Here is a 125,000-nt window from a genome sequence, read left to right as displayed (position 1 = left end):
CTGTGATTTCCAGTGGGGATCGCTCATCGATCACTCTCAGCTGAAATGACTGTCGAAACGACCAAACATCTTTCAGTTTCTCCCCCCCTCTCTCTTTCTCTCTGTCTTTGTGACGTCTCCGATTTGTCAAAAACGGACAAGAGGGAGCGCTGCTCATTGACAAAAAAAAGGTAAAATGATATCTTGCCCTAGCGAAAAAAAAATTAGAAAAGTGACCTTTGTGTCAAAAAGAATTCTTATTCTCCTTGTGGAATGCTGCTGACTTGTGTGGCAGGTTACATCACCTGCATTTGCTGTCATTTTTTGCAACAACTGCTAAAAGGCATAAGAACACACATACACACACACGCACACACACACACGCACACACACACACACACACACACACATACATGCACACACACACACATGGTAGAGTATACCCTATGCGTAGGCTTAATTCTTTTTCTCTTTCTCCCTCTCTCTCTCTCTCTCTCTCCCTCCTCGATCGTACCCACTACACGTATTTGTACATCATGTTTGATATAGGCCTGCAGCTTTCCATATCTTCGTAATGATATTCAATCCGGAGAACAACATGTAATTTTATTTCTGGACGGACTGTCACTCAGCAATAACCTTAAAAAATTGCTTCCAAACTAAACATTTTGATAATGTTGCGATTTAGAATGACTATTTTGTATTTCTATTGAACTATGGCGATATTGAATTACACCTGTATCTATTTTTACTTTTGCATGCACTAAGCAGTATCCGTGGTGCGAAAATATTACGATGGTATATAAAGATTCTATCTATATCTATCTATGTTAAGATATAATAACATCTATATCAAGATGGTATTGAGACCTCAGATACGGTTGAAATTCTACAGCAGTAACGTTAGCTAAAGATAGTTAAAAAGAACAGGCGTTCACCAGTTATAATGTCTTAAAGCTTTGATAACTTCCCACCAGTAATCACGATCATGCATTTCGATTTGCTTTTGTTTTTTCTCTGTGGAAGTCAAACACAATACATACTATTTGAGATGGGGTTTGGCGTATAAGATGCTTGCTAACGACATATGAAATTAGTTTTCAAATTCCAAAAATACTAGTGAGCAAACAACAGGAAGATGACGATAATCAATCGATTCCTTTGCCTCTTGTTAGAGGTCACCGTCTTTCTGCAAAGCGCTGCAAATGACATTTTCTTGATCTTCAGCGATATGGCGATGAAATCTCATGACTTATGTTAAGATTACAAGATGAAAGATTATGAGCTGTAAGATTTGTTTTCACCCGCCATTTATGATAGGGCATATCCTGATCGAATTGTCAGCTTAGATTTGCATTTACGGACATAATTTTCGTAAGTTCGACCAGCTTTATTACGTTAAAGACGCTATCCCTTTCAAAAAATGAAACAAACAACCCTGTACAGACCCTGCACTAAGACTTGTCGTGTCTCTGGATGTAAACAGAAATGTCAGAGCTTAATTCTTAAACGATACATCTAATGGATAGGGAATAGCGTTTGGGACAAACAACAAAGAAACATTATCAGCGACATCTTAGAGATTCTTTCGAAAGAGGCATATAAACTTAGTCCTTTCATCTTCTTTCTTCCTTTGCCAGCGTAAGGCGCGACTTGTCATTACAGGACCGAACTGCAGATAAATGTCCTCATCAAGGGTGAGATGGGGATACTGACTTATTGTGTAGGATTATATGACGCACGGAAACCGGTGAAGGCTTTGATTTCATTGTTATCCGAACCGATACATTAAGAGAGGGCAAGCGAGAATGACTCAGCTTTCGCATCAGGCTGATAACAGGCACGAGATATCACTGTCTTCGAGATATCAAATGTTGTTTTTTGTTTTGTTTTGTTTCTCGGAGCTCCTATTTGATTCGAGTGCGCCTTTTCCTTTATTCTATCCTTCATTTCACAAGGTAACATTACTGAAGGACGATTGGATCGATTGCACATTCGCAGATAAAAGCATCTGTCTCAAGTTATGCATCGATGTATTCATCATACTGCCCCTCCGCATTTGAATGATCTTTTTACAGTACATCAATCACATTATTCCTCAAGGTCGAGCGAGTCGCAATCAAACATGATATGCCCCAAAACGGATTATGGTAAAAGATGTTTCTTATACAAGGGTGCTTCTTCATGGAATAACTTAGTTCGACGTGTCCAACTTCATATTTTCATAGATACATAAAAAACAAACAACTACGTGAATACATGAAATAGTTTTGAATGCATGAAAAACAGCCTTTGGTTGACGAGGGTGGTCCACATCGTGAGTGGAAAATAAAAAAGAAATGAATAGAAATTGTATTGAATTGAATGTATTTTGTCACATTCCCACTTACCCATTGATAGACTGTATTAATCATTTCTTCACGGCAGGGTGATGGGGACTTTAGTAGAGGCAGACGATTAGTTAGTAATCAAAACAACTGCTTGTTATGATATGTTGTTGAGGTGGGTGACGATAGTGAGTCGCTCTGTACGACACTGCCGGCATATATCATTTGCATTTAGAAAATAATTTTCCAGTCCCTCTTCTTGTCACTGCTTTAGAACTACCGCCTATGAACTGTAGGAAAAGAAAAGAAAAGATGAATTATCCTGCCACGTGCGAGATTTTTTTTTTTTTTTTTGTACGCTGAGAACAAAAGGAACAAGCAAATGTTTTGGAAGTGCTTTTGCAATGAAGAGGCAGTATAAAACGCCAACAAACAGACCAAACCGCCACACATGACGTGCAGGTAATAATCATAAATAGCTCTTGATGTTGCCGGCTGCTCTCTTATCTTGCTGTCATCCATCTTGACTGAACAAGTTCTTACGTTATTAGGGAAGGATAAATTGGCACTCCGCCTCATCGTCATAACACTGCAAGTCTGGCCGTAACGAAATCGGCAGTGACCGCCGAGAGCACTGGCCCTGTGCAGAAGGTCAAGAATCTAGCGCCATGCCCGACGGAATTAATTTCACGCAGTCCCCGTGGGGCCCCCTTTTCTATGTTTTCATCCTCTCCCGAGGGAAACGAGATCCGGCGCGAACTCGATTCCCAAGTTCAGAAGTGTTTTCACAGAAGGTCCTCGAGAAACTTGGCTTTGCGCAGGAGTTAACGTAACTGTCTTGTTCGCTCAAATCTCCCTAATTAAGCAGCAGACGAGAGGCAGTGATGGAAATGAATGACAGTTGACTCGCTAACCAAGTTCATGTCACCTTTACTCGGTATCTGCTTATATTGGACTCTTTCAGAACTTCTCTTGATAAAAATCGTCCAACTGATCAGCATGATCTCCCATGATTAACTTCAAAGAAATGAATCAAGACTAAAAAGAAATAGAAAATATTGTTGTTTACATCTGTAGTCAGTGGGCATTCTTTCTTTGTTATGAAAAAGGAATGATATTCATGTATAAGAAATTGGTTTTTCTCCCGCTTGGACAGGTTATTAGCTTTTCTACGCTTTAATACAAGCATCACTTTATAGCACTTCCAGAGTCTAGTTTTTAGAGCACTAATCTCATGGATGCCAGTCATGACAAACATGTCATTCCTATCAAAAGGCAAGACACATATGCATATAATATATAGTAAACAGTTTAAAACAAAATATGATATTGGTCGAATTGGCATTATTATCATTATCAACGACATCCACTGATTTCTTTGTCATTCTTACATGGGGTGTCCCGCATAAGATAAATAGTATGTCATAAATTAATGTTATGATTACATTTTATTTACATAGTACATTTTCTCACATGCAATATTCTAGCCAACACTCACCTCGGCCTTTGGCAGCAGAAAAACAAAAACAAAAACCTAAACTGTACTAGGGTTGATTGTGCATTTATCGTGCATATAATCTAGTATGGTGCTTTAGGGATCATGTACTATTTATATAGTATACTGCACACGAAATGTATAGAGGTATGTTATATACTTGTACTGTATGTATGTGTGTATGTATATATGTATGTATGTATTGAAATATAAACAAGCATATATATATATATATATATATATATATATATGTACATAATTATATGTCCATTAAGCGTGTGTGTGTGCTGTAGCGTTTATTATTGTATGCGGAGAAATATTGTTCCCCCCCCCCCCAAAAAAAAAAAAAAAATGCAGTCACTGTGAAGAAATCAGTATTAGATGTGAACACATGGGCAGGGCTGCAGCCGAGGGTGTTGGCATTATCACAGTCTATGAGCCGTACAGCTCCTGCGCTTACCTGTCACGTAGCACGGGCTGCTTCATCTTCAACCCATGTGCCCACTTATCCCACTTCTTCCATTCGTTCCCAGGTCATTGCGCCTGTGCCTGTATTACAGAAAAGAAAAAAAAATCGGCAAAAAGATAGAAAGAAAGAAAAAAAAAAAACCTCCAAAAGCCAAAAAATCTTAAATTGCAATGCAAAGCGCTCGCCTCGTGTGGGTGCCTCGTGCGCCGGGGACGGGTTGTGACGCCAGGGGCTTTACAGTAAAGGCATACTGAGTCTTTCGCGGAGGAGCGAGTGATACAATTACTAAATAACTCGTAGTGACGTCAACGATTCTACATTTTAACGCATCGGCGATCGATATCTCCGCTTCTTCTATTTTTTCTAATCTTATTCCTCTTTGTTTGTTTTGTTTAATCTCATCGTTGTTATTACATTCAGACAGAAGAGAAATAAGGAGGCTTAGTTTGCACACACACACACACGCACACACATACACACAAACACAAAGGGTTTGATTGAGAAACGGGGTAAGCGCAATCTTAAAGCATTTTAAGCAAGTAAGTCTAGTAATACTTCATTTGTTACATGTATATCAAAGAATGTCCTTGAAATTATAATTGAAAATAGCTCATAGTTACGTTTGCCATTTTTTTCAAATATCTCAAATAAATCAACACGATGGAATTAGCTCGTTTTGCATTCAAAGTCTTCATATATATATATATATATATATATATATATGGTCGACACTATATATATATATATATATATATATATATATATATATATATATATATATATATGGTCGAGACAATGTAATGATGGCAAAAGATGTTGCATGAAGCCGGCTGGCGAGAAGCTTTCGACCTTGGTCTTCTGCCGCTTTATTGTCTGTTTATGATATGAAATAGATGTTTTGAGCATGACATATCATATTATGGAGTAATGAATATGATACATCAAATACGAGCTCAGCATGAGTTAACAGCTTCATAGCATACTTGGCAACATATTTGGCGTACGGTACGAGTATCAGGTATATATATATATATATATATATATATATATATATATATATATATATACATATATATATATATATACATATACAGATATATATATACAGATATATATATATACATATATATATGTATATATATATATATATATAGAGAGAGAGAGAGAGAGATGGAGAGAGGAGGGAGAGAGGAGAGATACATATATATATATATAGAAAGAGAGAGAGAGAGAGAGAGATGGAGAGAGGGAGGGAGAGAGGAGAGATACATATATATATATACATTTATCTATCCATTTGTCGCCGCACCAACCGTCACATCATTCTTCGTTTTAAAGAGCTCAGTAAATACAGTGACTATTGATGATATAGTCACAGTAAATGATATCACTATACTCCATTTCGTTACCATGCATTATCATTATACAGTAGGCCCACATTTTAAAACTGCAAGACAGCTAGTGTATTCTAAACGCTCCTGACGTAGTCGGAGATATTTTTTCTACTTTATCAAAATATTTCGTCCGAGTATGGTACCGAAGATCCAAACCTATTAGTCAAAAGACGGTGAATGAAATTGGGAGCTATTGAAAAAGCCAAATAACTTCAGAATCTTCTTCTTTCATCAGGTGTAGGAGAACAAGAAAATGACATGCGTTGACTAACCTCATGAATACACTTCGATGGTCTTTTTACAATGTTTCATATATTTCAAATTCATCTAGCCCCACCCTCATATCCTCCATAATATTAAAATTCTTTAGGTAGTGACATTTGTCGCCGAATTTTCATTGCAACAGTACTTTGATTTCATCTTGATCCATGTACTAAAGAAGGATAACATTTCGTTACAACTTCGGGGGCATTGTTGTTTATCATGAAGACTTGTTTTTATGTATATGCTTGGACGTGTACAGACCAGGTGTCATTCACATATTGACAATTAGGGGTTGAAAATTTTCATTTCACATGCATTTGCCCGAAGAGAAAGGAAAGACGAAACAAACAAGCAAACAAAATAATTTGCGAAACTACTGTGGAGTCAAGTTTGCGGGGACCCGACCTTTGTTTGTAACAAATTTGAGTGGAATCTACAATCAAGGGTGGCATGTACGTGCCTCCACTGCTAAAGCACTCTTGAAGAAAGGTGAGGATTGTTTTCTTTAATCGTGCTGGGTTTTGGCAAGGAGTCATTCAGCCTATCGACGTTCCCGAGAGCGCTGACTCGAGGGATAAACAGTTTACGTTAACCTGCGCAAGCGTAACCTTCCTTGATTACGTAGGCGTGCGGTGTATCGCTCAACGCGCTGAAGTCGTCTTTCGTCATGAGTTCCTGGATGCGAACGTGGAGGGTTACCGATATACTCTCGTCCTGTCCTCACGATCGGGTATCATTGACACCTTGGGTGGGTCTCTGAATCTTTACGTATATAGAGGACGAGGAAGCTTGGTGCCACTGAGGTATGGTGTGGGCGGGTCTGGAAGGGGATGTGAAGAACTCCACAAAATGTCACATGTTGGTTCGATAACAATGCGATAGAAGCATAGCAGTGGGCGAAATGTTAGGAAAAACAGAATATATAAGTGTACTCTATCACCCAAATGACTTAATTGTCAACATTCTCCGGCCGATATCAAATGACGGGAGGGGGTGGGGTAGGGTGATGGGAGGGATGTTGAGGGGATTACTTTGGGGACAGATAGGGCTCTGATTTACTGGATCTACTTCAGAGACAAGATATCGCAGATGAGGTCTGATATTTGGGGATCGGTCGATCTAGTCTTGTTCTTCGGGACTTTCTTTAAATAAGGCGATACATTACAGGGTTTTTCAGACCAGGGAGGTGGGAAGAGATTCTTTCCCCTCCCTGTTCAGACTCATTTTAGTGACGTTTCGGCAGACTAGAACTCCTCCCTCTGGGAAGGCGAATGACTAACGGTCTCAGATAACACCTGTAACGCAATAATCTCTTTCCTCTGCGCGCGTCATACACTTGTATTTGATTTCTTAATTGGTCTTAAATTAAGTCTCCATTTCTCTCCGCCCCCTTCTATCTCTCTCTTCTTTCTTTTTTCTTTTAGGCACTGATGGAGATTTGAGCTGAGTTGACGTGTTCAAATGTTTCTTTCTTAAGTTTATGTCCATGTACATAAGAACTTTCTATAGAACTCCGGGCTAGAACTCCCAAGAAGTACTTGAAAGAATAAGAAATTATCATTTGAAGCCGTACGTCCCAATCTAATTTGATAGTCATTAGTTATAGGCATATTAAAAGAATGATATCATATAAGAGCCTTGATTGTATTGGGCGAGTGTGCGTGTACCATAATCACGTGTGTATAGGCCTTATATACGTCTATGTGTGTGTTTATTGTGCTTGTTCTTTTTAGTGTATGCGCATGGTACGCTAAATTCAAACAGTGGACCTATCACTCCCGTTTGCCTTTCTTCTACAGAGCGCTATATAACAGTCTGTCACCTTCGTTAGATCACATGATTAGACGACCATTTCATTGGTCAACCTATGACAGTAATCGAACCAAAGCAAAATGGTCAAATGACCCTTTTCAAAGTTTTTGTATTCTGAGATTGTTCGGCATGGCATGCCACGTAGGGAATTGTCTGTCTGAGGTTTAAGGTTTTAACTCTGTCCTTCTCTTTTTCTTCTAGTTCATTTCAGCAACGATTGAGCAGAGAAAAGCACATCGTACAATTAAAGGTAATGATATACCCTTTCTCTCCTTGGACTGATGATGCAGCGTTTAAAACGTGCACAGAAAGGCAAGCAGGTCGCAAGACGTCCTCAGAAACCTTAATGGATTTCTCTCAGCGTCCGAGTACGCCCTGCGCTATGCCTTGCAAATCACGGCCGCCATTTTCAAACCTCCTCCACAGGGGATATATCGGCTTGGTCATTGGCTGAGAAAGCTTCTTTCTTCCTTCCTTCCGTCTCCCCTCCCACTCTATCTTTCTCCACACCTTGCCACTCAAGTTCACTTACCCCCTCTCAACTCTACTCAACTCCACTCAACTCCACTCGCTCCCTTCACCGCAGACGTTCCCCTCTCTCGGCCCACTCCGCTCATTCACATCGGGAAGGGCAAAGGGGTGGGGTCGGAGGAAGATGCCAATCTGATGCACACGGCTGCTCAGGGGAAATTAGACAATTTCATTACTCTGACACTGTAACCCATGTGTGGATGTGTATAGGTGTGTTTGTGTTAGCATACAGTATGTATGAATGTACGTGACTATGATATGCGTATACGTTCTCCTTGTGGTGTTTTTGCTTCTTTGAGAAACCTTTGTCTGTTTGTATCGTGAAAAGAAAGCGTATTTTTACAGTAAGCCTTGCACGTGGATCAAAGAAGGCATGGTCTGTTCAGTACTCAAGGATAAGAAGCGTAGGCACTTGATGACATATTATAAAGTGTCGATGTTTGTGTGGTTGTTAATGTATGTGATATACAAACACACACATACACGCACACACACACATATTGATGCATGTATATTATACATTTCATTTTCATATACATGACATTTGTGTATTCATACTTAAATATAGTTTGCAACTGATTGACAAATTGTCCTTTATCGACGTAACAATAATCATGATAATCAACGATTATTCAGTATTCTAGTAGCAGTCATGATCAAACTGAACTCGAAAAAATAACAACAACAACAAAACAAACAAACAAACAAACAAACAAACAAACAAACAACGATCCCCTAATTACTAGACGGGCGTCGTATCCACTAGAGGTGACTAGACTAACGAGCTTCTGCCCAACAGCCAGTGCTGGTTTTAATCTTTACAGCATACATTGGGTACTGCTTATTGATTGAAATTAATGAATTCTTGCACTGAATTTTCTTTTATCATACTGCCAAAGCACTGGATAATCGGTGCTTAATTATTTCGATGAAGGACACTTTGTCAATCAGTTCCAATAAAAACAACCCCACTCAATTATGCATCGATTCGAATGCAGCCTAAAACAGTTCGTTAGCTCAACAACCTGGCAGAAAGAAAAAATATGCTTAGGCCAAATTGATGCATTTATTTAATTTCCTCTCTCATCTCTATTCTTCTGGCTCTTCTTCTTTGCACTACTAAGGGTTCCTCTCAAGTCGGTTTCTGGTCTGGGTCTCTGGACATTTCCATCGTTTCCAAAGTTCCTTGTACTGCTCCTTATCACTATAATTTATATACCAAACTTCACTGACAGCATGGAATTTCAAAGAAGTGCTCCATCTTTCTGGTAAAGTGACGAGCTGTCGTACGCATCTGTATTTCAAAAAAATTAAAAATGTAAAGATTATAGACTTTTAACCTTTCATTTAAAACAGTCAACATCCAACACGGACACCCATAGACATTACACACTAACATGCCGTCCTAGAATGTATAACAGATTGGAGAGGTATCTTCTGGGTATATGTCTTCTATCGTGCACGGAGACCGTCGTGTCGTCAATATACTGTTTTGATTTTTTTTTTCTTTCGTCTCTTTGAACCTTTGAGAGTGTTTCATTATGAATAAACTTGTCTGATTTTGATGATTTGTTGATATGAATATAAAGACTCCAAAAAGTTCGAACTTTTATATTTTTCCTATTTATCATGACTAACCCAATTAACACAATCTAAAGAAGAATAAAAACGCTCTGATATCCTTACGGGATTGCACGTAGATTCCCTTTGGCGTTTGACTTTTTAAATTCATTTGGTAAACAGCAAATATACAGTGAGAACTATTTTTGTAAGCTATCTATCTATCTGTCTGTCTATCTATATGATCTATCTTCATATCCGTCTAGTTGTGCACATAACAAAATATATCATAATTTTGTATATTTTCTATACAGTATGTATGTAATGTGTGTATGTGTGTATGTCTGTCTGTCTGTATGTATGTATGTATGTATAGATAGATAGATAGATAGAGATAGAGAGAGAGAGAGAGAGAGAGAGAGAGAGAGAGAGAGAGATAGATAGATAGATAAGATAGATAAATGGATAAATAAATACATCCTTTGTTTATTCTAACATGAAATCGTCTAATCTCAACAATATCATTATCATGATAGTGAAACTATGTTATTCAAACGTCTCATAATGACAGTATTTGCACTCTCTCTCTCACACACACACATACACACACACATATATATACCTTTCATCCCTCTCTCCCTCCCTCCCTTCCTTCTTCCCCATTTCTCTCCCTCACTGTCATATATAAATATGTAAATGATAACGGAGAGAGAGCGAGAGAGAGAGAGAGAGGGGGGGGGGGATAGAGACAGACCGACAGATAGACAGACAGATAGACAGACAGACAGACAGACAAAGTGGGAGGGGGAAGAGAGTGGGAACGAGGGAGACTTACGGATAGATAAGGCGCGGAAATTTATATTTATCATCCACGAAATGTTAAAGCTTTCTTCCCCCGTTATCCCATGTCGGCCAATGACCGACTCGACTCCAGCCAGGAGTATTCAGCTGTTGTCTATCTCTCCCTCGTCTACGTCTGCCTATCAGGTGGTGAAATGAGATACATGGATGAGTCCTCATCCCCTCTTCCATCTCCATTTCAATCACTGTGTCCCAACCAACTTGCCTTCCCATCTCAAAGTAATCATTTTTACTTTATTCATATCAATCCCTGCATTCGCTTTGTCTCGATTTTAAGCTGTTGTCGTTGTTTTTGTTTTGTTTTTGTTTTTGCTTGAACGCAAAAGGACACGATTCTTGTCCTCGGCAGTTTGGGGTTGAGGAGAAGTTGGATGGATCGATTGAATGCACTTTTCAGACAGGTACAGAGCTGAAGAAATGGAAATACACTTTGCGATAACAGGGACAGAATATGCAGTGTATTTGTTCACGATGACCTTTCAAATTTTCGCTGCGGTAATCACAATTTCCGTCTATTGTCGGCAGAAACACCCCATAGTCCATTAAGATTGTCTCTTTTTTTTTCTCATAAATCGTATAGTGCTTGCTGCCAGCACAAATATGGATGCATTTTCATTACATTCTCATTATCACCATGATTATGAAAGAAGAGTAATATATCATTTTTTTCTGATCATGTCGTATTAAAGTATCTTCTTTCTTTAGACCTGGTAGATTTTAGGTCTTATCCTGCTTGGAACCAGTGTATTCAGAGCTCGCGTGAAGTGCCTTGAAATATTGATAACGCTATAAAAAAAAATCGCAATAACAATTGTTCTTATGCCCATTCTCCAAGCCACTTAATGGAGCACAACATGTATACCATGACAACCTTTTAGCAAATATCACCATAAAAAAACAAGATCATTTCTTTGTCATGCGACCTTCCGTGGAGCAAACGTAACGTATCGTGGCTGAAGAGTTCGACAATATGAATGTATGTTTCCTGATGGGGGTTGGCAGGAAGGAATAGGCTCTTTTCAAAGAATTGTGACTGGTAACAATGATGGTGTCTTCAAAAGTTAATGATTAGAATACTTGATGACGCACTCACTTCCACCACTGTTTAAAGCACTTCATCGTGGAAAGAAAAAAAAAGATGAAAAAAAAAACTGTATCTTTGAAAGGACGCCGACAAATACAAGAGAAATTTTCATCAAACAAAACAAAAAAAAATAAAATCCAAAAACAGTGGCGACTACTTTGATCATAGTGTTATGGAGGATTACTTGAGAGCAAATACCTGCTAAAGGAGTTACGTACACTCGAAAAACGGGGGGGGGGGGGGAGGAGATGATATATTGATGGTTGTCAGAAGGAGAAGTAGAGGAAGTATAAAAGAAAGACAAATTATTGGTTGGAAAAAAAGTCTGGCTTCTCTAGACGTCTTCAGAAATAGATAATCAGACTAGATCAAAACGTCTTGCAACGATCATTTGCGCAATCGTGTCACGGCGCGTGATCACGTTTTGTTAGGCACAATGTCAAACTATACCTATACGTATAGGGCTAATACACGAAGTGCAGGGTAAACCCAACTTTTTTTTGACTTGTTTTATCATGTTGGTGAATCACGAATACTTTGACGTGACTCTTCTCCTACCCTCATACTTCGTAGATGAGATTGTGCGTTTCTACGAAGTTTACTCAAAACATAGTTACGCGAGAGAACGTTACAAGCCAATCAAGGCAAAGACTTCCCTCACGACTGGCTTATGACAATGCTCGCAATTAGAGGGGAGGGGACGCTCATACACGCACGCGCGCGTAAACACACGCACACAAGCACACACACACACACACACACACACACACACACACACACACACACACACACACACGCAGGTGAGACACCCGGCAAGTACTGCCTATCTACTAGTGACAGGCCACCATAATGAAATACCAACTGCCATTCAACCTAGACACTTCATACAATACTCCCGCCATACTGTTTTTTTAATTGACGGCGCCGCGGCCGACACCGCCGCCGCATCCGCCGCTACGCCACAGCCGCAGCAGCGCAAACTCTACCGATCAAACGGAATCCTCAGGGTTGGTTCTGGTCGGTTTGCCGAATCAACCCCCCTGAGGACCTGGAAATGGGAGGGCAAAGTGTGCAGGCAGGGCGCTACGACAACACGCTCCAGGAAGCAGGCTGACAGAGGTGGCTGACAAGCATATTGACACGGCGACCACACAGCTGTGTGAGAAGACATGGCAGGTTTTCCCCCTTTCTTCTGTATGTGCTTTTCCAGTTCATTATCTCGCTGTCTTCTTTGTTTCAGCACTTTCAGGCACCTTTCACACGCATACACGCATATACCAGGTATACTGGCATTATACTCATCCCTTAAAAATCCACAACAAAAGTAACTGCATTTGTACACAGCGCATTTACTAGGTAGCCTACTTTCAATAATTGAAGCAAAGTGACAAAAACTCCTCAGATCACCAGCCTTGATAATTGGTAATACAACGTATTTTGCATCAACAACTTAGATACACTTAGACGGGAAAAGTGTCAAATAGGTATACATATCATCTTCTCATATAGGCCGACTATAGTACACTTGTAAACATAACGCAACTCGTACACACACACACAAACCCACATTGTGTTGGGGTTTTAGTTCGTGGCCTTATACATCGCACTATGGAATTAGATTTCTCAGTGTTGCAACGTGCACTCCACTCATCGCGTTATGCGTCTTAGCGGAGATTTTTTCCTCCTTTTCTTTCCACTTCCTCTCCGTATTGATGCAGTTTGATTTTCCCCCCTTTTTCCTTTTTTGGCGTCTAATTATTGGAGTATGCATGCCCATATTCCTTTCCCCATCCTCCCGTGCGCCGCAAACTCTAGGCCAGCGGTGTAATCTGAGTACGGAGTGGTCATTATCTAGACATAAGAGACCGCCTGCAAGGTGCAGTGTGTCCTCTTGTCGAGCGGGGAAAAAAAGGGAAAGAGAACGAGAGAGAATGAAGATCCTGCGGGAACACCGACAAGAATTATTGATAGGACTCTCAGGCTGTCGGGAAAGTGCATTCAATCGATCCGTCTATTTTTGGCGAGTGATCTAATCAGATTTCGTCCCGTTTCTAATTTGAACAAAAAATATTCCTCTCTCTCTCTCCTACTCTGTGTTTTGATTACTTTTAGTTTTAGTGTAAAACAGGTGACATACAGCTGCTGAATGAATGATCACCAGAAACAGCTGATGCGGTTTTTGTTAAAATCATACAATGAAGATTCGTCCCATCTGCCTCAATATGGAACCAAAGATATTATTAGGGAACTGATAACGGATTCGAAGCATCTGTACTTCAATGTCATGACATCGAAAAAAAAAGAGTTTTTCGATTTTCGCCAAGGGTCGAACGCTCACTTTTACTTCAGAGATGAGTGAAATTTTAGATGGTATTTCAAGATAATTTGTACAGTTCAAAGTGAACAAGTGTCATAATTATTAAACCATGAAATTATTATGAAACAAAAGAGGTATACCTCCTTGGTACAGGGTTCATACTCTTTCTCATAAATTGAATTCCATGACTTTCCATGACCTTTCTAGCCAGAATGCCATGACCTTTCCATGACTTTTATACATTTTTTTTTACACATTAGACTGAAAATTTGATATCAAATCAAAGCGAAGCAAAGGGAATACATACAGAGTGTGCACACCTCACACAGCAATTCCATGACTTTCCTTGACCTTTTGATGGAAACGTCAGTTTTTCATGACTTTCAAGGCCTGGAAAAAGACTTTTATAGGTCAAATTCCATGACTTTCCAGGTTTTCCATGACCCGTATGAACCTTGTGGTAAAACTGGTACATTCTTGTTCGTTTTCCTGCAGACTCACGCGAATAATAAGTACATTCATCAAGGGTATAACACGTGGCAATTAGAATGCAAATAACCTATAACATCCCATGTGCAGACACTGTTGCGAAAAACATACACAAGTGTACCTGCACTGTAAAAACATCGGTGTTAGATTTAACACCACGGGTGTTAAATCTAACACCGATCAAACTTCAATAGAGGACCACACCCACAGGTGTTAAAAATGCACTGTGATGGTGTTGAAAAGTGTTCACCTGACACTTCGTGGTGTTAATTTGACACTGTACCTGGTGTTATTTTGACACTGTACTGGTGTTAATTCGATATTTGTTGGTGTTAATATCAATGGTTTAGCACCCGTCCAGCTTCAATAAGGGACCACACCAGCTGGTGTTACTTTGGTGTAAATTTATTTTCACATTTATTCAAAAATCTAGTATTTTAATGTAAAATTCTTGATCGTCTTGTTTAAACTAAAAATCAACAAGAAGTGCAGTTACTAAGAAACTCTTCAAAAAACAGTTTAAAATTTGGAAATGACACCCGGAGGTGCTAATTTAACACCATAAATGAGAACCGAAAATTTAACACCAGCTCGGTGTTTACTATTTAACACCGGACTTTTTGCAGTGTGACAAGCTATGAAACATTCAACCCTTTTTATCTTCTCCTTTTATTTTTCTTTTCTTTTGCGTCATATGAGAGAGTAAAGATCACATCTAATCGGATGAGACCTCTTCCCTTCTCGCATCTTCTCCATCTCCAATATAAAGAAGCCTTGAAATATCAAAAATACAATACAGCATGAATTATTTGCCTTTTTCCTTCGATGATCTTTCCCTCAGCCCGTTTAATACGTCTAAATCCTTAGTCTGTCTTTCCTTTTTTTCGTTTTTTTTTTTGGATGATATTTCGTAAAACGAAATTAATAATAATTATTTCCTTAGTTGAGTTCTAAATTTTACCATACTGACATGATCATATTTTGTTTTTCAATTCTTTATTGTAATTTTGCAGATAACTTCAAGAAGACGTGGAAGAGGAGTTAAGTCTGTACAGTGGGTGAAATAAATGGACCGGCTGCAAGAAAAGGCCGTTTATTCGACCACGGATTAGACGTTAGAAGTCGCGCTAAGATGTTCAAGAACTGCTATCCATCCGATTCCATCATTCTGTAGCGAAACGCTGATGTCTACTTTCACAACATTATACAATCATTGTGGCCAACGCTGAAAACATTCAGAACCAATGCATTGCCGAGACGTCTGTGTCCGAACAATTATTGAAATGTATCAAGCGTGACCTTTGATGAAAAAAAAAATCGAATTGATAATGAGAATAACAAATTGCGAATTTCTCGTGCAGCGATATCGAATTGTCCTTTGAAATTCTGATTTGCAGAGTATCCTAGCTGCGTGTATGCTACGTTAATGAAAAATACAGCTAAACAACTAAAAAAAAAAAATGTATGTTGCCAGTGGCAGTCGGCGTTGGACATTGGTCGTTTGAATTCATGTTGTATTAGGATATACTTTAGTGGCACCTTGCCATCAAGCGTTAATGGCAACAGGATTTAAAGTCGAATGATTCATTGGATGATATGAGTTTTGAGAGGAAAGGGCATACATCAGATCTAGATATGAACGCACTATTATAAGGCACATACAATCATTACACAATCACAAGTAGGCATAGACGTAAAGTCAGATAGTGTGTGGTTGTGCGTGTGTGTTCGTCTTGTATGTGCTTGTATATATATATATATATATATATATATATATATATATATATATATATATATATATATAATATATATATATATATATATATATATATTTGAGAGAGAGAGAGAGAGAGAGAGAGAGAGTACATATTGACAGAATGAGAGTGTGAAAACAACAGATATCAATGTTATTCAAAACAAATGTACGACTGCCAATTTATAAATCTATATAGGAAAGAGAGACAAAGACATTATATAGACAGATTGATATAGAAAAGATAATGTGTGTGTAAAATTATGTGTGCTTCAATGATATGTGTGTATTACAGTGTGTGTCCGGGTGAATGTATGAATGTGTGTATGTATCAGATGGACGGAGAGAGAGAGGAGAGAGAGAGACGCGGGGGGGGGGGGAGGGAGTCAATTCTTCGTGAAGATACTCCCCTGAGAGACAGGCGAGGAAAGAGGAGGCGGGCAATCCGCAGCTTGATTAAATGGAGCAGGGAAATAAAACCACGGAACCGCGGTCGCCTGCCTTATAGGAACGCTCTGATTTGGGAACGCCTTAACAAATCAGGCGAAAAGAAAGACCTTCGCTGAGGGTATAGACGGCTGACATCACGAAAATAAAACGTAGGAATAAGGTGCGGGAAGGTTAATGTCAATTAAGCGTTAGGGAAGCGTTACAATCAGGAGATAGAATGAGGTCTCTCGAGAAGACTGAAGAAGAAAATGACCAAGGGAAAAAAAAGAAAAGAGGAAACTGTGAAAATGGGGAAACATAAACCAAGGCCACGGTTTCAGGACGAGAAAAGGACACATATTATGAGGAGAAAGGGTGGATGGAATTGAAATTAACTACAAAGTGCATTGTGGACGTGGAGTCATAATTTGGACCACCGAGGAAGAAGGAGACAACACGCATTTTTAAACGACTGATCTGTAAAAAGTCACGTAGCGGCGAAGTCATATTAGCATATCATTCATTAATCTACCGAGAATTGAGAACCTGCTGATAAATTTGTAGAAAAGTGCAGACTTAATGGACTGCGAGAAAAAGGGAAAACCAACACGACCTGAAGTGTATGTCCTTGGAGGAACGCATGTCATGACAACACTAGGCAGACATTAAGAGATCCACACATATGCTTTTCTAATCTTCAATCTTTCCCGCAAGAAAAGGAAAGCGAAAAAAAATGCAAACAAATGCGAACTGGAAATCACCGATCGTGACTTTTGCAGATGTGGGGCACTGGTTTTTGTCACATTTCCGGTATTTCTCGACAGAAGGCTTTTTGGCCGTTTCTGCGAAAATTAAAGGGCCAGTTGATTCTTGCACTGTGTTTGAGAGTTATTTGTTTTCTTTAGGTGAGTGTATGCATTTGGTCTTGAGTGCATACTCCGACATAGCTGCCTCACCTCAGTTTCATTTCATTTCTGTAAAGAAACAGTATTAGCAGAGATGCTTCTCGATAGTGAAGCCATATACCGCGTCGAATCTACGCCGACAGGACTGCACGGATGAGCAATAAGCAAATTGTGCGTTTCGCCTGCGGTAAGAAGAAGTAAGAAGAGTATAATCTAGAGTAATCTGCACTTCTAACAATATCAATTACAACATATCTGTCTCGTCCCTTTCTCTGCCTTCAGACGGCTGAGAAAAACAGAATATACAATGAATAAAGCCTCACACGTAGCACAATGCGCCTGTTTGTTTTGTATGTATGTGTTTGAGTGTGTGTGTGTGTGTCTATTTGGGTCTGTCTGTCTGTCTGTATGTATGTTTGTGTGTGTACGTGTAATATGTAAAGTTTAATATTTGTTCTTGCCTAGATAGGATGTTGTCCATTTTTGGTGCTGTTCTTCCAAGGAACCCTGTACAAGTTGTGACTCTTGCAACGTATCCAGTAGTGCACTAAAGTCACGTGGGACACCATGATTTGGCACGCAGTACGTTGTCCGAGGAAATGAACATTGCGCGGGAAATCTAGCTCAGTATCGTCTGTTGAAGGCTACATAGAATCTCCCGCATATTCTAGTTTCTACACGTGTTATTCGTATCATAACACCTTAGCTTTTTTATGGACTATAGTTCGTTATTCCGAAAGTTCTTTATTCAGAAGGTTCCAAAGGCGCGTAATTCCGGAAATGAAGTAAGGTTTGTTAGTCCAAAGGTTCGTTATTTTGAAGGTTCGTAAATGCGAAAATGAAAAAAAAAGTTCGTTTTTTCCGAAAATTCGTTAATCCGAAAACCATAAGAGGTTCATGATTCCTAGCACACTCTTTCTTGTCATTCTCGGATTAACGGAGTTTATTTCATTATCGGAATAATCAACCTTAGGAATAACGAAGCTTTTTGCTTTCATTTTCCGATAAAAGAACCTTCGGAGTAACAAACCTTCGGAATAACGCCACAAATTTGCGTTCGGAAGAACGAACATCACCCCTTTTATGCACCATGCAATCCTGTACCTTTCAATTTGATTATGTCCATTGCCGCATTACTTAGATTACGAAGGATCTTAAACATCTGAAAATCGTACCAACTGACTGATAACAGTAAGTATAATACAGATATTATTGAATGTCTCTGTCTTTCTTAGTTAAATTGAATATGAAAATTGATAGCCCATATTTATGGATTAAAACATAAATAAACGAAAAAAAGAAATCACTATTAAAGCGAGCAAGGTTAACTGCAAACGCATTCTATGCAGTCTGCTTCCACATAATAGCATGATGTCTGTTGCCGAGCAATCATTGCATCATTAGATGTGATATTTGGAACAGACATCTAATGTTCCCCGTCTTCGTGCTGGGCTACAGCAATTTGGAAGGAGAATAAACACGGGAATTGGGTCGCAGGTTGACGTCACTGCCCTCACTTTTCCCAGGTCATGTTTTCGCTGGTCCTAGAATGTTCGAATAATATCGAGATCACTGGAATCTTACTTATTAAAGGGTAATGTGGTGAGGAGTGACATTCTTTAAAGATCTATGACTCAATTCTGGTTGTAAAAGTTTGCTTGTGTAATACGTGGTGTAAATGTGTGATACGGCAAAGTTTGAATGACGATCTTTCTTGTGTAATGCGCGGTTTAAATGTGTGATACGGTAAAGTTTGGTTGACGAATGACAGATTAATATTTCTGTAATATTAATGTACACATAAAATGTATATATGTGACTCTGCACCTCAAAACAAACAAAAAGTCGCCAGACATGAATTTTTAGTTAAGACCATATTCTGAAAGAACAGACTTTAAGCTTTAAAATGATGTATAACTCAAATCAAATGGACTCTCCTAACCTATCTAAATATTGGAAAGAAAGCACAAGCTCAGGAAAAGTGTGAACTGAGAAAAGAGGCTCTGAAGTACAGTGTCTATTCAAGCGCTTAATCTTTACCAAACCGTGCTGGCTGTGCGATCAATGGGACAAAAAACAGGAAGTAAGCCACCAGAGTAACAACAATGAAGGGATTATCAGATTAAACTGAAATTAAGCATGCCTCATTAACACATTCTGTCTATAATTAATGCAAACTTTCAAAGCAGTAGCACTATCGTTTCAAAAGTTATTAGAGTTGAAAGTGAAGAGTGTGGACAAGGTTTTTCAGAAATGAAAAAGGGATTCTAAAGACACACATAATCACACTATTCTACCAAAAATGTTCGAGATAAACTGCTAAAAAAAAAACACTTTCCTGCCCGTTTTATGATACCGAATTTTAGCATAATGTAAAAGAAGACCGGCTCTTTCAGAAAATATGAAAAAGTCAAGTTCGGCTAGGTTGACCCCTTTCACTTATTTTCAGTCCTCACGCAAAATCAGTGTGTGCGACTTTATGTTCGTTTTGAGGTGCACTGTCACATATGCATAAATAAGTAAGTGTATATTTTATGAATTTTATGATATGAATGTAATTTCATAATCCGATATGTACGTAAGTATATAGAGTGTATATTTATTCATTGGTAATAAAACTTGATGAAGTTATCGAATATTAACTTCCTACTTTACATATGTTTTTATTTCTTTTTGTTTGTTTTTTTACTCTTGATCGTCCAGTGATGCTTGATGTGTAACATATCACCGACAAATAAGGAAAACAGATCAAGAATATCAAGTTAGAAGGATTTAGCGTTTCGATGCAGTTCAGCATGAAACATAATATCGACAAAACTGCAGTATGTCCATTAAAAAACAACGACATAGTGATACGCTTTGTTAAAGAAATATAATAGAGAATATTATGAAAAGACGCTTTGTCTGTCAAATTTAGACATTAAGGTATTCATACATACTTGTCAAGTATTTTAAGAGAATAACATGGACTTCTCATATTTCAGGCCAAATCATATCTACTTTGGAAATTTCTTTGGCGATGTATCACTCCTATCATATCATAACATTTCATTTTCTATGATACTTCTGATATTTCTCTAATGTTTGTACGATTGTAACTCCATTTTTAAGGATACCAATATGAACTTGAAGTGAAATCACAAGTGGCTAGTAGTGCCAATGAACGATGAGGTACTCTCTGAATCTAAAAATTCTGGTAAATTGAGCAACATCGTCTCTAGATTGAAATACATTACTAACACATGGAAAGAGCTACTACCGGGCGAATCCGGGCAATTACCCCCAGAGGGCAATTAACCCCGGCTAAATACTGGTTAGTGATAAGGTTAGAGTAAATATTAGGGTTAGGGTTAGGTTTAGGGTAAGGAGTTTGGGTAAGGGTTAAGATTATGTTCAGGATTAAGATTAAGATTAGGGTCAGCATATGGCCAGGGGAAGGGTCCGGGGTAATTGCTCAGGCTGTAATTGCCCTCAACCCGAAATGATGTACTCGGGAGAGATAAGGTTAGTAACGCGATATGATGGTTGTAGGCAATATGATGAATGACTCAAACTGCTGTTTCTTCTTTTTCTTTTTCTTTTTTTTTTTGCTCTTCTATATATTGAAGACAATGTCTATGCCAGCAAAAACTACCCACATTTCACAATGTACCTTTATGAATGATAATCCTAACGACACGTCCACAACTGGATTGTCAACCGTTTTTACTTCCGACTAGTACTGTCGCGGAAGAACGAATCTTGAATATGCTTCATGTGAGCTAAATAGATAGACGAATAGATAAAACAGTAATGCTTCGATGCATAGATACATAGATGAATTGATACGACCGGAATTGTGAATTATACAGATACAATCAATTTGATTCTTCAACATATTGGAATGCGGCACATTATTCCATGGCCCGACGCGGCGGTCGGTGGGAGGTAGACATTTTTTTTCTCTCCGATGTCATACAGAATGTAAGGACGGTGAATGATAGCGAAGTTGCTGAAGGCTAGCTTTTAAATCTCAGTGAAGAAAAAAAAAGTCCCTAGGCAGTTTGATCAAGATGACTCGCACGATGAAAGACAACATAACCAGAGAATAGCTGCATCTGATATTCCTTGACTGCGAAGTTACATGTGCATGGCGGATCAGATTATGAGATGACACAAATGGAGAATGCGTTAAGAAATTGAAATTATGTCAAGGAAACAGCATCCACTCAACTCCGTTAAATAGGGATCCAGACTTCCTTGATGTTAACGAGACAATGACCACGGGGGCTGCATGCTTGTCGGAGCCTCTGTCATCTGTGTTCCACTAGAAAACATGTTCCATGGAGCAAGCAAGGACTAACGGAATTAATTAACACAACTAGATTTAACGAAATGCAAGAAACAACCCAACAAAGACACCATAAAAACCGACCGACCTACATACCATATAGAGACGGATGAAGCAAGATGAGGGATAGGAGAGAAAGGGGGGGGGGTGCTTGGAGGTGAGGGGGAAAAATGGAATGAGATGAGGGTACCAGTGGATGTTGTCAGATGATAAATACTGAGGCTCCTATGTTTCAATTAATCTGGCAATCTGTTGGCTAGCCTCTGTTGAAAATGGCCGTTCTAATTTCTCACCAGGAGTGTCTTGCAAAAAGGGGCCTACAAGTTAATTATGCTCCATTTTTATGTTGTTTGTTATAGCCAGTATTTAAAGCGAAGAAGTGTTAACGTATAGATTTCTTTCGTCTATTTGCTTGCAAAATCAAGGTATTATTTTTTTTATTAACAATATCTGGCACAGATAACGGGTTTTTTGCTTTTACCCAATTTCTTTTCGGTTGTTGTTTGTGTTGTTTCCTTCTTCTTTTTTTCACCATCTCTCTATTTCTCTGTATATCTCTGGGTTTTTTTCTCCATCAACACCTTTTATTACCAATACTTCAAGTTGGTGATATAAGTTGAAAGTCCCGGATGTGACTGGTGCCTTAGGGTCATTTTGATCTTCCACCACTTTTTATTGTCACCTGAAAGTAGACCTTAATTGAAACTGAGTCCCATCGCACACAATTAACCAAGCGCTCAGATGGCCGGCACGAGCAGCATGCATCGCCGATGCTCCAGCCATGTTGAGCGGAAATTCGACCCGCGTTGGAAGCACGTTTTGGTGTGATGTCCCGTATTTTACGAATTGTCCTCGGGGGGTGAAGCGAGCGGTTTTCCATAAGGCGGGTGAGCTATTAAAGTCACATACCACACACAATTTTGTTTATGACTCCTTTGGAACCATTAGCCCTGATTTCTCGACATGTTCTCTTTGATATGATATGAAAAGCACGCTGAAAAATAAAAATGTGATATTCATACGTCTTTATGACTCCTAGCTTGTCACGAATTGTATAACCAATGAGATAAGCGAATACTATTTTCTGCAGGCTGGAGACTGTATTTAATTTTGCATTACTTAGAAATTATCTAGGAGGTATTTGAGAGAGCTCTTGTTCATGTTACAAACTTGTTTAATTACGTGCACGTTATGAGGGAAAGAAGCAAAAACCCGGTTACTATAGGACCGCATGATCTATCTGCAAATTAGATACACACCAAACTTTTAAACATGCAACTACAGTTACAACAAACCCCTTCACGAAATGCGTATTGGCACGCAGATATAGTTTTGAAACCACACGGTTAAACGCGCGCGCACACACGCACGCGCGCACACACACACACACACACACACACACACAAACACATACACACACACATACACATACACAAACTAACAAATGCATAAACACCATAAACAAAATTTTCAATAGTCGCGCATGATATGTCTGTTTATTTAAGTATATTACACTTAAACAAACAGACAAATACACTTAAAACATTCATACACTAACATGATTCAATTGCATGACTAACAGTGTTTGAGCCGGGAATACGAACGACAATCTTTCCCTTTGGATAGAAAGTAGAGGTGTGTCAATATACATAAACTAATTTTGAAATCGTTAAAATAGTTATTACTAATGCAATATGGTAAAAAGAATCAATAACGTTTAAGAGAGTTATTATTGCGCTTACGAAGTAGCATTTACTTAATCATTTTGTGATAAATCAATTTCATAAACTAGGTGGTTTAGTTTCTTGTTTGAATAATCATCAATCCCTTTCTGTAAGTTATGTTTCCATGTCTGAACTCGTTTCAAAAATATCGAAGGATGCAGGTCAAAAAGAAATATAAAAAGAAAAGCATTCGACAATAAAAGGCTCATGCTTATGACTTAATGTTGCCCTGCAGCCATTCTCGGGGTATTACGGAAAAGAGATATGTTTATCCCGACAGACACATTAGCCACACGCGACTGGAAATGTCCTCTCTGGCGTCAAGATTAATGATAAATGTCTGTGCTGCTTTCACTCTTCATTCTAGTTCATTGTTTCTCTGTTTGTATCTAAGATTAAGATATTGCAGAGACCACAAAGAAGGTCGTGCTTTAGGGAGATATATATAATTAAATAAATATATTAATGTATACTATATGCATATATAATCATATACATACACGGAGTCACAGACACATACACACTATACACGCACAGACACAGGCACACACACACAAACATCGGTATATATATATATATATATATATGTATATATAATTGGTTATATATATATAATATACATATATACATATGTATATATATCATACATGTTTTATATCATTATTTCATTATATATTATGATTTTTTACATATATTTAGAGTGGCATGATGCTGATAGAGTGATGTACCATACACTTTGTCATCTTAGGAAGATAATACTATGTGACAGGTAATGACGACTACGGATGTCACAGGATGCCAGCTGGATTCAATAGTTTAAACTTTCCACACTTTAGGTCTTTTTCAGCTTTATTGTCTGTACACAAACAAAAAAATGACCATAAACTGAGGTGCACCCATATAAGAATAAAAGTGTTACACATAACAAGCACTGATAAGCTTTGGATATTTTTCCGCAATTTCAATTTCTTTCTGCAACTATTTGTTTTTCAAGAATATAATGTACAAACAAGAACACAACAATAACCCAGAGATTTTGGTAAAGTAAGACTTTCTAAGGAAAATCAAGTTTTTGCGAACGAATTCAAAAAATCATTTTTATACAACATACAATAAATTCTTGCATCTTCTCATCCATGACTTCTTCCACGTTGCAGGGGCAGTCACAACTGTCATTGTCTGTGTCTTTGGATACAATGTGTGTTGAATTAGCATTTGCTTGAATGCAGAAATAAATCAAGCCAAACCAATATCAAGCAATAGATATCCGCAACATAAACATAATGAGAGAGAGGGGGGGGGGGGTGGAGGGGAGGGGGAGAGAATGTGTGTGGGGTGCGGAAGTATTGTCGAGTGTGTGTCTGTGTGTCTGCGCATCTTTTGGGTGACAGGATAATGCGACTGTACAGTCGCATGGTGTGGCGACTTACTATCGCTGGCATTTGCCTTCGTCCATTTTTTTCGATGTCGTGCTGCGCAGGAGTGTTCGATAGATTTTGGCGCGCAGAGCAGTAAAAATCAGACGCTCCTCAATTACAGCGGGTCGCTTGCTTCGTTCCCGCCGTGGGATTATGTTTGTGTAACATGATTATGTTCCGTGGCTTATCGAATGAGCTATTTGTTAAGCAGGAAAAATGTCAGCTGCGCGTTCGAATCTCAGATATGCTAAGCACTCGGATGACACGCATCTCAAGGAAGTTGGGAATGCTAGTGGATTTGATGCGGTCACGCCTTGTGTTCAAACAGTATCGGCTTAACTGAATGCCAGCATCTTAAGTGGTGTAAAATCCTATCTAGGCATACCTTGTTGCAGAGACACTCTTTGCGCCTTAAGAGTGTTGTTTGTTTTCTGGTCGGTGGAGGGTTACCGCTTTCTGGTGACGACGAAAGGTTTCTCTGCGTTAAATTTCGAAAGCGATTATATTAGTTTAGGGGTATACAATAAACATGTGCAAAAAAAAAGCGTCGGAAATAAAATCGGCATCAGAGCTACAACACGGCACAGTTCTTCACTTATTTTTTTGCTCTACGCAGATACAAGCGTTGCCTTTTCGTCAGCTTTTGTTTCCCTTAAGTTTGTGACTAATTGTGATGGTCTCGTTTGTGGTCTAGGAGCGATGACAGATGTGTCTATCTTTTAAACAAAATCTGTCTGTCTATTTAATTGTTTGTCTGTCTGTCTGTCTGTCTTTTTGTCTCCCTCAGACTTCGATGAAAACTAAGAATAACGATGCGTCCAAACGTCAACATCATTCGTTCCTGTCGTGTTTGTGTACGTACACAAGCAAACTGCTGCATTTTTGCTTTAACATATCCTATACATAGGTACATATAGGTACATATATATAGGTACATACTATAGGTACATATATATATATATATATATATATATATATATATATATATACCTACAAATATATACATGTATTCAGAGAGAGAGAGAGAGAGAGAGAGAGAGGGAGAGAGAGAGAGACTTGATGCATATTGCAGATACGAAGACACACAAGCATCAAAATGCGTGATATATTACAAGACTAGAAACGTCTTCGACGATAGTGCAAAAAGGGGGTAAGGGGGCTGTGGGGAAAAAAGGACTCCCGGTTCATCGAGACCTATGCCTGCATTCTGGAAACAAACTGTGTCACAACACAGCACAGCGTCACATGGTCGTTATTTGATGTGGCGTAGTCCAATATCGCCCTCAGGAAGTAATCAAAAGTACAAGTTATCGTCAATAGAAATGGGGCGCAAATATTTACGTGGGAGCAACTTCTTCTACTCCTTCTTCACTTTCGCAATCTTTTTCTTTCCCTTTCTTTTCCCTTCCTCTGCCTCCACACACAAACACACACACGCTCTCTCTCCCTCTCCCTCTCTTGGCACCAGTTCTTATAATCAGAGACGAAAACTTTTCTGACCTCTCGGTTTCTTGGCTAAACGCCTGCGTGAGATAGAAAGTTGGTGGATCTGTGTTCGCTCCTCTCCCGTCTTACACAATTCATTTGATGCTGTGACATTTGTCTAGTGGGAGTGGGTCGAAAATGAAGGCGATACTTGATATGAAATGTGCAATTGGCGTGTCGGGTTGCGGGCAGTCAATGTATTTTCCCCCTGTAGTGTGCTAGACTGGACGAGCTTTAGGCATTTCAAAGGCGTGTTGAACCACCTTCATTACAAAGGCTGGAAAGTTAAAGCGGTTAGCGCCTTGAGGGAAGAAGAAAAAAATGAAGATCGATGAAAATGTGATTGATGTCCATTTGCCACCATTCCATCCTTGTTCATGCACATTTCTGAGTAAGGTCACTTGGGTGTTAGTGTATGTGTGTGTGTGTGTGTGTGTGTGTGTGTGTGTGTGTGTGTGTGTGTGTGTGTGTGTGTGTGTGTGCAATGGTAGGAGGTATGCGTTTTATGCTTCTATTTGCTTGTACATTTTTGTTTGTATGTCTGTGTATATGTCTATGAGTGTGCCCACACATTGCTTTCTATAAAATTCGTGATGCTTAAAAAAGTATTGAGTCGACGATACAGGAGTCTTTTTCACCAAAAAAAAAAGACGAAAAAACAAACAAACACCAGAACTCAACCTAACATATGCCAATCAAGATTCATATCTTAGTATGATTGTTATCAATATCATCTCCTTCATACATTATCATAAAGGCTAGGAATTGATCTTTTTTTTTATTACCGTTCACCTCCACCACTCATTACGTGTAGAACTCGGGCTTGATTCTTATTCATCTTAACAACTTGGATTCTTACATCATCCAATACGCATTATGGCTGAGACCGTATTGAATGTATCGTAAAAACACGCTCCTAAAAATAAAAGACATAATTATGATATATGAATAGTGAGAGGGATTTACAACTTTCTTTTTTTTTTATGAAACAGCAAACTGATAGACAGCGTGGGGTGTTGATAGAGATGGCAAGATATGAATGATGAGCACGGGATGTCTATGTTGATTGCAATTTGCTACGTGAGAAAATGCTGTGAGCAATGAGCGACAGGTTCTTTCCAGAATAGCCGCAGTAATGTCTCAGCGGGTTGAATGACTGATAAGATTTCCTCCGCATCTTACGGTTAAAAGATCTTGTTCTTTGGTTGTGTGGCCTATCTCAATGTACGCACGTTTGTTCAAATGTGTGCTGGAATGTGTGTTTGTATGTGTGTGTTTGTATTGTGTGTCATCATGATAAACTGAAACTGGATGTACGTAGGGCCTACATGTATCTAACATTAGAATTCTGAATGTAGAACCTAAATACACGCCAATCGAAGAACAATCGGACACTTCGTCTCATTCGACACGAATGTTGATTTGGACGGGTTGTTATGTTGCTTTACCTGTTTGTTTTTTTTTATCAATTTATCCAAATGAATACAATATATGCAAAGAATACATAAAGACAGTTGAAAAACTGAAATAAGATGAATAGAATGCGGGAATTGCAAACTCTACATATAGGTTAAAAAAACACACACACACAAGCATACATATATATATGTATAATATGATATATAATATATATATATGTATATATATATATATATATATATATATATACATATATAATAGACAGATCGATCGAAATAAGGATGGATAGACAGATATGATAGATAGATGGATAGATTCTTACAGAGAAGGGGGATTGTAGGAGATGGAATAAAACATGAATTTAATCAGCATTGCGTGGCTGTGTTGCGCGTCGGTGACATGCCAAATTAAATGACGCGGGGTGAAAGGAAGCTGCGCAGGATTTTCAAGCGGGCTTCTGAGCGACGTCAGGACTGGTAGAGCGACGGGTGGCCCCTTCACAGCCCACTCGGCTGAACAGAGCGACCCGATCGATCGAGCAGGGTTGAGAGACGATAGATGAAACAAACAGTGTGTCGCCAAGTAGAGAGAGAGGAAATCGAAAAGAGGAGGGTTGAGGGGGGGGGAGGGGAGGGGGAGTAGGGGCTGGTGAGGAAGGAAGCGGATGGATGGGGCCTCTTCTACTTTTTCTTTTTCTGTTCTTTTTTTTTTGTAAGTCACAGATGCATCATGGGATATATACGTAAGATAAGTTGAGCTGAGCTTACAGGGCCTGAGCAATCACGTAAAAGCCGTAAAAGCCGGCACGACCGTGCGAAGAACCAACTGAGTGTGTATCGTGTGCGTATGTGTGCATGTGTTGTCTGTACAGGTATGTTGTGTCTATGTGTTTGTTTCGATGTTTTTCATTGTATTTGACGCCTTAGTTGAAATGCACCTGTGCCTAGCTGTTACCAGCTAAGTGACACGGCTACTTACACAAGTTTGATAGGCCTACGTGAAAGTTAAGACAGACGCTGGAAAAATAAGTCCTTTTTTCATGAATTAGGCAGGATATTGCAAAAAGTAGAAAAAAAAACAACAACAACAACCCGGAGTAGTTTGTGTCATTCACCCCGTTTTTCTCTCTCAACCTATCTTCTTTCACTTACAGAGATTCGTGCGTCTTCACTGTGGCTGCTGCTTCGTACATTTTCTCATCCTTCTAATATAACATTAAAAAAAAAACAGTCATTATGACGATGACTGATACATGAAACGCCTTTTCAATATACTCTTTCCACGGTCAGTCCTGCTGACGCTGCAACAATGTACAACTATAACTAAATCACATTTTTCATAACGTGCATCGTAGACGTCGCAAACGTGTCTAGCATCATGCTAGACGGTGCGAAAGTTTCTAAAGCAGACGAATGCTAGATGGCAGCTATTGGACACCCCCGTCCCTCTCACTCCACCCCTCCCCCCTCGTACTTTTTGTCGTCATTCCCGCGGGCTATCACATCACCTGCGCACACCACGTGTCGGGGATGCGCTCCCAGAGTGTTGAACGCGGAGCGACGATCTGCCAAAATGCCCTATGACGAAGTAAACGGCGTCATTCTTCGCTCTGGAGGTGTATCGCTTACAAAATGTTCTTTTGGGAGTTTCTTTTTTGGCATCTTTTCTCTTCCTGCGAACAAACACGTCTGCCATGAATATATCCCATCCTTCTGGTTGCTTGACATTTGGATACCAGATATAGGCCCTATTGTACGATAGCCCAAGCTTAATTCTCTGTTTCGTTTTTATTGTGTTACCAAAACAACACCTGGAAGGTAATGTAGAGACTGCCGAAAGGGAAATGAGGCTGTAGTCGTGTGCCTGATTTATAATGGCGTGCCCTTTTTTCGTCTACCGTTTGTACGAATTCTACTAGCCAAATGTCATTCCTATCTTCTGCAAAACTTTGAAAAATCTCGATTACGCTTACATAAAAAACTCAACACTTTCAGTAGAAGATAATGGATAATAACTTCTAGAATGTTTCGTGTTTTGTAACAAGTGACGTATCCTTGGAAAGGTTTTATTTTGCTTTTGCTGATGATGGACTAAGTTAAAGTTTTTCAGAATGGCGCCAATTTAACTTGTTTTGCGACCAAACTCTTCATACTCACACACACGCACGCGCGCACGCACACGCATTAGATAGATATAAAGATAGATAGATAGATAGATAGATAGATAGATAGATAGATAGATAGATAGATAGATAGGTAGATATGGATGATACACCAACGATGAATGAGAAAAATATCAAAAGTGAATGTAGGCGAAAATAATGAAGAAAAAAAGAGAGATAAAGATTTGCTATCTTTACAGAAATGAGAGACCAATCAGTCTTCTTGCTACCCAGGTAGAGTTAGTCTCTATTCCCTATCCAACTCCTGATATGAAAAACTGCCATTGTTGGAGAGTCAAGTCAGGATAGTTTCCGCTGCCTCACCGATTGTTGGGTAAGCTATTGTTTTGTTATCAACTGATCAGCTTAAGAGACAGTGTAAAATGTTCATAATTAGCAAGTAAGTCTTTTTACACTGACATAGGGAGCGCGCTTGGTCAAGCATTTCTATACGCAGTATACTATGTTGTATACAATAACAAGATAAATTATAGCATATAACCAGATAACTGTGATGATTATGCACCCATGTCCTCCCTGAACTAAACAGAAAGAGACAAACAAGAAAACAAAAAGGGTGGCAACGGATATTGTAAATCATTAGCCATCTCCATTAAATACGCGAGCAATTATATAAGGAACGAAGCTACTGCTGATGCACAGAGGAAAAGAAAAGTAATGGTGATGGTTGTGGGGGGGTGGGGGGCTGTGCGAGATGATAAAACCGTCTTTTCGAGACAACAATGCTTGATGTTACCGAATCGTTAAGAAGCAGACACTAATTTGACCTTTATCAGTCCGCGGCAGTCATTCACGCTGCGTGAGTTTCAAGAGGATTGTCCCGATGCTGCGTGGAAATAATGTCTCGATCACTACACGTAGGAAATGAGATGTCCTAAATCTTAAATAGGCAATAATATAGGCAAAAGGAACATTTAGCATCGAGGCATTCTTAACTGAGAGAGAGAGAGATAGGGCCTACATAGATAGATAGATAGATAGATAGATAGATAGATAGATAGATAGATAGATAGATAGATAGATAGATAGATGGATAGATAGATAATCAGAGGGAGAAAAGAGAATGAGAGGAAGAGATGGAGGGGAGGGAAAGGGAGAGAAGGCAGATGTTATTCATGCTGAAAGAGAGACTTTGTTGTGATAATGTATTTCTGTCTACGAACAATTATAGGGTATGGGGCTTATACATAGCTCGTAGAGACAATTCATGTCGGAGGCAATAGTATCAGATGAGAATATGATTTATATGGTTATGATATGTAATTACTTTCCTTTGTGATTTTCCTCGTTGAAAACCAGTGGAACTACTATTCATTCTCTAATGAATACAATTATCATTATAAAACATCACAATTGTCTGTTTCGCCATACATGAATTCTACATTTACATGTACCGCTGCTCTTTGAGAAAGCCGTGATTCCACTGCAAGTTACACATTTCCAACACCTGTGAGAAGCAGGACGTCGTGCATAACACTTGTCCATAGAGGACTTACTAGTAACCGAGCATAGATTCGAACTCGAGACTTCCCTTTTAAGAGTCCGATCCGCAATCCACTGCACCAAACTACTCTCGTAGTATAGCATTTGCTACTAGATGAAGCCCTTTTATAGATTACTGTGGGATCCTTAACGCCAAATCTGTAACCTTTAATTGCCTTCACATACACAATACTTTACGATGAAACTTATTGTACAGGGTTCTGGCAAGGTTCAGATACAGGTAGTCCGCTATCATGTTACTCATACTCGAAACAGAGCAGCACACGCACATGGTGATTTGCTGCAGAATAACTCACTTGTACTACCACCACAGTACTCCCGTACTGGCATTTCCTTCTGAGTACGATAAAGCCCTTTTATAAAATTTGGAACCCTTAACGCCAAATCTGTAACCTTTACTTAATTTCACATAATTATACTATACTATGAAACTTAGTACAGTTTGTATAAAGGGCTCTGGTTCATCAGATAGCCCCCTAAACACTAGGCTACTTCGAAACTCAGAGCAGCACGCATGTTGATTTGCTTGGATCTGCAGAGTAAACTCACTTGTTATAGCCAGAGCGGGTTCAACCCGCTCTGGTTATAGCCAGTTTTACTGGCCACGTTCTTTTCATGAAATTACATCTAATTCAAGTTATAATGTATTCATATTCAGAGTGCTTATCATCTTCACAAAATATCTAGGTATATGCAAACGACAAAACGATAAATTATTACCCGATAGTTTTCATACCATGTAAATTGTTGTGTAAGCTTCAGTGAGTTTTGGAGATTTCCAGTACGGTATTGTTTGTATAGACCAAACTGACAAAGGAAAAGAGCGGGAAAATGCAAGATTGTGTCGTGTGAGATGTCAAATTAAGATAGAGATGAAGAAATATGAGTGGAGAGTGTATCATTATCCTTGTTATAGGTAGTGTGAATGAGAGCCTGATGGGTGTGTATGTGCGTGTGCGTGTGTATTCGAGTGCATGAGGGCTAGTGAATTTACGTATAAAGGGGTGCGTATCGTATAGTTCTATATAAAACAAAGTTCAAGGAAAGTCCCTAGGCTACAGTATTATTATTAAACAACTCTCGTTACTTTGCGCTGTTGGTTGCGGAAAAGCATAATATCACATTCTCCGAGCGTCTGAGAAACAGACAAGGATACAATATGAATTCTAATGATCTTTTTTTTTTTCGTAAATGAACATGTAGTATTTACATTACCATTTGTGCAGCTAATAGACGCTCTTCTTTATAATTCAGATGAGTTCTACCGGTCCTAAAATCAAGTTAAAGTATGTAACCTTGCTTTAATATCCATTTGAAATAAGTGCACTTACCAGGATCTGTCGATTCTTCATATTGCTGAACTTTTATCAATTCACTCATCAAAATGCATTTACACAATGCTGTACGAGGAGAGTGTGGCGTTAACATAGTCAGGCGGTATAGTTCTCTTTATCAGCGGGCTGGCCTGAAGTACAGTCTATGTGGGAAAGTGAATTTACCGACACAGAATTTCACAGATTTGTAGACGTAGCGGACTCTCGCTAAGTCCTCCTTTTATCTCAAATTTCCGTAGGGAGTTTCGTCTTTCCCCTCTTCTCTTTCCAACGTATGCCGCCGAATATGAAAATGTAACTTGAAGATGCAAGGAGATGATTTTTTATTGGTGATCATCTTACCAACAGCATCATCCTTCCCTGCCCCTAACCAAATATTATATTCTAGTCTTGTTCAACAGCATGTTGCCATGATGAATAGATTCAGTGACTATCCTGTCACCTCCTTCTATATTACAGAGGGTTCGCACCTGTTTCTTAACTGTGCATATTTCCATCTACTCAAGATAACAACACGAGGTATGTTGTATAATGTTTGGGCATTCCAAAATATAAAGGAGCAAATACTTCAACATTCAAATATGCATAAGCAAATCATCAAAATTCAACGGGGCAAGATATATGGTTTCGTAAAAAAAAAGAAAACAAAAACCTCACACAACAAAATAAAGAAACTTCTCTACAGCCTGACACTTCTCATTCTTTTTCGGTAGATTTTTTCGTTTTGTGAAGTTCAGAGTGTTTGCGAACCACGAACTGTCCCCATATGGCCGCAAGATGGCGTTAACCGCAGTCGATTGCGGCTGCTGTTGGTAGATCGGTCCTTTTCTCGTTGTTGGGCGTATTTTCTTTTCGGGGAGGGATGGTGGGGGGGGGGGGGGGTTGATGTCGGGAAAAGGGGACGGAATGAAGAGAGGTGAAAAGAATAGAGCTCATAAGAGAAACCAACTCCCTTTGCTTGGCTTTCAAATGAAAATAGAGACCTACTTACCAAAAAAGATCCGCGTCATTAACGTTATGTCAGAGACGAAAGAAAACAAGCAAATATACGAGAGAACGAAACATTTGTCTGCTATTAATGCAGCATGACAGTAACACGGCATGATTTTATGACCGAGAAGAGGGCAAACATCATTGAGATTAATGAAATTCTTTAGTCTGATATACAATATTGAATATGCTTCGTTGTACGCGTGTCGACACAAATCAATACAGACACCACCATTGCCCAAGGGATCTAAGTAATATCATTAATTCGTGTATGTCATTCTGCCTGTGTTTGTGTGGGTGTGCGTATGACAATATTCTCGACCCGCGCACCAGCCAATCTAGATACAAAGCTGTACGTGCATTAGGAAATTAAAATGTGTTCTAGCTTAAAACCTGCATTCCCTTTAAGAGGCACGAAACCTTGAGAGAGAGAGAAAAAAAAAGTGCAAGAACGGGACTAACATCTGATACCTAGAAACGGCGCACGATGAATTACGGTGAGAGGAAGAATATTGAATGCTGAAGGAAAGAAAATATAGAATGTCATGTCTTTTACGGAGCTTCTGATAGGGACGAACGGTCCGCGCTTACGCGCCAGTTAAAGCCCAGATCCGTCTCGGAGGCGGTGTTTGCTAACTGCCATGCTGTAACAACAAGACATGTCAACCCATTCCGGCCGTGTTTGCTTTCGAATGAAGCCAGGAAGTACGAATCGATTTCTACCTTCGCCTGCCACTGTTGATACGTATCCCCAATTGTCGTCGCGATTTCTAACGTCGCATGGTGGATTACGACATGGCCATGCCCCTTCAAACGAAGTTCATTGGCACCGTCTATTCTTCCCATCATCTCTCTTCTTTCTACTTTTATCATTCCCTTGTTTTCTTCCTCCATCTCTTTTCTCTATTTCAATTATTCTTTCATTCTTGCTTGGCTTGCGTCAGGCAATAAATTCATTTTTCGATTCTCTCAGTCTCTCTCCCCCCCCCCCCCTTTCACTTCTTTCTGTTTTGTTCAATTTCCCGTAAGATATTTTTAAAGAGTCCCATCGTCAATAAATCATTGACAAGCTTTATAATTATGCAGCGAAGACATATTTCGAAGAAAAATATCGCATAAACCGTATTCGGCAACAAGTACTCATATATAAACATATGAATATATAGATATACTATTCCCTGTATCATATTCCCTCTCAGTCAGCCGTTGGAATCAATCTTCGCCGTATTTTCCTTATTAGTTCGTCACAGACCAACTATGCGTGTTGTATTACAGTTGCTGAAAATTCAATGTTTGCAAGTATACACTACATTAAAACATGACTGTCTGACAAATGTAAGCGATACGGATAATAAATAACGATGAAAGGCTTTTTGAGATCAAATGAACCAACAAGAACCTTTGTTGTTCTTTTTTACATATAAGCAATATATTTCGCGTACGATCCAAAAGTGCGGTAAATAGTATACAGAATAAACAATACATTTCTAGCAAACCTATGAGCTAATGAAGAGGTGTATAAACAGTAACTTTCCCGAGGAAAAATACCAGGGGCCCGTTGCATAAAAGTTACCATTATGGTAACTTTGCCATCCAATGGTAACTACCATGGCAACAATACTCAACAGCCAATCAAAATCAAGAATTCCATGGAAGTTACCATTGGATGGCAAAGTTACCATAATAGTAACTTTTATGCAACGGTCCCCTGATTAACAGCTATACCAGAGGCTTGGCGAGGGCATAGTAAATTTGTTATTAATCAGAAAAGCTATCTTTTTTTTTTGTATTCCTCTGAATTCTCCTAGTTTGCTCGAGCCAAGAAGACATTGTATATTTGTTTTATGTCCCTTACGAGCATTTCAATATTTAAAGAAATTATACGAAAAGCTGGAGAAGATAACGTAATTCATGATTATTTAAATATAATTCACTCTGACTGATGATTATGATGTGATGGCAGAACGAGATTTATGTGTGTTTCCATGTGAGTGCGAAGAGCTTTTGCAGGCAAGTCTTAAAACCGGGCAAGCACATACGAATAGCATTAATCCTTCATGATTTCTACGGGATGTATTTCATATCGCCTGCTCTAAATACATTTTCTTCGATTGCTAATAATGTTTCGTAACATTTTTCCATCTTTTCTTGAGTGACATTTAACTTCGTTTGATAGACAGTTGAAAACAAACAGCTAAACACTTTTCGACTTAGCCCCCCCCCCCCCTTGGTCTTGTGGTTTACAATAAAGTATATTACGACTTCATGTTTGTTTGTTTGTTTTCTGTTCTACTTTTTCAACTTTATCAAAAGAATACAAAGCCGATCGGTTCACAGGAGTTAAACTCTAAGGAAGTGGTCTTCCTAGCCTGCCTGGGCGATGAATTTTTGAGTCTCGTCAAATACAAATTGAGATCCGTCAAATAGAGGAGAAAATCAATCTAATGAATTACCAACCAAAAGACCACGTCACTGTTCATCATGCGTAGGCACTAAGGCACGCTACAAGCCTGTTTGACAGACTGGTGAAACAAGCTGAGCTGTATGGAGGGGAGGGGAAAAAGAGAGATGAAGAAGAAGGAAAAAAGTATTGTTGCCACATCTTGTACCAGGGTTTTACCGACGGGAGATGGAGAATGGGTGTACACGTCCGAGACAAGATATCCTGGCAGCGCACAAGAATGGGTGGATGAATCGCATGTGTGCACAGGGAAAGTACATCAATATTTGACTTCTCTGTGCCTCCAGACACACTCGAGTGAAGATCAATGGCGAGGCATTTTTTTGAAAGCATTGCCCTTTAAGATCGGCATGTTCCTCCTTCACCTTAGGAGTGCGTGATCGCTGGCGTCTGCGGCGACTACGCCTCACGAGGCATCACCTTCGTTCGTTCGTTCCACGAACATTGACGAAGGCAAGGCGGCTCCATATGTTTGGCCCTGCAGCTCAGCATCAGGCAGATGGAAGATTGTAAGAGCAGCAGAAATGGCTGGGACAATATCACAGGAAGAGCTGAAACAACATCGATACTGATGATAATAAAGATATATCTATCAATATATTCACTGTACCTCCCCTACTTGTGGAAGCGGCGGCGTGCGTTCCCAGTTTCCGGTACAAATTGTACTCCGATCGGGAACGCACTACTTGCCCTTAAGTCTTCCCTGCAGCTCATGCTGTTTCCCCACTTTAAAGGAAACAAAAACCCAAAGAGCAATGTGGATTGAGTGAAGCAGTAACATTAGTAGAACACATCTATGAAAGTTTGAGGAAAATCGGACATTCGACGCAAAAGTTATGAATTTTTAAAGTTTTGGTGTTGGAACCGCTGGATGAGGAGACTATTGGAGGTTATGACGGATGTGTAGACAACAATATAAAGAAATATAGAGAAAATTCCACAAACATTCACTTTTCTAGCATTATGAAAGAGCATTTGACTAACCGCTTTCAGAAAGCACTGGGAATAATTGCCACCCGTAACATAATTATGTCAGTATCAAGTTGATCGAATGTGTAATTTTCATGAAAAATGAATTTTTGTGGAATTCCGTTTATATTTTCATTATATTGTGGTCCACTCATACGTCATAATCTCTAGTAGTCTCCTCATCCAGCGGTTCCAACACCAAAACTTTAAAAAAATCACAACTTTTGCATTGATTGTCTGATTTTCCTCAAGCTTTCACTTATGTGTTCTGCATACCAATGTTGCTGCTTTCACTCAATCAACATCGCTCTTTGGGTTTGGGTTCCCTTTAAGGCTTCCATGCAGCAACTCATGCTGTTTTCCCTACTTTAAAGTCACAGTTGAAACTCTCGTTTCTTCTGGAAGTGTACGAACTTTTACCACGACAGCCACTTCTAATAGAATGCCATTGTAATACTAAAAGTCCACTTTGTTCCACAGCCAGCGCAAGTTCTGTCAAGCTGATTGTTACCGTGGTTACGACGCCATAAGAACGCCCACTATAATCATCATCAACATTGTGCCATACGGAAACACACTTTCTCTGTCACAGCGCCTTGAACCTCCATTCCTTCAGATTAGTTTTCAGCAACATGTCCCCCCCCCCCCCCCCCATAAAAGACTTGGGAAAAAAACAACAACAAACAATAATCTACGATATCCATAGCTAAGAGAGCATGAAATTACAATGTTGTATTATGAAAATGAATTGAAAATGTGAATGTGAATGTAACAGTCATGTCATGATCACGTCTCTCTCTCACCCTCCATCTCCTTCCCTCCTTCCCTCCCTCCCCCCTCTCTCTCTCTCTCTCTTACGTCATATTTCTTTCTAGATAATAGATTATTGACTGCAACCTAATTTACATGGGAATGAAAGCCCACAAGAGCATGAGTGTTGACAGTACTAAATGCGAAAAGATCAAAAGAAATAAAATACCGACGAAAATAGTGTGCAGCTTTCTAACACAATCTCTCTTTAATATTGGAAGCATCACCACTGTTCCTTGTCAAAAGAGTTTAAGTGAAACCTGACAGTGAGGACCAAAGCGTGTCATTAAGTAAGAATAATCGTTATGATATTGAAAAACAAACAAATAAATAAAAAGAAACACTACTGACGACGTAGACGAGATGTGCTAGATTAGCCGACCCATCGGTCTTTCTGTATTGGTCTGTCTCGTCCGCTCTGCTCTTTCGTATTAAATGGCTGCGCATATTACACCTACTTTGTTATGACCTCGAGGAGTGGTTGTATATGGTGACGATCAACCACACACGCGTCATTTCTCTGACACTAGACAATAATAAAGACACATCACCGCCAATCATCTGGGAGGGAACGACAAATCTTGACGTTATTCATCTAGCGCTATGTGTGCTATCTCTAGAAGCTTTTCGCCACATGGATAATCTGATGATTACACAAATTTGCATACATGATGATTACACAAATTTGCATACATGAATATGTATATTCATTATACACACCCTTTTCTGCATGAATAACTCCCTGAAATATTGTAGAAATTGCATCGGAACAGACAAAAATGTCCCCGTGGATTTTTTTAAAAGAATTAAAAGGCAATTAAACAATACAAGGGTAAGGAACATACAACAAACCTATAAGATTAAAAGGCACAATGGGACAGATTCTTCTTTAAGGTAAGATTACCGTCTTAAAATTGTTTAGTGCTTAGTTCTTCGTAACAATTGCGAATCCATGTAATGTTACTTGTAATGTATACTCTTTCAACATTGATCGTCTAACAAAGCCAGATTTCTAGGTCATGTTTTGAAATGGCAAATCGGGCAATGAAGAAATGAAATTACATTACATTAATTCCGGTAATTTGTTTAATAGGACGCTGGCACACGTAAGCCTACATGTGCTCGATAAACCATGTATCTACTACTGAATATATTCTGGTAATTACGTTAAGATGTTAATTATGTCTGTCTCAGACAGTGTATCTGAGCGTACCAACCTCAAGGTCTATAATATAATGGGAGTACATATCATGCATTGCTTGGAAATGTGACTTTACATTTCATGGGTGCGTATCATAGGGGTCTACAGTACTACGAATGTTAGACGCTGTGCTCTCGTAGGGCGCCATCTATGGTGACTGGGAACAAATTGAATTTCTCGTTTGATAGTTCTTGCTCTCTCCTCACAAACTCAGAATTGAATTGAAAATTACCAAAGCACTTTGTTTTTTATTGATCGTTGGATAACTACTATTTAGGCAAAGGAAATCACAATACACACACACGCATTACATCAGCAGCAAAACAAGTCAAGCATCCCGCGAAGAGCTTGCGTTGGCCTATAATTCATAACATGAATGTCCCCGTGAATAACAAGCGCCTGCAGTGTCGTGAACATACACGAATCCAGACGGCCACTCCATCACCATTTTCAAGAACTCCTTTGGCGCGGGAATGAGGTTAACATTCTAAAAACATGCGTAGGTTGAAGTGAAATCCCAAACACGACGAAATCCATTGTTATCCGGCGCCAACTAATCCGCTCATGCAGTCATGACAGTATACTAGTAATGCCAAGCCACATAAAGCGGGTATACATTATTTTGTGATGTGTGTGTGTGTGTGTGTGTGTGTGTGTGTGTGTGCGTGTGTATGTGTCTATGGGGGAAAACAACGGGGAACTCCCACTAGTATACCTATTGATAATTTCAAAGTGTGTGTGCGTGCGTGTGTGCGTATGTGTGTGTGTGTGTGTGCTTGAGTGACAACTCCACAATGTTCATCTCTGATATATGATCTTTATGCACAAGTACTCTCTTAAAAAAAATCGAGTGAAAATTTTCACTCTAAAAAGAGTGAATACAAAAGAGTGAATTTCGAGTGAAATTGGAGTGAATTTTGAGTGAAAATGCTCATTTTCACTAATTTTGGAGTGACGTCAGGGATCACTCGAAGATTTTGGAGTGATCCCTGACGTCACTCCAAAATGAGTGAAAATGAACATTTTCACTCAAAATTCACTCCAATTTCACTCGAAATTCACTCTTTTTTGTATTCACTCTTTTTAGAGTGAAAATTTTCACTCGATTTTTTTTAGAGAGTATATTGTTTGGAGTTCATTTTCCATAATTCAGTGTAATCATAGGCAATTGTTACCTCCTCTTTAGTAAGTAAATACTGTAAAAACATTAGAATTGGTTTATGCTTGCTGACTTACTATTGGCATACCTTAATATCACACGATTAAAAAACACACACACAAAAAAAACCCTCTCTTGATATGAATAGACATGTCTTGACAGAAATGCAGTACTCGAGTGCACTAGGCGATGTAGTCTCAGTGTCAACGTAGAAAGTTATGTGCCTCGTGTTTGGCTACTCCCATGGGCTGCAATGGATGCGTTTCGCTTTCCAGTTCGCAGCGAGCCCCACCCCCACAAACAAACATACACACTTACACACAAACACCCTCTGAGAGCAAATTGATGCTACAAGAGCTCTGATCTGCCGATAAACTTGCCGGTAACTGTAATGAGTAGTTTGGAAGTAGATAGATAGATAGATAGACAGATAGATAGATAGATAGATAGATGAATAAATAAATAAATAGATAGATAGATAGATAGAGAGATAGATAGATAGATAAATAGATAGATAGATAGAGAGATAGATAGAGAGATAGATAAATAGACAGATAGATAGATAGATAGATAGATAGATAAAAAATAAAGATGATGGATAGATAGATATGGATGAAGATAGATAAACAGATAGATAGGTATATATATATATGTGTGTGTGTGTGTGGGTATATAATACAGAGAGACAGAGAGAGAAACAGAGAAAAGAGAGAGATACAGACATACAGACTGACGGACATGTAAGACAAAGAAAATTGTATGTATCATAATTATGTATCTATGAGTCTATGTCTATGGTCTATGTTGATCCCCCCCCCCCCACAAACTGAAATGATTGCTTTATGTTGTGTTTGTCTGTTGTGTAATTGTAATAGGTTCAACATTTCCTCTTTTGTTCCAATGTTATACTGTGTATGTATCATTCCTAGTATCCTTTGTATTAATGCTTTTTATCAGGATGTGGAAATAAATGAAATGAAATGAATGAAAATGAGTATACTAAAATCTTCAAAAAGGTTCCTCGTGGGCAAGCACATGTAAATTCGGAAATCAGCTACAGCAATATCGATATCATCATTAAACTTCTATTCCTGTACTTGATCAAGATTCCCAACGTCTTTCCAGCAAATGCCGTTCTGATTGCGCCAGATGTATTAGGTGTTCCATACAATCGAAAGCGAATATTCTGATTCTGGCGTTGACCATTGAACTTCATCAAGCTGCCTGCGAAGGTAAATCAGTAAATCGATCTAAACATGGCCAGTTGATTGTTGCTCTAGTTTCATCACGTACCCTGGAGCCCGCGACAGGTTATGTTTCTGAAGACAAACAGATTTGAAACCGAAGAACTAGTTATGAACGCAATTATCTCTTCGTAGAAAATCGTGTTGTCGGCACGCGTGTTAAAGGGGAATGAAACCCCAATACATGTCGGTTGAGTGAATGCAGCGATAATTAGTAGAACACATCAGGGAAGTTTGAGGGAAAATGGGACAATCCGTTCAAAAGTTATGCATTTTCAAAGTGTCGGTGCCGCCATCGCTTGATAAGAAGACTGCAATAATTCGTGACGTCAGTGCAGGACAACGATATGAGAAAAATATCAAGAGAATTGTTACTTTTTTTTGGGGGGGGGATAAAAAGAATACAAATCATATCTTCAATTTGTTGTTGACATGTTATGACAAAGTAATAGCATCTTCCTGGTTTCTGATAGGGGCAAGTCAAGTGTTCTTTAATCACGCAAGAAATGAGAAAATATGTCGAATTCTCTTTATATGTTCTTTGGATCGCGGTCCTGCCCTGACGCTACGATCTGTTGTAGTCTTTATCCATCCAGCGATGGCGGCAACGAAATAAAAATGTGTTACTTTTGTACGGATTGCCCGATTTTCCTCAAATTTCACTGATGCGTAACCGTTCTAGAAGTAACAGTGCTGTATTTACGCAATCTATTTGATATTGTTAATGAGCTTATTTCAGTCTCATTCTCCTATAAGCGGAGGCACCGAGGGATTGTATCAAATCTCAGTAAAGTAAGTGTGTGTGTGTGTGTGTGTGTGTGTGGGTGTGCGTGTGTGTGTGTGTGTGTGTGTATGTGTGTTGTACATACCAAGGAGGTATAGCATACCACTCTGTGCATAAATTCCTTTGTGGAGTCCAAAGAACAGGGGTATGATGATCATGTTTACTCCGGCCGTTCTGCTTGTTTAGGGTACAAAATACCGGGGGGGATAATGGGTATGAAATCAAACGGGAGAACAAGGCAAGTGCTAAAATGTGTCTCACCGATTTGCGTAGAAGAAATTAATGTTTTTCTGACTCCCGGAAGTTCATTGACCCCGCCTATGACTTTGACATTGTGGTGACCTTCAACTCCCCAAGGGACATTATACCAGCCACGTTGGTCACAAACGGATATAGGAATCAAAAGTTAGGAGCCATAATCGAAGCGCGCCGTAAAAACTCAACATTGGGCCCTAAAAGTTCGTTGACAACTGTCTGTGACCTTTGAACTTGACCTTCTAGGGACATCTACCATCCAAGTTTGGTCACAAATGGATATTGGGATAAAAAGTTATGAGCCATAAACAAAACGCGCCGTAAAAGTTCGTTGACCCCTGTCTATGACCTTTGACCTTGTGGTGACCTTCAACTCCCCAAGGGACATCTACCATTCAAGTATGGTCACAAACGGACATAGGGATCAAAAGTTATGAGCCATAATCAAAATGCGCCGTAAAAACTTAACATTGGGCCCTAAAAGTTATTTGACCCCTGTCTGTCACCTGTGACCTTGTGACCTTCAATTCCCCAAGGGACATCTACCATCCAAGTTTGGTCATAAACGGACGTATACATCAAAAGTTATGAGTTATTATCGAAATCCGCCGTAAAACTTAACATATAGGGCCCTAAAGTCCATTGACCCCTGCCTGTGACCTTTGACCTTAAGGTGACCTTCGTATTCAGTAAAATGTGTAACTTTGTATAACCACTCTTCCCTCCAAGTTTGATTTGAATTGAAGTCCTCAGTAGAGAGTTATTCAAGTTTTGTGACGTTACATACGGACGACGGACGGACAGACGCAGCAGGCGATCCCTCCCCTGGGCTCAGCAAAAACTAGAAATCTCGCTATGGCGACTGGCGTGCCCTCCGCTAATATCGCATTATTCTCCCATAGGTCTGTTGTACATATTGACAGTGTGAGATGACAGTTTCACATGATTGGTCAGGTAAGAAAACAAAAAGGAAATGACATGTCTGGAAGTTTGATGGGACAACCCCAAATGTTAAAATTAATGAAATCCTTGCGTCGAGTTGTGCTTCCAAACATACCGCCCCAGGGGCAACATCCACAAATTTGCATTTGCCCAGAGATCCATACCTGAGTGGAACAAACTTCCAAGCTCTGTAGTTTGTGCAGTCTCACCTGAGCAGTTCAAGGAGCTCTTAATGGCCCACCTCAAAATCACATCCTGTGATTAAGCCCACACCCCTCCTCTCATCGTGCACACAACATGGGCGGATCCAGGAATTCTGTAAAAAGGGGGGGGGGGCGTGACTAATATTTCTGGTGGCACTTCCGGGTTTCATTTCATTTTTTTTCTTTTTATTTCTTTTCTTTTTGACGAGAAATAAAGGGGGGCGTGCGCCGGTTGCGCCCCCCTCTGGATCCGCCACTGCACAAGTTGTATTCATCTTCGTGATAGGCTGCATTTTATAGCCCTTTGAAGATTATAGAAGAAGAAGAAGAAGAAGAGTTGTTTTTATTGCAGCCGACTGAAAAATTGCCCTACCTCGACGTAAACACGTCAAAGTAGGGCAATTCGTCAATCAGTTGCAATAAACCCCAAATGTCTTCAGTGTTTATGTATTCCTTGAACCCGATTTCATTTAGATGGCTAAATTGTTTTAGAGAGCAAGTATTTGGGAATTTGAGAATTTTCACTTGATCTTTGACCCTAGCCCTTGACCTATGGCCCACACCTTATCTAGATATCAATATCCAGTTTTCGTGACAATATTTTGAGCTGTTTTAAAAACAAATGTGTACTTGGAAAATTGTGGCATTCTACCATTATCAGATAACCTTTGACCCCATGGCGGAAGGCAGAATCATTGTGCAGTAATGCATGGAAATACCTCGTTTGATTAAGTGAATGCCCTTTATGAGTATTTTTAAGGTATGGAGAGAATGATGCAATTTAAGCATTTAATACATTCTTGGATTTACACCTGACCTTTGGCACTTGACCTTTGACTCTATGATCCAAAAATTCTAAAGAGAATATTTGTCAGGTAGTACATACACAAATTTCATGAAGATAACACTTCATAGAAATGGAGAAAAAAGGGAAATTGTAGCATTTTCACCTGACCTTTGACCTCATGACCCAAAAATTTTCCGAGAAAATCTTAATGCGGTATTATATGTACAATTTGTATACACTAAGTATCATGAACATACCTTCTGGTGTTGTAGAGGAAATAGTAAAATTTTAAGAATAATGACCTTGACTTTTGACCTTTGACCTTGAGCGTGTGCAACAAAGTCTGATAGGCTCAACTTCGCCCATTCATACATATACATACATGCCAAGTTTCATTCGACCTCAAATGGTTTTTTAGTTACGCTGTCCACAAAATTGATAGAGGGAGGACGGAAGGGCGGACGGAGAGACGGACAACTCGAAAACATGACCCTAATGCCATAAAACAAATAATACAGTTCCCCAGAAATCATTGTGTGTAGGTATTTTGTGTATGTGTGTGTGTGTGTGTGTGTGTGTGTGTGTGTTGGGGAGGGGGGTTAAGTGTATGTCTCATGGTGATGATGAATGACATTTCATCAGACCCTGCATACACGTGGAAAATTAATATAGATTTGAACATTGCGTAAAATGTAAGGCTATTGTGCACTTATTCTCTGCATCTTGTCAACACGTGAGCTTTTCATATAGGCTCGACGATGCCTAAATATGGTAACTTTTGTGCGATCATGAATTGGTCGTATAATTTTCATATAAATTAATGAAAACCATAATCAAGATTTCGAGAAAAAAAAATCTCTTTGCTGATGCGTGTTAGGGATTCCTGGTACCTCTCAGCGCAGTAATGCACGAGCGGAGAACGACCGCTATCTTTAATCTGTTTTGTAGTTTAAATAATTCAACTGCACTTCTTCCCCGGATGTGCGAGCTCTCCCGAGCTCGAGAGGCCGGCAGCCGATAAAATGGAGAATACATCTGGGTGTGGCTCTCCTCTTTACACTCTTATCTTCTCGCTGACAATACTCTTGCAACGAGCTGATTTATAAGCTAGTATTTCTCCTGGAATTAATTTAGGGACGTTCGGAGGATGGAGGACGCCGACACCGGATGGGCAGAACAAAGCGCAGAAAAGAGGGGGCGACGCTGTACCTCTCTTTTTCAGCGGCTCCCTGCGTCTCACATTAAAGAAAAATTATTCACACTACAGCAGTGCTTGTGACTCCGGGGAAATAAAACTAGAAGGTGACCCAGTATACATACGCAAGAATATCCGTCGATTAGTCCTCTCACCTCCAAATTAGGTCGGGGCATTGCACGGGGAGATTGCGTAGCCTAGATACTGCGAGCAGTCGCACTTCTAAACATAACACAGGGTCCGCGCGAAACTTCGCCAGCCGAGATTTACGCTTTGGTTACAGGGATAAAGACACAAGATGGCTCTTCAGAGCTCTTCCCGACGGAAATCGTTGGTTTTTATGCGACGCATTTAAAATAGTTCCAAGGTAGAACAGAAGCCGGAGAGGGTCAGCGAAGGTAGGTGAGTTGCGTAAATTGAAGAACGAGAACAACATCTATACTAAAAAACACATGGAAATCTAAACAAGCGTGGCGGATCCGTGAACACGCACACTTTTAACTTGTGGGTGAAGGCCAGATGTTGTTACCAGGACTGTTGCGGGGCACAGGGAAATACGGAGTAGGAAAGATGCCTCACCAAACGAAAGAGAGAAAAGAAACAAAACAAAACAGTATTATTGTAAGCTTACACCCGATCAAATAGTCATCTGTTCGTGCTTTTCTCTTCTAAATTGGATCAAGTATGCATGCCAACATTCTTTAAAAAACATAACAAAACCACTACTTAGTATTTCTGTTTTTTTACAATTCAAACAAATGACAAGTATTTGGTACGCACTCCATAGACCATATTACTGCGTTTACACAAAAATGACCAAACGACAAAAGAACGAAGAAAGGACATCTATTCCGTAAGCACGAAATTCGATTTGTAAAAAAAAAATGAAATAAAGTTATGTATTTCTAAATATTTATACTAAGATTCATAATGATACCTTGAGTCACTTTCGAGATATGGAGGAAGAAGTAAAATTTCGCCTTTTCACCTGACCTCTGACCTTTTTGACCTTTGACCTTTTGGCAAGAAACTTCCAAGAGAATCTCTATCGGGTAATATACGTATATATTAAGTTTCAAGAAAAATCCTGCAGGCATTGCATAAACATGAGGGAAATAGAGAAATTTTGAGGGTTTGACCTCGACATTTGACCCCTGACCTTTTAACCATAACTCCCAAATTTCCTAGATAATCACTACCAGTCAGAACATGCATAATGTACTAAGTTCCACAAAGTTTTCTTGAAAAATTTGCCGGATATGTAGAAAAAAAGTGAAATTTCAACATTTTTACTTGACCTTTGGCCTCATGACCCGAAATTCTCTCTGGAAAATATTTATTTGGTAATACATCTATACGCTAAGTTTCAAGAAAATAATTTCGGGCATTGCATAGATATGGGGGAAATAGCGAAATTTTGAGCATTTGACCGTGACCTTTGACCTTGAGCATGTGCACCAACAAGTTGATAGGCACAATTTCGCCTACTCATACATATACATGGCAAGTTTCATTAGGATACCTCAAACCGTTTTTTTTTTAGTTACGCTGTCCACAAACTTGATTACGGACGGAAGGACGGACGGAAGGATGGACGGACGGAAGGGCGGACAACCCGAAGACATAATGCCTCCGGCACCACTTCGTGGCGGAGGCATAAAAAAGATAGTAATAGTAAAATGAATTAGAAACCGATGAATAGATAAGGTCGAAAAGAAGAGCAAGACCAAAGGAGGAAAAAGAGAAACATGCCAATTTTTATCAGTCTGTACTGGGGACCTGTCTCGGCGCCAATGTTTGTGTAAAATTATTGTGCTTAGTTTGTCCCCCTCCCCTGTCCCGCCCCACACTTCTCTCCCTCCCTCCTCCTCCCCCCCCCCCCCCCCTCTCTCTCTCTCTCTCTTGGTATACTATGTGTCACATTTGCATGTTTATTGTTTTGGTTACGTGTCATGTGTATGATGTAAAATTAATGTAGTGCATTAGTTGTCAGGTTTTGTTCATTGTAATTACAATGAAAAGACAGAAATGATATAATCATCCCCATACTACAGTTGTATCTTTATGAATACACACACACACACACACACACACACACACACACACACACAATCAATTTACTGTAACATGCCTCCCACTTTTGATAAACATAACTTTACTACCAATAAACTATATTAAGAGTTTGACTGCAAAACGTGCTAAGTGCCAGTTTTAGACATTCTAAGGTAAGTCCATCATCAGATAAAACATAAGACCTTTTCAGTTGATACCTCACTTGTTGCAACACAAAGAATATTCTTGTAGATACGATCGAACATATTACCTAATCATTTTCATATCAAATAACTATTTCTTATCATTTTCTTACTCCAAGCAGGTTTAATTGCAAATATCTAAAGTTTACGAGAATGGAGTTAACTCATTTTGCGATAAAACTCTTCGAATGTCCTCATCATCTATAATTATCGATGTTCTCCGTGGAATCTCCAACCGTTCCAGTCAATGTCCTGATGCAAATACACCTTTTAACTGGGGGCTGTTACCCCATCATGTCCTTGCTTACTTTTGCCACAGATATGACCACTTTTCCTCACGAATTGGCAGCTCAGAACTGCTGTCTGCTTTTCCTATGATGGAGAACGGTTAAGTGGAGTCGGTAAAATTCTCAAAATCTGCAAGAATATCAGATTATGAAGTTACAAAAATTTGCCAACTTGAGACAAAAAACAAAAACAAAACTTTAATCTTCTTAGGTGTTAGGTGTGTTGAAAATGTCTTGCAACTGTCAGTATTAGGCAAACACGTCATGCACTGAGTGGCCTACATGTATTAAGAAGTTTGAAAGTTTTGATAATTCACTATAGTCTCCCAATGATCTACATAGAAACTTTAATCAAATTTCAAATACATGTAGTGAGGTGAATTCGGAACGACCTACATGTACAGGTGGATTCGTTGCAACGAATGTGTGTTCTGTAAAGCACGCATATTAATTTTGCGAATTTTGCGAGAGCCAAGATTCCTGAAATTGAAATGCATGCGAAAGTTCTTGTCTACACGATATGCATTGAATGCCAGTGACAATTTGTGAAACTTTCTATGCCGCGAAAAATATCTTGCTCACAGTACTGTACTGTGATATCTTTCAGAGGAAAGGGTTGTGGTTGAATTACCAACAAAAACATGACATTACGTTGGTACAATTGTATTACATTGATGTTTCCATTTTTATTCTTTTTATTAATTTATTTTGTGTGTGCGTGTGTGTGTGTGTGTGTGTGTGTGTGTGTGTGTGTGCGTGTGTGTGTGTAAACTGGATACAATGTAGTAGAATTGTGCATTGCTGGTATAATTTCGTCAGCTAATCTGCCTGTCAAATCATGGAATGTGGTTGCAACAAATGCAAATATCGGGCAAAAACACACCGAAGTTTTAACCTGCCATAATTTTCTTATTCAACGTCTGACTTTGATTGGATTTTTACAATTCAGATTGATCTTTAAACAAATCATTGAAATCAGCTTGAACATGGCATGGAATTTCATATGAAATAGCAAGGCTCAGGCATACAGCTTCATTTTAGAACAGGTCAATAAAATTTGGCAATCTTATTGGTCGAGAGCTGTGCATTAATTATTACTTGCTGCACATATGATATCAAATACATTGTAGTCATAATAACCACTAACAACAGCCCGTGTAAACATGGTATCCCACAAGGTTACAGCTTGTTATTCCGAAGGTTCGTTGTTCCGAAGGTTCTTTAGTCCGAAGGTTCGTTATTCCAAAGGTTCACTATTCCAAATTTCATTTTCGGATTAACGAATCTCCGGAATAGCGAACCTTCGGAATAACGCCACAAATGTTCGGATTAGCGAACCCTTTTTTTTTTATTTTCGGATTAATGAACCTCTAGATATAGGGAATTTGTGTGTTTCAGATTAACACGAACCTTCGGGATAACGAACCTTCGGAATAGCGAACCTTCGTAATAACGAACAGCACCCTCCGACACATGTAGCAGAAGTTGACAGACATATCAAGTGCTCACAGACATATTGCAAATGATGGCTACCGGCTAGCTAGCCATACTGGTACATCTACAGAAAGCCATGAGGAAATACTTCCACAAATTTTGAAATGTGTCATTGATTATGTGACATATGGATTTTGGACTATAATTTGTCTGCCATTCTATAAAACAGATGATGCACATACCTTTTGTGTGTCAGTAGTTACCTTATGCACACACACTTTCTAACGACACCTTCAGACCTGTGCATCATTTGTATACAATATCAAGCTATGTACTTCACTCTCTAAAATTAAACAGTCAGTCATCACTCAAATCCGCATAATAGAAAATAACCACTCATTCAGTCGGCAGCACGTCAATTATACAAGTGTCATGTGACATGGATTTCACACTTTTTTATTTCTTAAGAATACCAATGTATAATCAGAAAAAAAATGCAGTAAGGTAAAAAATATGTACAATGTGTGTGGGTACTTGGGCGTTTCACCGTTTTATGTGGAACCAAACAGTAAAACACGCAAGTGTGAAACAGGGCCAAATAGGACCCGGAGTCTGACCCATACCCCAACTTTTCCCCCTCATGTGTCCTATGGCGTTGTCAACAAAATTGTACTCTAATGGACTTTGTGCTAATACAAATAGTCAAAATGCAGCAAATAATAATGCCAGGTCTGAAGCGACCACATTTTCACTGTATTAATTCACTTTTATTTTTAATACAACTACACGTATTGCTTGCTCTTGGACTGACGGCATAAACTTTTAACTGCAGGTTCACAATCAATTTTGGTTGCCTCAGTCCATACATTTTCTTTACTGATGGGAATCGGACTAGTGTGTTTGATCTGACACCTCCAATTACACAAATTGGTTATTTACCCCCTGGATATTGTATAAACTGCGTCTTGTCTGTGAAGCCCGGCCTTTGTGTCTGCACGATACAATAGTAATGCCGCGGCAGGCATCATAAGAGAACCCTGTGAATTCCCTCATACGTAAGCCAGCGAGTGGGACCATATTCTGGCAGTAATCTCATATGACCGCATATATTGTGAGCACGTGTGTGTGTGTGGGAGGATGGAGGGGGAAAGGGTTGGGGTTGGGTCAGGGAAGAGATGAACATCCACTCAATCCTTTCAAACACGAGACCAAAGTCTGGCATCCTTTTCAAAAAACAGTTTCCACTGACCTACATCTGTTCACTTTGTAGTGTTACTCTTGAACATGAAATAGCACTTGTTCAGTAGGGGTTAGAAAAAATTCATGTTGGCTTTATGCTCATACCCCTCGAGGTTCTGAAGGGAACTTCACAAGTTCTGCATCTACAATTCCAGGCCAAATCTCTCTCTCAAACCCCCCCCCCCCCCCCCCAAAAAAAAAAAAAACAACAACAGGAACAAAGCAAAACAAAGAAACAGAGAATGTTTACGGCAGTTGAACAGAAACTCTGATCTAACAGAAAGTAGCACAAAAATTCCAAAGGAAAGTCATCCCCCCCCCCCATCACCCCATCCATTTCTAATGGAGCAATAAAAGAATACTAACATAATCATTTCAATTGTTGCCTAGTCCGAATGGATTGAGCTGGCAAAATACTTTGGCTTAAGCTTGCTTACATGTCCTACTTGTAAAAAGTTGAATATTGAACAAGCCGTTGGGGACTGAGGAGAGCCCACTTGGCCGAGATAGTCTTCCGAGAGGTGAACAGTACTTGACTAGAGAGCGATGTAGTAGAAGATTACCAAGCAATTGGATTTATGCCTAATGCATTCTCTCAAACTATTTCTAGCATCCGTGTAAACAGACGGAAGCTCAATGGATGTGTGCCACTTCACATACTTGAATTACTTTCCATTCTCAATCATTGATACTTCAGAACATAATTCATCTGAATATATATCTGCCAACGCTGGAATTATTTCATAGAGAGGAACAAATGGGAAAAAATAATACAGAAATAATAATAATAATAAAAATACCAATCTCCCATTATCACTGTCAGCAGGTCTACACAAAATGTCAATTACAAGGTTGAAAAACAAAAACAAAAACTTCTTTTCTTTTCTCTGAAGAAATAAGAATACTGCTATTTGCCAGGAATGGTTTGCACGCATATGATAGTAAATACATGTAGCAAGGAAAAGTCCATCATGGCTAAACTTTGAGAATTCTAATGCTTCCTTAGCTGAAAAACACTAATACTTTGATGACAAAACATTGACTGAGTGGCCACATTATTTTCAGTCATGATAATCCCCTAACTTTCCAATGACTGTTAACTGTGTAAGAGTAATATTTTTCTCTCTCTTCCCCCCCCCCCCCCCCCCCTTCTATCTTAAAAAGTTCAGAAGAAGCCCAAAGCATATTGTGGTCTTCTTTGTACCTCTGTTCACAGCTTTGGGAAAAAAAGTTCCCCATTGTAATATCATGACCTCTCTTTTCAGACAGACTTTTTAATTTTGTTTTTGGGCATGGATTAACATCGTGTCATAGTCTACTAGAGAGAGAGAAACCAAAGAGAAAGGGAATAGGGCAGACTTGTATTCTGGTGGCAACTTGCACAACTCTGGATCTTGCTCTCGCTTGGCACTAACTGCTGGAAAAGCTCTAGTTTTCCCAGCTTGTCCTGCTGGAGAGCCGTCGTCTCAAGAGTGGATGATCATCTTAAGCAGGAAGGAGGAAGCGGAAAAGTGGCAGTCCTCAGCGTCTTCTTCCACCTCTGTTTGGAGAAAGCCAAACAAAAATTCAAATGCTTTTAAAGATTTTGTTAAACAAAACTGTAACATATTTACATGTTATATGCCACTGGAAGCTCTTATGTTTCTGTTTCTTCATTTTCTTTTTTTTCTTTTTTGTTGTTCCATCTAAAATTACTTCAATTACAGTGGACTCCCGTTATAACGAAGTCCTCGGGATCTGCAGTTTTCTTTCGTTGTATCAAAATTTTGTTATAACCGAACAAATGAACAATAAAAGACATAGAACCGATAATTTTGCGACCTGGATTTTTATTTCGTTGTCACCAGAATTTTGTTATAACCGTGTTTGTTATAGCAGAAGTGAACTGTAACAAAAACTCTTCGTCATTTCATGAGGAATTATGATTTTTGTCTTCTTCCACTTATGCCCTGCCCCGTAAAACGCCATATGCCCTGTGGGGGAAACAGGGAGCTCGGTTTGTCCATTATTTGCATGTTTTCTCTGAATACCTATTGAAGTGTTCATAAACATTCAGTGCAATGCCAATGCTGAGCGCATCAATGAAATCAACTTTTCTCTTCAAGTGTTTTGTCTTGTTTGTTTTTTGGGGTGGGGCATTAACATTTCATATTTCCATATCTATTTTCTTGCTCTATTCTCATTTCTTTCTTTTTTTTTTGGGGGGGGGGGGGAGGGGCAGCAGAATCTATGGATTCTCTGTCACTGAAACATTAACTTGGTGACTACTTCACACAACAGCATTACAGAGAACCCTAAGGAAAAAAACAAATGAAGTATCAGCATTTCTTTCAGAAAACCACAATAATGTACTACTGATACTAACCGACTATTCACTGCCCATATATTATCTTCATGGGAAGATCACTGGCTGAGCAACTTTCAATAATACTGCCCAATGGCACTCTCAAACACTATACCGAGACATCCCTACACCCCGGCTACAGTGTAAGAGTAGTACCTTAACAAGGCACCAGTTATGGAACGTTTAACCAAAGATTCTACCCACTACATAAGATGGTCAACTCTCAGTCGAAAAAGAGAAACACTGCCACTTAAAATTGTGGGCTTTTTATTAAGAGTGCGGCAACTAGCGTTGAGCGGGGAAAGTTTCCAGGTGATCTGTACTTTCCTGATATGTTTGTGTAGGACCAAGACAGGCTAAGACAAGAAAGAAGAAATTTTCTGTAAAAAATGAGTAAACCTAAGAATTGGTGTAGTGCATTGAACTGTATCAATAGCTACAACACCTAACCATCAGCAGGTTTATCATTATTTCGATTTCCAAAAGACTGTGCACAGCGAGTTTTCGTCTCACCTTCCTGGTCACAGCGAGAGGTAGACTCGCATACAACTCGCTCAGCTCCGCTTGCAGGTCGCTACACTCGCTGTGACTGTGCACGTCCACAAATTATTGTGAGCTGCCTTTGGAAAAGGCTAACGCTTGTTCGATCTATACCCGCTCAACGCTAGCGGGCGGCAGCCACTTCCGTTTCACCAGCGCCCGTGTAAAATCAAGAGAGTTGATCATCTTACTGAGTGTAGTATCTTTGGTTTAACACATCATGTTCCTGATGGCCACGACAGTGCCGTTTCAGGCCACTGCAGACAAAGGGGATGCACAGCAATCACAGTGCTGATAAGAAACCTAGTATGCCATACCAAAACAGGTTGAACACAGCAAAAACCAGACAGCTCGTTATAGGCCATAACGTGACGAGAAATAATTTATGTGTAGTTCAGTCTGACCACACACCACTAGAACGTTGTCTAATAGCAAGAATGTTCCCTGGAGTGAGGACTGGAACGAATAAGACTAGATTAAAGGGGTCGTAAAGTTTTGGTTGAGACCTAATTTCAGGTTTCTAACATTTTTTGGTGAGATAATGAGAAACCTCTTATGAAATATGAAAGAGCATGTAATTCCATGAGGAATTCAACATTTATTTGATGAAAATTGGTTTTGAAATGGCTGAGATATCCAAAACAGAGCGATTCTAATAAGTGTGGGACCCACACTTTATTACGATCGCTTTGTTTTACTTTGTTTTTGGATGTTTCAGTCATTCCGAACCCGATTTTCATCAAATAAACTTTGAATTCCTCTTAAAATGGTATGCTGTGTACTATTTCATAAGTGTTTTCTTGGTATCTCGCAAAAAGTTAAAAGCCCAATTCTCATCTCCACCAATACTGTACCATCCCTTTAAGGAGGAGAAAAAAAAGTATCGCTCTGCCCATTGCCCACTATTTTTTGAGGCAAACAGGGTTGCTGTGGCCACCAGGAACATGGTGTAAACGAGGCAAAATCAGCGATCCCAGCAACCTCCTCATAATGAAGCTCCCCTGTACAACTGTACTATCATCATTACAAATCCTTCTTTCTCATGACTGCCTTTGTTACCTCTTCCTGCCCGACTCGTGGGGCCCACGGACGAATGCCCAGTCAACGTTGATGGCCTGGCCAAGGATTTCAGCACCGTTTAGGGCATCCATTGCCTTCTGGGCTTCCTTGAAGGTTTCATACTCTACCAGAACATAACCCTAGGAAGAAAAATACAACATTCAAGAATATTCACCTGTAACATCAAGTTTGTGAAGACATGGTGTCTTGTGAGGAGGGTGTGGGAAGAAATAACAATATCTGAAAAACAAAAATAATTAACTTTGCTGCCAGTATCTGTCGCTAACAGATTTTTTTTCTTTATGCTAATATATGAAAATTAAAACAAATTTCTGTGTATAGAGAGCTACATCGGTAAAATGCTTACAAAATATTAAAGGTTAACAGTAGGTCTGACTGTGTATACACACCCTGTTTAAAATCATTCATAATCTCATTCTTCTAAATTTCCATTAATTTTTGCTTTTGTTTTGGTGTGAATTGTTCTAATTACAAATCAAATTCTGTACATGAAACAAGACTAACTGTATATGGCATTACATACTAATACAAATATTGTAATGCGCAGGACCTTCTATTAGCAATTCTTGGAATAATGAGCTGTAGATGGATTTTGCTATGTTATTATTGCACATCTACTCATAAAGTGGCCTCACCACAGGGAAGGTATTATACAACAAATACAATGACAAAATCCAGTGTCCGAACTCTCATATCTGGCCATGTCGCAACTGGTCCAAATCCAGATGAGGGATTTACCCGGATATGTAAGAAACAATGTTTAAATGTTAATGTACATGCAGCTGTCAACACAATGATAGCTACAACTATGATCCATTTTGAACAGATATTACATCGTAAACCTGTCAAATCCATTAACCCTATTCTAACTGGGGGGGGGGGGGGGGGGGGAAACTCGACATTTCGTGCCACGATTCCGCAACGCGCAAAGATTTTGCCACGTCGTTTCACGACTTTTTTCATCGAAGTCTCCCGCATATTTTGAGACCAAATTTGCGACGTCCAGGTACACCGTTCTCAAGTTACACAATGTTTTGCATATGCATGTCAACCCGAAAACAGCTCAAATTCATGATTTCGTGTGCAAATCCAATGCAAATTGTGTTTTTATGTTTAATTGATATAAATTAGATTATTTCAACTTTTGACCATTGAAATTAATCAATTCTAATGTAGATAAGCTTCAAAAAGTGCTTGCAACAAATTTTGGCAAAAACACAATAGAAAACAAAAGGTAGAAAAAACAATAAAATACATAAGAAATTATCAAAACAATAAAAACAAAAGAAACTGATTTTTATTGCGCTATTTTTTTTACAAGAAAATTGTTTGATGTGTCTTGAGGAACTCTGACACAAAAATTTAGCAATCCTTCAGTCTTTTTGATGAAGTTATAGGTGAAAATATGATTTCATGCATAAATTTACATAATTAATCTATTAAAAAATATAAGATCAAATTTTTCTATTGTATGACCATGTAATCTTGTAGTTGACATCCGGCTATATGTTCAGGCTAAATTTTGCGGCGATCGCTTGATCAGCGGCCGAGATCTGAAGGGGGGGGGGGGTCAAATTGACCCCCCCCCCAGTTAAAATAGGGTTAAATATTTTTGTTGGTAATATCTATCACAGGCAAATTGTGTGGATTTGGAAAGAGTTTTACTCAGTTTGAAATCACTGTTTTTTAATTTTTTTGTCTTCATCATGTGAACAAGTCTGAATGATAAAGAAGTCCATATGAGAGATGGCCTGATAATCACAGTCGGACTGTACACATTAAAAAAAAAATATGAACAGATCAAAGCCAAACACACATTGTCAAGTTTTCCTTGTGCACTTATTTAAATGTTCACCTTCAAGTAGCCTGTTCTCCTGTCCAGGTTGACGTGCATATTTTTGATCTCTCCGTAGTCAGCAAACTTGTCTTGGACGTCCTCCTCCGTGGCCTCCTCGTGGACACCGGTCACAAAGAGGATCCACCCCTCCACAGCTGATGAAATAAGAGAAAATGTAAAGCTTGTTAAGTCAGACAGTCACCTATTGTCATGCATACAGTACTTTGTACATTTGTATGTACAGCTTTCGTTCAGCAACCTCATTGGGTAAAAAAATCAAGTGGTTATACTGCAAAGTGGAAATTTCCGTGCATTTTGTGCAACATGAAATTAGCGTGAAAATAAGAGAGCTCAAATTTCTTGCTTGCTGTATGTATCATTTTATCTATCTAATTTCAAGGTAGATATACTGTCTGGCCGTACAAATTGTTAGAGATGTAATTTTCTTCAGGTTTGCTAGTCCTGTACAATGAGTGAAAGTTATCTTTCACTATTATGTAGCATGTATGTGCTTCCAAAGCCCTTAGTCACCATGACAGCAGTAAGGTGTTTGAAGTGCTTTTTCAATTGTTGTGACTGTCCATGAAATTTATCTCACCCGGGCTGAGCATGAAAAATTACTGGGCCACCACTAATGTTGAGCCCTGCTTTATTTATAAGGAGTCGGTCACATTAATATTGCATATGGCCATTTTTACAATCAGTGGTGTAAAATGCAGTATTGACACTAATTGGTGTATAACTTTCTTATACACTGACAGATATGCATTATTTTTTCTCATAAACTTACCACCCACAGTGTCTACCTTGGGTACCTTAATGAACTTTCCTCTCTTTTTCTTTCAGATGTGGCAGGCACTTACATGCTTGAAATCCAACACTTTTGGTGTACTCACTCTGACATAGTATTTTTGTCAGAGCTAGCATATTAAATTGTTTATTCCTTTTCATTATGTTTGTTGCTGTTGTGATAGACAGGTATCCAACATTAAGACCTGTTATGTTTACCAGGTTCTGCTTTGTCTTCTTTAAATACTGAAATTGTCCAAACTTTATGTTTCGGAGGTGACATTTTCCGTTAACAATTAACCCCTCTTTTGAGTTAGCTCTTGTTCACAATTCTGAAATTCAACTTTGCTAATTTCCATCAAAACAGAATAGTAATCAATCTGAGTTAACTTTGATCCAAAGATTATTTAATTCAAATAACTTATCATTTTTTGGTGAGCGTTTATAAATTTATGTAACTTTTCCGTTAACATTTCTGTCACCTCCGAGACAACAGATTTATGTATTTAATTTTTTTATTCTTGACATCAGTTATACATTACATTTGCAAAAATGTAACATATCCCCTCACATTATCTCTGAAGGAAGGTAGTAGAAATATAGCCTGTTGTTTTCATTTCGGAGCAATTTACAATTTTCCGTTAACACTTGTCACCTCCGAAACAATTGTCACCTCCGAAACAACAGGCATATTATATTTGATAATTTCTCGAAGACAAAGCAATTTTGTTTGATTCTGTCCAATTGACAGGAATCTCTTTTGGATGACAATAGTAATATGGCAACAGGAAGTGAGAATTTTCTAGGGATTAATAAAAGATTCAATAAAAACTAAAAATTACTGTTTCGGAGGTGACAAAACACTGTTAACAAGATTTTTTGTTCATTTCTGTTGAAGAGAAACCATATCATGTACTCCAATGGTTTCATTTATTTTAGTAACATAAGTCTGAAAGTGGAGAAATCAACTACCACACTCTCACTCTTTTTTTTTATTACTAGACTGTACGTTTTAGGGCAAATTTACATTTTTTCACTTTTTTTAACAATGAGAATGCACAAAATACACCCATCTGTTGTATATATAATATTGTAATCAAGATCATTTCTCCTGCTTTAGTTAAGTAAACATATAGATGCTTTCATCTTAGAAGCTTGATTTCCAACAAGCAATTTAGTTGTGAAGATTTACCAATCACAGCTTTCCTTGTAGGTTGCTTTTTCTTGTGTTTCGGAGGTGACATTGTTTGTTAACACCATATTGTTATGTGATAGTGAAAGGCAAGACTTCAGTTCCTTTTCACTATCTATTAACATTTTCTAATACATTTAATATACTACAAAATCATCACAACAGAAGTGACTTTTGTATACATAGCTCACCAGAATTCCCTTGATACCAAAGTAATACATGTGGCAGTTCATGCATGCCCTAGTCTACAATCTTTAAAAAAAAGAATGTAAAAAAAAAAAATCATCAAATCATCAAACTCCACAAAAAGGCCACATGCCTATAGCTGGTGCACAACTTGTTCTTGAATTGTCGTTTTTCCATGTACAATGTGGTAATCATAAACAAAATTATGTGATTTTTTTTTTTAATATGACAATAATTATTACATTTTCCAAGTTGAACCAACTGTTTATGACATTGTATTTTTTAAGATTATTGAAGTTATGTGACAACTAAAGTGAACAGAGGAACAAGTCCCCAGGACTGGAGAGGGAAAGATAAAAAAAAACAAAATTTGTAGTTCTATTTCAGTACTTTTGATGAGGTGTTTACCTTGTTTTGTTATTATGTTTTATCTTAGAATTTGGCTTTAAGTACTGGAATTTCAAGGAAAAGAAAATAGTTTCTTAAAGGACAAGTCCACTTTCATATACATGTGGATTGAGTGAATGCAAATGTTCAACAGTAAAACATATCATTGAAAGTTTGGGGGAAATTGGACAATCCATTCAAAAGTTATGGGTTTTTAAGTATCTGCGCAATCACTGCTGGATGAGACGACTACGACAGTGTATGATGTCACATGCATACAACGATATAAGGAAAATATAAGTGAATTTCACAAAACTTTACTTTTTGAAAAAAGTGCATATTTCTTGAACTTGCTTCTGATGTATTTTAGGGCAATATTATTCACCCTGCCTTCCAAAAGAGAGAAGTCATGTGTTCTTTTGTTGTGCAAGAAAAATGAAAATACAGAATGTTGAATTTTCTTGATACTTTCTCTATATCCTTGTGCACATGTGACATCACAAGCTATAGAAGTCTTCTCATTCAGCTTTGACTGAGCAGATACTTCAAAAATCCATAACTCTGGAACGGATTGCCTTACTTTCCTCAAACTCTCACTGATGTGTTTTACTAATATTGCTATATTTACTCAACCCTTATGTCTATTGAGGTGAACTTGTCCTTTTCCAGTTTCGGTCCCTTATAGGTTTATTTGAGACCAGTTTGTGTCCGGGACCTTCTGTGAAGTTGATGGGGAAAATTACTGAACAAAAACAAATTTTCCCCTCAAGTTCACAGAAAAGCATTATGCTGCTCTCTTCAGCTGGGAAACACAAACTGTTGTCTTAACCAAACTGTAAAAACCTGTTAAAGATTAGTATGAATTACAATCTCAAACAAAATATGAGCTGGTATCCATTATCATGAAAGAGAATAACCAAACAAAATAACAAGTAAAAACTGAAAGAAAGAGCTTATATTTGAAAATTAAAGCTATGAGGAAAGACATGAATGTTCACTAAATATTTAACACCTGAGAAGTTGGGTTGTCTCTGTGTTGTGTCACCTCAAAAACAATAAAATGTTTTTTCTTATCATATACTTTTTACTCTCAAAAGTGACTGTTAAATATGCATGATTTGCAGGTAATTTTCAATCAATTCAAAAAATGTAAAATATATTTTAGTAATGTCAACAGTTTAAATGAATCTGGTGTATAGAAAATTTATCCCAGATGAACCAAACACCTTTCACCAGTATCATAACATTGGTATGGTGGCTATCAAGGATGATGAAGAATTCATGAACATCCTTGAATTAATGTATTTATAAAACTACCTGCAAACAAAAACGTACACAAGTCAAATAAGAATTTTTGCCTTTGGTATTCATACCGTATGTCCCCGCCAAAAAATTACAGTGGTACCCTCCGCAACGATAACTTAAAGATAGTGAATCAATCTAAAATACAATGTAAGGGATTTGAAACTATAACTCATTGTCCACGCCTTACAGAAAACCCCATTCACTTTGCTTCAGAGGTCAAAGAGAATTGAGGATTTTTGTAGAGCATGTGAGGATTCCCTTCCCTCCAAGTTCTGTATATTGTGCTTACACATTAATATGCAGTTCCAAGAGCATCCAAGTGCTGAACTTGGAAGAATCAGACTCCTGACATCCTTTATAACAATCCACATTTCTTTGAGATCACTTAACCAAATTGACTGGGGCTTTCTGCAAAATAGAGCTAAGATGTTATAATTTAAGACCCCAAAGTAGAATTTAGTTGATTTAATCATATTGGGTGCTATCAATGCAAAAGTCTAATTGTAAATTTTTTTGGGGGGACATAGTATATGAATACATGAACACAATGTTAACATTGAATGTCACCTCCGAAACAAAGTTATTCTTCCCTGGTGTTGTGGAATAAAATATTCTGAGAGTAAAGAAACATTACTGAAATGATCTTACACCCTCATTTCAATTTAAGGTAGAACATGGAATGCCATGTTTCTTCAGGTTACAATATCTAGCTTATGTCCATCATATTCTTACTGTAAATTAATATTCTAACACAATGTTAACATTGAATGTCACCTCCGAAACGAAGTGATTCTTCCCTGGTGTTGTGGAATAAAATGTTCAGAGAGCAAAGAAACATTACTAAAATGATCTCACACCCTCATCTCAAGTTAAGGTAGAAAATGAAATGCCATGTTTCTTCAGATTACAATATTTAGCTTACATCCTTCGCCCAAATGGAAGGCACACTACCGGTACCCATGCTAATTAATGAAGTGTAACAAAACACTTGTTCTGTGTGGTTTATCTGCTTGAAACAGGAGTTAATTTCTTGTTCTCGAGTTATAATTATTAAAAACATTGATAAAAAGAAGAAGTTTTTGTGTTATTGTCACTTATTCTAAAAAAAAAGTGAGTGTTAATATTAATGTCACCTCCGAAACATTCTAATATGTTAACTGTCACCTCCGAAACATCCATGTGTGAAAAATCCAAGTTTTAAAGAAATGATTGGAATTTTATTTAACCTACATAGGAAGGTAGCCCTTCTTAAAGACTTGTTATAGTAAGAGTTTGACCTGGCCTGCCCTCCAATAAATAGTTAAAATCTTAAAAATTGCATGTCAATTGGTATTTTTAGCAAAAATTTATAAATCTCATGTATTTTTTTAAAAATTCACTTTATATTCAACCCCCAAATAGTTTTGATTCACAAACTATATATTGTTGTTAACCATATAAACTTTGCATGGTGAAGTTTGACTACAGAGTTTTGTCAATATGGTGCAATTCATGAAAGCAAAATTTTGCTTAAATTTACTTCAGGTGCCAGGGTTTTCCTTAAATTACACCAATAACCCTTCAGCTTTAAGGTCTGAAATATTATTTTTTAAAAAATTTGAATACTTTCAAACAGGAATCAAACAGAATAATGAAAAAATATTTTGTTTGAAATTTTGACCCTCCGAGTACAAAAGTTACACCACTGATCGTAAAAAAGGCCATATATCTTACCTTTTACTTGATTAAACTACAACTCATTCATTTATATGACTGGGGAATATAAAGCATCTTTACAGTGAACACAGCTCTTTTTCTTTGCTCAGGATTGGTCATCGGACAACTGAAATTTGTTAACAATAATTTCAAAGTGTTCTCTCCGAGCCAGAGTTATGAGGGTGGTCGCAAAAAGCAAAATGTTTGTCTCTGCCAGGAGTGGTGACAAACACACACCTACACATAGAGTTCACAAACCTCAGCCTGAATTCATGGGTAATTAATTGCGTTCAGCCACCTTTCTAACGCATTATGCTGTCAAATGGCCTACACAGAGTATCTTTTTGCACCTCTGTCATTATCAGAAATGCTACTCCTTATAAAGAAAGAAACAAGAAGTCTCACATCTTTGTGGTCCCGATTCACTTGTATCTATTTCCAGTCCTTGGAACTCATCGTCAGCTGTACGAATACCTCCCTCTGCCAAGAAATCAAAAGAATGGAGAACCATGTTAGCAAGTCATCAGGATAAAGAATGAATTCACTCTGGGTCGACCATGAGCTCACAGGAGTTTATGAATGAGTTTGCTTACCCCTTCAATACAATCATCTTCGTGGACGAAATCGCAATCAGAGATGTTCTGTCATAGACACTGTACACTGATATTGCACAATGCAATCATTAACAGCTCCTACAATGTGTATGCAATCATCCGCTGTCATCAAATTCACTAGAAGATTTAGACTAGTATGCAAAGTTTGATTTCAAAACTCCGTGTTCCCTAGTAAGATGATTTCAAATCTGTAGTTGAAATTACAGTACAGTTTCCATGATTATAAAGGGATGAACATCATTTTCCATGGGAAGACAATCTCAGGACCTCACATTTCAACATACTTTGAGCGATATATGAAAGTGTTTCCACAGTAAATTTTAAAGGGATCGTATAGTTTTGCTTGAGACCTAATTTCAGGTTTCTAACATTTTTTTGTGAGATAATGAGAAACCTCAGGTTTGAGTTTCTTCAGTTTGTCTCCCTCTACAAAGGAAAATTTGTTAAGATGGCAACTGCTGATCTGTAAATTAACAAACATGTCGGAAAAAAGGAACCAGTGGGACTCGAACCTGACATCTACTGCTTTCCGGGCAGTGACACTACCACCATGCTGTCCCTGGTTGCCGGCAGTGACACGATGAACATGGAACAAATACCCAAGCTCCAAGATTCTGACATTGTTATGTTAAGTAGTCGAAGGCGGACAAGGCATAGGATAAATGAAGGAAAGATATTATTCACATGTTTGTTCACATGTTTGTTAATTTACAGATCAGCAGTTGTGATCTTAACAAATTTTCATTTGTAGAGGGAGACAAACTGAAGAAACTCAAACCTGAGCCTTCATCCCTCTGTATCTTTCTTTCAATGAGAAACCTCTTATGAAATATGAGAGAGAATGTAATTCCATGAGGAATTCAATGTTTATTTGATGAAAATTGGTCTTGAAATGGCTGAGATATCCAAAACAGAGCGATTCTTATAAATGTGGGACCCACACTTTATTATGATCATTTTATTTTACTTTGTTTTTAGATAAACTTTGAATTCCTCTGAAAATAGTATGCTCTGTACTATTTCATAAGTGTTTTTTGGTATCTCGCAAAAAGTTAAAAGCCTAATTCTCATCTCCACCAATACTATACTATCCCTTTAAGCACTCGCTGGCAGATGACTTTATACAAACGAGAAAATTTGACAAATGTAATATCAAACTGACACTCATCTTCAGGCAATGAATGTACAGCAAGAATGTCCAGCACTAAAAATAGACATCTGCTAAGAATTTACATCAAAGCAGCTGAAAGTACCTTTTCTGGAATGAAATGTACATTTATAGTGTATGTACTGCTGTTCTTACCTGCACCAAAGCCCCTTCCTTTCCTCTTCTTCACACTCTTCTTTAGTTTCTGTATTCCTTCTGTATACATGACAAGAAAAGAAAATCAGAATAACACTTTATGTGTGCACATTGCCAGAAGAATCTTCCTTCAAGATACCCTGCAATTGCAAAATTGAAGGAAAAAAAACAAACAAACCAAGAATAGTATTCATGAATGACAATGACATATGATGATGAAAACGAGTAGTAATAAATATGATCACTATCACAATGATGATACAATATTATCATCAATAATAATTTAAAAAAAAATTATTAACTTGACCCCTGCATTCAGTTTCCCAAGATTTTGCTATGGAGTAAAGAACAGAGCCTTAAACTACAGTACCCTTACACAAAGTTATACTCTCTAAATAAATTCTCAAGTGACATTTAATCTACAACACTGGAAGTACATTTATGGTGATCATACTTGAATCCAATTCTGCTATTATATTGAAAACATACTGCAGACTATGGGTGCATCATGGTGTACAGGGTACGGCTACAAATAGGATGGGATGGGACACAATTATGGCTGTACAGTTGGGAGTAGTGCAAGGGGGGGGGGGGGGGCAGTCCCCCCCCCCCCCCCCCCCCCCCCAGTTTTGTTTTTTTTGTTTTTTTGAATCACAACTGCAGCAACACATTGTTGATATTCTTCATCTTACCAAATGAACTTTCATTTTGTACTCGTTTCTTCATTGATGATGCTTTACTTGTAAGTATGGTCTAGCTTTAATTAAATTCATTCAAGTACATGCGAATCAAACAAAGTGATTCCTAGACAATGTCAATGCCATGAACATGGTGTATTGTGCTGTTTCCAAGTAGTTTGGAAGTGCAGTGGAATATTACACAACATGAGCTAGTTGAGAGCCCATAAATCTAAAGCCAAAACAAAGTTCTTGGAAAGGCTCAAAATCCACATGTATCCATCATTTGGAATTGCTTCCAGAACATCGAAAGGGACTACTACGAAACTCATCCAGCTGATGCCGTTTGCCAGGATGACTGGTTTTGGAGTGTTATGACTAACATCAAAAGTCATTTACAATTGTAGTGTAGAATAATTTCGATTGTAGAGCCCTGCTACATGTACATGTTGTGGATTCTAGTTCACAACTTTGGACAGGGCTCCATTTCATAAAGAGTTGATACTATAGCAACTCTTGCTGGAATGGCAATTGCCATGGTAACGACACAAATTCAGCTTCCTGATTGGCTGTTATCTAGGAGTTATCTTAACATCTTTTATTAAATGGGGCCCAGAAAGCCCTCCCTCTAACCCCACTTTCAGCATTGTGGGAAGCTAGTAGCATCTACAAGTGTACAGAGTAGGGTAAAACCCCCAGTATTCGGTCATTTAAGCTTTTCTGCAATATTTTTTAAACTAAAAATAATACGTACGTATACATCTTATCTACAGCAATCTAATGTATGTGAAATATATCAAATTTCTTTAATCTCAATTTTGATTTTGTTAAATACATGTATCTCACAGAATTCACAAAATCCCAAAATATATCACCTTGAAAATCCCCCAGAATACGGTTGCCGCGATCAGAATTTGGTCGCGCGATATGCGCATTCAAAGTCAATGCGTGTTCAAGGCAGCTGAAAAATGCTCCGCGCACTACCTTGTTGGCGCAAAATTGCATGGCGACATTGCGGCGCCCGTTTGTGATCGAATACTTGGGAATCGCTACTTGCATTCAACCCTTGGACATTGAGTCACTGCATCAGCACGTACTGAAATTTCGTTTTTCTTTTGCGTTTTTGAGGATACCATCACACTCCGAGCTTGCGATAAGCAAAAATCCCGCAAGAGAACAGCGTATTTCTTGATTTTTAGCGCTTTTTCAGCGACCCATACTCTTAAAACTGGGCTTAATCCGTGCACGCTTTGGGGAAGTCGCACCAATTCTGCACTTTTGATGGTGAAATTTGGGATTTTGGATGGATTTTTGGAGGGGACTATTAAAAGGGACTTTCTTGATGTGAATGAGTGTACAAGCATGTGAATGAGTGTACAAGCATGTGAACTGATGTGATTTGCATGTGTTGTGACAGTAGAAGTGCTAGAACTTACTGTAATACTGGCTGGTGATTAGTGATAAGTGACCGAATACCGACAGTGACATTACTGGTACTCTTACCCTAGTAATACTAGTAGTAGTAACGTTAGGTAGAATGTAACATGATGATTGATCGTGCCCCTGGCCCTGCAATTGTATTTCCAAACAAGCTGCATGCCAGAGTGAAAGATCGATGGATATTGCTGTGGCCCAATTTGCCAATAACTGTATCTAGAATCAAAGCACTGATGACTGATTAACATTAGACTCCCCTCTCTGCCTCCATGAAAAAAAATTATGTAGCAACCACGATGCCTTGTCGATGGGGTAAGCTCTCAGATTGCCGATTGTGGACTTCTGGCAAACCTTTTTGGCTAAAGAACAAACAGTACAAATCCAGGCCCTGGCTGGAGTCTGCCACTACTACTAACGTTAGTACTACCGTACTCACTAACTGCGACCAGCCCCAACGCGGCGCGGTCTCCGGGGCTACCGTACTCACTAGGTTCTACAGTTACTAGTAAACTTTACAACACTATATCCGCATTTTGGTAGGGACATTTGTTATTACGTGACATTAGTTACCGGTACCCTACCTAAATGACCTAGGATGGTCCTAACCCCGAAAACGCAGGATAGCCGGCGGCAGATGTGTTCTTACCAATCTTTAGAAGTTAGATTCTAGCGGTTACAGACCACCGACCAAGATCTAGTCTAACGTTAACCGCAGCAGCGACCCCATACGGACAAATACGTACCGTAAAGGGTTACTGTGTTACATTGACCGAAAGATCGGTCTGTATCTGTCCGTCGGGGAATGTTACGCGGAGACTGCGTCTGGCTTCACGGATCCCCTCCGTATACAGACCGAAGTCAATGATCCCAGCTCCTGTGTGGAGCAACGCGCACAGATCAAACGTTACGAGAAACCAAATTTCAGACAGCTTTTTTACATTCAAACAAGTTTGACATGACATGACACATTATGCAGCAATATTTGGGGTTAATTTCTCACATTTTGCAATCAAAATACTCACAATAACGCGGTTATAATGCAGAAATTTTATCCATATCGCAACATTGCCGTTCGCTAGCTGTAGGTCGCCATTTTGAATCTGTAAACCAATCACATGCGAGGTACTTTATTTAGTAAAAAAAACACGTAGAAACTACCTCGCATGTGATTGGCTAATAGATTCATACTGTGATCTGCAGTTTGAATGTGACGCGACGGGCTGGTTGATGTGTGTTTTGCGATGAAAATTCTACCGAAATGTTGGATTATTCATTAATCTGGTGCGTGTAGCCTATTCTTGAATAGTTGATTTAACTATTCAAGCTTAAATTTGCCGACCTAGGGCCGTGAATTAGACGCAATCGAGAAGGGTGAGGTACATGTACCTCACCCAATTTTCCATAGAGACAGTGGTTAAGAACATCCACACAGCAATGGGTACTACAACCTTCCGTCTGTCTACGGAGGACAGCGTTAATGGCAAAATGTAAAAGAGTCCTCCGGACAGACGGATCTTTCTGTCTATGTGTTACAGCGCCCCGCGACGGGGTTAGTCTAACGTTAGAGTGGTTCTAGATTCTCTGCTCAGTAGCCTGGATCCTACAAAGTCAAATATTAGTTAGTATTATTACAATCCATGGCATGGCCATACCAGCTAGCTGCACAAACATTTATACCTTAGAACAATACATTGTATTACAGATACATATCAAATTTACAGCTACAGCACAGCACAGGACCAACAGTCAACACTCTCAAAAGGTATGACAGTCAGACTCAGACTCAGAGAATGAAACCTTACGATCCGACTCCTCGTCCACCTGGAATTCTTCGTCTCCTCCTTCATGAATATCTAAGACGTCCGCCATGATAGTCGACCTTCAGTACCGTCAGTTGATATGCGCTTTTTGAATTTGATAGCAGTAGAGACACACAAGGCAGCAACAGATAAAATCGGTACTTTTTTGCCGGTCGTCTACTGGTTGTTGATGGACGAAAAGACTGTCGATGCTAGCCTGTGTGTTGTACGTACGTACGTGTGTCAATCAATACGGCACACGCTGCATATCAATCATTAGCATGCGAAGCCTTTGCTAGCTACAGTATGTAGATTGTATCATGCGCTTCTGCATGCACACCTTGTTTGGGCGCAGGAGGGCGCTTTGCGATTTGAAGATTTTTCGCTACCAAGCTGAAGCCAGCGCCCAAACTCAGCGTCCAAACCGTGCTCTCGATACCTCCTGTTATCGATACTACGCCATCGTGGCGATACCGTGTGGAGTTCAAACTCGCCCTGTACGGAACAAAATCACTCACGTTCTCGTTCCCCTCCTCTTAGGACGTCTGTCACGGCTTTTTTTTTTTTTTTTCAAGGAAGCGATTGGAGGTTATTTAGTTAAAGTTTCGAACCAATTAACGGGGTCACCTTCTCCAACTATGTTTCATTACAAATACAAAAAGGGTATTTCTGACAATAAGTTATTAAAATTATAGAAAACATGAATAGCCGGCATAAGTTTCAAGGAAATGATTAGATGAAATCAGGTTATTTTCGCCCCTAACTCGATACCTATTTTTTGTAAGGTTAATTTTTGTCAAACGTTTGTGAAGATTGACCAAAATATGAAGAGTCGGCTGCCATTCAAAGGTTTAAAGGGAATAATCAGATAGATTAGGGCATTTTCTGCCTAGGTTTATTCTTTCCCTCTAAAGAAATATGTCTAATAATCTGATACAACATGGCAGTCCCTAGTCTAATCGGAACTACCTATTTCAAATATAATTTTGACAAAAATTTGTGAAGATTGGAGAAAATATAAAGGGTCGGCGGCCATTCAAACTCAGATAAAATTCATGCATTTTCTGCCTTTGTTTGATCTTTCCCTTTAAAGAAATAATAGTTTGAGATCTGATACGAAGTGCCCCTCCCCCCCCCCCCCTAGTCTAATCAGAAATACTTGAAAGATGGCAAAAATTTCTAAAGATTGGCGAAAATGACTAAGGGTCGGCGGCCACTCAAAGTCAGAAATGAGTTTGGGCGCTGACACTAATTTTAAGTGTGGCGTATATACTAGTATATTGGGTCTGGATGATCGCTAAATAGAATGACTTCTCTACCCTATCGAGTGATATATTCCTTTAAATCATAAAAAGTCTTTTATGATACTGATAACATGTTCACTCTGTACTTCGTGACAAATTCACGACACGTGTTTCTGATAATATTTGGTTGAAATCAAAGGAAGAACAGGTAAGCAGCGCCCGCAAGGGAATACTCAGATAAAATTTGGGCATTCTGTGCCTTTGTTTAATATTTCCCTTTAAAGAAATACATCTTATAATCTGATACATAGTGTCCACCCCTAGTTTGATCGGAAATACTTCAAAGATGATTTTGGCAAGGATTTGTAAAGATTATTGGCGAAAATATGAAGGGTCGATCGGCGGCCATTCAAAGTCAGAAATGAGTTTGGGCGCTGGGACAAAAAAAAAAGGCGTATATTGGGTCTGGGTATACCAGTAGTCGCTGAAGACCAGAATGACTTTTCTGCCCTACCGAGTGATATAATCCTTAAATTAATAACAGTCGTTTTATACTGATAACATGTTCGACTCTTTATTTCATGTCATATTCATCACATGTGTTTCTGATGATATTTGGTTGAAGTCAAATGAAACATTAATAGTCAGCGCCCGTTTAAAGGGAATAATTGGTTCGAAACTTTGACTAAATAACCTCCAATCCCTTCCTTGAAAAATAAATCAAAAAAAAAAAAAAAGCCGTGACAGACGTCCTAAGAGGAGGGGAACGAGAACGTGAGTGATTTTGTACCGTACAGAGCGAGTTTGGATCTACACGATATCGCCACGGAGGCGTAGTATCGATAACAGGAGGTATCGAGAGCACGGTTTGGGCGCTGAGTTTGGGCGCTGGCTTCAGCTTGGTGATTCGCTGCGACTACGCGGCACCACCGAACTCTACGCGGAGGTCAAATGCCATTTCAGAACATCGATGGACATCCCCAGATAACAAGCCATAAAACTGAAGCCAGCACCCAAACTAAGCCCCCAGATCGACGTGCTCTCGATACCTTGTGTTATCGATACTACGCCTCCGTGGCGATAGCATAATATCAAGGAGCTTCAAACAAGAAGTTCCTTGATAATTATGAAGTTCAAACTCCCCCGGCCTGTGGTCTTGCCCTCAGTCACGTTCTCGGTACATACACCCATAACTCAATTTTCTCCGCCGTGCTTTGGATGTCTACAGGAACCTCTAAGTCTGTCACGGCTTAATTGTTGTAGTTATCTGGTTCGAAAGCTTCTAACCCGTTAACCCCTTCTAAGCCAATGAGTCGAAAGTGCACAAAGTTTACACACAAATCTATATCATCCTATGGCCATCAGGAAATCAATGTGGCACACAGCGAGTTAACGGGGTCAACTTCTCCACCCTACTTAATTAATAAGCTTTGGGGTGTTTCTGACAACATGTGAATTACAGAGATCATCCCTGATAAATGAGGGAATAGTTCAAATAGGTCAGTGCATCTTCGGCTTTAGTTGTTCAGATTTTCCCTTTTTGAAGAGACAGCAATCTGTGTCCGTGTGCCCACCCCTAAATCGCATAGGAAATACATGAAAGATTCAAATACTTAAAAAAGAAGAAAAAGATACTTTTTCAGACTTTTTTTCCCAGATTTTTTCCCCTTTGTGCATCAGCTTATTTTTCTGTATACCTGAGGGGCCCCACATTCTACAAGCATTATCTTTTTAGTGGGTCCCTCCATTATTTGAAATTTGCGTATTGTTATTTCGTCTTTATCACTTTTTTGAGTTCTCGTGACAACGTATAGGTTCCACAATTACATTTTTTAGTTTGCTTTGTTTTGATTATGCAACCTTATTCTTTGTTACCAAGGAAAGTGAAATGTTTATGTTCTTTTCGAAAAAATGAAATAAAATTTGAATTGAAATTGAAAATTGAAAGATCATTTTTAGCAAAAGTTTGTGAAGATTAGCGAAAATATGAATGGTCGGCGGCAATCCAAATTGAGTCAGAAATGAGTTTCCGGGGCTGAGACAAATAAGCCAGTGAAATGCAGTGTGTTCCTATACAGTCCAGCATTTCGTGTACAATACATCAAGAGCCCAATCAAGGGCCCTAAGTTGTTTGTGACAATATTAGTTATTGAAGTCAAAAGGCATAATGAACGATCGCTCGCGGAGGCCGTTTTAATTAAATAAGTTTGTCCTCATTATGAAATTAGCAAGTGCTTTTTTTTTCTGGCTTCATGTAAATTTTCTCTTTACAGAATAATTTTCCTTATCTGTGACAGCGCCACCGCCCCTCTAAAAGTCGATATGGCAAATGGGCCTAGGCCTTCTTGAAAGACGATTTTGACAAAAGTTTCGCGAAAGATTGCGGAAAATCATTTCATCTAAGTGCTTGGCAATGTTTTGAAAGGCAAAAAAAAAGTTTGGGCGCTCAAAAGTGGAGTAGGCACAATATAATTAGGCATATATATTGTTTTCCGGAGTGTGGAATCCAGGCTGAGATGTGGGAATAAATTCTTTGTCCTATAGTACCGAGAGATGATAGTACCGCATATATATAGCTAATGGCGAGAGCGTGTCCACTCCCTGTTTCGTATCAAATACAGCAAATAATGAATTACATTTGATTGAAATTTGAAAGAATAATATAATGTCATTTAGGGGCCCGTTTAAATGGAGTAAGTAGAAATCTGTGTATTTCCTGCCATTTATATTTTTCTAACTTTATTTTTCCCAATCTGTGACATTGTGTCAGGCGCCCAAAGTTCGATAGCAAATACTGAGTGCCACTCGGTGGTTTGTCTAATTTGTGAAGCCCATCATCAGTGGAGCCGACTGAATGGTCGGCGGCCATGTAGATTAGACACGGACACGCCGTCACAGATTATTCATCGAGACAATTGGAACGGTTAATAAAGGCAGAAAATGCACGGATTTCACCTTTCTGATTACTCCCTTCGAACGGATGTTGACCATAAAACCTGGAAACATCTTTGATATGACACGACGTGATGCAGGGTGTTCACGAACGCTGATGGTGTGATGGATACCCCCTGCTCGGGCCATGGGGTATAAGAGAAAGCTATTATAACTTATTCAGCGACTGTGAACACTGTGTCAAATACAACCTTATAATTAATTTTGTCCCCATTGGGCCTGATTCCCAAAAACTATTCAGACTTTGAATCACTCATTTGCCCGACCATTCATATTACTTATGTTCTTGCCAACCTTCTTCCTCTCCTTCTTCCCCTGCAATAATATTCTTCTTCTTCTTAATAGTACTTCTGCTGGTTAAAAGTCTGCCTCCTTCATTTCGCAGGTTGAAAGTTCGTCAATCTTCACCGACTTTGGCCAAAATCATTACTTTCGAGTGTTTTCTATCGAATAGGGCCTAAGGGGAGGGCACGCTGTCATAGATTGGGACAAAAATTCTTTAAATGGAAAGTTCTAAACAACGGCTAGACAAATAAGTTATCTAACACAGATTTCGTCTCAGGGCGTTGGCCATTATTTTGTTGTAATTTATATAACTCATGTCCTTTTGTCAACAAACACCCCTTTGGTATTTAACATGAAAATGTGGGATGAAGAAGTAAAAACCTGTTAACAGGTTAGAAGCTTGCCTTTAACTGAACAACTTTCTATATACCTTGAAAAAATGGAGCAATTTCACAGCACACCGCACATCACTCAAAAGTACGACGATACACCTCATTGGTGGACTGTACTGGAAAGGAAGAAGAAGAAGAAGAAGAAGAAGAAGAAGAAGAAGAAGAAGAAGAAGAAGAAGAAGAAGAAGAAGAAGAAGAAAAGAATTAAGAAGAAGAAGAAGAGGAGGAGGAGGAGGAGAAAGAAGAAAAAGAAGAAGAAGAGAAGAAAGAAGAAAAAGAAGAAGAAGAAGAGAAGAAAGAAGAAAAAGAAGAAGAAGAAGAAGAAGAAGAAGAAGAAAGAAGAAGAAAGAAGAAGAAGAAAAACATGACTGCCATTCAAAAGGAGGTGAAATGAAGGTATCGAGGTCAGGACACGTGACGCTGAGGGCAGTAACGGGGAGAGTTAGAACTCTATCGATAACACAAGATATCGAGAGCCCGGCTTGCGCTCCGAGTTTGGGTGCTGGCTTCAGGCTGGTAGGTGACACTCTTGTTTAGTACACGTAGATTTACCGTGTACTAGTATCGAACCCTTGACGTGTGTGTGTGTATTGTGTGTACACAAAACAGAGTAGATCATTCCACTGTGTGTGTGAGAGACTCGAGTGTTCCATGGGGAATTTGGAATGACAATCCTGTCATTCCCTTGGGTTTTACGAGATACCATTGAAATTCCAGCAAAATAATTCGCAACATCTAAGCATAGCACTTGTGTTTGCTCTCCCTGCTCAAATGGATCAATGTCAATGAACATGGCTGCCTCAAATTCAGCAGAACGTCGAGGCCGAGGCAAATGGACTCTTGTTGATGAAGAAGGAAACATTCAGGTATGATCATAGAGTACAGGGTGTAAAATACACTTTAAATGCTGAAATTCGTTCTGTTGACTGTAGCATATAAATTTAGAAGACTAAATTTACTTCCATTATCACTTAAGGTTTCTAATTGTTAGGCCTATCACTTTTATTGAGTTTTAACTGTTACATTTGTACTTTCAAACATACCCATCATGACCCATTAGAACTCCATCATTTTTGAGCTAACACTGTGTTAGGAGCTAGGGTGTGGTATCTAGTAAACTGGTAATGTTGCTAGAATTCTAATGTTACACGGTTAGTGTTAAACTCTTAAAATATAAATTCAAATGTCTGCAATGTCAGTCTGAATGAACATATGGAAAGCTTGATTTTTGCCTACGTTGGTTTGAGCATGATCATGATTAACGTTATTGTTAGGCCTACTGAATTGTTGAATGGAAGAACAGTTCTACGCTTCTAGACATCTAAATTACTTTCTAAATTATGATAGCATCATGATTTTTATGCCTCTTGAAAACAGTTTATTGCTAGTAATGACCCTGCCAATGACAAATGTGGTTTTAACTGTGATGATCCAATATTTGACATGAACACTGATGAATCATTATTTTGTTGAATGGTCCGAGGATCTTTGAGTATGAGACACACTCTGTTTTGTTCTTTCTTTTTAGTTAGCTAATTTATCTTTATATAAAATTTATTGATCATGTAAAAGGGATCTGACAGTGATGTTGGCTCCTCATCCTCCTCCTCTGACTGCGTTGATGTTAAGGATGATGCTGTTCACTTCCGGTCCAAGCGAGCCAACAGCAGGAGCAGCATTGGTAGTGGTAGTAGTACCTCAACAAGCAGTCCCAAGAATAGACAGTCTGTGGAACATACTGAGGTGAAATTTGTGAACATCATTCAAACAAGGAAAATTCTTCATACAAACTGTTGTATGCCGTGAAGAGTCAGACTTCAGATACAGTGTACATACTTTGAACAGGTTTTATTTCCTACGATTTTTCTAGAGTAATTGAATTGGTAGCATTCTTTTTCAGTGAATGATAGATAAAGGATCATCATATGCCATTGCAGGATTTAGCATTTCCAATTAACCCATATTTCCAAGACAGCATGTATTTGAGGAAAATGAGTCTGAGGTTTCTATATACTGCTTTTGTAATATACATCGTGTATGTTGTCACTCATTAATCAAGTGTCAAATGGAAACCTTTACAAAACACTTTTTTAACATTATTCACATCTATTATGTATGTTAAAGCAAAGTATAAAAAACTAAACAGGAAGAAGAAAGCCAAGTCAGATTGTCAAACTGCATGCTTTACTTGCAGTGGATATGTGACAAAGATTCAAGCGAAACTGTACTATGTAGGTCAGAATAGCAGACTACGAAGTTGATAATTTTGTGTCACATAGTGTAATTTAAATATCAAATGTGTGATAATGTGCTGTGTCTGACATGGTCTACAGCAACATGTACCAGCCTCAACCTCTTGGCTAGGTGGTCTCTGGACAAAGGGCAAAGGTCAAGCCCCAAGTGCACCAGCACAAGAAGATGAAGAGCCTCTGCCCAGTCCCTCTATTGAAGACAAAGGTGAGGGGTCAAACTTTTCATTATCTGTATGACATAGTGTTTTTCAGATGCTGTTATTGTGCATTCGTCATTTGCACAAAAGTAAGGTGGTGGTGGAAATGTAAAAGCTCAATCATATGCTCGGGACTGAATTGTCAATTACCAACTTTTTTTTTTTTGGGGGGGGGATTTATTACATTGATTTTGTCTGTCAAAGCACATATATAATTTGTTATAAATTATCCATCAAAACATAATTTCCAAGTATCAGGGATTTCTTTTGCACTTGTACATTGTATGCTAAGCCATTACATCCTACAACAACTTAGTTATGAATTACCACATGGCATTTGTGGAATATTTAATGATTCCACTCCAAGTTCTTTTGTAGAATTCAAACAAAATTTTCTGAAATAGCGCCCTACAGTAGTAACATACAACATTCTTTGTATACTGTATTTGCATAGAATCTCTATCTTCCTAAAAACAATAAAAGATGAAATGCGAAATATACTTCAGATAAACTGCTGAATATCTCGGCAGTATTAATAGATATGATTGCAGCAAAGGTATATTCCATGAGATGGTTCTTAAATCATCAGCCCTGTTCTTGCCACTCAGATCACCCGGACACAGAATCGCTAGAGAGCATTGAGGTCCTACCAATGCCCAGTGACAATCCTGACGAAGAAGACGCTGGCCAACTGGGCATGCCCGGTACAATGACCTTTGACCCTCTTGGGAAGGGATTGAGCCTTGGTCCCCTTCAAGCTGGGAACACTGATGTTGCTGAGGCGGCATACTCCACTACTGCAATTACGCCAACACACAGTGAGTGATCACCATTTACTATCACACAAGCCTTTGTATTGCTCATATGTGACAATGCCCCTCTTCAAGTTGCATGTGCAGTTTAACATTTAAGGCAGATGAAACAGAATTTGTTTCTTTGTTTCTGTGAAGGGTAGATGTGATCTGAATTTGAATAAGAATTCTAACTTTTTGCAGGGCACACATGGGTAACACCTGCAAAGAGGGAGGTTCAAAGCAGTATTTCTTTTATCTTGGCACAAACAAATTTTATAAAGAGGCATCCATATCATTTAATTTCAATGTGACGCTATGCAGAAATTTTTCTTATCCAAGATAAAGTGATATCAAGTGAACATGGTGCAAGAAAAATTGTTGTGTAAATTTGGCAAGTTGATTTTCTTGTCCATACTTGAGTATGTCTGTTATGGTAAATCTGTCTTATTTTCCTGATACAGGTTTGTCTCCCACGTCTCAAATAGATGAAATCACCAGCTCTTCAAACTCATCTCGATTAGACTTTCTCATGGTGGATCATCCTACACAAGCACAAGGTGATAATACAATACTTTCAGCTGCCTGAGTTGAAGCACCTTTTTTTTTACTTGTTTTCCATCCCCCTATCAAACCTTGTTTTCTGTAGATTATAGTCGTGCAGAATTGTACAGTTCGTGACCTGTGGACGTTACATTTTATACCATTTCATGCTCTTTGAAAGAACAGGCAAACTGAATTATAGCATGGCAGTTCTTGGGAAAATGTAAGGCTCAAGTGAATTGCTTTCTGTGAAAATAGAGAATGACAGGTATCAGCTAAATAAACATACAGTTAAACTCGCATAAGTCGATCTTCTCGGGACTGAGCAAAACACATCGACTTAGGCGAGTTTCGACTTGTGCGTAAGTCGAAAAAAAGCGACTTAAAGTTACACCACACGTACATACTGTACATGTATGTTGTCTACTCTGGAGCCGAGAGCAGGAGCGGTGTACCCGATATTTGCCCTCCAGCAAGACACTCTATCCACATTGATGCAGGCAAGGGCTCCACACTAACTTTTATGTAGGTGGCCCCAAAATGTTTGATTTTTATTTTTTGGTGGCCCGAAAAAAACAAAAATAACAAGCAAAACTAAATCGGTCCTACATTCGGTCCGAAAGTTACCGTTATTTATTTCTGATTGTAAAAGCAATCATCCACCATTTATAAGTATTTTAACACCTTCCGGAGCCGAATGTTACCGTTAATCATTTTCAAATGTAAAAACAAGCAACCGACATTCATTCTAGGATCTTACATAGCTGAATATCATCCTTATTCATTTCCGAACGTGAAAGCAAACATCCGCTTTTTATCTTATCATTTAACCGAGCCGATTGATTAATCATTTCCAAATGTAAAAGAAACAATCTGTTACTTATTTTGGCATGTTATGTAATATTACTGTTATTCGATCTTTCGATCTCCAAATTCAAAAGCAAACACCCGACATTTATTTTATGATCGTAAGGAGCCGAATGTTACTGCTGTCCACTTCCGAAATTGAAATGAATCATCTGACAATTATTTCAGCATTGTAAGGAGCCGAATGTTATACTGTTTTTCATAGTCGAACGTCAAGGCAGACAGCCGACATCCGAAAAAGGGATCATTCGACATATATTTTAGCGTCTTCCGGAGCTGAATGCTATTGCTATTTACTTTCAAACGTGAAAGCGAACATCCGGCATTTATTTCATCATCGTATTGAGTTGAATACTATTGTTATTCATTTCTGAACGCCAAAGCAAACATTCAACATTTATTTTAGCATCTTCCGGAGCTGAATGTTATTGCTATTTACTTTCGAACATAAAAGCAAACATCAGACATTTATTTTATCATTGGACGGAGTTGAATGCATGTACTATTGTTATCCATTTCCGAACGTCAAAGCAAATATCAAACATTAACTTTACCATCAAACGCAGCTAAATGTAATTACTAATTACTTTCGAAAGTAAAAAGCAAACATCCGATATTTATCTCATCGTCGTAAGAAGTTGATTATTATTGTTATTCATTTCCGAACGTCACAGGGATAATTCGAATTACTTTAGCATTTTCTGGAGCTGAATGTTATTGTTATTTACTTTCGAACGTAAAAGTAAACACCCGGCATTTATTTCATCATTGTACGAAGTTGATTATTATTGTTATTCATTTCCGAACATCAAAGGGATAATTCGACATTTACTTTAGCATCTTCCGGAGCTGAATGTTATTGTTATTTACTTTCGAACGTAAAAGTAAACATCCGGCATTTATTTTATCATCGTATGGAGTTGAATATCATTATTATGCATATCCGAACGTGAAAGCAAACATTCAACATTTATTTCAGCATCTTCCGGAGCCGTATTTTATCCTTATTCATTTCCGTACGCAAAATCAAATATCTGACATTAATTTTAGCACCTTACGGAACTGAATCTTACCATTATTCATTTCCAAAAGTATACGCAAACATCCGACATTTATTTTAGTATTACACGGAGTCGAATATTACCGTTATTCATTTCCAAAATTAAGAGCAAACATCTGACATTAAACTAGCATCTTATGGAACCGATTGTTACCGCTGTTCATTTCCAAAACTGAAGGCAAACATCCGGCTTTTTTGGTGGCCTGGCGTGCGTTTGTGGTGACCCCGGTCGCAAAATCAACCATTCGTGAAATCGTGATTCGATTCGCGAAAAGACTCCGCTAAATATGAGGCATATAGATCGCTACACTCGGCAGGGGCTATGTCGTCCTTTCACCAGGTCTCGTTACAAAACCAAAATCTCGCGTGAGTTCCTGTGTTACCTATTTATAGTTATGTTACGAAACATCGTTAATTTGCGCTTGGGATCGTTACTCATCGTTACTACAAACGTTAACTTTCCCGATCGTTAGTTTGCGTTACTAACCTTATTCAGGTGATACCGCTTGCGTTTTGAAACGATAATGTTTATTAACGCAAAGTTTCCTTTGGTATATACTGTATGTAAACAAAAACTGGCGTCTCGTGATTTTGACAGTGATTTATTACACAATAAAATCTTATTCGACTTAGGCACAGTGAATTCAATGGTTTTTCCGTGAAAGTGTACTTGGAATTTCATCGACTTAGGCGAGTATTCGACTTACAAAATTCGACTTGTGAGTGAAGTAATACACGTAAGTCAATGGGGAAAAATCAGGACTTTTTAAAATCATCGACTTGCGTGATTATTCGACATATATGCGATGTCGACTTAGGCGAGTTTAACTGTAATCTCTGAAAATTCATAAAGGTAAAGAAAGGATAGCTCCATTGTATGATACAATGTCAAAAATGTCAATTTGATGCAGTTGATGCTAAACACATGCAACCTCCTTTTTTTTTTCTTCTTGCTTTCTCTGGTCTGTTGTATGCCATTTTCCATTGTTTTTAGAATGTAACGTATCAACTATACTTGCAGATGGCCCCCATGCTCCTGAAACTGTTGAGACCATTGGTGCCGGTGAAGCTACAGGTGTGGTGGAAGGCTCTGGGGATGGAGACGGGATCCTTGACCAGGAGCAGGGGCTGGACATAGCTGGACCCCTTCCCATCATGCCTCAGGGGCAACTCCCAATGTCGTCGGTCTCCGTGGACAACATCCCACGAGGAGTGGAAGCTGGGGAATCCCCGCGCCGCACCAAGTCAACAGGAAACTTGCCGAAGCAGGTGATTTTCTTGATTTAGAGTGCTGTTGGTGGAGGACGTGGCTTTGAATTCCGTGAGCAATTTCATTTGCAGTTTTTCAGACTTTAAACTTATAACTAATAGACTTTAGAAAAGCTGTTTTGTACAGTGCTTGCAAAGTTTATCGAATCTGTTTGAATGATGTACACATAGAATTTCTGATCTGCTGTGAGAGTCACTTTAGAAACCATCTTAGCTGGACTGCTGCATTGCCGCACTCATTTTCTTATCTCTCTCACGAAACAAGCTGTTATGTGACATGAATGCAAAGCAAGGTGTAAATATCTCCAGACTGGAACTTTTATTTTTTACTTGTAAATATTTACCCTGCCGATGAGATCCATATTCCTTTGATTGTGTTTGGTGATATTTCGTTTAGTTTTGACTATTTATACATCGTCTTCGTAGCAACATTGATTTCGTTTCATCCATATGATTTTGATAGCTTTGGATTTTTCTTTTTTGTGGTATCTATAGAGGGATGCATCAGATAATACTGTTGTGTTAAAGTGGTTGCAAAGGTTTGCTAAAAGGATTAGAGCCAGCACTATGTACTAGCTGTCAGGTGGAAGCTAGGTGGTCTGGTTGATTTAAGATGCCTGTCTGAAGACCAGAGGTCGTAGGTTTGAACCCTGCTCGAGTATGTATGCCCATAACTTCTTTTATTATGGGTACTACTAAAACACTGATCAATTCAGTGCTTATTTACATTGATGTAGTGCAATTTGTTAATCAGTTGCTATGATGGAAGAATTTCATGAATTTGAATTGTTGCGAAGTAATCGAAGAGGTATGGTACGATAGGCTTGTAAAGTATTCTCACAGAATGAAGAGACTGCCACATAAGACTTGTAGATTTGCCATTTAGTGCAGCATCCATGCAGACCAATGAAAGTAATTCAGTCTCCCGATGTCCATCTCAGACCTCTGGTTCAAGTGTGGGAGTGCCCATTATGACCCAACGCTGGCCCACAGAGGATGGTGGCTTTCTATTGGTCCAGCAGTTTCGTGGCGACGGTGAACCGGCCATGTCTCGGTCATCAAGCTTCTCTGACCTGTCTAGCAGTTTCTCCTGCCCAGATATTCGGCGGAGTAAGTTGAAGTCAATGGCGAGTGGTTATGCTGCGTCATTGTCCCAGAATCATGAATGACAGTTCTACTTTTTATTTTATTTTATTTTCTCTCAGTATTTGAGGTTTGTAATTTGCAAATATAACAACATAAACCATGCCTCAGACAATAGTAAGATTAACTGATCAAAAATTCTTTGTATTTCCGATGTTTATCCAATGCAAACTACAAGTAGAAGATGTGGAACCATCAATAAACCTATCAATCTTCTATTTTGATTGTATCAGACAAAGGTATATAAAGCAAATCAAATGCTGTGTCAATTTCTAGTGAATTCGACGTCACATATACATCATCATATCCTTTTCATTTGTGCAGCAACTTTGTATTAAAGCAGCAAAGCACTTTGATGCACAGTATATGTCGTACAATAATTACAACAAAGGAAACAAGTTCACACAGTGCAAAAAGTTTAGTTAAGATAAGTAGGACTATGAACCAGAGGGAATTTTTGTAGGTAAGCAAAATTTAATGAATGAATACCTATTGTAATGATAACAGAACCTGACAAGGGGAATATCTATCATTGTTTCCTTTTGTCTTTTTTGTTTTCTATCCATAAAAAGTTATATGAGATATGGAAATATGCTTATGGAAATATGCTTGTCACTGGTATCTTTATCACTTGTACTGTTCATGCCACCCTTCATTTAACCAAATACAGTGCATTCCCGTTATAACGAACACAGTTATAACAAAATTCTGGTTACACTGAAGTACAAATTCAGGCTGCAAGATTATCCACTCTATGAATTTTTATTGTTTATTTGTTCAGTTGTAACAAAATTTCGACATAACAAAAGAAAACAGCTGGTCCCAAGGACTTCACTATAACAGGAGTCCACTGTATCACTCGTTATTCAACAGGGATCCCCGACACCAGCAGTTCAAGCCTCCAGCACCAAAGCAGCAGCGACGCATCCAGCGAAGTGTCCCACTTCAGCGACACCTCCAACGATGCCCTACCTGCCAACATGACTGTCAGCGGGATCAAGCCTGGCATCCGTCAGTACCTCCACCGCCGGGATGAGGGCCTCAACAGCAGGCTCAACCAGGCGGCCTTGCTGGTTCTCACGGCTGCCCTGGCCCTCTCTCTTGGTCACTACATTGGTAAGGGTTTGCATTGTCTGAGGTGTGGTGCAATGTAGGATGCATTCATCACAGAATGGCGAGATAAGCTCATGGATAGCTGATATTGAGCTCTTAGAATAAATCTCATAACTGTCTGACATGCCGTTTTGCATGACATGATTCGTGTGACCTAATTAAATAAACACAAAAGCGAAAAGAAAAATAAATAAAAAGTGTGCACATTGTGAGATGCAATGCATTGTTCTGTCCTATTAATGAATGACTGTTGTAAATGATCAAGAATAAAATTCATTAATACTTGACTTGAATAAGAAAGTTGTGAAATGGAGTACAATTTCCCTGGCTGCAATGACACAGTGATGACAGTCACAAAGATGATATGCAAATGAGATATATTTAAAGCTGATGATGTTAATCTTCACATAATCTCATTTGCATGTTTGATTGATCCTGATATTGCTGCTTCAGTGTAAATATGAGAAACACTGAAATCCCATAACTTTCTCTCTTATCATTTAATTATAATGAAATATGTATCACTGACTGTGTTTATTTGATGCTACCACTTTTTTTTTTCTAATTTTCAACTGGAATACGAAATTGAGGTGGCTACTCACAAACAACCACCAATCAGAAAAAAATGAGCAAGAGCCTGGTGTTGATATGTGAGATTGATGAGAAAATCAGGAAGGCTCCATCACTTGCTGTTTTCAAAATCTTTTGTGAAGACTTACCTTTTTTTCAGAAGCTTTTGATTCATTTATTACTTAATATTTTGTGTGTGTTTGATCAGTAACATTGTTAGGAGCTCTGTTACATCACAGCGCAGTATAGTATATTTATAAAGTAGCTGCGCTATATAAATTTGTCTAATTATTATTATCCTTGATTGTCAGTGAGGTGTAATGTCCAATCATGTTGCCTCTCTAGGTTCCAGCCAGGCTACCTCCCATCACCTGGGCATCGAGGCAGGACAGGTTTGGCGCCTGAGATCCCTCCAAGACCAGCTGGTGACCTGCCTCGACAAGACCAAGACCCTCCTACGTGGCAAGATTCCTGGCACTGCACCCAGTAGTATTTCACCCAAGCCCGACGGTGAGTTGATACGTTTCATCTTAGAAATACTTGCAGATCTAATTGATTCCTTGGCAGCATGTTTGTGGAGTGTTCGAGATTTCAGGGTACTATTGCATGAAAGAGGTTGGCTGAATATACACTTTATCAGTCCAGAAAATAATGGCTGTTTGTGAAAAGTTACCAGTACTCTGTCTTTAAGCTTCAGAAGTTTTAGTTCTTCAATTGGTCATCCCAGATATCTGTGTTACATGGCTCAGTTATGGGATGCATTCAGTTTTCTATAAACGTTAATAGTGTTCCCATGCCAGCACTAATGTTCAGTTCTTGAAAGTGTCAGTATCGTTTTGAATCTGACTTTTAACATTATTGGGTATTGTAGATACCCCATGACAGCTTTTGGTATGTGAGCTTACTCTTTCTTTCTTTTTTTTTAGATGAGTTATCCTTACTTACTTCTTTCTCATTCCATCAAGGGGAATGTGGTTGTTTATCAGAAATTTGACCACCTGAAAATTGTCTTATGAGTTCCAGTTTGCAAATGATTAAACTCACAAAATAAATGGCATGTACAGTTTTTACTTTAGAAGTGCAGTCTCTTCATGCAGTAGAGTATGCAGTCATTGAATGATTTCAACCCAAGCTGTATACATGTATTAGTAATAGAAAAATTAAAGTTATTTGCCAATCTTTACTCATTCAAAGGTGAGGCACTTGTTCAGGAGACTGCAAAGATACAAACTGTACCACCCCTCCCTGATTCTGGCATTCCTCCTCCAGCTGCTACCAAGATCACCGACTCCTGCTCATCCTGCGCTGATGAGACAAATCCAGGGGTCCGCTACTCTGCCAAGTGTAACATCCAGTGCGGAGAAGCTGGTGAAGGTCCAGCAGACGCCAACACTGCTGAGATGGCCGACGAGAGTTGCAAAAGGGGAGATGCCACAGTGACCGTAGAGGATGGTCAAGGTGAGGTAAAAGAAGATCAGAAATTACTGGAGGCGGATTCCCATCAGGGCCAGGATGGTCCTGTGGTGGTTCCAGATGAGAATGATGACATCAAGGAAGTTAGGAGTGGTCAACAAGAAGCAACTGAAGAAGGAACTGCAGATCCTAACGAGGCACTTCCTGTGTCAGGAGCAGTGTCAGAAATGGAGGGCCAGGAGGGAAGATCTGATGAAAAAGATGAAGGTGTTGGTGTTGAAATTGAAAGGGATCCTGTCTTCCCGGCAGAAGTTGTTGGACAGGATGCTGAGGATGATGATGCTGAAATGGATAGTGAAGGCGAGGCGCCTGGTGAGATGGAAGGAGAGATGGAGGGCAGTCTCAACCCGGAATCTGAGTCTTCACCAGAGGAAGAGAGCAGCTCCTTTGCCAAGGATGTGCCTCCCAAAGATGATGAAGATTCCAAGCAGGACAGCAACCTTATTGATCAGCTGTCCTCAAAACTCTCCAATTCCTGGTTTGTCCTGAGAAACCTCACGGCCGATGTGGTCGGTTCGGCATCCAATCTCTCCGTCAACAACCTGACAACCCAGCTCAAAGAGAACGTCCAGACCCTGCGACACCAAATCAAGGATGCCGTTGACAGTCTGCAGAAGTCTAATGTCACGTTCAATCTCAAGGAGAGTGTTCACAATGTGGGAGATCAAATTAAAAATGCTGTTAACAACTTAACAGCAGGGAATATCACCGGCACAATTCAGGGTGGACTTCAGGGCCTCGCTGAGCAGGTCCAAGACACTGTGGCAGTAATTCAAAAGTCCAATATTACCTCTCAAATCAGGGAAGGTGTACAGACTGTCAGCAACAAGATTCAGGATGCCATCTCGGTCATGCCAGATGGAAAGACGATATCTCAGAAAGTGAAGAAGCCAGTGAAGAAGACTCTTAAATCTGTCAGCAAATTCTTTAGAGATAAATTTTCTGGTGGGAGAGATGACACGGTGGAAAAAGAAGCAGAAAAACAATGGTTTAATTCAAAGAGAGATGGATCAGAAAAGCACAAGAGTCATTGGTCATCCCAAAGGCCTGATGCAGCACCTGTGAAGGACAAGAAAGGGATGAAGTCAAAGCAAACAAATCGTGAAAGAGACGTGTCAGGCTCGGCAAAGACTACCAGACCTTATGACAGTGTCAACATGCAAGGTAAAGAATATGGACCAGAAGAGAAGCCTACCCAAGGCGGCAAGAAGAAGAACAGGAATAACATTGGCAAAAACCATCAGCATGATGAGATTAATGGAGGAAGAACAAATGACTGCAAGCACAAGCACTGCAAAAACAAGGAGCTCTCTGGAAGCCAAATGTTATGGGGTACAGAGAAGCACAAGGCCAACAAAGAAAGCAACCAAAGAAAGCAGTCAGAGGCACAGAGCGACTTCAAGCAGATCGGCAAAAAGCACAAAGAGAGAGAAAGAAAAGAGAGAAAGGAGCAAGGAAAAACTTCTAATGCTGACAGGGACCTGGGAGATGCTCAGTATTCGCGGCAGCAAGAAATCAAACCAAGAAAGCAAGACAAAAGAAGAGAAAGACGTCAGTCATCTGTAAATGGAAAGGAAAGCAGACATCAGAAGAGAGAGGATGTTGCTGAAGAGAAACCACAGAAACAATATCAAGCAGGGAGGCAGCGGAAGGAGAGAAAACACCGTAACCATTATGAGAGAAAAAAGCATCACCACCATGCAGAGAGAAATCACCGCCACCATCGCCATCACCACCATCATCAGACAACTTCTGGAAGTCAGCAACCTACCGGTGACCATAGTCGTCACGGCAAAGAGGGGAAGCACCAGCATCATCAGGGTCAAGATTGGAGCAAGCACAGCCAGAGACAGGCCGACCAGGCACAGCCAAAGGGAGAAGACAAGGATAAGGATCGGTTGCGATTTCAAAACCTGAACTTGGATGACCTCTTTGAGGCTTTCGATTCCCGTTGCCACGGCGTCAAGGACTGCCTGCGCAAGCAGCGAGAGGCAGCTGTCAGGCTCTACCAGGAACTCCTGGCATATGAGGAGTGGCTAACGGAGCGCTGCTACAGCAAGCATTTGGAAGAGCTCCAGGATTTCATGGAGGAGTTAGAGGAGTTCCTAGCCGAGCCGTCCGTGACTGACACAGATCTTGCTGAGCTGATGGAAGATTTTGAAGACATGGCTGAGGACATTGAAAAGGCAACAACAAAATACTTCAGAAAGCTTATGAAAGAGAGAAAGCGGGAAGGTAAAGGTGGAAGGCAAGAGCAACCAAACGACGGTCGCAGTGAGCAAATACCTGTTACTGTTACCCTCAATTTGAAGGAGGCATTTAATTTTTCAGACATGAATACTGTAGATGCTCAGTCGTCAGAGAAAGTGGAGGGAAGTGACAAGAGAAAACATGCCGGCTATGGTTACCAGAGCAACGATGATTGGTTTATCCGCCGTATGCATGACCGAGAAAAGCAGAGGGAGGAAGCAGGTAACCTTGGCGACGAGATGGCATCTGAGGATAATGAACAAGACACCTGGTACCAGCACTGGATGAAGGGTAGGGAAGAAGGGCGAGCTGGAATGACTGTGTGGGACCTGTACGAGTGGTTCTCTAAGAGGCAGGCTCTCAGGCATGAATGGCGTATGCATGAGATGGACGATCAGTCAAACTGGTTTCTGAGGCGACCCTGAATTCCCTACTTGGCATCGGTCTTTGAATATGCAAAAATTAAAAACCTATTATATCTTGATTGAGAGCAAAGCTTTGAAAAGTCTAGGTCTTGGTTACCAAAGTAGCATGAATGCATGAATTACTCTATCCCCTATATTCATTGTATCAATGCATGAAACTCCTTTAAGGGACTGAGGTTGTATCAGATGTAATCAATAAATGGCATTAGATGCTTCCCTTTAATGATAACAAAGGGCTATATCAGGGCATGCAAGTACAGTGTATCAAATCATATTCAACTGTTAAAACAAGAAATTTGATTGTTTTTATGATTCCTGTTTTGTTATTCATTTAGAGAAAGAGATGTCGAGATGATCTTACAAGTTTAATTGTTGCCTTCCAAATAAAACCTATTCTGAAATATGCATATCCCATATTAGTGTGTAACTTCTACACATCCTTGTCACTCGTTTGCCAAAAACACCGCAGGTTTCATGGAAAATACTGTTTTTCATAAGGTGTATTACAACACATGTCTACTGCTGGAGAGGTAAAAATATGTTTTTTCCACCAAAAATGCACCTTTTCAGCCCTCAGAATACGACAATGCTATTTACAAGTGTGGCATCCCCGAATAATACCAGACTTCCTGTAATGGTTATCAGACGTCGTTAAAGAATTATGTTTTATGTTATTCAATAATTGTTGCATGCACTTGGAATTTCATGAATAGGAGTCTTCTTCAATCCCTCTTTGATATTCCCGTACAAAGTGTACTGGTCTTTGTTCATGTGGACCACAAAATGTATGCGACTAATATGCTACTCATAGCAAAGTGTTGTACCTTGTATGTAGTGCCTTTTATAGTTCAAGTGCTGGTGCTAGCTAAAAAAATGATTTCACCTAAACAGTGGTTAGGTGAGTTTTCATATATTACTAATATTTGCTATATCCAGATGAGGTTTGTGCATGCACCAAGGAAAAGTTGTATACTGATATGTAAATTTCAGTGTAATTGTATAGCTGTGTTGATTCTCTTCAGGAACACTTTGATGGCCATTGTTACATAGTACATTGTGGTAGGTTCTTGCTTTTTAACTCAACAGACCTTTTTCATACTCACTGGTTATTTGCATGCTGAGTCACTGACTGACTTTGTCAGAGAATTCTGCATAATGTCAGGCATTTTCCTCCGCCCATGTTGAATTTTTCATTCAAGTCGTCATTTCAGTAGAATGGTGCAGCTCTCGTCATTCTACTGATGCAGTGACAACATTCTATGCATCAAGGAGTATCATGGGAATTCCAGAATGTGTTGTTTCTTTTGTGACCTTGCAGATAACAAAATTTTGTGTGATGGGGGGGGGGGGGGGGGGGGGGGAGCAATGTTCTTAAATTACAAGTAGTGCACTATAATGTCAGCATTTTGAAGGATGTTGGTTGCTAATGTAGCCTCTACAGGAAGAACCTGTATATATAGTTAAAGGATTGGATGATTATGATGACATACATTGTACGCATCACAAAGTCAGAATGATACAGAGTTTTTGTTTAAAGTTCACCCAGTATATTGCCTGCTCTGACTGCGCATTTTCCTTGTACCCGTACTGCACTTGATTCTGTATCATAATGCACTACAGTGGATAAATGGATGAAGTACCATGTATGGTGTAAACGGTTTAGCTACATGTACATTATACATGTAGTCAGGTATGCATTGTATTCTCATGTGTTCTGTGTATATCTTCCTGTTCACGTACGTACGCTTTGTGGCCAGTAAGAAGTTTTCATGCTAGAAGTGAAGAGGAATAGGAGGGAAAGAAATCACCCCAAATTCACCGTGATTATGGTAGATAAACATTTATCTAAGAGTACTTGACTGTGGTATCATGACAATGTATCTTGCCCTTCTACAGACATTTATTTTTATCTCCTCAAAGCAGTGTGTAGAAATGCTCATTTTGCAGACAAAGCAAAAAATGTGATTAGTTTGTGAAGAGAGAATCAAGGAAAGATCAGCTGAGAGATTTTCATGAAATGGCTCATGTTTGTAGGCCCACCTTGCTCTGTACAATGCAATTAGCCTGTGAATAAGCATTAAGTTTTTAGAACAAACACATGCTCATTCAGATATTGTTCATGCATTTGCGTTGTGTTTTTATTGTTCTCGGACGTTTAACATGTTTGGTTTTGTGTCATTTTGTCCCTTGTAAGAGCTGGAGGTTTGCTGTATTGCAGTGCTAGTGTTGTCCAAGATTCGGTTGTGGGAATATTTCATGTAGTGTGATTTTCGTTCTCATGTTGCAATACATTGTACCTTTATTAGACATGCACTGTATGTTCAAATTGTTGGGGGGGGGGGGAGTGAATAAAAACATATGTCGTGAATAGACGTGTTTGAATATTTCTTCACTTTAGGTACAGTTATCTCTTACTCTGGTTCAATGCCATTACCTTCCAAAGTTAATCAGAATTCAAAGTAAATAGATAAAGAAGGGACAAGGAAAAATCAACAGCTTGGGATTTCAGCACTACAGGAGAGCTTGTGTGATGGTAGCAAAATTACATATTACAGTATACATAGTTGGTATGTATTTCAGAAGTGAACCTTGCTAAAGAAAAACTTACATTTTATCTTGTGTGTATGTTTTAATGCCTACACTTTTATGTATTGTGCAATCTACATAATGCAATAAGTTTTCATATATAGTTCATTTATATTTAGGCTTTAAACGCTGAACTTTTAAAAATAAATTGTATCTCACTGTATAGGGCCTATTTTACCAACGCAGTCATGATTCTGGCATGAATGAAGTACATATGGGAATGGTATCACAAGGAATGTGAAGTAACAATAACAGTGCTGGTTACTGGTATCATATGTTTTCACACTTTGATGAGGTTTAGAATATCAGTGTGACAATGTTTTGCTTGCTCAGATTTGGTAAAAGAAGGAAAAAGCTGGCTAGTTTGAAAGCTTTATGATGTCTTGTAGTGACTTTTGAAAGATTTGTCATGTTTAAGGGCAAAAAAGAGTGACCAATTATAATCATAGATTTGTGTGTAGTGGTGTCATGGTTTCACACATTATTTTGTGCATAATCTTCCTGCCAACACGTTTGAATAGTCATTATATTCATCCTATCTCTTGGTCAATGCACCCTCCTAGTAAGGAAAATTAGAAAATCATGAAAATATGAATTGCAGAGATGCCAATGTTTCACCTGTTCTGTATGAATGGTTGGAACAGACAATTGCATACACAATGAATTAATGGTATACAATGTATTTCTTTAAAAGTTTGCATGCAGAATGCAAGTTTTTGTGGGGAGATTTCCTTTGTACATGTATAATAGCTGTGTGTAGCAAACCCATTTGTTGACAAGATTTCTTGTATACTGCAGGTAAGTTCATACACGTACAGTATGCACAAGCAGTTGTTTTACAGTGAGATTTACGAAGTAGATGCATTATTTCTAAGATTCTCGCAATTACACTGTACGTACGTAAAGTATGCAAATAAATGTGGCATTTTTTCCTTGTGATATCCTTTGAAAAGATATCATCAACCCACCTCCTTTCCCCTCAACATTCCAGTGTTTAGGGACCTAGCGCATCTTTACGTATGTGCCAAACATTTATGATCGTATTTTTGCAGCTTAGCTAAAGTTTGTGTGTCCCTTTTGAAACCCTGAAAATTAGATTCATTTCATAAGCTGTTTGTAGAGGTAGGCAGTTTAGACCTTTCCTCAGAATTATAAAACTGGAAACTTCTCAATAGTGGAGGGGAGAAATTATAGGTTTCCAGTAGACTTATTTGAAAAAAAAAAAAAAAAATCCAACTTTTATTCTTGCTACTAAAGGGGGAGGGGGTCTTCTCAAGTGACATGGGGTCAGTCTTTCATTTCTTTAAAAAAAAAGTAAAACAGTTTGGTGTATTACCATGAGATTTCATACACATAGTTAGGAGAAACTATTATTCAACCACGCAAAATTTTGCAACATTTGCAAAAGGGATACATATTACCTTTATCTGCCCCGAGACAGTTGGAAGCCAGAACTTGTCTCTTGTTATGTATGCAATGGCAGTTACTGAGCACACACAAGCACACTTAATCTTGCATAATACAACTTATTACTCATGTGGTGTTATTATCGAGGCCAGTGGAGGACACCTTGTTAATATCAACTGTGTATTTTGTACATTTGTGCGCTTCAACAAGAAATACAACATACTGTATGGGGAAATTAATGTAATGTGCACTGTATATATTTGTTACCATCAGCAGAGGTCATTTCATATCTGAACTTGTTGCAAATAATACATGCATTGTGTAACATGGTTGTGCTCAAGTGTGCATCTCAAGTTGGAAATGAATTTTTATATAAATTTGTACTTCTGGCAATGAGTCACCTACATTACTAGGCATGTCTTTAGGCACATTTCTTTATGATAAATTTAGATGACCACAAGTTTACACACACCTGTATTCTTACACACTGTCTTCTGTCATTGTAGTTTTTCATGCATGTACTGTGTGTATTCTGCTTCATATATGTACGTATTTGTTGGAAAATCACGAGTCATAGTGATTACTGGGAATCTTATTAAAATAAAAAAGCCCCTACATCAATAGATCTTGTACAACTTTTAATGTTTTACTGCCTTGCACACTGTATCCATTGACTTTTTGTATGTGTATGTGTCTGTGTCTGTGTGTGTCATGTGTGTCTGTGTTTGCGTTCTTATTATAACAATTTGTTGTATTTCGTAAAACTGCCATAGCTGGGCAAAGTACAGTGGAAACTCGGTACACGTATAAAGAGATCTGATACAGTGTATAACAAAATGCCTGATACAATATAACAATTTTCTCCTGTCCCAATGAATTCATAAGTTACTCTTATTTGTTTTGTATTGCTTATTGACTACTGATATAAGAAAATATCTGGGGTTACTTAGTCCCAAGGATGCTGAGTTTCCACTGTATATATTATGTACAGCTGTATATTATCAAGTGTGTGAGCTACTGTATGTACAATACCGGTACGCTGTTATTTTTGCGAGGTTCAATTTTCACGAATTTCGCGAATCACGACTGGACCGCAAATTTAACAACACGCGAAAATGTTGCGATACACTAGCCTGAGGCTAAATAGTGCACTTACAATAGTCAAGTCAGATCGCAAAAACAACATCTGGCAAAAATGTCTGCGACCTCCTCATTCGCGAAAATATCTGTACGCGAAAATAACAGCGTATACGGTATAGTCAACCTTGTCTAAGTCAACCTCCCTCAAGTCGTAAAAATTTGATAAATCGAAGAAAAGTTCTATTCTGGATAATGTACATTGTTGGTATATCTCTTATGTAAGTCAAAATTTGTATTGCCTTACAAGCTGATGGATTTTCTCCAGTCTCTCACGAAACAACTTGTTTGACTATATTATTTACATGAGTTGACTCGCACAAATGTTTTTTGCATGTATACATGTACAGCTGCAGTTTACTAATTCAAATTTATGTACAATACTTTTACACGATCACGCTACAGTAATTCATTATGTATGACAATCTTTCTTTTTAATACCTACATGCACACATTACATATGCACAGGTGCACACATACAGTGTGTACACACACACACACACACACACACACACACACACGAAAAAACAAAACAAACACACACACACTAAAATTTTCTACATATTGAGAAAACCATTTGTACTTGGAATTAAGTAGAAGGCATCCTGATATCTACAGCAGAGTAGAAAAACAACATAAGTTTGTAGGCCTACATGTATGCGCACTCAAAAACTGTTGCCGCTTAAATTTTTGATAAAGCTATGACTGTACTTCTCATTGATAACAAAATACAAATATGTATTCATGTTGTATTACCTTGCATGTAGTCTTTAATACCAATGTGTACTTGTACCAGTACCACGTACAGTACTTTCAAACAGTGGTGACAATATAATTCTCATGTTCCAATACATGTAAAACTGTGCATGCTCTCAGAACCATTCAAATTTTGAACATTACAACTATCAACCTTCCTGATCACTTCACATGTAAAGGAAGCCCTGTGGTAACCATCTACATGTACTTATTTGTTGTCGAAATCTATTACTGTTGTTTTAAAATGGTTACTGCGTCTCACAAGGCCATATCACTGCAAAACATTATAGTATTATCAACAGCAGGTATCATGGTATGCACTTTGCTGTAATGATACATCCATACAGTTATGAAAACAGTTGGTTGTCAACCAGATGGGCAAGTTAGAATTTGTCGGACAATAGCTTACATTACCGGTACCGTAGTTAATTTCCACTAAAGGAAGTTCAACAAGGAAATTGCACTCAATAGGAATAATCAATGTATACAAGAATTTATTGTCATTTTGTCAAGTTAAATTTGCATTGTAATTTTTTTCCAAGCATTCTTTGAAGGCAAAAATCCTCAAAAGCTTTCATTAACCATACACATGTACAGTAGTTACTGAGTAATTGTTATATTAAAAAAAAAAGCTTTAAAGAGTTGGTAAACAGGAGCCTACACTGACCAACACAAGACCCTGATATGGTAAAGTGACTTTGCAATGATGGACATAGACCTGTCTGCAGAATATGGATTGATATATCTTTTTTCTTGGTCAAAATACAGATGGTTGTAATTTGTCAACCACTGTCCTAAGAAAGGTTGCTAGTCTTTGGCTTGAAAGTGGCCATCACTTGTGCACACAGTAACTACATCCTGTGGACTCCAAGATGGGGGAAGGGGAAACACACACAACTAAAATGAGCATACAGTAGATGGATTAAAAAAGAAAATGTATCCGATACATGTAGCAGTCCTTGTCATGCCGTCTGGCACTGCAACTGTTCTGTTGATTTCCTTCTAACTTCAATATAAAGTCTTCAAGTTCAGTCTACTATATGCAGGTGGTCCGACTGATCACATTTGGATGTCACGTGCCTTGTCTTCATGCCGTCTCAATAGGTTATCAAGATATGTAATGTGTGCTGCACATATGGTAAAAGTACACCATGCAACACTTCATCTACAGATATACCTGGGAAACTTTCCTTCAGACCTGTCATCATCTTTCCTCTTTCCCAATCTCCTTCTTTGTACTGCTTGGTGAACTCGCAGGGGCTTCCTCTTTGGTCTCCTTATTGCTGCTGTCATTTGTCGATTCTTCCTCTTTTGAGGTCATCTTCATGTGATGCTGATGAAGGGGTGATCTGTAGATGTAGATACCACTAGCAAATCCTATGATAGTAGCCACTGTCAGCTGGGGAAAGCTCAGCATCTTGCGCACACGAACCATATTGATACTTCAGCGATGATTCCTCCCAGACAATGTCACAACGATGATATGTATGTGAGGAACTTGCTGTCAAGCTATTATGATTGACAAATTTAGAACAAGGAAAAACAGCAATTATAACCTTAGAACTTAGAACTGCTAGTATTTCTAGTGTACCAGTAGCCAAATTTCATCAATGATGACAGAATAAAAAGACAAAACAGCAATGGTATTTACTTAGTTAGCTATGGAATTAAAATGATAACAGTGTAGTGCATGTGGTAAATAATTATCTCAATAAAGCACGGATCATTCTTCTGCACAGTATTCTAAAGTCATCTGTGACACTCCTTGCTGTACATCTGTTCATTTTGTCCTGGAGCTCCAATTAAGGACAGCAGCACTTTTACTGAAACTTTTACTGAGGTTGAAATCGAATCGGTAATGGCTGTACAGTGTAAATTAGCCTTGATTGGCCCTTGCTTTGGACACTACCACTTGCTTATCAACAACTGAACTAGCTAGCCTAAAACAACTGCAGTCTAACCTCAATTATCCGGTCCTCTCTATCAGAACTTCTGTATTATCCGGACACTAGTAGGACTACCATGTTGTTAGCGGTCAGACGAACCCAACAACATGAAAGGTTCTCAAGTACATGGGGACAGACGGACCCAACACGAAAGGCTATACTTGGGGACGCACAGACGGACCCAACATGAAAGGCTACACCTGGGGACATGGAAGAGAGCGACGGAATGCAAGAGTGAATCTCGACTTTTGGCACCCCTACCATCATAGATGCACAACTTTAATAGTAAATATTTTGCATAGTTATTATTGTTCTGATAAAAAAAAACCATTCACTTGTTTGTAAAACTGTATAAGCATATAATCGGGCACTGTACTACGTACTTTTTGTCTGGCAGCTGCATCGAGGAGACTGCTCTTGAGAGACCCGAGAGGAGTTAGTCCCACACGTTGATTTTAGTGTGGGTGGGTGTGTATGTGTGTGCGTTGTGTGTTGTGTGTGAATATCGGATCGACAGAACAGCTTTCGTTTAACTAAGATAAGGGCGTCTACTTTGGAAGTGGACGCAGGGGCGGATCCAGGAATTCCGTAAAGAGGTGGAGCGTTTACAAAATTAAAGGGGCGCACTCACATGCAACCCTTCCCCATTTTTTCTTTTCATTTCTTTTGATTTTGTTTCAACAAAAAAAAAAATAAGCAAGGGGGGGGGGGGGGGGGGTGCCCGGTGAGGTCCTTCCTGGATCCGCCACTGGGACGTGAAGTTTAACCAGCCGATTGAATGCAGAGACTCCAACCCTAAGCACCTTCTGATCTGGAGATTCTCCTGCCTGAAACCCCTAGCAAACGGGAGACTCCATCTTGATGTGCGCGAAGCGTATATCACGAGCGCAAAGTTCCTTGTGGTCGGGGTCCAGGGCCCGCTTGGGCCCTGGAAGCTCTAATAATTAGGGTTCTTGATGGTCTCTTGTGCTATTTAAGGCTTATTTTTCAACATACGAAGACAAAAAGTGAGAAATCATTTCAAAGGGGAGACACAGAGCCAGGGTGGGAGAAATTAAATCTCAAGCGGGCCGGAGAACGGGAGATTTTGCAAAAGTGGGCTTTCGGCGGGAGATCTCCCGTCGAAAGCAGGAGAGTTGGAGTCTCTGTAAATGTGATATACTAACTAACCCTCTTCCACGTGTATAAAGAATCGATGGTGTGTATGTTATAACTTAAAGATTCTACAGACTAGATCCTACACATGATAAACTACCGTGGTACCGGTAATTGAAATGGGTGACAATGTGCAAATTCTCGGGGTAGGGCAGAGCTACCAAGTCTCACGCATTCTGAGTGAGACTCAAGCATTTAGGGCATAGGGGTCGTCTCACAATCTCACGCATGGCACCCATTTTTCTCACGCATCGGGCAAAGTCTGCAATTTGGGCAACTAATCATGAGCATAGCTCAAATTGAATATTTTCCTTTTGTCTTTCAAAATAAGTAAAATATAGTCACTTAAGTATGCACCTGATCGCACCATTAAGAGCTGAGAATTGAAAAATCTCCCTACCGTGGGAGGCCACTGGGGGGGGGGGGGGGGGATGTTGGACCCCTCCTACACCCTCGCTTGCGTGCACATTCGCACGTTGAGATTCCGAGTCATGAAAATCTCACTCATAAAATTGTTTTGAACTTGGCATCCCTGGTAGGGTATGGCCATTTTACTATTGTCACCAAGCGCAAGCTGCGAAGAAAGCAGGCTTTGTATGCGAGCCTGCCATATGCAGTATACAGGGAGGATAGAACCCAATAAAAAACGTTCAGAATCTGAACTACCGTATGTCCAAACATTTTGTACTCTTATGGCGCATGCTTTGTAATATTATAGGTCTAACTCTAATACTTTTGGTACATTAATATCAATACATTATGTAGAAATGCACAAGTACGGTACTCTATGATAAAGATGGACAACTTTAGATTAGATTTCATGAAGTATATGACTGCTGACTCCTCCCCATCCCCAAACTGAATTTGTATGTTGTCCTTGATTCAATCAGTCACTGCCAGGTACAACATATATATTTTTATTTTTTTTTTTTTTCTTCTTTAAGGGGACAGGAGGGCTCTGGCATTTGGTAGGTTAAAAAATGTATATAGGGGTCTATTGGAATTATAACCCAATGGAACCTTTCCTGAATCCTTCTTTGTTTTCATTGTTTGTATCACTTTGCATGATGTATAGTGCCATGGCATACAATCTACGAGCAAGACCTGGAATTCAAGTAGAGACGCTCGGACCCATTGACCATGAGAGGGCGAAGGACTCGTCGAGGAGGGCCAAACAGAAGGGCTGGTCTGACCCCAAGATCGTTACCTTCCTGCTGCTCTTCAGATGGCTCAATGTAGCCCTGGTGCAGACGTCTTTCGTCCCAGATGAATATTGGCAGTCACTGGAGGTGGCTCACAAAATGGTCTTTGGATATCCTTTTGAGTCATGCTTCACACACATGTGACCCATTCTGTAGTTTACTATTCAGGTCTTATTATGAGACATGTTTTAACATAAATTATACTGTATACGCTTTGTAAGTGGAAATTTTCGCGGTGTTGACATTTTTCGCACATTTCACGCAACCAGAAACTAACGCGAAATAAAAGCACGCGAACATTTTGCTTGCCATATGTTCCAGTTGCTGATGTCTTGATTCCGCAGAATTAAAAACACGCGAAACTCTTCTTACCCAGCCGAACGTGAAAAATTAGTCATACGAAAATATCCACTTTACAGTAATGTGACCTTGCATAATGAAACCAACAAAAAGTTGCCAGACATGGATTTTTAGTTAACCCGTTGAGGACGGACTGATTTTGCTACAACACGCATTTTCTATAGACACTTGCGCGAGTATACTCGGACCTCGTCAATGGGTTAAGGGCATATTGTGAAAGAGCCAACTTTAAGCTTTAAAATGATGTATAACTCAATTCAAATTGACTCTCATAACCTATTTAGATATTGGGAAAAAAAAAACACTCTGGAAAAGTGTGTACCACAGAGAAAAGAGACTCTGAAGTAGGGCCTATAGGGTCTATTCAAAGTTCAAAATTTTGCAAATTTAATTTACAACTTAATTCAGAAGAGTAGGTTATGTGTTTTTCCCTGAGATTGGCGAATGTTTGGGAATTTCTTATTTTATGTAGTTTCCATGTGCATTGCATTTTTTTTTCTCCAATTTTGATACAGTACAGCATTAAATTCAGAGGTGCAAATATGATAATTTCGGCAGCGAAGTTCACACAGGTCTTGATGGTTTAAGCTATTATAAAGGATAATGTTCAGTTTTCAGTGACCTATGGAAGTGTTCTCATTAGTTTTATACACTGACATGAGGTACTACAAGTTGAATGTGTAGGCCTACACGTTTGTAACAATTAAGTGTAACAAGATGTGCACTTGTCCCTTAACTAAATTTGACTCACATATGGCTACCTCACCTGGGAGTGGCAGTCTGGACTCCGGGGGTACACCTACCCCGCCCTGTTTGCAGCTCAATACAAGATCCTTGCCATGCTTAATCTGGATTATCCATTAGTCCTGGTAAGAATTCAAAGAATAGAATATCTCACTGAGAGTCATATATTTCAGAGTTTGTTGCATAATATAATATTTCACAGAATAATACAATTTTACGTATCTATCTAGGGCCTATGCGTGTCAATATATATATTTTGTGGCAGTTCAACTGTATGACTCCTCTCTTGTAGTTTCAATCCATACATAATCATATTCATAGATTTTACTTAGCCAGTTGTGATTTGTTCCATTCATAATTTTTTTCTAACCTTTCTTTGTCTTTCCAAAATCTGCTCTTGCATTAATGAGAGAGGCAACTCAAAGAAAAGATGCAATTTACCGATAATCAAGCATGTACCGGTAGATGTGTTTGCGATGTTTGTGTCAATTCACATCTGATTGAGTGGCACGCGTCATGGTGTTTTGTTTTCTCTCTCTATTGACAGATTTTTGCTCCACGCATTCTACAAGCAACATTCTCAGCAATAGGGGATTTTTGTCTTTACAAAGTGTCTTGCCATCTCCATGGACACAGTGTTGGAAAATGGACAGTATCCTTTCCCATGTCTTCAACTTGCTACAGTAACTTGTAAACATTTCAATACAAGTGTAGGTGCCATTCCTTGTGGTATATCAGAATTTTCCTGGTGCGGTTCGATCAGAGTGCATGGATTATATTATTCTTATCTCAATTACTAGTGATCTACAAGTACAAACATGTGTATGAGTCTGCATAAATTGTATTGAAAATGGTATAACAAATCACTGTAGGCCTACTGTAGCCTACACATGCTGAACATGGAATTATATTGACCAGCTAACTGAATAAAAAATACCATCCTTGTCGAGTATATGCTCACAAGTATCAATGTGAAGCTGCTGTGTTTTACATGAAATGTCATAGTTTACTCAGAAACCATCTTTTTTTCTTCTTGGGATGGGGTGGGGGGAGGGTGGTTGCTAGCATGATACACAATATTGTACAAGATATAAGTTACTTAATGCATCTGAAAAGGCTACTGGGTAATTATCATAACCTTTGCCTTGCCATGTCATTTATTTTAATTCATTTGGTTAAATAGAATCCTGATTTTTATCTGACAAGTCATATCCTATGAAGAAAGTGGGGTCTATTCAGGGAGAAAAATAATTTTCTACCAAGCCAGGTTTTGTTGCATTACTATGCTTAATGCCTAATCAAGATCAATTTGTTCAACTATAGATACAAACAGAAAAATTAGATGTGAGATTCAAACCTATTTCATGTAAAGTCCTTGCTGGCTCAATTGCGATTAGATCAGTTCGATCAATTTTGAATAGATTAAGCACTCACTCCTCTTTACTAAGGGAGCAAATGTGAAATGATTTAATTATACTCTATTTCATCTGTAAGATTTAGTGTTTCCCATCTATGTGAAATGATTTCTCTTTACAAAGCCAAATGCCAGCTTATTTTTAATCTAGCCTCATGGTATGTGTTCTACAGTGCAACTCGAACCCTGACCAACACTATGGAGGCCTGCTTAACATCGGTTGGCCTGTACTTCTTCCCATGGCCAAAGGAATGGCTTTATGACAAGAAGATTGGCCAGACAAGGTATCCAGATATTCATTTTAAAGATCTTACAAATGTGTAGTTAACTAAAACTGTCCAAGGCAAACTGTAATCCCTTGAATCCTTCTGATGTTATTTCATTCAGAGGAACCTTGCTATAATGAGCTGCTTTGGACCACTTAAATTTCATTGTTGTATCGGCTATCGTGTTATATCAGCGATAAAAACATAAGAACATTAATGAAGTAGAACCTGCAAAATTACTTGATTATATCAGTTATCTCGCTGTATCCGAGTGTGTGTAGACACTAATATGTATGTACTAATGTGATGGTGTCTTGTTTATTTACTTGACTTCACACAAATTATTTGTAATGTTGCCATTGTAAAGTATATTTTCATGTGTAGGCATCCTAATACAAGCACAAGATGCTTTCAGGATTGCATGACTCTCATTGTAGACACCACTATTATATGTTTTTGTGTTTTATTTTGCCAAATAAATGGCCTAAATTGGCCTCAATCAATCAGTCAACCAGTCAACCGACCGACCAACCGACCGACCGACCTACCGACCGACCGACCTACCAACCAACCAACCAACCAACCAACCAACCAATCCAATCTCAATATACAATGTATCCTTCATGTAACTACTGGTAATGTACTGTTGTATTTGAAACTTTGGTTATGTTTGTCCAAAGGATTTTATCCTGTTATTCCTTTCTTCCTTCTTCCTTCTTCTTCTGCTTCATCATTGCCATCATCTGCCCTCTTTCTTCTACTGCAATCACCACTTCTTGTTCAGAAACTCATGGCTCTTTGTTGCAGTCGTTGCCCTAGCTTGCCTCGTTCGACCAACAGCTGTCATTCAATGGCTCCCTCTGTGTCTGTGGCATGTCAACCTCTGTCGACAATGGAATGAGATCTTTCCGTCGAGGTGCGTCACTTGATTTGACACAACCTTTTTGTGCGTATTTCCATGACATAAAAGTAGTGCAAAAATGAAAGCATGTAATTTTTTTGCTCGTCATTTTCTAAAATACTATTTTATGTTTGCATTCCGTGGAATTAAAAGCATGTAAAATTCATCTAATACCCAGTCAAGCATAAAAAATTACTTTTGAAAAAATTTCCACTTTTACAGTATCCCGACTATTGTTTAGTGTTCATAAATCTGCAGTTTAGTACAAGCAGTTTGCAATGCATTGGATAGTGTAACAGCCTCATCTTGTACTGCATTAATAGTTTGAAATTATTTTTCTTTTAATAAATGTTATAGAATATTTAATTCACATTGTACTCAGTAATGTTAGGATGATATCTGTGTTCACCTGCCCAAGCTGAAAGATGCAGTGTATGTGGGGAAAAAAGCCAAAAATTATTCAAATGTTGGTTCTTGTTTTTGCTCGTAATGGATAGTGCTTGTTCGAATAAATCTTAGATGTGTAATATCAAAATTTCGGATTTAAATGCAATGTGATGTAAGATATGAGGAAGTTATTGTCCCCGCCGAACGAGTTCGAGCAGGGGACTATGAAACGGGCTCCGTACGTGTGTGTGTCCGTGTGTCCGTCCGTCCGTGTGTCCGTCCGTGTGTCCGTCCGTGTGTCCGTCCGTGTGTCCGTCCGTGTGTGCGTCCGTGTGTGATCAAAATGTTCAAAATGCTACTCCTTCGCCATTTCTAACCCGATTTTGATTCTGTTTGCTTTATATGATAGCACTACATGGGAGCTTTGAAACTTGTATACAGAATTTCAGTTGTGACCTTTGACCTTGACCTTTGACCTATATTGTACATTTTGCTTCAAAATGCTACTCCTTCGCCATTTCTATCCCGATTTTGATTCCGTTTGCTTTATATGATGGCACTAGGTAAGGGCTTCAAAACTTCTACACAGAATTTTGACCTTTGACTTCTTTGACCTTTGACCTTGATTTTTGACCTATATTGTACATTTTGCTACAAAATGCTACTCCTTCGCCATTTGTAACCCGATTTCAATTCCGTTTGCTTTAAGTGATGGCACTAGGTGAGGGCTTCAAAACTTCTACACAAAATTTTGACCTTTGACTTCTTTGACCTTTGACCTTGATTTTTAACCTGTATTGTTCATTTTGCTACCAAATGCTACTCCTTCGCCATTTCTAACCCGATTTCGATTCCGTTTGCTTTATGGGATGGCACTAGGTGAGGGCTTCAGAACTTCTACATAGAATTTTGACCTTTGACTTCTTTGACCTTTGACCTTCATCTTTTTACCTATATTGTACATTTTGCTACTAAATGCTACTTCCGGCGGGGACATATATTACGCACCGCGTAATTTCTACTTTTCCTTGTTTAGATGGGAGACACTCGCTATTGACAACACAAAGTTCTTAAAGGGATTGTATAGTTTTGGTTGAGGCCTAACTTCAAGTTTCTAACGTTTTTGGTGAGATAATGAGAAACCTCTTGTGAAATATGAAAGAGCATGTAAATCCATGAGGAATTCAATGTTTATTTGATTGAAATTGGTTTTGAAATGGCTGAGATATCCAAAACAGAGCAATCTTAATAAAATGTGGGACCCACCTTTTATTATGATCGCTTTGTTTTATTTTTTTTGTTGTTGGGATGTTTCAGCCATTCCAAGCCCAATTTTAATCAAACAAACTTTGACTTCCTCTTAAGATAGCATGCTCTGTACTATTTCATAAGTGTTTTCTTGGTATCTCACAAAAAAGCTAAAAGCCCAATTCTCATCTCCACCAATACTGTACCATCCTTTTAATCTTTTTGGCCACCACAAAGCAAAACTGGTTAAGTCAACATATTTATGATGCATTATTTTAGAATTGTCTATTCAAACAGGATTCTTTTTTTTTTTTGCCTGTGCTGCTTTTATGCTTTACCTTGAGATAACAAAGAGGAAAAAAAGTGAAAAAAGAAACATTGATGTACCCTCTTTTGATATATATTTGTGCTACATTTTCATGCAAGACGTACCCTCTATATTGCAATTTCATCAATGGCTTTTTACAGTATTTTCATTGGACTTTTTTTGTTGGTCTACCTGGTACTGTATAAGCCATATATTTTATAGCGAGGTCAGTCTAATTTTTTGAGAATCAGAACTTCCTGACAATTTCACGAGTGGTGAATTTTGTGATTGTGGAGTAGAGTACTGAATGTGGTTGATGGAGAAATGTATGATGTATATGTGCATGTCACATTCATGTCAGGATCAGAGTTAATACTTTTGCATGTTTTTAAATTTGCAAATAGCACCTGACTCGCAAAATTCACAAAAATAAAAACCTTGTTAAATATTCGGCATATACAGTACTCTTACTACTGCAGTTTTGCAGAGCGCAAGAACATCGCTGAGCTGAACGCATCGTTTTCATTGAAAGTGTCCCATCATTCTTTCCTGTCATTGTTTTCTTTCTCACAGTTTCTTCATAGCGTTGCTGGAAATACTGCGAGTGGTTGTGGTTTTCTATCTCCCTGTGGGGTATGTATTCTCTCTGAGGACATAATTCTTGTGCATATTAGTGCAATGTATGCAGTATAAGCTGTTATTTTTGCTTTAATACAGATGTTGTCATGAAAGAGGAGATCATGGACATTTTCACGATGTTGTTTTCATGAATTGACCCTGAGGCTGTCGTTAGTGAACTATTACCCAAGTGCATGGTGATTTTCGCATGTTGTTAAAATTCATGGTCCAACCGTGATTCGCGAAATTCACGAAAATAAAACCCTTGAGAAAATAACAGCTTCTACAGTAATGTAACAAGTGTCACTGTAAATGATGTGGTGATGCTTTGTCTTATTTTGCATGCTAATAAATACTTTCTACATTTCAAACAACATTTTTAGACAAGATACATTTCAACCATTAATTTTTTCTTTACATTGACAGCCGTATTTTTGCAGATTTTGTGTAATGTACCGGTATTTTTTTTTCTGTTATAGGTTTTCCACCGGGGACGTGTTATGCATTTCACACATTGTTTTCATTGTAATATGATGTTATGTTCACATGATTATATATGTGACAGTGCATCACAAAACCACTAAAAGTTGCACACCCGGGTTTTACGTGAGGACTTGAAATAAATGTAGCAAATAAAGTTGCTGAAAACTGCTGATCCAATAGTGGCAAGCCAATGGAGTAAAATGGAGTCAAAAGGGGCCTGAGCTCTTGATCCTAGCAGAATCTTCATCAGAAGCAAAATGACAAACAGGCAGGAAAAGCAATCACATATTAAGGACTACACACAACAAGAAAACTCAGGGGAGGGCTAGGGACATAGAACAAAGAAAACAAAAGGGATGAGTTAGGACCAGTCATGGGCAGGGAGCCCAACAAGTATAAAGGGAGGGGGATTAAAGCAGGAGGGTGGACAGACAAAGGCAGAGGTGGGCCAGTGATGATCCCATTGGATCATAGGGGGCAACCTATGAAGGATAAGGATGAATAGGGAGGCAACATCAAACAAGATAAGGAACAACAGAGGGATAAAGAATAGAAAAAGAGTGCAATAGCAACAGCATAGGTTCGCCCATTAGGACAAGTCCTGAGTATACTTGGGTAGGTGTCTATGGGAAATGTGTGTAGTAGCAAAATCAGTCCGTCCTCAACGGCTTGGGTGGGAAGCTGAACAAGCAGTGAACCCAAACCTGGTGTACAAAGAAGTGGCAACAAATTTAAAGTGAAAGTGAGAGTCAGCCAACAAATGGAAGTTACAAAACATATCAAAGTATTTTAATGTACAATCCAAAAGGGGAAAAGCAAAGTAGAAATCCAAAGGGAAAGATATATGTATGCAAAATGATGCATATGTGTATATGTATGCATGTTTATATTTTGGGCTTCGACCTTCGTCAGAAATCTATAATGAATTGAATTGAATTGAATTTATCTATTTAACCACGGTAAAAGCCTGCTATCAGCTATAAGCTGTTTTTCAGCAAGGCCGTGAAATGACAATATGCAACAGCAATAATCAGCCAAAATTAAATACGGTATAAAATCAGACTTACTCAAATGACCTTAATTATATGAATTCAAAAATATATACTTTCACATAACAATAACTTCAAAAACCTGCCTATGTACAATAATATACAAAGTGTAATCCAAAAATATTTTGAACAGATAACCAGGTAACAAACAAAAAATATATATTACCAAATACAATTAAGAGCAGAACTTACTTTGTTGCAGCTGAGTATGATTGTGTGTGTTGTCAGTGTTAGGATTATGACCGGGTGTATGGGTGTATGTGTGTGTGTGTGGGGGGGGGGGGCTTTCCATGGTGGGGCTCGTTCCCATTTAGTCAAATACAACCTACAAATATTCAACCATTTTATAACAACTTAGGGGGCATGGGACAGAATTTCAGGCCTTTAGAGAGTAAGTTTGTCTCTGCTGGTGATAATTTGTAGTGAGAGAGGTTCACACTGGCTACTTTACGGGTTTTCAACTAAGGAGTTTAGGGTACATATGAGAATTATTGTTGTTTATTCATTGGTGTTTTTCCATGTCTTTTCCTTCTAAATCTTCTATGCGTTCACTTGTGTTCAGAGGTCTTGATTGTTGTGCTTCCGACGCATTCGGTCTTGGTGTTGGTACATTTGTATGGCCCTCCATTGGTATTGTTGAATAATGGATTGCCATTGTTCCTGTGAGTTGTTATTTAAGACGGATGTCTTCTTTAAGAGGAGTCCTTTGAGGACAATGCCTCTCTTTTTGTATCTGTTCAGGAATTCTGCGTGCAGTTTGTATCTAGTTGTGCTTTCCAGGCAATAATTTGAGATATTATGTGTTGATTGTTGATTTACAAGGAGGTGGATAATTAAGGGCTATATATAAAAGCGACTCTTACAAGAGGAAAGAACTAATCAGGAATAAGAGGTGTATATTAGGAAAATGTGTAAAGAATGGCAAAAAATGTTAGTCATTTCACTCCTGGATATTGAGGCCATGGGGTGGAATTGTGTGATGTCATTTCATCCAGAGTTTCTCTCTGCTATTTTGGACTGTTTTTGGATTAGTGCCTAAAGATTTGATGCCCTGTAGAATCATGTCAGTAATAGAGTGATTGGGGAGATTGAAATGGTGGCCAACTGGAATGTCAAGCTTGGCTGTGTTGACAGTTGATCTGTGCCCATAGAAGCGTCTTTTGAGTGTGGTCTTGGTTTCCCCAACATACTGGATCCTACAAACTCTGCAAGTGATGAGATATACAACATTAGTGGTAGTACAAGTGATGTTTCCCTTTGTGTGGTGAGAGAGGCCGGTAGAGTTGCTGGTGAAAGAGTCACTCTCATGGATGATGTGTATATTACAAATGATGCACATGGCTGTGCATTTGAAGGTGCCATGCTGTAAAGGCGAAGAATTGTCAGTTGGCAGGGACTCAGAGTACTTCAGCATGAAAGATGAGATCCTTGAGGTTGTGGCAGAAGGGGCGCCGGTATGCCAGGATGGGAGTATCTGGAACGGCCTGTAAGAGACGATCAGAGGTGTAAAGGATATGGTGATTGTCATGTAGGATGTTGTGGAGAGGGGGTAGATTAGGATGGAAGGTGGTCACAAGGGGTATTCTATCAGTGGTGTCCTGTCTGTTGGTTTTCGGACTGGAAATACATGAAATGTGTTGACCTAGTCAATATTAAGTTCTTCATACTTTCTGACAGAACAATTCTTCAACATAAATCGAAGGTTTGGGATTCTAGACGTAAAACTAATGAGAAATTTAGTGTGTTACATTTTCCCTTTTTTTTTCAGAACACTTTTATGGAGAATAGTGTGATAAGGTATTCCCTAGTGACCCATTTCCATTTCTTAAAAACCCTTTACTCACGTTTAATTCTCAACTCTAATAACTATTAAGCTGGTGATGCTCCTGATTTGAAAGTTGTCATTAGTCATGAATAGAATGTGGTAGTAGAGTGCACAAAATTTCAGCTTAATCTGATAATCCCTTTTGATTATGTTTGCTGTGGAGATTTACATCCTGGCATTTGTCCTATTCACTGCACACAGTGCACAACTTGGTGAGAGCACTTGCATAGACACTTAACTTCAAAGCCTCTTTTCTCAGTAAACACTTTTCAAGAGTGTGTCATTTTCCCCCATTATTTTGCCAAGTTAGGAAAGTCCATTCATATAGAGTTATGCATCATTTTAAAGTTTGGAGTTTGCTCTTTCAGAATCTGCCATCACTAAAAAAAAATCCATGTCTGGCGACCTTTGGTGGTTTTGTGATCTAATACCTCATTCTGATGTCTTCATCGTGATAACAAACAGTCAATCTGCTCCAGAACATTGACCCCCCGAGCAGCCAATTGCAAATCAGTTCTTTGACCTTTGGTCAAGGTCACTCACCTCTTGTCAGAACTACCCAGAATGAATTCCATCAGTCCTCAGGATGATCACATGGTGATCATGCAAATTTTTCACACATACATAACACATGTACACACCTAACCATAGAAACTCAAACATTCAAACAACCAAACTTAAATTGTCAGTATTGAACTTGCCAATATATTGATCTCACTTGTCAATGAATGATTAACAAATGTGTAGAGATGATATCATGAGTTTGAAGAGCTATGCAGGAATTTAATGATTTATTTGATGATTTATAAATCCACCGATCAGAGTAGCTGTGAGTTGGCAAAATATTAAGTAAATGTGTCATTACTATAAGTTTTGCGTTGTATTTTTGTGATTGGTTTGCACACCATACTATTTTGCATGGAAAAGTCAGTGATCAAAATATTCCAATATCCTCACCCAGGTCATCATTTATCACAGTGTACATGTACCGGTATGTGCTTGTCCACTCCATTATACATTCCAAGTCTTGAATCAAGACTTGGATGCACTGATGATCTCCCCTATTTTTTCCCCTCTCTTTCTCCTTTGTGCAATTCAGTGTGGGTGCCATCTTGATTTCCCTCCTGGTAGACAGAATGTTTTATGGCCATGTGAGTAAATTCAAAGATTTAGCTCATTACTTTTTGATCTCTTGAGGTTTCGTTGGTGAAAACCATTTATTCATCAGCTTCATACAATCAAGCGAATGTGGTAGAAATGAGAGTATGATTTTTACAAATCTATGTGTTTGATATTCCCTGAAGGCCTGGACACACCATCATTTTTTTATAGAAAGGGACTGAGATTTGTGATGTTATTTCATATTTAGTCATTCATTTCTGCTTCAAAATGCTACTGATGGTAGGATGTATACAACAGATTCATGGAAGGAGCTCAGAAAATCTACATCTTGCAATATATGCAATCATTTTTCAGTTATTCACTATCTGTACCTGTATTTCCCCTTTAGGGGCAGCTTTAAGGGTCAAAAGGGGTCAAGTCTCTTGAAGTCTTCAAACCCACACAAAAGATGTGATTGGTCGTAGATCTCTGATAGACATTTAGAGGGTCCAGGTGATTACTGGTATCATTATTGTGCTTAATTAAACATTCCTTCTGACATTCAGTGAATGGTACTGTATGTTGTGAATAGGCCTGGATGCATGTTTTCTATGTATCTGATGGATCATTCATCATATTTTTATAAGGAGAGGTTGGGCATAATAGGGAGGTTGGAATAGAAGATAAAATAAGAAACAGTCTGCCCTGTTACGAAATTGGTTTCTAATTCTTGCCTGTGTATCCAGAGTTAAAGCATGATTTGGAGGGTTTGTACCAATGAATTCATGACAATCATGTTCAATTAATCCTTCCCTGATTGTAATGATGGCCCGTGTTGTCCAGGTTTTGGAATCAGACAACGAGTGCTGCATGAATGTGGATCAAAGAAGAATATCCATGTACACCTAACCAGATTGTCTTCCCATTTACAAATTAACATTTACTTTGGCAACTGTAAGAAATTGTGTTTATTATGAAATGAAGAACAAACAAATAGCAAAACACAAACAAACAAACAAACAAACAAACAAATACCTAGTTTATGGTCTGTCATTTTCACATTCCATTTTCATCTGTGTCATGTTTGATGGAAAAATGAGACATTTACATTTCTTGTGACACATTGTATTATGATCTTTGATGCCAGTTGTATATTTCCTTATCAATTTCAGTGGGTGTGTGTTCAGAAGAACTTCATAGACTTCAACTTCATCAATGACTTTGGTGCGTTCTATGGAACACACTCGTGGCATTGGTATTTCACGCAGGGTTTTCCGGTTGTCATGGGAACCCACATACCATGCTTCCTCATGGGGGCCAAGATGGCATTTAGGAGGCACAGTATTCTCTTATTCACCATAGTTTGGACCATATGCATCTATAGGTAATTACTGCTTTCTCTTGCTTCTTACATCACTTATCAAGTGTGAGGAATTTTCAATGTCATTTACATCATATCTTTTTTAATTCTTTCTTGTCTGTATGTTTGGGCAATTATTTGCTTGTTTATTTATTTGTTTGTTTGTTTGTTTGTTTTGAGGATAAAACTAGAAAAATCTATTACATAGTAGGGCCTGCATAGTTACTGTTAGGATATGAAATTTTCTATCATGTTTGATCCAAAGGTAAATATGACCCCAGATCAGCCTTTTGCTGTCCATTGTTGATAGTTGGAACCAACTTAAGACCTACATGTATAGAATTATGACCCAATCCATATTTGCGTGTACCAAAAGTACTTTCAATGCCTCATGTATGTAAGCTATAACATGTGATCTTTGATTAGGAATGAGCAATGGTGGAGTAACACAGTCTTGCAAACAAATGATATAAAATAACATTTGAAGGGGAACTTGCATGCTAGACTTCATAAATGATTGGGTTTTATGTTTCTTAAAGATGACAGCAACAACAACAAAAAATCCAATTATTTTGCCACCTCTTTGATACAACAATGTACAATGTAATATTACATAGTCCATTCAAAGATCAATGTTTAAACTTCTAGAAGCTTTAAGTGATATTATTATATCACTTGCACTCTCCCTGTATATCCTTTTGTGTCTTCTTCATGGTGTATCTATACTTGATTTGTTCCCAACAATCTCTTTTTTTCTTTTTTTTTTCAAACTACAGTTTCGCAAGTCACAAGGAGTTCCGCTTCATTTATCCTGTAGTGCCCATCTGTATGTTATTTTGTGGTAAGACTTCTTTACCTTTTTGTTGGGAAACTATTATGTTTCTATTTATATTGCACAAATTTAGTACATAACAGCTTGTAGTAATGATACAATCGGTAATTGTCAAAGTGCTGTACATACTTTCAAGCAACAATAACTGACATTACTTTTTTCTTACTTCTATCGCATCATCATTAAATCATTCATCCTGTCGTAGATTTAAAAAAAGGGGGGGGGGGAGGAGGATAGTACATCATAAATTACAAAGAAAAGAAGAGAGTAAAATCAAGGTAAATTCACTGACCATAAGATCATACTATATACACATCAATGTAAATGTGAATGATTATCAAGTAGTAGAACTCCTTTGTTTTTGCAATTACTTAGAATATGCTAATAGCTGAAGTGTTTTATAGGAAGAAGTAACCAGTAGTATGCATGTCACCTGTTTGCGCTGGTGTTGTCCCCATTGGTCACATTTTTGCAGGTATGTTTATGGAGCACGTTCATCAGACAGGCAAGTCCACCCCGCTGGTTCTCTACCTACTGCTGAACATCCCAGCGTGCGTCTTCTTTGGGCTGCTGCACCAGAGAGGGGTGCTGGATGTCATGGGCCACGCCCGACAACTGGCTCAGGAGCACGTTGCCGGGCAACAGAGGTCCTTGCTCTTTCTCATGCCTTGCCACTCTACACCATATTACAGGTATGTGGACTATGTGTCTTCTTCTTATTCTTGAGGGGTACTCTTCAACACCCCTATATGCTGGGGCCAATCGGACAGGGGGTGCACTGATGTTGGTGCGCGGGGAGAGAAGTTAGAAGCTAGTGGTTTTGCTCTTGACTGTGGTGGAAGACTGCTGTTTTGAAAGCATCTTGTAAAGTGTTTGACTGCTGATGGCAATGCATTTCAGTCTGTGATGATCCTGGGTGTAAATGAATACTTGTAGAAGTTTTTATTTGTGGCGACTAGGACAAAGCTTGTAGACGGCAACTTCAGAAGAACCCTTCAGACCAGATGCGGGGATTTTTGTGCTGGGATTATGTACGATTGACAGGCAACCCGCAAATGCCTTACAGAATGTAGAGAGCTGCTTCTTACCCTGTGTCACAGTTGCAGCATTTCCCAGCCCAGCTCATGTTCCATGGCAGTGGCACTACTCAACTGTATCTAGAGTTTGTACAGCTTTCATTCTGTTTATCAAGATCTGAGTGTGTGGGTTCCAAACTGTTGAACAGCTGTCATACCATTGTGGTGAGCTCACAGGAGTTATGCTCATGAACCCATGTTGCATCCAAGCACTTCAAATCTCCCCTGACCAAACTATTATGCATGCGCATAGCATCCTGGAAAATCCTCTCTGTGCCAGGGACTTAGGACAGTGTGTATGACTTTATTGTTTTGGGGTGTTTTTTCTGTGCCAATTCACACTTAAAGGTGCATGGTCCCGGTGTTTTAGTCAAATGCATACGCGGGCGCACGGCGCAAGTTTCCTATAGAGACCTATGCTATCGACCCCTCTTTGGCGCTTACGCTGTGGCCCACTTCCCCGAGTCTGAAGAAGTCCGATCCACTGTAGTCAGTGGTCCGATCACAGTTCGGCTCATGATTCGGCTCAGGGGGATGACAGCTTTAGCAAATTTCTTTTGTGATGTCATAATAAGAAGCACATATGCACGCACCCTGGCATTACTACAGACTGCGTGATGCGCAGAGAAGACAACGAAGGCAACGTTACTTAGTAACACATACGCACTTTACTCTCGATGACAGCTCAACTTCGGTAATCTTCGTATCAATGCTGATGGTGATCGGAAGTATCATCAACAGTGCCCTCTACACTACTGGGACTATGCACCTTTAAAGCACGCAAAGGGTTAATCATCTGAGCCCCTGTATGTGGGAGATACAAACCCACTTGGGTGAAACAATAATTGAGTATTGCCACAAATGTTTATCGCCAGAAATCTGTTTTTCCTTTTTCCAGTTTTTACAATCCTTTTACCAAATAGATCATCTTGTGTCAGTGGTGTTTATCAATAACAAAACTTCTGCAATTTGTAATAATAAGCACAATCCATACAGTTACAGATTTATATGTCCACTAACCTTGAGTTGCCTTCTGTCTTTCTACTTTACGCTCTGCCAGCTTTGTTCATGAGGAACTTCCCATGCGCTTCTTGGAATGCCCGCCAAATCTCCAGAGGGCGGCAGACTATGTGGACGAATCCTCTCAGTTTTACAGCGACCCTGTTGGATGGCTCAGAACAGAGTACAAAGACTCGCCCCACCTTCCCACCCACCTCATTCTGTTTGACGTGTTGCAACCAGTAAGTTTGCTCTCTACTTCCCCTCGTATTTATAGTCATGAAACGAAAGGTAAATGTCTTGATCAGACAGCTATTGTTTTTCACATGAAACAGCATCAGCAGAAACTTGAGAAGCAAATGATAAAATAAGAAAGATTGAAACTTATCAAGACTTTGTCCTCTGCTAGTTGTAAATGATCACAATTGTAAAAATTGTCAGCACTACGTACATTAAAAGTGTATTCCAGTCTTTACGAGACATAGTTTTCTACTGACACTCAAGGACCAATGACTTGCCTCCATTCCCTATCCCAAATTTCTGAATACTCCATTGATTCTTCTTTCATCTGCATTCCAGTCTGTTTAGATGTCAGACTACTGCATATGTGCTATATTTGGCAACTTTTCCTATTTTCGTGTATTTCTTGAGTAAATTGATCCTTGCAAAATTAAAAACTCTCGAAAATAATGCCTGTGGTAACACCAATGGGCTGTATGTTATTCCGGCTATTTCCCAACAATGTGGATGATACTTAATTCTAAATCTGTAACACTGTAGTTATCACTTGCAAAGCTGCCTTACAAATCCCACTTTTCAAAATTTCATAAGTGCAAAATATGTGGGACTTATATTACTGTCTAGAATCACGCATCAATTTGTTACAAACTTGAACACACCCGTAGTTATGATTACTCTTCAGAGTGGATCTAAGGTCATCTTTTTCTTTTGTTTATTTCAACAGGATATTCAGGACTTCCTGACAGAAAACAGATATCAGGAGGTAAGTTAAATTTGATTACCCCACATAGTTTTTGTGAATAGATAGATGGGTCTAGATACAATGTACGATCGAGGTATTGCTTGTAATATTTGATACAGTATGCACAGTCTTACAAGCCATTTAAAGGCTTTCTCATGTGCATTCTATTTTTCATCATTACAGTTGTGTACTTTGTGCTGATTTGTATAGCATATGAATGTAACAATACCTTGTGTTAACGTTTTGATTTGTATGTTTTGTGTTTTTTATCCTTGTGGAATGATGGAAATAAATGAAATGAAATGAAATGAAATGAGAACCATCTCAGTACTGAGGTGGTAGATTTCATTAGAAAGGATGGAACAGAAGTTGAGACACAAACGTGAACTCAACACATTTCTTACTGAAATATGGTGTACCATGTGTTTCAAATCTTTTAGAAGTATTGCACATTGACACTGGGTGAAATCTTTTGATATGCCCTATGCAAATTTGACATACTTTTGAAAAATGTACTTTGATAGCAATTACCAAGGAAATTGCACATTCCATTATTCCAGACAATGATAATGGGCATTGATATTAAGAATGATAGTGACAGTTTATAACGGGCCAGCCCCAACTCAATTCAGTACACTTCAGAGTGTAAGAAGTACTGTAAAAGTGGACATTTTTGTGGTGTTGAAATTTTCACACATTTCACGCAACCAGAAACTAGCGCAAAAATAAAAGCACGCGAATATTTTCTTGGTTGCCATATGTTTCAATAGGTGATGTCTTGATTCTGCGGAATTAAAAACATGCGAAACTCTTCTTACCCAGCCAAGGGCGAAAATATCCACTTTTACATTATCTCTATTGTAAAGGTTAAGGTCTCTGTGAAGTTGTGTATACATTTACAAATATAGACAACGAATATCTACTTTCATTTTGTTTTTATTTTTGTTGATTTCTTTCATACGTTTATTTTCTGATGCATGTGTGACCGTGGAAGGGTCATACAAGTTCAGAATTACAGTTTATCACTTTCAATACACACATGCCATCCTGATACTATAGTTTTTGTGGTGTAATCTTTTGTATTATAAGTCAGGCAGGGAGTGTTTTGAGTAGAACCGCATGTGATATGATCCAGCTCATCAACTGTTACACTTCAATTTATCATGCCAGGTTGCGAGCTACTTCCACACTCACCTGCCCGAGGGAAAGATGGGAAGACGTGTCCTCGTCTTCGCTCACGGAGAAGAGCGGCTAGATGATGACAGATGACAAGAGTAGCTGCATCTAGGAAGACAGTGTCTCCCTACGCCACTATAAGATGCATCCTCTTTTAGTAATGACAGGACTTGTTTTACAGCAAGCCTCACATAAATTTGCATGCATGGGACTTGAGAAAGGCTGTCGACTTCATGCAAATGTCTACTTTAATGCACAGAACCCAGCATGATAGCAAAAGAAAAGACGGGAAAACTTTTGGACTCTTTTATCGTGCAGACTTACACAACTCTTTGACTCATGTAATGTCAATTTACTCAAGGATTAGTGCATTTCCTTGCATTTACTCTCACAAGTACATGCACAAACTATCATCAAACAGGAAGAACTCTACTTCCCATGTATAAAAACTGGTAGCATCTGTGCAGCATGCAAGATTTATCATAGTAATGATAAAACGGTATAGCGGGTAATATGGATCCTAATCAAATGACTGGCTGAGAGAAATCACATGATCAGTCTTTTATTTTGCTTAACATGCCCAGAATACCTGTGCGACTCTGGCTTGCTGTAATCATGCTCATTGACGGCATAATTGTATACTTAAGCAATGCACACTGTCAATTACAAGCGTGCACTCAATTACCTGCATGTGAACAAGTTCTTGTTTTAGTACCAGTGTGTCTGGAAGATTTCTTTGGACATTTTAGCTTTTTCAAAAGCAAGTTCTACATGAAGCTGACTGGTATATTCCCATCAAAGGCAAATGAAAAATACAGTGTAGTATATAAAACCAAGAAGCAAATACTGTATACGCCATATATTTCGCGAGTCTAAATTTTCGCGAATCGGGACTTCCCGACAATTTCGCGAGTTATTGAATTCGCGATCGTGGAGTCCTGTACTGAACGGAGAATTTATACGCGTACGTCACATTCATATCGGCATTAGAGTCAATATTTTCGCATGTTTTAAATTTCGCAAATGGCAGCTGCCTCGCGAAATTCGCGAAAATAAAAACCTTGCGAAATATTAGACGTATACAGTAATGTACAGGTTTAAATTCGGAATGTTAGTGGAGATGCAGCTCACTGTCGGGTGTTCACAATGTCATGCGTGTTACACCATTATTGTAAATACCCTCGAGTGTGCTGCATCTCCACTAATGCCCTCTCACTACTTCATTATCTATATACTATTACAGCTCTTCCTTACCTCACCTCTTTCTTTCCATTCTTTCTTAAGACAGCAATAGATATGCAGAGACCAAATTCCCTTTAGGTATATTATGTGTGTGGAAGTTAACCTGCTTTATTATTTTTCTTGTTAAATGAGAAAATGTCCCAGGTCAACGTAAAGTCATTATGAAAGCAGCAATTCATTTTTGTATGTAACGAACCTTTCACATATGTTTGCATTTGACTTATGATACGTTATTGAATCTTAGTCATTGGGCTTTCATTTCTAACCTGGTGTTTATGGTTTATCTATCCAAAGATGTTGCTTTTGTGATTTATCTTATTTGTTCACAGTACTTGTGCAAATGTCCGGGCATATGTTTTATGATATTGTTTTCATAGATGCACACGTTACACTATCACATCATACATGTCTTTGAGTTTAAACATGATTTGATGAAGGCTAAAGGTCACAGGGACAAAAACAAAGTGAAACAAAGCAAACAAATTTGCTGTTTTCTGAGGCATAACTCTTACCATACTCACACTTCAAACCATTTTAGTGTCCTCATACAATGGAGCCACATTATAATGAGGTTTTATGGTAATAGATACAGCAAGATAACTCATGCCATGGGGTAATTTTGCAGTCTCATTTCTTTTGTTTCCTTTTGATTATATTCTGTCATGTTCTGTTGAATTATTTTCTTTTTTAAACAGGGATAATATTGAAGTTTGTTGAAAAAATCGGAAATCAAAATTTTCAGGTGATTTTGATACCTGTAAAAAGCAAAAATTCAACGTGTATAGACTTATAAAAACAATCTTAAATCAGATTTAAACTTACAGAATATCATGCCTGTTTAAAGTTTAAAGTTGCTTGATCAAGTAAGCATAATTATGCATCTGAAATGTCTTTTGTTTGCCTCTTGCGTAATTGTCTCAGAGTGGTCACAATATTGTTTTGTAACATACTAGATGGTGGTACGTTGTAATAGGCTTGGTAGCCTAATGTAAAATGCTACATGCATCCTATTTAGCACAAACTGTAGTTTGGCAAAATCAAACACAACAGAGGTTCAAGGGTCAAATGCAATACTGTAATGTCTTGCTACAAGAAAAAAAAGAAGAAGATAAACATTCATGTGAATTCTTCATTTGATCAAACTACTTTCTATACTGCTATATCCAGATTGCACTTCCTTTGTAGCTCAACTTTTGTTGCCCCAATATAACCATATTAACTCGTTGAGGACAAGCTGATTGTGCTATAACATGCATTTTTCTATAGACACCTGCCCAAGGATACTTGGGACTAGTATTCTACGGGTTGATATACAGATATGTCACACTTTGCCATCTTTTCTCTGTATCCTGTACATGTATTAAACTGAGTGGTCACAGTATTGTTTGTAGCATATGGATAATATATTGCAGGGATTGTCTTATATCCAGAGGTATTACTCACTACTGAAGGTCAACAACAAACATTATAATGCTGCATGTGAAATCTGGTAGAAACAGGCATTCTACAGTAATTGTTATGTAGTACATTGTACATGTTTGTCTAGGCAGTGCTGAAATAGAAATCAAGTTTTATGAAATCACAAGAGTCAGGTGCCTGCTCTCCCTTCTAATGTATCCCTTTCCCCCTTTTACCATTCCTGAAGTACAAATGTAGTTGGAGAAGTGATGTTCGACACGACCCAAATGAGATGATAGAAATGTAACGAACCAGGGTTCTTTTGAAGTTAAATACAATGTACAATGTACTAGGTGTTTCAAAAAACATTTCCCACTTTTGATTCTTAATAATTCAAAAACTATTAATCAGATAACACTGTCATTGATATGAGTGATAGCTAAATAGTGTACAATTTGGTTGAAGGTGGTTTGAATATGAAAGCATAAATCAGTTTTATTAAATCCATGATTAATTTCACAGTTAGGTTCCAGATTTTGCTCTATTTTCAACCCTCTGTACAAAATTTAACTTTGCACATGGGTCAATGGGTGTGTATGGGAGTGTGTGGTTAACACCCTGACAATGGTCCTGAACAATGGCCAGGCTTTGAATGCTTCATTATTTATTCATGAGAAATTCCACTATCACAACTAGTCTTTATTCAGCCTCTGGCAGTATTTGTGTAAAGTCAAACGCCTGCTGATACTGTCGTTGGGTCGCGACAGTGCTCTCCCTACTTCTGAAAAATGAAATTACAATAAATACCTTCTGTTCTATCGTAAACATGGTGACAGGAAGCAAAGAAATCAATTAGAGTTTGTGTATATTGCATGAAGCCTTAAATAAATCTACTGTGAAACAAATCGCCCCAATGATAAATCTTTTTATCGAAAAATCGAAAAATTTGTCAGACTGTTTAATTAGTAGACAGTTGTATAAAAATGAGGAACTTTAGATCATTTATGCTTATTCATATCCCAAATTTAGTGATATGTGAAGCAAAATTTGAAAATGATTGCCAGCTGGAATGAAATGTGGTATTTGCAAGCACATGGAAACATGTGCTTACTTTTTCCATGTGCATACATATTACCCTTTACCGTGCATGACTTCAGACTAGCAGTGCTCAGGGCAATCCACATGAATTATTGATTAAGCATTCATGTGCCAGGGAGCGCGAGACTGACGCCGAGTCAACAGGTGGTTCAGGCATGTCCATTGTTCAGGGCCATTGTCAGCACACACTCACATACACATCATTGGTTCCTGTGAAAAGTTCAATTTTTGTACAGAGGGTTAGAATTTGACCGAAATCCGAAACCTTACTTCAAAATCAATCTTAGATTTAATGAAACTGATTTATGTTTTCACATTCAAATTACCTTCAACAAAATTGTACCTTATTCAGCTATTTCTCATATCAATGACAGTTTTATTGGATGAACAGTTTTTGCACTATTAATGATCAAAAGTGGGAAATGTTTTTTGAAACACGTAGTATGTCTAGCAGCCACTTATAATCCTAACTGCACAGGGCCTGGAAGACTCCCCCCCCCCCCCCCCCCCCCCCCCCCCCCCATATTTTCTGTGACCATATCAGGTACACTGCAAATTTTTGAATTCTGGCTTTATGACTTTTTTTCCATTACATATTAAGTATCTTTAAATCAAAACACTCTCAAAGGGGTATCTTAGAAGGGGAACAGTGAAAATTTGATTGAAATCAGATAAAAATTAGGGAGATTGTGAAGTTTCACTAATTATTACCACAGTTCTTGAACTGTAGGGCCTAAATATCAATATTCAAATGAGTTAGGTGATTTCATCACTTCACAATTTTCCATTGATTGTGTAAAAAAAAAAAATGATGAAAATTCAAATTTTTTTCTGCTATTAAAGTATAAAATATGATATTCCTGGCTGAAATACTGATCAGTCAGATATTTTAAGATATCAGACTTAGGAATAGTTACATTCTAACAAAAAGCTAGAAATGACAAGTTCTTGATATATATATATCAATTATTTTTTTCATTACTGTTATTCCATTGTCACTTTTGCCATTACTATATGTGTATATACTTTGATATGTTTGATTACTTCCTTTTGTTGCCTCCTCCTGGTACACCTTTAGGGCTCCCTGTTTGTTCAGCCCCCCCCCCCCCTTCCCTTGCTGTTGCTTTTTTCACTCTTTCCCTTTCCATATCCTTCTGGTGTTCCTTATCTTCTTTGATGTTGCCTCCCTATTCATCCTTTCCTTCAATGGTTGCCTCCTTGATCCTCATGATCATTACTGACCCTCCTCCGCCTTTTGTCTGTCCGCTCTCCTCTGCCTTTTGTCTGTCCACCCTCCTGCTCGCTCTAATCCCCCTCCCTTTACCTGTTGGGCTCCTTGCCCATGACTTCCCACCCTCTCCTTTGTTTTCTTTGTTTTGTGTACCCAGCCTGTCCCTGTCTGTTCTTGTTGTGTGAAGTCCTTATATGTGATTGCTTTCCCTGCCTGTTTGTCATTTTGCCTCTGACGAAGATTCTGCTAGGATCGAAAGCTCAGGCCCCTTTTGACTCCAAGTTCTTGTGTACTAACTATATGGCAAGTTGTGAGGCAACGACATCATCAACTCACTCATTTGCATACTGCATGTACTAGTATTCATATTGACTGTTCAAGAACTGTTTAGTGAAAAATAGTGAAACTTCACAATTTCATAACTTGCGTAATTCTTATCTGATTTTCATCAAATTTTACTGTAGTGTTTCTAAAGGAGTAAAATTGTACACTGTACCCCTTTTCAGATGAACTTTCAACTGATCTCAAATTACCTTTAATGTACAGTATAACTGAATTAAGTCACCTTTATGGGCCTAGAAATGATGATCCTTGACTCTGGGGGCAATATTTCTTTGTCCCCTTTGTTTGCTTTAAGTTGTTGTCTTGTTTTGGCGGCAGGGTACAGTATTGTTTTGATAAACCATTATGGATATGTGTGGCACAATATACACCGTACAATGTACACTGTACACGTATCCTTCAGAATATATACTGTGTATCATGCAGTTTGGTTTGAATGTAAATCTGCAATAAGTTTGAGAGAATAATAAAACATGAACTCTTGCATAACCAACCCATTGCGTGAAAACATACAGTATGTCAGAGATCATTATGCAATGTAGTTTCCCCTTCCTCTTCTTTTCAGCTGTTGCAAAATTGTACACCCTCCGTTCTCTCACTCCCCTTCCTCTCTTTATTTCTTCCCTCACATCGATCTCTTCTTCAGTCTCTCAGTTCTTCTGTCTCTCTTGCACTTTCTTCTCAGTCTATGGAGCACTCAACATGTACGTGTATTTTTTGCTTATTGACACTGAACATTACAAAACCCGAGTATTCAAAGTGGGGGGGGGGGGGGGAGGGTTAACAAAGAATTTTGATCTTAAACGTTATTTAGAATTATGGTATGCTGTGTGTGTCTTCAATGGTACAAGGACGATGTATGAAAATGTTAGAGACTTTCTCATGCAGCCATCAATATACAAGACAAACTCGGTGATTAATAAATTACATCGTCTCAACATTTTGATAGCAATTTGAAGTGGATTCTGAAAACAAAATAAAACTGAATAGGAACTAGAAATGTCGCTAAGGCGACTGGTATGCCTCCGCCATAATGCATGATTCTCCTAATAGGTCTATAGTACATGTGGACAATGTGTGATTATATTTTCACAAAATTGGCAAAATATCAAAATGACAAGTTTGTCACAAATGTGTTGAATGTTCACCTTCCTTGACCTAGGTTTAATTGGATGAATAGGAGAGCATGTATTTGGGGATTTAAGGACTTTAACATGACTTTGCCCATTCATAAGTTTATGCATTGAGTAATTTTTAAGGTATGGAGAAAAAGTGCAATTTCTGTATTGAAAAGTACATTGTTACCATTTTCATCTGGCCTTTGACTCTAAAATTCATAGGATAATCACTGTCAGGCAGAACATGCATAAATATGTAGAAAGTTTCAAGATAACTTGAGCCACTTCTGAGATATGGAGAAAAAGTTAGTTCAGCACTTTCCCTTGATCTTTAACCTTTTGACCTTTGAGGCAAAACAAAAAAAGTCTCCAGAGAATCTCTATTAGGTTATACATGCATACACCAAGTTTAAAAAAATAATAATAATAATCCTGCTGGCATTGCATAAATATGAGGGAAATAGTAAAATGTTGAAGTGTTGCCCTTGACCTTTGACCCCTGACCTTTGACCCAATGAACCCTAAATTATCTAGATAAATCACTGCCAGTCAGTTCATGTATATATACTATGTTCCATGAAGATACCTTGAACAATTTCCAAGTTAGGGAGCAAAAAGTGAAGTTTTGATATTGTTACTTGACCTTTTGACCTTTGACCTTTGACCTCATGACCCCAAACTTTCACCAGAGAATCTTAATTGGGTAATACATTTATACATTAAGTTTTAAGAAAATATCTTCAGGCATTGCATAGATATGGTGGAAATAGTGAAATTTTACGTATTTGACCTTGACCTTTTGACCTTTAGCATGTGCACCTAAAAGTTGATAGGCACAACTTCACCCCCTAATACACATACATGCCAAGTTTCATTAGGATACCTCAAAAGGTTTTTTAGTTACGCTGTCCACAAAATTCATTACGGACAGAAGGACGGACGGACGGACGGACGGACGGAAGGACGGACGGACGGAAGGATGGACGGACGGAAGGACGGACAGGACGGACAGACGGACGGACAACCCGAAAACATAATGCCTCCGGCACCACTTCGTGGCGGAGGCATAAAAACAGAGGCATACCATAATTCTAAGTTATTCTCAACTTTAAAGATTGATTTAAATTCTTTGTGAAACATCCCTTCGTCATTTGTTGGTTTTAAATGTGAATGCAGGTCATTCACCTGTCAATACATTTGTATGCCGCTGTATTTGTATAACATGACAGTACACTTCTCATGTACAAACTTTGTGCTGTGACTGTGAGTCAGTTGAGGCTACAGTCATGATACGAGAGTACATACAAAATTAAATGTACATTGTACATTTTAGTACGTGCTCCATTGAGACATGTAAAAAGAGACAGTGATTAAAATTTTGTGTTAAAGCTTGGCAAATAACAGCTTCATTCCCTGCAGATGTCTCTATAAACAATATTTTACTATACACCCTGCTATCACTGAAAAATCAACCCGGATGCAAAACTGGTGTATACTTCAAATAACAATTTATTTCAAGAAGAACATTCCAACCCAGCATACAATACAAGCATCATATTAGCATTTTTTTTTTTTTTTTTGTCTGCACAAGTGGATACCCGCAAGTAAAATGAACACAAATAAGTGAAAAGATGGATAAAGCGCTCCAAAAAGATTCCATGGAATGCAGCTGATGAATCTCCGGTTGCAGTTGCCATCACAGGAATCCTCGATGGGGCTTATGCCGTAGGATGAATTTGAAATTTACGTCTAATTCTTTGAACTGTAAAGCTAGTTGTAATACACAATATTTTCTTGTTCGCACAGAGTCAAGCTATGCTGGCAATTGTTGCTGTAGCTGGGGTTCATAAGTGAGTAATTATGATGGCTACATCATGCTGCGGCATTAAGTGGATTCTTTCTCCTCTCTCGTTGAAACAGATGATCCACTCATACTCCAAGGTATGTCCCTCTTCTGGTAGCGCTTCTTCATTCTCACAGGAGTTCAAGCAGTAATGGCGGGTCATACACATGAGCTGATAAGCTGTCAAACAAAAAAAGAATGCACAAAAGAAGATTTTCTCATTAATTTATTATATGTCAAGGTCAAATGTCACAGAAAGAAAATGGTCAATTAATGACTTCTAGGGTAAAGGCCATTAGTTCTTGCTACGTTTTTGACCCAAAATGTGGTATTTGTAATCATTGTGAGGTGATGACATCGTCACCGTTTCTACTTTGTGTAGAAACCAATAATAGTTGGAAACTTGAAAATTCTGTAACTTTCTTGCAAGTACATTATTATCCAATTTTGAAGACATTTCTGCCACTTTGATTTTGTGCTACATAATGAACTCAATCTGTATGTAGTGTGGAATTTCACTTCAAGCTTGTTGTAGCAATTTTGCTTACAATTCCACTGAATTAATAATTTATAATGCAATGAAGAAAGAATTAATTGCCTTATGTAAACTCACTAAATGTTCCCTAGATATCCACTGAATTAATCATTTATAATGCAATGACGACAGAATTGATTGCCTTATACAAGCTCACTAAATGTTTCCTATACGTGCATTCACACTGCATAAAACAGTATACATGTATGGTGAAAAAAAGCAGCACAATAGCAGTGAAATCAATTCCTGAATGGGACCATTCCCAGATCATTTCTGGAATGTCATTTCATGTTTGGCATAAATGTCTCAAAGCTAGGAGAGTTGCTCAATCCCCATAGTACAAAGTGAAATTCTGGTGTCTTGTTTTGGTTGTTGTTGTTGTTTGAGGGGTTGTGGTTTAGTTTTTACCAGGCCTGTCACAAGTTTCCATTTATAGGGACTGTACAGTACTGGTTGAGGTGAGGTTTCAGCTTGTAACGTTTTGCGAGATATTCAGAAACCACTCTATGATATGTGAAAGAAAGTACAATTCTAAGAGGATTCAAAAGTTTATTTGGTGAAAATTGGTTTTGAACTGACCGAGATATCAAAAAACAAGGTAAAACAAAGAAATCCTAATAAAAGTTGTGGCCTGTCAAATTTATTAGGATCGCTTTTTTGGATATCTCAACCATTTCGAGACCAATTTTCACCACATAAATATTGAATCCTTCTTGAAATTATATGCTCTTTCATATTTCATAAGAGGTTTCTCATTATCTCACCAAAAAATGTTATATACCTGACGTTAGCAGGCCTCGAAATAGGATTTTGGAGGGGCAAGGCCATTCAGAAAAGGGCACTTTTTCCAAGAGGCCAGGGCACTTAGGTCAGTCAGAGGGGCACCAAGGCCACATTCGAAAGGGCATGTTGGGTGTTTATACGTGATGTGAATGCCCCATAGAGCTGTATGCTATCGACCGTGCGTGCGCCGCAGCAGACGACGTTAGGCAGTAGGCCATACGCAATACGATGTAGGTTCTGTAATGTACGTTCTCAACGCACACGCCGCGCTCGCTTTGGAGCACTTCAGGCGCCATTTTGCTTTGAGCATGCGGCGCGGGTCGCGCGGGCATGAATGCAGAGCGAGAGAGATGGCAATGCTCGCAGCCGTCCGACAGGCCTTATACTAGCATGGCTTGCGACCACTTGCTCCGGTTCGCCGCTGCGCTGCGGAGGCAGTCGGGACAGTAAAAGCCGGTCGGGTGTAGAGACATGGAAATTTACGTACACGTCATCTCGTATCTCGGAAAGATACTTTGAGTTTGAATCAGATATATTGGGACGCGAGTGAACTGAAGGTATAATATTTGAGTAGACTTTGAGAAAGGGCATATTATACGTCATACATAATAACTTTCATCTAAAAGGGCACCACTGCCACAAGAAAAAGGGCACATTTTTTTTTGGCCGTAACTTTGATCAAGGAAAGAAAGGCATTGTGGCCAACGAGAGGGGCACCAATGGCCATGGCCGTTGGTGGCCGTCGGTCAATTCGAGGCCTGCGTTAGGTTTCGACCAAAACTATAAGATCCCTTGAACAGTTG

The 125,000-nt window shown here is 38.8% G+C and overlaps 3 protein-coding genes across 3 annotated transcripts; 2 read left to right on the top strand and 1 right to left on the bottom strand.

Annotated features, from left to right (window-relative positions):
* Positions 1-52,652: 52,652 nt before the first annotated feature.
* Positions 52,653-68,641, bottom strand: LOC139710255 (RNA-binding protein 8A-like). Its single transcript, XM_071622187.1, has 6 exons — positions 68,468-68,641; positions 64,552-64,611; positions 63,040-63,114; positions 57,099-57,235; positions 55,223-55,362; positions 52,653-52,819 (listed from the first exon to the last, which is right to left on the bottom strand). Exons 1-6 carry the CDS (start codon positions 68,532-68,534, stop codon positions 52,801-52,803), a joined length of 498 nt encoding a protein of 165 aa, XP_071478288.1. The 5' UTR covers positions 68,535-68,641; the 3' UTR covers positions 52,653-52,800.
* A 5,354-nt stretch (positions 68,642-73,995) lies between these two features.
* Positions 73,996-87,312, top strand: LOC139710256 (uncharacterized). Its single transcript, XM_071622188.1, has 10 exons — positions 73,996-74,203; positions 74,910-75,080; positions 75,671-75,794; positions 76,395-76,604; positions 77,042-77,137; positions 80,069-80,316; positions 81,258-81,426; positions 82,333-82,575; positions 83,488-83,652; positions 84,337-87,312. The coding sequence occupies exons 1-10, from the start codon at positions 74,129-74,131 to the stop codon at positions 87,288-87,290; spliced, it is 4,455 nt and encodes a 1,484-aa protein (XP_071478289.1). The 5' UTR covers positions 73,996-74,128; the 3' UTR covers positions 87,291-87,312.
* Positions 87,313-95,330: 8,018 nt separating this feature from the next.
* Positions 95,331-115,046, top strand: LOC139710253 (GPI mannosyltransferase 3-like). The gene is made up of 16 exons (XM_071622185.1): positions 95,331-95,407; positions 97,353-97,589; positions 98,591-98,708; positions 99,131-99,235; positions 100,133-100,281; positions 101,048-101,179; positions 103,680-103,739; positions 105,819-105,870; positions 106,612-106,742; positions 108,181-108,232; positions 109,355-109,566; positions 110,319-110,383; positions 110,850-111,066; positions 112,511-112,691; positions 113,414-113,452; positions 114,602-115,046. The coding sequence occupies exons 2-16, from the start codon at positions 97,357-97,359 to the stop codon at positions 114,698-114,700; spliced, it is 1,845 nt and encodes a 614-aa protein (XP_071478286.1). The 5' UTR covers positions 95,331-95,407; positions 97,353-97,356; the 3' UTR covers positions 114,701-115,046.
* Positions 115,047-125,000: the final 9,954 nt, after the last annotated feature.

Source organism: Diadema antillarum, unplaced genomic scaffold (assembly GCF_040938485.1).
Source record: "Diadema antillarum isolate AM-2024a unplaced genomic scaffold, OU_Dant_1.0 seq00001516_RagTag, whole genome shotgun sequence".
Taxonomy (NCBI): Eukaryota; Metazoa; Echinodermata; class Echinoidea; order Diadematoida; family Diadematidae; genus Diadema; species Diadema antillarum.
Note: the sequence above shows the minus strand (reverse complement) of the source record. Positions and strands in the feature narration are given on the sequence as shown.

Excerpts from the sequence above, each read along its gene's own strand:
- LOC139710255 (XM_071622187.1), bottom strand. The coding sequence starts at position 68,534 with ATGGCGGACGTCTTAGATATTCATGAAGGAGGAGACGAAGAATTCCAG. Across the intron at positions 57,236-63,039 it reads TGAATCGGGACCACAAAGAT|CTGTGGAGGGGTGGATCCTC; the intron begins GTGAGACTTCTT and ends TTATTTCATCAG. Across the intron at positions 55,363-57,098 it reads GGAGAACAGGCTACTTGAAG|GGTTATGTTCTGGTAGAGTA; the intron begins GTGAACATTTAA and ends TTTTCTTCCTAG.
- LOC139710256 (XM_071622188.1), top strand. The coding sequence starts at position 74,129 with ATGGCTGCCTCAAATTCAGCAGAACGTCGAGGCCGAGGCAAATGGACT. Across the intron at positions 75,081-75,670 it reads AGTCTGTGGAACATACTGAG|CAACATGTACCAGCCTCAAC; the intron begins GTGAAATTTGTG and ends CATGGTCTACAG. Across the intron at positions 82,576-83,487 it reads CTCTCTTGGTCACTACATTG|GTTCCAGCCAGGCTACCTCC; the intron begins GTAAGGGTTTGC and ends TTGCCTCTCTAG.
- LOC139710253 (XM_071622185.1), top strand. The coding sequence starts at position 97,357 with ATGGCATACAATCTACGAGCAAGACCTGGAATTCAAGTAGAGACGCTC. Across the intron at positions 100,282-101,047 it reads AAGAAGATTGGCCAGACAAG|AAACTCATGGCTCTTTGTTG; the intron begins GTATCCAGATAT and ends CTTCTTGTTCAG. Across the intron at positions 108,233-109,354 it reads ACAGAATGTTTTATGGCCAT|TGGGTGTGTGTTCAGAAGAA; the intron begins GTGAGTAAATTC and ends TATCAATTTCAG.